Source organism: Sorex fumeus, unplaced genomic scaffold (genome assembly GCF_029834395.1).
Source record: "Sorex fumeus unplaced genomic scaffold, SorFum_2.1 ptg000009l, whole genome shotgun sequence".
In the NCBI taxonomy this organism is placed as follows: Eukaryota; Metazoa; Chordata; class Mammalia; order Eulipotyphla; family Soricidae; genus Sorex; species Sorex fumeus.
In genome coordinates this window covers 14,611,147-14,742,063 of record NW_026606066.1, presented here as the reverse complement: position 1 = coordinate 14,742,063, position 130,917 = coordinate 14,611,147, and the positions used below count along the sequence as shown (strand labels likewise).

The 130,917-nt window shown below is 36.3% G+C and overlaps 1 protein-coding gene across 1 annotated transcript; it reads left to right on the top strand.

Moving 5' to 3' along the window:
* The first annotated feature begins 26,094 nt into the window (after positions 1–26,094).
* On the top strand, positions 26,095–123,895 carry FAP (fibroblast activation protein alpha). The gene is made up of 27 exons (XM_056110444.1): positions 26,095–26,150; positions 28,826–28,892; positions 30,938–31,022; positions 55,988–56,089; positions 57,820–57,914; positions 61,552–61,626; positions 63,237–63,289; positions 66,522–66,594; positions 67,286–67,406; positions 68,405–68,559; positions 70,935–71,038; positions 73,798–73,933; positions 78,442–78,486; positions 85,465–85,569; positions 85,668–85,738; positions 89,028–89,081; positions 91,046–91,170; positions 97,227–97,274; positions 103,325–103,423; positions 103,868–103,937; positions 104,687–104,881; positions 110,237–110,291; positions 120,293–120,392; positions 121,146–121,210; positions 121,713–121,785; positions 122,072–122,145; positions 123,506–123,895. Exons 1-27 carry the CDS (start codon positions 26,095–26,097, stop codon positions 123,605–123,607), a joined length of 2,403 nt encoding a protein of 800 aa, XP_055966419.1. The 3' UTR covers positions 123,608–123,895.
* The last annotated feature ends 7,022 nt before the right edge of the window (positions 123,896–130,917 follow it).

Sequence of the window (130,917 nt, the reverse complement as noted above, 5' to 3'; positions counted from 1 at the left end):
GATTATGGTTTTCCAAAAATTGATTAGAATATGAAGTAACTGTTGAATGTGAAGAGTGGTAAGGAGAGTGACATTTTCCTCTAAATTTTTAAAGTCCATGTGTCTTAGTATTATACCAAAGAGAAATTAAGTCTGGTAATGTTTTCAATTCAATTGAATATAAATAAAGTTAAGGTAGAAATAAAATTTCTAACTTTTGATGTTGCTTTAGTAAAATGAGATATTTTTGGTCATTTCATTTCTGGGGGCTGAAGTGATAGCACAGCAGTAGGGCGTTTGCCTTGCGCACAGCCAGCCTGGCCAAGCCGGGTTCGATTCCTCCGCCCCTCTCGGAGAGCCTGGCAAGCTACTGAGAGTATTCAATATGCCAAACACAGTAACAAGAAGTCTCACAATGGAGGCATTACTGGGTCCGCTCTAGCAAATCGATGAACAACAGGAAGACGGTATTTGTTTTGGTTTGACATTTCTCTCTGCACTGTATCACATTGTGCATGGTGAGGACCTGGTGTTTGCTACTTCTTCAGCAGACATCCATTTTGTACTTCAAAGACATAACCCAAATGTCACTACCCAACTTCGAGCAGAGTTAATGTTTTCAGAATTATAATAGAGAGCACACACATGGAAAATAACAATCACTCGTCCAAAACATAATAAACTGCTCTTTTCCAAAATATAGTAATGTGAATCACAGCAAGCAAGAAATTATTCCATTTCATTATAAGAGTCATGAAGTTAATTTGGAATTACAAGCTTCTGTTTTCTTCCGATGGTAAATTTATATCTTTTATTTTTATGAGGAGAATATAGAATGAAACTAACAGGTTTTAATGTTCACAAGCTTTGTGATGAAGAAAGTTAATCAATCTCTCTGAGAATGGAGGAAATTAATACTAACCTTAAAGGAAGACTGTAAGAATTTGGATGTTGAACTGAGTAAGTGGAAGCCAGTAAGAATTCACAGATAGAACATTGTAGCAGAAATTCCAGAAAATCAGTAGCAACTTTCCTAGTACAGCTAGTAGTATATCATAAATATAGTGAATTTTTGAGCTCTATTTGATAAGTAGGGTAAGAGACCCTATTTCCAATGGTTTGCTATAAGTAAGCCATGCTACAATGAAATATGTTATCTATGACTATGCTATTCAGTGTAGCTAAAAAGAGACAGTGTCCAGATCTCTTTTCCATGCTAGAGAAATATAAGTGCCAATTCAAATATAAAATTAACACTTATTTACCCAGTGACTGTAGACCTTAACTAGGTTATTATACTAATTACAGCTTTAACTAGGTTATGTCATCATCTGAGAAGAATGTTGTGGTACTAAATATTGAATCATAGTATGTTGGTAGTAAATTTTGTCCAGTACAAATGCTGGTATTGTCTTTTGTTTCTAACTCACTCTTTCATTTTCATGTTGTGGCTTAAAAAATTTGGAGGTAATGTGCAAAGCACTACACTTAATATTTATTATTTTAAGACATTTTCTATAGGCTATCACCAAGCCCTTCTTTACTTGAAGTTAAGGATTCCATAAGCATTTTGTCTGAAGATGAAATGGATAGCAGTAAGCTATACTAGTTCATTTAAAAATCCACACTGTAAGTCAGATCCTAAGTAGAACCACAGCAGGAGAGCAGACAATTTCTACAGTGTACTTAACCATGAAGTAGTTAGAACACATTTGAATCACTATTTAAGTTGGGAATATAGCAGGGCAGAAGAGATAGCACAGCGGTAGGGCGTTTGCCTTGCATGCAGCCAATATGACCGACCCGAGTTCTATTCCTCCACCCCTCTCGGAGAGCCCAGCAAGCTACTTAGAGTATCTCGCCCGCACGTATGCCAAACACAGTAACAACAAGTCTCACAATGGAGATGTTACTGGGCCCGCTCCAGCAAATTGATGAACAACGGGAGGACCGTGACCGTATTAATATTTTACATACCAATTCAAAAGATATTATTTGACACAAACAAAAATCCAAATTTTATTTAATTTTATTAGGGGGACTTCCCAAGCAGTGTTCAAAGGACCCAGGGTTTACTCCTGGAGATACTCAGGCCAGCTTTGAAAGCCTAATGATTCAGACACAGAGACGCGGGGACTCAGACCAAGTGGTGCTGAAACTCATGAGGGCCACTCATGGTGGTTCTTGGGAGCTATACCTATATTGAAGTTGGAGCCCAGCAGTTGCAAAGAATATGTTCAACTCCTTAAGTTCTCTGACAGTCCCAATCTAAATGTTATTTCAATTATATATATAAAATAAATAATGAACCAAAATGAGGTTTTGCTCAACTATTAACAAAATAATTACAATGTCTATTCTAAACACTACCCTCTGCCCTTCTTTAAGAGAAGTTGCATTTTCTTGAGTAAAGATAAGATAAATATACTGTGAGCTGTTCAGTTTTATCTTTTCAGATCTCTTAACACGTCATGGAGATAATTATTAATTCATCATTTTATGAATTTCCATAATGCTGAACTGCCCAAAACATCTTATTTAGTGGTATCTTGAGAGGGATGTCCATGTAAGGTTAAGAGATCACTCCTGGCAGGCTCAGGGGACCGTATGTGATGTTGGCGAGTCGAACCCACTTCAACTACATGAAAAGTAAGCTCATTACCTGCTGTACTAACTCTCCAGTCCTCTAAATTTACATTTTTAACTTAACATTTGACTCACTTTTTTATATTTTCCTGTCTTTTCACAAATAACCTGATTTTTATTTTGGTTTCTTTGTTTATTTTGTTTTGGGGCCATGTCTGGCAGTGCTCAGGCCTTATTCCTGGATCTGTGCAAGGTATAACTCCTGACAGCACACAGGGGACCATATAGGGTGCTAAAAATGAACCCAGGTTCACCAACTGCAAAGCAAATACTCTACCTGCTGTACTATCTTTCTGACCCCTAATAACTTGTTGAGTTCTGAATTGCACTTATTATAACTGCTAAAGTATTTCTCTCATTTGAAAAGTGGATTCTAAATCTTTCTCTAAAATACTGGTGCTTCTTATGTTTAATTTGACTAAACAATATTTCCTATTGAAACCTCTAACCTCATGAGGAAAGATCAGTTACAGTTTCTTAAATTTTGTTAAACAACTTAGTTCAGTGTTTTATTTTTATCTCTCATCTTAAGAAAATATGCAAAACTCAGGTAATGGCAATAAACAAAAAACAAGCTTCGTTCTATATAAAGTGTTATGTTCCATGCATGCAAAGAAAAAGAGATATGAGGTTATAAAGAAATAAATAGAAACAAAACAAAATGAGATATAAGCTTAAAAGGACCAAAAGATATAGTAAAGCACATAGACAAATATGTGAGAAGGACAGAAGAAATGGGAAGGAAAGAAAGAATAAAAGTTTACAACATGCTTGGTCGTTATACTCACCCAACTATAATTTTTTATTGTTTGTTTGAATTTTTTATTGTTTGTTTGGGGGCCATACCTGGTGGGGCTCAAAGATTATTCCTGGTTCTTCACTCAGTGATCGTTCTTTCTGGGGTTTGGGGGATCTTATGAGGTGCGGAAATTGAAGCCTCTTGGTCAAATGTGTGGCAATAGCCCTGTTTATTGTATTATCTCTCTGGCCCCCACACTTGGTTTTAGTGCTTATAGAGGTAGTACTTTGTTTTTTGTTTTATTTTTATTTAAATGAATCACCGTGAGATACATTTACAGATTTTCATGGTTGCATTTCAGTCAAACAATGTTCAAGTACCCATTCCTCTACCAGTGCCCTTTCTCTACCACCAATGTTCTCAGTATCCCTCCCCCCACCAGGACTCCTCCCCACCCCCTGCCTCTGTGGTAGGCACATTCCCTCTTACTCTCTTTGTTCTTTGGGTTGTATTGGTTTGCAGTACAGGTATTAAGCGGCCATCATGTTTGGTCCATAGTCTACTTTGAGCATGCATCTACTATCCTGAGTGATCCCTCCAACCATCATTTACTTAGTGCTCTAGAGGTCATACTTTGGGTTGAAATACTCACACACTTGGCCATTGTACTTTTTGGAGTTACACACTAAGGTTGTGGTGCTGACGTGTGCTTGGTGGGGCTTTTAGGAGAGTTTTAATTCCTTTCCAGGGAGTTTGCCCATCGTTTTAGTTTTGACACTTACCAGAATCAAGCCCTTTAGTTGTACTTCCATATACCTGGCTGAAAAGTGGCCAGAAATCACTGGCACTAGTTCACAAACAAGAGTTTTCTGCATAAACAGAAGAGATGCTGGCATGGTGATCTGAGAATAAAGATAGCAAGAGGGATCAAACACTGGGCTTTACACTTGCAAAACAGCCACATTAGCCACTGAGCCTTCTCCAGGTCCTCTCAGATATTCCAAAGTCCTATTATTTTTTAAAGATATTTTAGTTATATAAAAGTGTAAATAAAGTTAGGATCCTTTTCACAGGACCTTTCATACAATAAAGAGCAAATATTAATACTACTTGCTCCAACAGAACTTAAAGCAATGGCAAATTTGAATTCACGGAATATACATCTGTAAAAGTTAATTTGTGATGATTGATTGCCATGATTTTATCCTACTAAGTACAGAAATTCAACTCTGGGTGTAAAAAAAAATACTGATCAACATAGAACAATCAATGTAAATGAGATGTTAATTCATTATTGAAAGTGTATAAAATCCCTTAGCAAGCTAGGAATAAACATTGTTTTCTTAATCTATTAGCGGACAAGCATACATACATTAGTGAGTACCATAATTAATGCCGCATGTTGGGAAGTTTCTCCTGTCCTTTAGGAAATCTCTCTTAATATTTCTTGCAATCTGGTTTCAAAGCTATGAATTCTATTGCCTATCCACGAAGCTCTGCGTTGTTCCTTCAAATTTTAATAATAATCTAGCTGAATAGAGTACACTTGGTAAAGTACTCATTTCACTGAAGGCTTTTTTTTTAATGAGGTGTATTTTGTTTTAATTTAATCACGGTGAAGTTACAGTGATATTCATGATTGGGTTTTAGGCATATGTTTCAACACAGATTCTTTCAGCAGTACACATTTCCCTTCATCAATATCCCTCCCCTGCCACACAATTGCTTCCCACCCACCACACTTCTAGAAGTTCTTTATTTTTTGTTTTTAAATACGTTTTTACAACGTGATTTACAGCACTGTTACTAATAGGGTTTCTTACTTTATCACCTTTCAGCACCACCTCCTCCTCCCAGCCCAGTGTTTCCCTCCACCCCAGATGTTGCCACATCCTTGTCCTATTCCCCAAACCCTCTAGTGGCATATTTCCTATTGAATACAAGATCCCATGCTCTTTGTTTCCACTGTCTTTGGGTATTCATTATCCCACCATTATTTTCATTTATATCCCACACATGACAAATATCATTCTGAGTCACTCTTTCTCCCTCCGATTAACCTCACTCGGTAGAGTTTTGAACTATATTCTTCCATACTCTTCTGGCTTTAAGTGTCTCATTTGACAGATCTACGGTAAGCCTTATGAGCTTTCCTTTATATGAAACTTCTATATTTGATCTTGATGATTGAAATATTCTGTCTCTAACTTTGGCTTTTGTTATTTTGAGAATGGTGTGTCTTGAAGTTTTCCTCTAATTGTGGCTGCTTTTCCTGGGACGCTTCAGGCCTCGTGGATCTCAGCACCTGTATCCCTAAACTCCAGGAAATTCTTATTGGTAATTTCTTTAACTGCAGTTTCTTCATCACATTTGCCTTCCCTTTCTTTCTCCAATGATTCTCTCATTCCTCTTGAACTCGTCTCATAGTTCTCTGATGTGCTGCTCATTTCTTTTCAGATTAATTTCCACTTGTTGCTTCAGAGTGGTTTTCTCCTCCTTATCTTAGAGTTCCTTAATCTTATGCTCAACTGCTATTATTCTGCTGTTCAGAGCTTCTATTGAGTATATATATACATATATATACATGCATATATATATCCTACCATTCTCTTCATTCCTATCATTTCTAATTATAGTAGTTTTCTCAGTTTAACTCTTATTTTCTTTTCTTTTGCTGACTACCTGTGTTACGTTTCTTTGAGTTCATTAAATGTACTCATCATAAAGTCATCATCACACGATTTACTGAACTGGTTGGAATTGTAAAATGAGTAACTAGATACTGACAGAATTGCCATGTACTATCATATCCAACTGATAATAAACCTAGAACCAATGATTTAATAAATTTTATGTGTGGTATTCTAATTTTTTATTGTGTTTATTCTCTGATCTATACAAAATGTGAATGCTTAAATTGAACTTAAAAACTTGACATAGTGTAATCAAATAAAGCTGGGCCTTTTTTGGCCTGTCTCAATATGAGATAATATTTGGAAACCCAGCATCAATATTCAGTTTAAATAATTAATTAAAATATTTATTTCAGACAAACAAAAATGTTCAGAGGGAACTTATTTTTTTCAGATATCTCTGTGTTCCAAGGTATTATTTATTATATCTGAGAATTCAATTTATCATCTTTTTTCTCTTGTTAGATCCCTTCAAATTATTCTCCTTAAAATTATCTTACATTCCTTTTGACCTCCCTGACTCCTTTTTTCATCTCTTTCTTTTATAATTCATATCAGCATTATTTTGCTGTGTTCTTTTTTTTAGGTCACTTTATATTCATTTCCTCAGGCTTGATGTATGTCTGAACCACAAAATTTTCCCACTTCTGTAGTGGGCATTGGGGAGTGGTGAAATTGTGTGAATATATTATCATTTTTAGTTTCTATAATATCAGAATGAGCAGCTACATTATCAACTCTCATGTCCAAATTCAACCTTTCAAACCTGCCCCATAAAAGTGCATTTAGGTCTTTCATTTTTTTTTTCCTTTTCTTTTAGCCAATTGACATGGAATTAAGCACAGATTGGAGAGCCTTGCAGAGACTTTGCATAATGAAAAGGTTTTAATGTGCTTGTTAAGTAAGCTTTTGCAGTGGTTTGTGGACAGCTTGTCCAGTATCCAGTTCCTGTGTATATGTGCTTTTCTCTAGCACCAGGCTCTTGGAGGTCAGGCAGTCAGCAGTACTTGGTGGCCAGCAACCTCAGCTCTTCAGGCAATTTCCTCCAGTAAGGCACTTTCCCAGTTTTCCGTGCTACCTAGAGGGTAAATTTCCAGTAAGCTCCCAGAAGTTAGATTTTTGGCAAATTCTACCAACTTATTTTCTTTCAGTTAGCAAAGATATTCCTCTTTAATCAGTCTGTACTCAACATCTGAGACTATATATTAGCCAAACGGAATGTGATTGCTTTATGTAGTTTCTATTGTTATTTTCTTTAGAGTTCTTCCTTTCTATAGTCCTGTTAGATTTAATAATTATTCAATGAAATCACTTTTAAAGTTGGTAATTGTTATTATAATTTTATTTTTCAAAGTTTCAGTCACTTTTTTCTCACCAGATTTAACTCTGATTCATATGGTAAAATTTAAGTAAACATGAGAACATATTCATAAGAAGTTGCATTTATCAAATAGCCATCTAGTTTTATTTGTTCATTCTTGGGTAATACCCAGCCATGCTCAGGACTTGCTCTTCCTCTATACTGAAGAATCACTCCTAGCAGGGCTTAAGGGAACATATGAAGTACTAAAGATTGAACCTAGATTGGATTCATGCAAACAAGCATCCTACCTGTTGTACTATCTCTCCAGCCTTATACCTGTATGTATAAAATTATTTTGCATAGGAAATTATTCAATTGAATGTGAGCAATCATTAAACAAATAATTTAGGAAAATAATTTAGGAAGAAGACAGTAGTATAATTCATTTTCTAAAACTAAGTAACAAGATTTATAATACCAATGGCTGATTTAAAAAATATTTATTTAAAATAAAAGATCATTTTACTAAATATGTACACATAGGAACACTGCTTTCACTGCTCCTGTAGTTTCAAAATGTGAATAATATCATGGAAAAATATGAATATTAAACGTTTAAAATATGATGAGTCTGAAATAGTTGAGAGGAAAGGAGAATATTTTGAAGACATATGAAATCCCAGGAGTATAGCAACAAGTTCTACCTCACATAGTAATTACCAGTGAAAATTCAGCTATCATTGTCCCCAAACATCAATGCTATTTGGTATTAGACATCAGGACAGACTGGCAGGGCAACATGGAAATACTGAAGGAAAAACACATATACAAAGAAAAGTGATTATTAGAATCCCAGATAGCAAATTTTGAGCACATTTTATAGTGACTGACAGAAAACATTCACTAAATAATAATTTCTTTATGTGATTTGAAATAACAGATATAGTCTCAGAAAATAGATTAGTCAATAGCTCAATGATTATAGGAAAATTATGCTAAAATATAAATATACAGCAACCATGTTGTATACAAAGTACAAGTGTAAGAGTTTATTATAAACTAGGGATCAATTAAGAAAAACTTTTGTATTAGAACTAATAAATAATTTGAATAATACATCACATAGATTAGATAGCCATTTACTTAAAAAGTAATTTAGAAATGGAGGAAGTATGGGAAGTTAATTCCAAAGGAAGATTAAGAAGACAATAGTTCTGAATATATTCTATACATCCATTATAATGCCCTGCTGAGTTTGGGCTTGATTTGGTAACCAATATGAAATCCTTCTATGTTCTTGAGCAGAGGAATAAATGTTTTGAAAATATGATTTGCAACGACATATAGACAAGTCTAATTTATAAGATAAGTTGAGAAAACTGAAAAGAAAAAGAACATGGAAGTAATTAATTGTAGTCTCAGTCTGAGTGATGAAAATTTGAGCTTGGTCACTGGCAGTAACAGTGAAAGGAATGAACATTTCTGTGTGATGTTAAAATAAACTCACAATTTTGGGAAGATGAATCTGTCAAGAAATTTATAGAAATAAATGAATAAATGTAAAAAGGCACAGGTGCTAATAATAACAAATACTAGTGGTTTCTTTTTTAAAAGTGCAATTTGCTTTCAATCTGACTCAATAGTTACCCTGCTTGCTGAAAGTAGACTATAGACCAAACATGATTGCCACTCAATGTTTCTTTTGCAAACCACAACACCCAAAAGGAGAGAGAGAACAGAGGGGAAGGCCCTGCCACAGAGTCAAGGTGGGATGGGGGGGATGGGAGGTAGGAGGGATACTGGAATGCATGGTGGTAGGAAGTGGGCTCTGGTGGAGGGATGGTATTTGATCATTGTATAATTGAAACCCAAGCACAAAAATGTGTAAGTCTGCAACTGTACCTCATGATGTCTCACTATTAAAAAAAATTTTTAATAAAAAAATAGTTACCTTGCTTGTAATGTAGTGCCACATTGGCCATATTGAATCATTATTTTATTGTACCCAAGCCCTTTTTCAGTGAGCTTCCACTGCTTCCTAGCTCTCTTTCTCTGAGTTTTGATGACTAACTATGACTGAATATCCTCTCCTGTTCCAAAATGTCATTTTTACTTCTCTACAGGTGGATGATCTACAAACTCTCCTAAATCCCAGTCATCACACACACATACACACACAAATTTACACATACACACACAATAACCTGATCACATCTCACCCTCTGTTTCCATACAGCACAGTTTAAAAGAGAATATAGAATAGTCTTGCTTCTACCAAAGCAAGATTATAAGCTGTATATTGAAGGCAAAGAGAGAAAAACAGAATCCAGGGTTTTACTCATTTCATTGTACTATATAATGTTACTTCCATTCAAGTGCATTTTCTCTGACCCATTCCCTTGTCATAGCTGCTCGCTTTGTCTTTCTTTTCTAACATTTCTTTTTTCTCACAGGTCAAAGTGAGAATTGAGTAGAGGGTTGGTCAAAATTGGGATTCATCAACAGTAAAAGACTGAAGCACGAAAAGAGTATTTCTTAGCCCCACACCAAAAGGCATCAACTACATGATACAGTAGCCCATACGTTGACTTGGCTACTTGCATGGCTGGAGATGCAGAACAATTGTGCCAGAGCATCTTCTAATGTGGTCATTGTTTTTCAATTCCTTCCTCTTCATCAAGGAAATCCCTTTCTAACATATATATATATATATTTCTTTTATATTCCTTTTATATTCCTCCCCTAGCTTTTGTGAGTCTCTGATTTATTACCAGGCAATAAAAGTCTCAGATTAGTATTCTGAAACTGTTTTTAGACCTATGATTAATGTAACTTAGAAAAACATAGAAGACATCATTTCCATTACTTTCCCTTCCCCTCCCTTTTACTTTGAGTCTTTAGAATGAAGTGGTTAGATCTTAGAACTAATCTGATATTATAGTTTAATTATTGTATTGACATAGCAATATAATGATTTAAAGTACCTTGTGTTCTTAAAAATCCTATCCAGCCTGTAAATTCAAGGTAGAATATTAGATAAGGTCTCTTATAAAATAGATAAAAATTCTTCAAAAATTTGAAATTTCGTAGTCTTTGAAAAATTAAGTGATGTAAAAGAACTTTAGAGTTGGCAGTTACTTTCCTAAAGTGTCAAAAAATGTTTTATTTTGGGAGGTTTTTTAAAAAGTGTGCTTTTAAGATTGACTTATTAGAAATACTAAACTCATGCAAGTTTCTGTGTTTTGATGAAGTAGTAGGTTTATCACCAGGCTGGTAGTATAGGGGATCAGGAATTCACTGAGAAAGGGTTTTTCCAAAGTAAAACCCAATTTAGGAAAGGTTAGATATATGGGAATTGTGAGAATAAGAGGAGTCTGACCTAATACTTGTGGTCTTGTGGTGCATTGGATAGTTCTACTAGTTGAATAAAAGCCAAACTGGAGTCTAGAGTAATAGTAGAAAATGTTCTCATGGAGTCAACAAAGGATTTCTTTAACCTATTAGAAATTGGGTGTTTATATAGAAACGGGGAATGTTTCTTTTTCCTGTGATAGGAGAAATGTTACAGAAGAAGGGCTAAGAATTCTTTATCATCACAGAAAAAATAGTTTCTCTGAATTTTGATGTACTTTGAAATGCTGATGATCTAGACTCAAGTTTTATCACTAGCCAGTTGTTGTGACACTACAAAGTAGGACAATTAATTAATTAATGCCTAAAAAGATGGGTATTTCTATTGAATCCACCTAATCTTATTCTTCCATTTCCTTCATAAGCCTTCTAATATCCTTGTCAACTCCTACTCCTATAAAAGTTCATTAGTATGAGCCTAGAGAAGCCAAATGCAAGAGAAATTATGCTGCCTCCAAGTTTGTGCTTTGTAAGCATTGAACTTTTAACTGGTGCCTCTAAACTACTGGTCAACATTATTGAAAAAAATAAGTGCACTTACTACTGACAAAATCAAAGTCCTAAATACTGATTTTATTTTTTATTTTTAATAGAAATTATTTTACATTTAAATAGTAGGAAAGAGAACTTTATTCATTATGGATGTTATTACAACATTTATTAAGATTTAGGAAAAATTTATCCAATTTGAATTAGGCTGAAGAGGAAAAAATCGATGTATTATAGATAATTCATCATTGTTAAGATTTTGTGGTTTTTTGGTTTTTATTATTATTTTAATTAAATCACCATGAGATGCACAGTTACTGAGTTGTTCAGGGTCAGGCTTCAGTCATACAATGTTCCAACACTCATTCCTCTTACCAGTATACATTTCCCACCACCAACGTCCCCAGTTTTCCTCCTGTCAACCTCCCTCCACCCAGTCTGCCTATATATCAGGTTCTCTCTCTCTCTCTCTCTCTCTCTCTCTCTCTCTCTCTCTCTCTCTTTCTCCCTCTCTCTCTTTCTCCCCCTTTCTCTTTATCTCCTTTCTTTTTAAGTTTTATTAGTGAAACACCATGAGGTACAGTTGTAGACTTACAAAATTTTTGTGCTTGGGTTTCAGTTACACAATGACTGAGTACCGAGTACCCATCCCTCCACCAGTGTCCATTCCCCACCTCCAATGATCCCAACATACCTCCCACGCCCCCCCCCCCCATCCTATACCACCCCAGTGGCAGGGCATTCCGTTTTGTTCTCTCTCCTTTTGGGTGCTGTGGTTTGCTAAAGAGGCATTGAGTGGCAATCATGTTCGGTCTATACTCTACTTTCAGCATGCATCTCTCATCCTGGGAGGATCCTTCCAACACCATTTACTTGGTGCTTCCCTCTCTATCTTCTTCCCCAGCATGTGCGGCTGTCCTCCAAGCCATGGAGTGAAACTCCTGGTACTTATCTTGGCTATTCTTGGGTGTTAGTCTTCCATTTTGTTACTTTATATTCCCCAGATGAATGAAATCTTTCTATGTCTGTCCCTCTCTTTATGACTCATTTCATTTAGCATGATACTTTCCATGAAGTACCACTTGTATGTAAATTTCATAACTTCATCTTTTCTAACAGCTACATAGTACCCCACTGTGTAGATGTACCAAAGTTTTTTTAACCAGTCATCTGTTCTCAGGCATTCGAGTTTTTTCCAGATTTTGGCTATTGTGAACAATGCAGCAATGAACATAGAAGTGCAGATGTCATTTTGACTGTACTTTTTTGCCTCTTTGGGTTATATTCCCAGGAGTGGTATTGCTTGGTCAAATGGGAGCTCAATTTCTAATATTTTGATAATCGTCCATACTGTTTTCCAAAAGGGCTAAACCAGTCAGCATTCCCACTAGCAGTGAAGGAGAGTCCCTTTCTCGCCACATCCACACCAACACCAGTTGCTTTTGTTCTTTTGGATGTGGGTCGGTTTCTGTGGTGTGAGATGATATCTCATTGTTGTTTTGATCTGCATCTTCCTGATGATTAATGATGTAGAGCATTTTCTCATGTGCCTTTTAGCCATTCGGATTTCTTCTTTGGGAAAGTTTCTGTTCATTTCATCACCCCATTTTTTGATGGGGTTAGAGGTTTTCTTCTTGTAGAGTTCATTCAGTGCTTTGTATATCCTTGATATTAACCCTTTATCAGACGGGTATTGGGTAATTATACTTTCCCATTCTGTAGATTGTCTTTGTACTCCGGTTACTGTGTCTTTTGAGGTGCAGAAGCTTCTTAATTTAAGATAGTCCCATTTGTTTATCTCTGTTTCTACTTGGTTGGTTAGTGGAGTGTCGTCTTTGAAGATACTGTTAGCGTCAATATTGTGAAAGGTTTTGCTGACCTTGTCTTCAATGTATCTTATGGATTTGGGCCTGATGTTGAGATATTTAATCCATTTTGATCTTACTTTTGTGCATGTGTTAGGTCAAGGTCTAAGTCCATTTTTTTGCATGTGGTTGTCCAGTTATGCCAGCACTATTTGTTGAAGAAGCTTTTCTTGTTCCACTTCACATTTCTTGCTCCCTTATCAAAGATTAGATGTTCATACATTTGGGGTTATGTGTATGGATATTCCACCCTGTTCCTTGGTCTGTGGCCCTGGATTTGTTCCAGTACCATGCTGTTTTAATTATTACCGCTTGGAAGTAGAGTTTGAGTTTGGGGGAGGGGTAATGCCTCCCCACATCTTTTTCCAAGAATTGCTTTAGCTATTCGGGGGCGTTTGTTGTTCCATATGAATTTCAGGAGTGCTTGATCTATTTCTTTGAAGAATTTCATGGATATACTTATAGGGATGGTGTTGAATATTTATAATGCTTTCTGGAGTATTCCATTTTGATGATGTTGATTCTTCCTATCCACAAGCAGGGGATATGCTTCCATTTCCCCTTGTCCTCTTTTATTTCATTGAGTAGCATTTTGTAGTTTTCATTGTAGAGGTCCTTTACCTCTTTAGTTAGGCTGATTCTGAGGTATTTGATTTTCTGCGGCCCAATTGTGAACAGGATTATTTTTTTCGTGTTACTTTCCTCTCTCTCTCATTATTTGCATATAGGTAAGCCATGAATTTTTGGGCATTGATTTTATAGCCTGTGACTTTACTGTACAAGACTATTGTTTCTAGGATTTTCTTGGTAAAGGATTTAGGATTCTCGAGATATAGTATCATATCATCTGGAAATAGTGAGAGCTTGATTTCTTCCTTTTCTAACTGGATACTTTTAATGTCTTTTTCTTGCCTAATCGCTATTGCAAGTACTTCCAATACTATGTTAAACAGAAGTGGTGATAGTGGGCATCTTTGTCTTGTCCCTGATCTTAGAGTAAAGGCCCTTAGTTTTTCCCCATTGAGGATAATGCTAGTCCTGGGTTTGTCGTAGATGGCTTTGACTATCTTGAGGAAAGTTCCTCAAAACCCATTTTGGTGAGAGTTTTCATCATAAACGGCTGCTGGATCTTGTCCAAAGCTATCTCTGCGTCTATTGATATGATTATATGGTTTTTATCTTTACTTTTGTTGATATGATGGATTATGTTGATTGACTTCTGAATGTTAAACCATCCTTGCATCAATAGGATGAATCCCACTTGGTCGTGATGTATGATCTTTTTGATGAGTTGTTGGATTCTATTTTCTAATATTTTGTTGAGGATCCACACATCCGTGTTCATCAGGGATATTGGCCTATTTGTTGGTGGTGTCTTTGTTTGCTTTAAGTATTAGGAAGAATTGTTCCTCATAGAGGCTGTTTGGGAGAGTTCTTGTTTTTTCAATTTTCTGGAAAATCTTGAGGATAATTGGCAACAGGTCTTCTTTGAAAGTTTGGAAGAATTCACTAGTGAATCTGTCTGGGCCTGGACTTTTGTTTTGGGGAAGACTTTTGATTACCGCTTCAATTTCCTTGATATGAATGAATCTATTGTTGTCCCAATAGACCCATTCATATCAAGGAATGGGTCTTGGTGTCCCAAGCTTTCCTGGTTCAATCTTGGGCGATAATAGGAATCCAGGAATTTATCCATTTCTTCTAGGTTTTTTTGTTTTGTGGCATACAGACTCTCAAAGTAGTCTCTGATGATCTTTTGGATTTCATTGGTTTCTGTTGCGATGTCCCCTTTTTCATTTTCATTTGGTTATTACGGTTCTCTCTCTTTCTTTACTTTGTGAGTCTTGCTAGTGGTTTATCAATCTTATTTATTTTCTCAAAGAACCAGATCTTGGTTTCATTGACCTTTTGGATTGTTTTTTTGGTTTCCATGTCATAAATTTCTGCTCTAAGTATTATTATTTCTTTCCTTCAGCCAATTTTGGGTTCCTTTTGTTGGTCTTTTTCTAAGATCTTGATATGTGTGGTTAGGTTATCTATGTAGGCCCTTCTTTCTAAACCTTAGGAATGCTTGCAAAGCTATAAATTTTCCTCTTAGCACAGCTTTAGCTGCATCCCATAGGTTCTGGTAACCCATGTCTTCATTCTCTTTTGTTTCCAGGTATCTTTTGATTTCGTCTCTGACTTCCTTCCTGACCCACTCATTGTTCAACAGTGAGTAGTTTAATTTCCAGGTGTTTAATTTGTTTTTCGATGTCTTTGTGTGATTCGCTTCTATCTTCAATGCATTGTGGTCTGAAAAGATTATTGATACTACTTCTATCTTCCTGATTCTATTGAGGTATGTTTTGTGGCCTAGCTCGTGGTCTATTTTGGAAAATGTTCTGTGTGCATTGGAGAAGAATGTGTATTCTTTCTTTTGGGGATGTAATGCCCTGTATAGGTCTATTAACCCTCTCTCTTCTATTTCTTCCTTCAAAGCCAATGTTTCCTTGTTGAGTTTTGTTCTTGTTGATCTATCCAGAGGTGGGTAATGTTGAAATCTCCAACTACTATTGTGTTGCTAGCAATGTCCTCCTTAAAATCTGTTAGCAGTTTTTTAAAGTATTTAGCTGATCCCTCATTAGGTGCCTATACATTTAAGAGTGTGATTTCTTCCTGTTGTACGTATCCCTTGATAAATAGAAAATGACCTTGACTGTCCCTTCTAATCTTTTTCAACCTGAAATTTATGATGTCGGATACTAGTATGGCCACTCCAGCTTTTCTGAGGGAGCTATTTGCTTGCAGAATTGTTTTCCATCCTTTAACTTTAAGTCTGTGTTTGCTCTGGTTGTTCAGATGTGTTTCTTGTAGACAGCAGAATGTTGTTTCAGTTTCTGAATCCATTTTGCCACTCTGTGTCTCTTGATCGGTGCATTTAGACTATTGACAGTGAGAGAGATTATTGTCATGGGGTTTTGTGCCATCTTTCTGTAGGAGTTTGTTGTGTTTGTGTTTTCCTTCTTATCTTAAAGGAGCCCTTTTAATCCTTCTTTTAGATTTGGTTTTGAGTCTATGAAGTTCCTGAGCTGTTGTTTACAAAATGGTGTATCATTTCATCTAGTTTGAGTGAGAGTTTAGCTGCATAAAGCATTCTTTGTGAGGCGTTCATTTCATTGAGTTTTTTCACTATATCCCACCATTGCCTTTGGGCTGGGAGGGTTTCCTCTGATAGGTTTGCTGTAAATCTAAGGGGTGCTCCTTTGAACGTGATTTCCTTCTTTGACATTGCTGCTTGCAGTATTGTGTTTCTAACACAGCATACATCGTTCTGATATGATATGCCTTAAAGTGTTTTTATTCGGGTCTCTTTTAGCTGGTACCATTCTGGCTCCTTGGATCTGGATGTCTGCATTCTTTAACTCTGGGAACTTTTCCGCAATGATTTCTTTCACAGTGACTTTTTTTATTGGGGTTGCCTCCCTGTCTTTCTGGTACTCTGATGATTCTAATGTTGTTCCTCTTGACGTCATCCCCTAGGTCTCTGATTCTCCTTAGAGCTATTTTGAGGTCTTTTCCCATTGCTTGTTGTTCCCTATGTGATTTCTATTGTTCATCTTCAAGCTCACTGATCCTGTCTTCAGCTGTATTCATTCTACTGCTAAGGGCACCTACTGAGTTTTTAATTTCATCTACCAAATCCTTTATTTGTGAGACTTCTTTTTGTAGCTTTTTTCTTTCTGTTCTCATTTCTTCCTGTATTTTCTCAACTATCCGTTCTACTGTTTCTTTCATTTCTTCCTTTAGTTTTCTGGATGTCCCCTCCATTGATTCTTTGAGTAGATCCTTGAAAATCCTCTGCATTTCATCTCAGAATTCTTTATCAGAGAGAGCATATTTGTGGATAACCCCAGTTGAGGATTTGGGTCTCTTTTCTTCGTCCTCCCCTTGTAGTGGAGATTTGCGCTGTATCTTCATGTTGCTTTGGTTGTCTATTGGTAAAACCCTGGAATTCACTAGCACTTTTACCTCTTATTGTGGAAAAGGATTCTGAATAAGGTCGGTCTATGGTGGTCACCCTTCTCCCTTTCTAGAGTCTGACCTTCTCAGGCATTATTCTTTGGCTTATGACGAGCATCTAGTAAAGCTTTGGAGGAAGTGCTCTTTAATATTGGGCTTTTACAGCTTCTTGCATACTGGTCTTTTGTTAGAATTGGAGTAGGCCAGTGGATGATTGTTGTATTGTAGTTGAGGTGGCCAGAATTTTTTTCCACAGAATTAGGTGATAAAGGCTGGGATTAAAGTCCAGAGTGTTAGGAGTGGGAAATATAACTGTTGCTATGTGAGTGTCCTTGGAGAAGGCCACCCCCACTTTTGAGGAGACCACAGCCCCTAAAGTGATGGCCATGCCCCCAGTCAGTCCAGATGTTAGTCCCCAGACCTGTTGGGGCGGCCACTAGTTGGACTGGCACTCGCTGTGGAAGTGGAGGCAGGTGCCCAAAGCCGGGGTCCCAGTGGCAGTGGCTGGCTTTCAGGGTCGCAAGTTTAGGTGTGGGGGAGAGGGTACCAACCCTGCCTCCTGGGGGTGCCTGGATAAGTGAGCAGAGGAACCAGAATGGCTCAGCTTTATGCTCACGTGGCGTGCCTCAATCCCCGTCCCCCACAGCCCCAGGATGAAAATCAACCATTCTCAGAGTATCTAGTTAGATGCGCCGCCCAGAGAAGGGGTCCTGCCACCTGGAGAGTACCTAGATGAGTCTAAATACTGATTTTTGGAAAGCACTAAGTATCAGGTATGTCCAAAATACTCCTTTTGAGGTTCAGGGATCATATTGTGATGCTTATGTTTACAGTGAGTCAGGAAAGCTGGGGAGGAGCTTGTCTTTGTAAGCCTAAAAGCCTATTTATGTTACATTGATAGGTCACTCACGGTTTTGGCTTTTTGGTTTTTGTTCAGTATATTCATTTGTGAGAATACACACACACACACACACACACAAAGTTTGTGGACTGGAGTGATAGCACAATGGGTAGGGCATTTGCCTTGCACACAGCTGACCTGGTTTCGATTCCTCTGTTCCTCTCAGAGAGTCTGGCAAGCTACCAAGAGTATTCCACCCGCACGGCAGAGCCTGGCAAGTTCCCCATGACGTAGTTGATATGCTGAACACAGTAACAAGTCTCACAATGAAGACATTACTGGTGCCCGCTCGAGCAAATTGATGAACAATGGGAAGACAGTCCAATACTATAGATGAAGAGCACATTAACTCGAGTGGTTAAACAACCCCATGGATCTTCTTTGGTTCACAGGCTTCCATTAAACCCCTTGAATCTCAGCTTAGTTTTGTCAATCAAATTGATTGTTAAATCAGCCATCTATCACAAATATGGCATATTCATTACTAGAAAAAAGAAAACAGCTCTAAAATTTTAGAGTATGTATTTCATAATTTTTTTCTAGATCGCTAATTTCTGTAATTTGGTCAAATGATTGATCTTATAATTATAATATTATGATATTTCTATCTGTAATCATATTTTCTAAAATTTGTTAGAAAAATTTTCAGAGCACAACACAACATTGAGTACATTGTGTATTCATTAAAATTTTATTAATTAGAATGTCAAAAGGAAGTAGACAGATTTCACCTAATTCTCACTTTACTAATCCATAAAACAGATACTTCTCATAAATAGGTGGTAATCTTTTCTCAGTTCTCAGGAAAAAATAACTGAATAGCTGCAGTAAAGTGTCTGGTTACTAATTCTTCATGTTATAATGAAAGAAACTGCTATTCATGTTGAAAGGCACCCTGAAGCAGTAGCACAAGGATTAAATGACCATTGTTAGATAACAATGGTTAATATCTGAGAGTTTAACAACAAAGAGCTTGTCCTTTAGTGGTCACACCTGGAGGCACTTTCCTTGTGCATGTTATCTAGCTTGGGCATCACAGGGAAAAGAAGATGGATTCCATAACCTCTCTATTATTTTTCATTCACCCATTCTGATAGAAATATTTATTAAACACCTCTTTTAGATCAAGCATCATTTCTACATTCTAAGGTTGTATGAATAAAACAACAAAAAATGGATAAGGATTTTATATGGAAGAATCAATATCAGTCATATGAATAAATAGTAAATATTACAAAGCATTAAGAAGTGGTAAATTCTATTAGACAAAGAGAGAGTTAAGAAAAACAGAAAGCTCAGGAATATCAATTTTACATTAGTGATTATGATGCTTTGAGAAGGTGAGATTTGAGTGAAGACCTAAATCCATATTTTTAATATCTTTTCAATTTTCTCATAAAATGTTGCTATCACTCTCATTGTTTTGTTGATGTCATCAACTAGACATGCCAGAACAATTTTTATGTGAACCTTAAAAGTACATAGATCTCAGGTTAAAGGCCAAATTATTTTCTGTGCTTAGCAAACTAATCTCTCAAACTCAAGAATCCTGACTCTACTCATTATAGTAGAAGTAATGTAAGATGTGCTGCAAAAAAAGGTAAATAAAATTAGAGACTTGTTTTCACATCTTAGTCCTTCTATTTACTCATCCAAACTTCCATAGGAAACTAACTTCCTATTTGACATTTTAGGGTCTTTTTTGGAACTCTAAGTGGATTTTCCTCCCTTCTGGCTGGATCTTGGCAGCTCCACACCCAACCTCAATCATCTCAGCTGGCCCACCCCATATCTCACCACCTCTGCTAACTCATATAACCTTATACCCTGCTTACATCCTGAATGTGTGGTTGCAACTGTCTGCTCATTATACCTAATACTCTCATACTATCCACATTTATACCTCCTGTCCCTAGATGAAAACCAGCAGGAAAGAAAAGAGCAGTACTCAGCCTAATCTCTTAGAGACTTCCAGTGGGGTAAATTCACCCTCAGCACAGCAGGTTGTAGAAGAAGCCCACCAGGTTCACTGGGTAAAAATAATATTATGAAAGTTCTAACAATACCAACCAGTTCTATAAACTCTCAGAGAATGACCTCAGACTCACCATGGTGAGGATGTTTAATGACCTGAAAGAAATGATGGCACAGGTAGTCATCAAAGTACAAAAAAGTGTAAAACCAGAAATGAGAAAATTGTGATCAGAAGTGAGATAAATTGAGTATGTCAGGTCTGGGTGGCAGAATAACAACAGCTGAAGAAATATTGGTGATCTAATATTTGCAGAAAACTTCTCAAAAACAACAGAAGAGGTGACAAGGGGAGTTTGAAATGACCAGCACAACAGAAGACTATGGGATGAGTTCAAGTGGAAGAATCATTAGAGTTCCTGAAGAATAGGAAGGCAAATTTAAAGAAGAACCTCAAGCTAAAGAAATCATAGATAGAAATTTTCCAGTTGAAAAATGCCAACACCCATATCCAAAAGTCAAAAGAATCCCAGCGTAAAATAGTCAACAAAAGAAAAACTTCAAGGCACATTATAATTTGAATGACAAAAAAAGATACAGACAAAATATGGAAAGCAGCAAGATCAAAAAGGATTTTGCATACAAAAAAAGTCCATAAATTTCACAACTAATCTATCAAGTATGACTCTAGAAACCAAAAGAGAATGCTTAGATGTAGTTAAAACAAGCCCCGAAATCCCCATTTCAATGAAACACCTTACCAAGATTATTCTATGCAGAAAGATTATTATTTATATGTAAAGGAATTATATGAAGCTTCAAATAGGCAGCATTTAAGAATTCTTAGCCTTGAAACCAGATTTGCAAGATGTGATAAAAGAACTTCTTTAAAGACAAACAAATGTTTTAGTGCTTTTTCCATTGAATATGGCATTCACTCTGGAGTTTATGGCTGCCAATTTCTAATTTAAGATTGATTTGCTTATTTATGGCTAGCTAATGGACTTTTTTACTCAATAATGTTTTATTTAAAGTGGATTTTCTGTGTCTAGAGTCTTAAGCATTATCTATGGTAGAAAAATATATTTTCTAAAATGAAGACAATATCCCCCTAGTAGGAAAAAAACTGAAGAATATAGGCTTATTCAGATTTTATATAAAATTAAAATAAATTCCTCTCACTCTTACTAACATGCACAGTAGGATTTATCTATTTCATATAGAATTTTCAAAGTATTAATATAAAATTATTCATATTATTAAGTTTCTAACTTATATGCCTAAAAATCATATATGGTGTTTTACAATATTGATTTATCAAAGTCATTGATTTACAATTTTGTAGAATTTCTGGTGCTGAGCTTTGTTTCTCTTTATGTGTGTAAGAGTCACCACCAACCACATTGTTTAAAAGCCTCTCTCTAATACACGGAATATAAAGAAAAATAGTATGGGAGCAACAAATGGCCAGAGCCAAGGAATTGTAAATTTTGTCCACAGAAAGGACCTTGGGGGTGTGTGACTGAGAAGAGGTCTTGAGCACAGATGGAAGGAAGTAGGCACTCTGGTGATAGTTGTGGTGTTGGAACAATATATTTATTAAAAAGTATAATTAACAATATTGAAAATCACAGTACTAAAATACAAATTTGTTTAATAACATCAAACTATAATACTATAGATCAAAGGCATTCAAGGAATGTACTTGAAAGTTGACATTGGTTAAGTGTACAAAGATGAAAGTAAAAAAGTACTAGTGAAAAGCAGCTTATAATGCCTAGAAACTGAACATCGTCCAAAAGTCCATCCAGAGAGAAACGACAAATCTTTAGGAAACATATGAGAAAAATTAATTTGGACCTAACTTTATTGATGTTGAGAACATCTTCAATCTATAGTATTAGAGTATGATGTCATTAAACAGACATGTATTGAAGTACTGTGATTTGCAATATTGGCAGGAATAGTTATGTGTACCTCTAATTGTTATTCTGTTCAGCAATGATGAGATGTCTTTTCTTCCTTTTGGGGAGGTGAGAGTATTAATTTTTCTGCCCATCTATATATGTCTCTTTACCTCTTCCACTTTATGACTTTCAGTATATTTAATTTCATTGATATATAAAAAAATAAATATTTGTGTTCGATAACTTCTAGCTACAAAACTAATCCTTCTGTTATTTGTCCTTAGCGAATTTTGAGAACTAAAAACCAAAGACACTAAAGCTATTTCAACTATGTAAGAATTGCTTTAAACTAAGTATTTAGGTGGGATTTTATTTCACTATTTACTGGTCTTATTGTACTGCTCAAGCTTGTCTGTAGAGAATGTTCTTAAGATACTACATTCACAATCCATCAATTGCTTCTATTAAATGACTATGAATATTCTTTACTTATTGTCTGGAAATATAACTCAAAATTAAAGGGGGCAGGAGTATAGTCTAATATAGCAGCTAGGGTAAGCAATTGACCTGGGGTTTAGTCCCTGACATCCCATATGGTCCGAAGAGCACTGACAGTAGTAATTACTGAGCTCAGAGCCAGGAGTAACTACTGAACATTTTGTGGCCCACAAACGAAACAAAATTAGGAGGGGACGTTATTCAAAGAATATATGTGAAAAGAAGTAATTAGAGATTCAGTTTCTTCAGAGAAGGGTTCTTCATTGTGTGGCTCCGTGTTTCACTCTTCCTCCTCTGAATCAGAACTTCAGAACTTCATGATTTTGCTAAAATATGCTCTTAAATTCCTTCCTAAGAAGAGATATTTTGTATACAAACTTTCTAAGTTTCTCTCATATGAAAACATCTTTCTTTTTGTTCTTATATTTTACTGGTTCTTTTCATTGCAGGGTAGATTCTCTTTGTCAAACATTTTCTCTTAGAACTTTGAAAATGTTACTTAAGCGTTTTGTAGAATTTACTTAGCAGATGGTAAGATTCTTGTCATTTCAATTCTTGATTCTTTTGTAAGAGATTTACTTTTCCCTTTGGAAGAATTTAGAATCTTCTTTTTGTAATTGATATTCTGAAATTTCATGTTTTCTTTTGGGGGCATAAATATTTACTCATATCTTAGTCTGAGTGTTTTGTGGGTTTCCAAAACTTATTTACTTTTCTCAGCAATGGGAAATTCTCTTTGGAATAGTCTTTTATTTCTGCTTTATTCCTCAAAATACTATGAAGTAGTTGTTGAATTTTCTGAGTTTATAGCATGTTTTGTCTTTCTGCTCCATTGTTGTGTTCATTTTTTTGTTCTGGAAGACTTATTTACTCAACTTTATTTCTCAAAGCATATATTGATTTAAACTTTTGGAAATTACATTTTCAATAAAATCTGGGTTTTATGTTATTTTTCATACACTGGTGTTTAAATTGTAGAAATATCTTGTTGAATCCCGTTGATGATGCTGATTCAAAATTTTTTAAAAGTAATTAGGAGTTAACCAGTTGAGGAGTTACAATGAGGGGTCAGTATACCACTGAAATCTATCTTCCAGCTCAATGACTCATGAGAACAAAACTTATCAGGCTTTGAAATCCGTGCCTAAGTTATCTCTATGATCATGTTTCTTGTAAATCATTTTTTTAAACATTTTATGTTGTGATTTTACTTTTCTTAAAAAGAAATCATCTTTCTGGGAATTTAGTTCAGCAGTAGAGTCTTGTATGAGACCCTGATTTCAATTGCTAGTACCATGCATATAAAAATTACATAAATATTTTAGAATGCTTTGATTTACTAATTTTTGTTTATCTGCAACATAAATAAGCATAAGACTGGAGAAATCTTTGTTTCCAGATGAGTTTTGTTGTTCTAGTGAGTCATTGAGCTAGAAAACAGATTTCACTGATATACTGACCTGCCCCCCCCCATATTAACTCCTCAACTGGTTTGCTCGAGCGGGCCCAGTAACGTCTCCATTGGAGACTTTGTTGTTACTGTGTCTGGCATATCGAATACTCTCGGTAGCTTGCCGGGCTCTCCGAAGCTTGCCGGGCTCTCCGGCAACTGGTTAAACTCTTCAAAATTGAATTCCAGATGAAGGTTGTTCTACCCCCTAAGATGAAGAGTCCATATGTGTATGTTCTACTAGTCTTCTTTTATTTGATCCCTATTTCTCTCTCCTACTCTCTGTGATAAGTATCAATTCTGGAACTTGTCCATACTTCTGTCAGACTAATTGCTTCCTTCCTAGGTGTGTGCCAGGCAGCTGCTATTTATGTTCTGCTTCATTGACTGCTGATATTCTCTCACTTCTTCGTTTCTGTATGTCTTCTTTCTTTCCTTCCTCAATAGTCAGATTAATGGAGTTTCTGAAGGCAAAAAATCAATGTGTGTGTGTCTGTGTGTGTGTGTGCTGTCATCTTAAACTATAAATGTTTTCAATTATAATAATGTGATTCAGGGTATTTATCTCCCTTTTCACGTAGTACCACATTCGTGGTAAGTTCAGTTATTAGGAGGACATCCCAAATAACACCGTTTTGCTGTTTCACCTATCATTTCTAAGTATCTTTGCTTCTGCTTTGTACTTCTACTACCCACTCTCTTTCTTATCAGCAACTTTAATTGAAATCTTATACTGAACTCTGATAATTTCTAATATCATACTCCTTTTCTTCACATACTACTCAGTTTCTACTTAATTCACACTTTGGACCTATCATGATACCCAGCTACTCAACCTAAGTTTATCCTTCTGTTTCACTTCCTTTTAGATTCAGCTCAGATTACACAACTCTTCATGTCTACCTACATGTACTTCCTGTCAGAACCTTAAACATAGACCAATCAACTTGCTTTCTATAATATTTTCTGGACTCATGTACTGTCTCCAACAACTATGTGGCCAATGCATATATATTAATAAGAAAAGGGACTTTGATAAAGTTGCTAAAATTTTTCGTGAATCCATATCTTGATCTTTAAAATTAGGATAAGGCTAGAATTCATGAAATGGTGCATGTAAATTGCTTGGAAAATTTAATGAAAAGTTCAATAGACTGGGGTGGATCAATAGCATAGTGGGTATGACTCTTGCCTTGTGTCTGACCTGGGTTCCATAGAACCTCATATGGCGACTTCCACCCCCATGTCACCAGGAGTGATCTCCCTGAGCATAGTGCCAGTAGTAAGCCTTAAGCACTGCTGGCTGTGCACTGCATCCCCCTCAAATAACAATCAACCATTAACCAGGAGAGGTAATGTTCTCCAATCTAAAACTGTTGGTAAAATAGTAGTATGCTTTAATAAAGTTAAAGAAAACTATGTAAGTCCTCAAGCATGAAATTTATATTAAATCAGTCTTCCAATTTTTTAACCATGGAAAAGAAATATTTTTGTTTTGAAACTACATTAAAAACCTCAAAATAAATTGGTGTTTCTCTTATTCTTTTTTTCTAAGACTAGATTGATAGTTACCTCTCTGGATTGTTAAAAAGAATTTGTCATAATTATTATAGGATAATGAACTCACATCTAATTATAACACCTATTAATATAGTATGTAATAATTACAAACATCTAGGCATGGTGCTTTATATTTTCCTTTGTTTAGCAATTCAAAATATAGATGAAACCAAATGCAGTATTATTTCTCACTGGCATTCATAGTTATTAGGAATTTTAAAGATCCCAGGATTTTTTCCCCAGTGTGTATCTCAGAACATCTTTGGTGATAGGTATTCTAATAAATCCCTAATCTAGACAAATTCCTGGAGGAAGACCATTTAACCCCTGCTAACTATTTCTCTGATTACTAGATCCCAATTCTAATGAAAGTCTCACTAATTTAATATTTAAACAATGCCCTTGAACTAACTCTGTGATTTTTTGAGATGTGTAATATTTTTCAAAGACTTCACCCACGGAATCCAGGTAACATGGAACTTTGTGACCTTGGACTCTGGGCTCAACAGGACCCGGGAGCAGAGATCCTCTGCCCATTTCCCCCAGTCTCTGGTGACCCAGGGGTGAGACCCATAAGCCATATCCTGCCTGCTGGTGCCAGATAATCTTGTCATCAACCACATCCAGATCACACTGCCGCTTCTCCCAGAAGAAAGCATAACATGAGGCCCCCCATAACCATGCCACCGGACTCCACGCCAGGCTGCTTCACTTGGAGTGCCCTAGAGGGGAGCAGGTAAGAGCCCTCCCTGCCCCCAAGGGACCCATCCCCATAGCCGACCTCCACAACCCAACCGCCGCCATGCTCAAGGTCTCTCCCCACATGTTCTGGGTGAGCCTCATCTATAAGTGAACATATTTCTGGACCTACACATCATAAGTGTCCCCATTCTCCATAATTACCACACCATATTTGATGGGGTTCAGACAGTAGGCAAAAAAATCATAGAGGGAAATATATATATGCATATATACATATTTTCAGATATATATATATATATATACCAAAGGTCACATAACCCAAACTTTAACAACATGTTAGTCATATCCTATAGAATGTCTTAAAGTCTCCTGCCAAAATAGAACAATCTTCACACTGTATGCTATATGAACAATTTTTTGAAAGCATATTCAGCAGTTCTTCATAAGAGACAATACAAAATATATTCTTTCGTTTGTGTTTTGGGACAGGGATTGAGGCTTGGCATGGAAACATCCCGAATTTGGTGGTGGGAAGGTATAACAGTGGTAGGATTGGTATTTGAATATTAAATGTAATCAAATATTGTGAGCTAACATAAAATTTAAAAAAAATTTTTTTAAAGACTACATAGTGTAGTTTTAAGTATTATGCCACCAAATCCTTAAGAAGTCTTGCAACAAAACAATGACAATCTATCTATCTATCTATCTATCTATCTATCTATGCATATATAACGTATGTTTTGTTTTAAATGATGAATACCCCAAAAGTATACTGGTGTAGTATAATGCTACTTTAATAAAACATCTCTTAAATATGTTTTACTCTGGAGTCCTCTTTATGAAATTTCATAAATCAAAATAATGCGGTAACAATGGGTCCTATTGTAATCTTAAGAAACTTCTCTAATTTTGTGGTCTCCATTTACTAAACATTAAAATGAATTTTGGTACAATTTAAATGAAATAATGTGCCAAGGAACTTCACAGATAGTGATGAACAGGGAATGTTTATTGAATCCGAAGAATTAAGTAGGCATGACATTCTAGAGATAAAAGATAAAATCTATTTTAAAAAATTAGGATTAAGGCTTACATTGGCAATTCTCTTGTCTTCATATTCTTTATTTTTCACTTGTCTTTAGTTTTATATAATGCTTAGTTGATGAATCCATCCCTCATTTTTAAAATCTCCCTATAACCAAATTAAAAGATAGTATATTATACTTTCAGCATGGTATTATGTTTATACGCTAGAAAAGTTTAATTGACTGTATATTCTGGGAAAATGTTAAGACAAAATCACTTGAGGCAGACATATACTGACTATTAAATATTATTTGAAAATTCTGTAGACATTTGTTTTTCTAAATAGTTAAAGAACATTCTCTAAAAATCTATGCTATGCCTAGCTATGACTTACTTTTATAACCTGGATTACCCAAAGGGATTACTATAATGTGATTAAATTCCAAGTGTAGACTTAAGGTCCAATTTTGGAAAAAGTTTGATTGAGCATATAATAACTTCCTCTTAAATTTACAGATTAAAATATTTTTCCAGTTTATGACATTTGAATAGATTTATAATTGTTTTCTGAGAAATGTCCCAGTTAGAAAAAAATCAGAGTTGTATGAAATATTGTGGACATCATGTTCTGCATATACTCAGACCTGGATAAGTAGGGAAATCAATAGCCAACTAGGGAATTCTTTACCACTAATCACAATCCCAGCTTCCTTAGCAAGGCTCTAAGAATAGAAAAATCAAATATCTGAAGACTAAATAACTCACTTGTACTAGAATGTAAACTTCCCGAGAGCAAAGACTGGAGCTTATTCATATTTGTGTTCCCAAAAAAAAATGTTGGCCGAATATAAACTATATGTATAAAATAATATTAGCTTCATCACTTTTTAAGTATTTAGCATAAGCATTTCTATTTTGACTCAAAAAGGGGGGAAAAGAGGCCAATAAAGAGACTGTAGGATTAAAAAATATATATCTATTTGTGGATGCTCCTGTTTAAATAAAAATTAGCCCACCTAGGCATTCTCTCAAAGGGATAAACAAACCATAAACTCAGACACAAAAACTACTCATTTCTGTAGTTAGTCTCATTTCCCTTAGTAGTGCAAGCTAGCAAGAATTTTCCAGTAACTACAATTTGAATAACTCAGTCTTCCAAGGAAGAAAACAAGCAAAACTAAATAAACATGCTTTAGCCTCATAGTTTTCCTCCTCACTGTTTCAACTTAAACAGTCCCTCTTAAAGTACCTAATTTCTCCACAGAACCTGTCAAATAAGTCTGTTGTGGACGCCCACAATTGGCTGCCACCCTAAGCGGTATTCTATCCAGTATATGTCAGTGCCTTTTAATTGCTAAAAAGAATAGTATCCATGTTAATTATACCCTAATCACTTCTAGTAGTTTCTCTTTAAAATACGAAATCTTGAAAATAACCCACTAAAATGTACTTGTAAATTTTGGGGTTTTGGCAGACAAAAACAGAACTTCTGAGAAGACGTTGTGTGAATTTTCCAAAGAAGGAAATCAATCAGAGGAAACCACATGGGAACAGTTCTTTTGGACCCTGGCTGGGGACTTTTATCCTGGATGTTTAAATTTCACAATCGGGTATCAGCAGATACCTACAAGAATATAGCAAAACTTGAATGTTATTCTTCATGATTGCTATAATTTGTAGAGTTGGCCCTAACAACGGCAAAGCAAGGGAGTGCTTTTATGAGCAGGGTGGCTACATCTTTCTGCCAGTAAGTGCTTAATGACTCATTTTCCTCAATACAATTTTCATAAGACTGGAATTCAAAGAGGGATGTCTGGATAATGTCAGAGGGAAAGCACACAAGCCACTGTCTTGCTCTTTGCCGGAAAAAGCCTCTGGTGGGAGCTGGACATGTTAATGAAAACAAACGGCAACAGAAATCATGAATATTTTCTCATTACCTTTCAGGAACAATCTCTGAGAGGTCATCATAAAGTGCGTTTTAGTCAGGTTGAGAACAGTAAAAACTTTTCAAGAAGAAGAAAACCATTAGTGTAAAAAATGAAGACACAGTAGGGTAACAAATGTATTTATGTTGAACCCAGAAGCTATCCAAGTGATCAGTGTTGAACTAGCCTGAACATTTTTTTCAAAACTCTTGTGGGCTGGAGCGATAGCACAGTGGGTAGGGCGTTCGCCTTACAAGCGGCCAGCATGGCCGACCCGAGTTCGATTCCTCCGCCCCTCTCGGAGAGCCCGGCAAGCTACCGAGAGTATTCGATATGCCAGACACAGTAACAACAAAGTCTCCAATGGAGATGTTACTGGACCCGCTCGAGCAAATCGACGATCAACGGGAGGGCCTTTACCTTTACCTTGTGTGCATGTGCGTGTGCGTGCGTGCGTGCGTGCGTGTGTGTGTGTGTGTGTGTGTGTGTGTGTGTTTTAAATTTAAATTCAGTAAGACCATTTTACTTATCTTTAAAGTTGACTAATTGCTTTGGAATCATGCAGACTTAGCCAAAATTAAATTGTGCATAGGCTTACTTCTCTTTTCAAATCCTTTTGTATTTAACTGTTTTATAATTACTAAATGTTCTATTCTCTCAGAAGATATTCTGAGGGAGAAGTAAAAATATAACTTTTGCAAAGCCATTTCCATTCTTTCAAAGGTCTGCTGGTAAATTATTCTTACTGATCTTTCCATCTTCCTGGCCTGTGCATACACACCTAACCCATACTAAATTTCACCAGATGGCATTTTATTTCTTTAAAGTAAAGCATTCGTGGGTTTAGACAGTTGAATTTTTAAACTTCTGTATTTACTGAAAGTGCATATGGTGCTATATGGACAAAGAAATTTTGCTGGAAGAAAAACATTTCTGTCTGCAATACCTTTAAAATTCCCAGAGGAAGAAAAAGTGCAATTATACTGTATATTTCTCTCGAAAGCTTTTGTGGCCCTAATTTGTTTACTCTGCTAAAGATTGTAGATACAAGTATTACACGTACCTTGAAGTTTATATTATCTTAAATTTTCCTTTTTTCCAATAAGAAGGTTATATTAAAACCATTGATTTGTGAAAGTGATTTGTGAATGAATTCTGGAAGAAAATTAAACATAAATATAAAATTGTTTTTAAAAAAGTAAAAGAAAAAAAAACCTCTGTATGTCAACGTAAGCAGATGTTGGTGTAGAATTTACAAGGATGAGAAGGCTATAAAACCTCCCTTGAGCCACTCACAGTTCATTTCAAGGCCAAGAACGCCCCCAAAATCTGTTTCCAATTTTACAGAAATCTTTTGAAATTTGGCACGGTATTCAAAAGTCCGTGGAAAGAAAAAAAAAATCAAAACTTGTCCTAGCGTCAGCTTCCAACTACGAAGACAGACTTGCTTCTTTTCAACGGTTTTCACAAATCCAGTGACCCACGTTCTGAAGTCAGAATTAGCTAATTTTTAAAAACATCTGGGAAAATGAAGGTTAGTATCTGTAGCTCCAGATATTGCTAACGAATGAGAACTGGTTGAATTGAGTGAGATTAAAGTTTTCTATTGTTTGGAAAGTGAAGGTTTGTGCCTAAGTATTGGCTTCCTGGAGTGGGCTGGGATGGGGAAATTGTTCTAAATATACTGTAGAAACTTTTGTCCTTGTGGAGTTGGATGAATTCCAGCAATTATACCCAGATCAGTTGAAGACAATCTAAAGCTTTGTAGGGAGGGAAAAACAGGATTTAGGTGTAAACAAAGTCTTGCCACTACTACTCTTTAGCAGAAACTGTGCATATGTCTAATTTTCTTTATTTTATATAGACATGGCAAAAAATTGTATTTGGAATTGCTACTTCTGCTGGCTTTGCTTTATTGGTGATGTGCATTGTCTTAGGTCCTTCAAGAGGTAAGAATGTTCTTTAATTTTCTCTATCTGCCTAGAAAATATCAGAAAGAGCTCTAATGCATGGTCACAAGTGATTGAATGCTTATTTTCCAAGATAAGTCTATTTTTTCTAAGACATATCAGCTCACAGATATGTTGTTGTGCAACCAGAAATGCTGAGGAATTTAAGGCATGAGTAGGAAGAGATTTACAGTGTTATTTCAGCAATAGAAAAACTTAAGCACTGGTCTGTTGCACCCCCACATCCCACCAAAATATATGCTAAATTACAATCTTTGACAGGCCTTCCTTCAAGAGATCGTATTTTAAAATAACATTTCTCTTTTATATTAGTGTTTTTTTATTGGAAAGTAAAAGTGATTAGAGTGGAAAAGCTAAAAAAATTAAGGAGTTTTTTTTTAATTGGGTCTTTCAAACAAATTTTGGAGGAAATCAAGAATAGAAATCTTGAGAAACGAGGTATAAGAAAAGTGAAATTGTTATAAATACAGTAGCAATGAAAAATTAGAGGTCAAATATTCAACCATTAATACCAGCAATAAGCTGATTTTTTAAAAAGTGTATAATAAAAGTGATCTTGCATTGCTGAAACTGGAAGTTACTATGGAATGATATGGGATTAATTTGAATTTAAATTAAGCCTGCCTATAATTAACTCATTGGTGTTGATATAAGAAGGAACGTTTTCTGTGAAACTATTTTTGAAGAGAAACTGAAATTCTTAAACGGGGCAAAGTATTGTGCCATGAGTCTAGGGGAACAGCAATTATTAAAATCCTGTAAGAACTAAGGTGGAAATTTCTTTGGTTGAAAGTTGTCTGAGGAACCTGAGCAATAGTACAGTGAGTAGGGAACTTTCCTTGCATGTGGCTGACCTGGGTATGATCTGACACCCCAAATGTTCCCCCAAGCCCACTGGTAGGGATCCCTGAGTACAGAGCATGAAGTCAGCCCTGGGCAGTGCTGATGTAGTCCCCCAAAACAAAACAAACAAAAAAATTAAATTAAAAGTTGTCTGATAAAATAAGGATAAGCGATAAGCCTTTTGTTAAAGAATACATGAATCCTGTATGAACTATTGCTTTAAAATATGAAATGTAGAAAAAATATTTTAAAAATTCAAAATGCTCCTGGGATTTTAACAGAAGTTAAAGATGAAAACAAAAAGCAACATTAGTGTTCATCTTTAGTTATTATTCCCATTCAATAGCACTGTAGCACTGTCCTCCCATTGTTCATCAATTTGCTTAAGCAGGTACCAGTAACGTCTCCATTGTGAGACTTGTTACTGTTTTTGGCATATCAAATATGTCACAGGTAACCTTCCAGGCTCTGCTGTGAGAGCGGGATACACCTGTAGCTTTCCGGACTCTCCAAGATGGATGGAGGAATTGAACCCAGGTCAGCTGTGTACAAGGCAAACATCCCACCTGCTGCGCAGTCGCTCCGGCCCTCCCAGGATGGTTGAGTGGTCTAAGGCGCCAGACTCCCATTCAATAATAACTAACAATTATTCTGTTGATGTCTGTTTTTCATATGCATTTTCCATAATTTTTAATTTCAAATTGTTTTGAGACCAGTGTTTTATGTGCCTAAGTGTTTTGGAATGCATATTTTGCTGTATTATCAATTGTCAAATAACAAATGAATTTCTATTCACCTATTAAATGATCTAACTTTCAGATGGAATTTTATGTTATTACTAACTATAAGTAGAAAAGTCACAAAAACATCTGAAGAATACATTATATATATGAAAAACTTTCTGAGAATGTTGTTTAATAAATATTATAGGATATGAACAGGAAAGGGACAAGACTGGAACCCTCTTTCCCTCCAGTCTGTCTATTAGAAGTCTTGATGGTTCACTCATCCTTAAACTTGCTTCTTTCTCCTCATACCCCAACCTCAACCATGTCCCTTCTGGGGCTTCAGGTTCCATGGTTACAGTTAAATCTCCCCAGAGTCTGAAAGAACAAGACAGGAGAGTGAAAGGCAAACGAAGAATAAAGTATTCAAAACTAAGTAAATTTCTCCTTGGCCTTCTTCTACACTTCATCAGCAATCCCAATACCTTTTCCTGCCTTATATGAGCTTCTATACTTCACTTGAGGCTTATGTGTCACCAACAGAATAATAATGATTAATTCAGTCCCACTAACTTCTTGCCCACAATTGTGCTAGCTTTTAGGGAAATAGAAGGTGCAGCAACCTAGGTTGTTCACTGAAAGGCAGAGCTAGAACCCATATATAGTCATGACCACTATTTTAGGAAGGATTTATGTCATTTCTCATCAGGTCTAAATGAAAGACAAAAAGAGAAGGTGAGTGTCCCAGAAATTTCTGAGTCTGAATTTAAAAATCATGGGAGGAATTGGGTAGAATTTTAGGAATAAATAGAAAAATTTAGTAGTGAAATGAGAAAGATCATATAGCTCATTCATGTAACAGTTAAGATTAGGATAACTTTTTTAAAAACTAAATTTTCACATTTTAATTTTTTATCACAATCAAAGGGCTGGAGCGATAGCACAGGGGTAGGGCATTTGCCTTACAAGCGGCCAACATGGCCGACCCGAGTTCGATTCCTCCGCCCCTCTCGGAGAGCCCGGCAAGCTACCGAGAGTATCTCGCCCTCACAGCAGAGCCTGGCAAGCTACCTGTGACGTATTGGATATGCCAAACACAGTAACAACAAGTCTCACGATGGAGACGTTACTGGCCCGCTCGAGCAAATTGATGAACAACGGAAGGACTGTGACTGTAATCACAATCAAATCTATATGGGTTTCTACCCATTTGTCCAAGCCTATTCTCCTGGGACTTAATCTGTTTTCTTTTATTTGATTGTTTCCTGCCTCTCATTAATTTTTCTTTCTCTTCTTTTTATTTATATTTTTTTGGTCACAAACAACAGTAGTTGGGGGCTATTCTCAGCTTTGGGCTCTGGGCTTGGTCCCAGCAATAATTGGAGAACTGTGTGGAACCTGGGGTCAAACTTAGACCACTTTCAGGCAAAACATGTACCCAACCCATTGAGCTATCTTTCTCATCTGTGACTTTTCTCTCCTCATGCATCTTCCATTTTACCCATTTGAGAAGAGAGAACATATCTGAAAATAAAAACTGTGTTCCTAACCTTCTTAATTTGCCCAATTCCAAACAAGTATATAGGCTTCTTTCAGGGGGCTCATAAGGAGTGGGAGACAGCAAAAATTAGAATTGTAAAATGACTGTATGTCGAGAATTTTATAAGCAAGTAATATTTGTTCTTGTTTCACAAGAAAATTTTAAGAAAATTTACACTTTCTTAATTCCTGGATCTTTATGAAAGGAAAAGGAGGAGCTAGAGATCTGCTCTATCCTTGAGTTCTATAAAGAATACATCTTCACAGGATGATAAAGAAACGCTCAAAATTAGCTATTATTTTTGGAAAAACAATAGCTACTTAGTAAATGAGTTAGATTTTTATTATTCATCATAACACACACACACAAAGACAATGATTAAGCTTTTCTTTGTGATATATTTTAATTCCAATAGTGTCCTTCTTAATTCTGAAAATAGAAGTTTTCCTATATCCTGGCATCAACATGTTCCTCTCACCTTACACCCAAATCCCTGATAAACCAAATAAATAATTTTCAGACACTTTTGTGTGCATGGTATTCATCAAGGATGTTGGCAGCTCAGTCAAAATCATGAGAAGAAAGAGAGATGAAATATAAAGGAAGTTAAAGGTTGATATGACAAGAGATAGAGAACAAAGTTGAGTGATAAAAATAGAGAGAGAGGATACACAGTGAGAAAAATGTAAAGTTCTTCTGGGCAGTGTCTGTGTCTCTTCGTGAAAGAAGAACAATTTTTCCTTTACTCTTATTTTCCTGAAGTCCTCTAACTCTAGTCATTTTTATCATTAGCTGTCATTGTTTTCACATGAAACTTAAAGAATTGGTGTAAATTTATATCAATTAGCATTATTTTAAATTACAAGGTTTTTGCATAAACATTTCATTTTTTTAGCTAACCTACCTGACAAGAGTTGAATGAAAGGCAAGTTTTATCTTTATTCTATTTTAGCTACTATTTGTGTTTAATTTTGTATTTATTAAAAAAGCATTTTGTTTATATGACTGTATTGTTTTAGGGGTAAAATTTCACTGTCACTGTCACTGTCACTGTCCTCCCATTGTTCATTGATTTGCTTGAGCGGGCCCAGTAATGTCTCCATTGTGAGACTTGTTGTTACTGTGTTTGGCATATCGAATGTGTCACGGATAGCTTGCCAGGCTTTGCCATGCGGGCAAGATACTCTCAGTAGCCAGTCGGGCTCTCCGAGAGGGGTGGAGGAATCAAACTGGGGTTGACCATGTTGGCTGCGTGCAAGGTAAACGCCATACCCTCTGTGCTATAGCTCCAGCTCTTCAAAATGGTTAGCTGTTCATCTCATCAGTATTTTACCCTCTCCCTCTATCTCTTTCTCACTGTCTCTCCGTCTCTCATGATATCAGTACTGTGGGCATAGTCCAAGGTTGTATTTCTTTTGTTTTTGTGTTTTTCTGCTGTGTTTGCTTTTCTATATCTAATATATGAGTCAGATCATTCAGCACTTGCACTTTTTTAAAAAAAGAATTTATTTCACTTAGCACGATCTCCACTCTTTACATCAATGATGTCACAAAAGGCAAGCTTTCATTTTTTTTCTTATTCTTGTGTATATATTTTTCTATTACTGTGTACATATCTCCATGTTACTGGACTTTGGGGTTGTTTCCAAATTTTGGCTATTGTAAATAGCACCACACTGCAGTGAACATAGGTGTATAGATAATCTTCTTTTAGAATTAGTGATTTTGTGAATAGACACCCACGAGAAGAATTGCTGTATCATTTTTTTTCTTGTTCACTTTTTTTATTATTATTATTAGTGAGACACCATGAGGTGCAGTTGTAGACTTACAAATTTTTGTGCTTGGATTTCAATTATACAATGATCAAATACTCATCCCTCCACCAGTGCCCATTTCCCACCCCCACGGATCCCAGTATCCCTCCCACCCCCCCATCCCACCCTCCCTCTATGGCAGAGCATACCCTTTGTTCCCTCTCTCCTTTTGGGTGTTGTGGTTTGCAAAAGAGGCATTGAGTGGCAATCATGTAGCCTACTTTCAGCATGCTTCTACCATCCTGGGAGGATCCTCCCAACATCCTTTATTTGGTGCTCCCTTCTCTATCTGAGCTCCCTTTCCCCCTAGCATGTGTAGCTAACACGCAAGAATGGCAGAGATTAGTACCAGGAATTTTGCTACATGGCTCGGAGGCCAGAATTGCTGTATCTTAAGGTAGAACTATTCTTTTAGTTTTACTACTCCACAATATTTTCCATTAAGGCTGGAAAAATTTACATTCCCTTCAACAGTATATCAGGGTTTTGATTTTTATGTTTGCTTAAGCTATTTATTCTAGTTTGGTTGACATTTTCCTCAAAATCAGTGAAAGAATTTTCATGTGCTTATTTGCAATCTCTATGTTAACTTTAGCGAGGTATCTTTTCAAGTTTTCTCCCTATTTAAAAAATACATTTGTCATCATGATTTGGACACCACAAAGTTCCCACTTCTCTATTCCATTGTCTCAGTACTCCTCTATCAACACCTCATACTCTATGTGAGCTCGGTTCTGTAGACCAGTTGTTAGGTTTTGTTGCCGTTGGCCATTTGTTATTCCCTTAATATGCTGTTTAAAATTTCATATATGAAAGTTATCATTCTGTATCTGTCCTCCTTCTGACTGCCTTTCCTCCAGCTCCACCCATGTAGCAACAAATTGAATGATTTTGTCTTTTCTTGTGTTTTGTGCATTCCAATATATTGGGTATTATCCTTTGTGTCATTTGCTGTGTGAGAATTTTTTTCCATTCAGTAGGATAAATTGTTGACTTTATATGGTCAACATATTCTCTAGTTTCCCAGAGGCACTGCAACTTTCTATTCTATTTTGCACACAATACCCTACTCATAATATCTGCTTGATTCCTGTGTACAGTTGTATTTTTAACCTTTGAACTGAATGACAAACAGGACTTCCTGAGTATTCAAAATAATGGTCTGTGAATGAACAAAAAAAGCCGAGATTAGCTTCCTGCAACTATCTGTACTCTAACATGGCTCCTACACACTAGGTATTTATCCTAGTATTATTTTTTGAGCACCTTCAAAATGCCAGACATTGGTTTAGAACATGAACCTGTTATGAAAGTTTCTGACCTAAGGAAAGGTCAGTCATATTAAACAAATAAACAAATTAACAAAAATATTTCAAATTTGCACAATTTTATAGAGAACAACTGGAGTGAGGGTTATGTTAGACCTCTAGGACTTCCATAACAGAATCCCATAGCCTGGCTTTAATCACAGAATTTGTTTTTGTAGCACTGGAAGCTTGAAGTCTAAGATCAAAGTGAACTTGGGTTTGGTGTCTCTGGAGACTTCTTTGGATTGCAGATAGCTGCCTTTTTGCTGTGTCCTCACATGACTTCTTCTCTACGCACATGTAGTTCTGCTGTTTTGGTGTCTCTTCTTATTAAGGTACAGGATTAGGGCTATGTGAGTACAGCTTTATGTAACTTTAGTTAACTTTTAAAAAACTTTATCTTCAATGTAATGACAGTGAGGGTTAGAGCTTCCATCTGTGAATTGGTGGTAGTGGTGGTTATAGGGTAGACAATTTGATCTCTAACAAAGGTGATCAGTGAAGGCTTCTTTGAGATAATATTTGAGTCAAAACAATAAGAAGAGGACACACCCTGGGAGATAAACCCTCAATGGAGAGAGGAGATAGGTATAAAGCCCCTTAAGAAGGTTGGCTTTGGGGAAAATTTATCTAACGAAGGAGATTAATAGCTGTGAGGCCAAATTTATGTGGCTAAATTAACCCAGGAAAATGTACCTATACAGATTAGAGAGACAGAACAATGGATTTGAGGTCTGAGTTTTATTCTAAATGAGAAACATCATTTAGAAATTATTTTAGGCAGAAATTCATTGTTGTTACTATTATTGTTGCTGCTATCACTACTATTGTAGCCTTAACAATAACTTTTTATAACATAAGATATCTGTGGGATGAAATCATCTTCAAAGGATATGTGAATATGTTTTTAAGGCTTGAAATTTTCCCAGTATCAACATTCAGAACTGTGAAACAGACTCTCTCAAACATCTTAAGAGTTTTAAGCTTATTTATTCACTGTTCTTTTGGAGGAAATATGGGAAGTCTAAAGGGTTGAGGAGAAGGTTCAGAAAGTTCGTGGACATAAAAGAGCTTTTGAGTTTGAGTGTAAAAAAATCAAGCTTGCATATTATATTTCTTTAATTTGCACTTGAATTTTAAAATCACAGAGGACGAATCTTGGCAAACTCTCTTTGAGTTTTGCCAAATTCTAAATAATTTAGAAAATAATCCAAGTCTTTAGATGATCCCCATAATGCAAAGTTTACTGGTCTCTGATTTCCAAAGTGAGTTGTGTTACAACTTATACAAGAATATCTTGTCACAGATATACCTTGAGAAAAACATTTTAAGGACTCAAGAACACAGAATCTGGGATTTTAAAAGTATTTAAGAACCAGAGACAGTTTAACTGAGTCTTATAATATTATAGTAATACAATAGGCTCAAATTGATGTTCCCATAGGATAGACAGTCAAATAAAATACTAATCAATGTTTTAAAACATATTGCCTATTATATGTGAAATAAAAAGCCTTATTTTTTCATTTCATTTTCTTTATGAATTAACTGAAATTATGTAGTGTAAATATCTTTAATCTTTCCTTATACATCTTCACTTTTATCAATAAAAATAGGATTGCCAAATACCTAAATTCATATCACAGCAGGTGGGGCATTTGCCTCGCATGCTGCTGACCCTGCTGACTGGGGTTTGATTCCTCCACCCCTCTTGGAGAGCCTGGCAAGCTATCGAGAGTATCTCGCCTGCACGGCAAAGCCTGGCAAGCTACCCGTGACGTATTTGATATGCCAAACACAGTAACAACAAGTCTCACAATGGAGACATTACTGGGCCCCGATAGAGCACACCGATGAACAATGGGAGGACAGTGCTACAGTGCTATGGTCTACAATCTAAACAATGGTAAAGGTAAAGGTAAAGGCCCTCCCGTTGATCGTCGATTTGCTCGAGCGGGCCCAGTAACGTCTCCATTGGAGACTTTGTTGTTACTGTGTCTGGCATATCGAATACTCTCGGTAGCTTGCCGGGCTCTCCGAGAGGGGCGGAGGAATCGAACTCGGGTCGGCCATGTTGGCTGCGTGCAAGGCAGACGCCCTACCCGCCCTACCCGCTAGCGATACAATCTAAACAATAGACCTGATTAATATCTAAAATTTTTATAGCAATGTAACACACATATGTAGAAATAAATAAAATTCCTAGATTTATTCGAGAAAAACAGAGGACCTGAATAGCCTTATAAAAACTGAAGAAGTTACTTTAGTGATAAAAAAAAGAATTACCTAGATGGCTTCATTAGTAAATTCTTTCAAACGTTTAAAGAATTATTATCATGTCCTTGAAAACTCTGTCAAGAAATGACTAAAGAAAAAAACATTCAATTGATTTATAAATTTAACACTTATGTATTACAAACTATAACACTACACAAGTGAATAAATTATTTGTAATAAGGATGAAATAGTTACAAATCATATCTCATTAGGGACTAGCATCCAACATATACGTTTATACATGACATATTTTGTTATTATTATATTATATATTACTATAGTATATGTATTATATACTATAGTAATATATAATTAAGAATGCTAAAAACTAAATAATAAAAAGCAAATAACCCAATTTAAAATGGGTAGTTCTGGGGCTGGAGTGATAGCACAGCGGGTATGGCATTGCCTTGCACATGGCCAACCTGGGTTCGATTCCCAGCATCCCATATGGTCCCTTGAGCACCACCAGGACTAATAGCTGAATGCATGAACCAGGAGTAACCCCTGTGCATCACCAGGTGTGACCAAAAAAACAATAAATAAATAAATAAACAAATTAGCACTTTAGCACTGTCCTCCCGTTGTTCATCAATTTGCTCAAGTGAGCCCAGTAACGTCTCCACTGTGAGACTTGTTGTTACTGTGTTTGGCATACGGAATATATCACGGATAGCTTGCCAGGCTTTGCCATGCAGGCGAGATACTCTCGGTAGCTTGTCAGGCTCTCCGAGAGGAGCAGAGGAATCGAACCCGGCTGGGCAGGACCAGCCAAGCCCAAGGCAAACATGCCCTACCTCTGTGCTATGAGTATTTCTCCAAAGAAAACAAAAATTACCAGTAAGTACATCAAAGGATTTCAAAATACTTAGGAAATTATAAATCAAAGCCATATTGCAATACTAGGAACAAAATCATAGGTGGAACAAGTAAGTGTACCTTAAAAGCAGACAGACCAAAAAAAAAAATTTGGAGAGCTGTCATACCTGAAAGTTGGACAAAGGTGCTAAGGGAAAAGCGAACTAAAGGATAAAGTGTAAGTATTTTTGTTGTTTTTAGGATTTCTTTTAGTTAAAGTACCAATAATATACAACATCAAACAGCAACATTATCAATCATCAAATTCATCTTAAAAGTTCAGTTCAACTTCAATATACAATTTACCCTTCACTCAATTCATTCCTTTTGCTTTCCTTCTTGTAGTCACTAATGTCATAGTAAAGACAATATTTATTTTTATGTTATTTAGCTAATTCTTTTGTTTATCTGAGTGAAATCATGCTATTTTTCACTTCTGACTTGCTTTATGAAACATAATGTCCTCTAGATCTATACATACTGTTGTCAATGGCAAGATTATTTTTTTCTACAATAAAGTAGTATTCATTGTGTGTGTATGCTAAATCTTTTTAATTCAATTATCTGTACAGACACTAAATTTGGTTCCAATTTATGACTATTAAAATATGCTGCAGTGAGCAAATGTATTTTGTAATTTATGTTTGTGTATTCATTAGATAAATATCCAGGAGTGGGATAATTGAATTGCATAGAATTTGTATTTTTAAATTTTTGAAGTTTCCATACTGCTTTCAATAATGGCTTTCCATTTCATTCCAACCAACAAAGTTCAAGATTTCCAATTCTTCACATATTTTCTAATATTGTTTCTTGTCTTTTGGATAATAATTGTTCTCACAAGTGCAAAATTATATCTCATTTTTGTTTTCATTTGCATTCTCTAGTAATAGGAGATGAAAACTATCTTTTCATGTGTTCTTATTGGTCGTCTGTTTCTTTTTAAAATTGTGTATCCATACTCAAGTCCATATTTAAATTGAGTTTGGTATTGTCACAGAGATTTATTAGTTATTTATATATTTTGCATTGTTTTCCTTTAGAATAGAATGGGCTGGAGCTGTAGAATAGAATGGGCTGGAGCGATAGGACAGTGGGTAGGATGTTTGCCTTGCATGCTGCCAACCCGGCTTTGATTCCTCCATCCCTCTCGGAGAGCCTGGCAAGCTACAGAGAGTATCCTGTCCGCACGGCAGAGCCTGGCAAGCTCCCTGTGACATATTCGATATGCCAAAAACAGTAACAACAATTCTCAGAATGGAGACATACTGGTGCCTGCTCAAGCAAATCGATGAACAACAGGAGAACAGTGCTACAGTGCTATATCCTTTAGAAGACCATGTTGGCTGCGTGCAAGCAAACTGCATGAATGATTGTGCCACTGACTTGAAGAAATAGGATGAGAAACTGTATGAAGTTCATTTTTTCCTGAGCTTTGAACATACTGGTTTTGAAGTGCTGTGAACTGTATAAAGTGAAGATGTTAATGTGGAACTTAATACGAAATTCAGAGAATCCAGGTCAGGTGTAGCAGTTATGAGTCAATCTAAATATACATAACAGAAGCACTGGAGATATTAAATGGCTGAAGTAAAGTAGTTCTGGTTTGCAGAGAAATTTGTGATGAAGGTAAGAGATTTCCCTTATAGACATGCAACTGACACAAGTTTGATACCCAGAACCACTTTTGGTCCCTAGAGCACTGTCAGCATGACGTCTGAACACAGAGCCAGGAATAAAGCCAGAGTACTAGTGGGTCTGGCCTAAACACTGAAGGAGAAAAGAGAGAGAGAGAATAGTTTTACCTCAAGCCTCAAGTAACACCAATGCAAAAACATATCAAAATTTAAAATAAAGATGATAGTAAAATAAGTTGGCAAAAGAAATAGAGCAAACCTTCAAATACAAACAAGGATTGGCCTTTCTTCAGTGTCACCATAGTAGCATTTACTAATTATGTTTATTGAATCATATTAGACACATCTTTGAATCTTTAGAGAACCAGATAATCTTTAAAACTTTCTATGCTATTAATTCACTTGATCACTTGATATCCCGTTACTCACTGATTTGCTCTAGCAGGCGCCAGTAACGTCTCCATTCGTCCCTGTTGTGTGCTAGTGTAGCCCAATGGCATCTGTTCGTTCTAGGAACATGAAGAGCCTCAAACCGATCATTCAGGATCTTGATGAAGAAGTCTGAATATCTTGTAGGTGGGCATCCACACAATCTTTTGACGTCCCGTGGAATCCAGTCGGTAATGGCTTTAGTCCAGTGGTCATCTCTAAATCTCATTATGTGTTCAGCCCATCTGATTTTCAATGCTTTGGCAAACGAGACAGCATCCCTGATTCTTGAGCATTGACGCAGGTGGGAACTCCGGATTTTATCTCTCATTTGAGTGAAGCATGGTATTCCAAGCATAGCTCTTTCGATTCTGCTTTAAGAAACCCCAATAGCATTCTTATCCTGTTTTCGTAGGGTCCAGGTCTCTGAGATGTATGTTAATGCAGGAAGAACAGTAGAATCAAAAAGATGTGCTTGGAGCTGGAGGTTCTTCGTCCTCTTAGTTATTTCTTCGATATGAAAAATAACCCAAATTTATAGCAAAAAACAACATCCAAAGGAGTTTTATAAAGAAACAGTAATCTGATAATTCCTTTTAATAATTTATATTGTTCACAGTTGTAAAAAGAACCAAGAAGTCCAGAGCTACCAGATTCTTCAGTCATAGGTTAAGAGGTTTTCAGTGATCTCTTCGCTTTGAGAAAGTTCATGTTGCCTCGTTTTTTCTTAACCTAGGTTTGAGTCAATCATTCTGCCTTCATGAGTGTTGCTTTTCCTTCCTTCCTTCCTTCCTTCCTTCCTTCCTTCCTTCCTTCCTTCCTTCCTTCCTTCCTTCCTCCCAAGCCCAAACCTTATCTCCTGATTTTAGGCTCAGGAAATCCTGGAATGCTGCTTTCAGAAAACAAGATCAGAAAATGTGGGCAATGCTAAGGGTTTAGATACTGCATGTATGGTGCTAGGTCTCATTACTCCTTTAAAGAAAATGGGCAATGGGTTGAGGCCCAGATGACTTCCCAAAGGCTGAATCTCTCCCACTGCGAATTCCGAAGTCATGGTGATTTTCAAGCTGTGCTAGATGTTGCTGAGTTCCTGTCCAGAACTTTGTGTTTGTTGTTTCTTTCACACGTGTTCTCACTTGTACGTATGCCTACTTTCTCTTGTAATGATTGGATATTTAAACAATATCCAGCAACTGTAATGAGATGGAATCCATATTGTTTAAGCCCCAGATTTGTTATATATTAGGCAAATTGCCTCTCCTCTGTCCTTTTTATTTTCTAACCTGTAAAATGTATTAAAACAAAATTTAGTTCAAGGAGTTGCTGTATGGATTTACTCCATGCTTGTGGAATGCTTGTTTCTAATCTTGGGAATTAAAGAATAAGGAAAGTTCAATCACTTTCTAGTACTGGTCTAAAAATGTCTCAGATCCATTTATTCAATGTGATAGCCTTTGCCCACACATAGATTTTAACTAATTATTTTCTTCCCACATATTTTCTCCACATCCCCAGAGTGCGCATTCTAGAAACAAACAAGGTAGTAATTGCTGGAGATGATGACTGTTTATAGGTACCGTCACTGCAGGGTCAACAGTATAGTGTGCCTAGGAGACAGTATGAGTTGCCTTGGGTGTCCTCATAGGTGACATTTTCTGAATCTATACCAAAAAATGAGTGCTAAAGACCTTCCAGCTATTTATCTGTTTACTTTATAAACCCTATTGTCTCATTTTGTTTGTGGTGAATATGAGCACTGACATCAAATGATTCTGCTTTGATGTTTATTTCAGATTTCTCAGTAGACAATTAAATGGCAATAAATGAAAACAGTTCTAATAAAGAATAAGCACTGTTTTAAACAAGAATGAGGAGAATACTGAATCATTACTTTTCTTCTGGATCATTTCTATGAATCGTAATTTCTTAGATTTGTAATTGAAATACTTCTACATCTGCCTTAATAAGTTGAAAATGATATAAGTAATAAAAATATAGTTAGGATGTTTAAGTGACAGATGAGTAACTATGTTAAAGATGGGCCTAATGGAATATATGGGTACTATCAGGATTTAAGTGTTAATAGCTAAGTGTCAGTCACATACAAAGAGAAATATGCTTTCAGAATTTCTACTTCTACTCATATAGTAGCACTGTAGCGCTGTCCTCCTGTTGTTCATCGATTTGCTTGTGCAGGCACCAGTAACGTCTCCATTGTGAGACTTGTTGTTACTGTTTTTGGCATATCGAATATGCCACGGGGAGTTTGCCAGGCTCTGCCGTGTGGGCAGGATACTCTCAGTAGCTTGCCCGGCTCTCCAAGAGGGAGGGAAGATTTGAACCTGGGAAGCTGCATGAGAGACAGAAGCCCTACCTGCTGTGCTATTGCTCCAGTACTCATATAGTAGATTTTTAAAATTCTAGATGCCAAAGTTACATTTCAAACTAATCAAATATTATTTTTAATATTAAAACACTATTTTGAGGGGCTGGAGAGATAGCACAGCGGGTAGGGCGTTTGCCTTGCACTTGACCAGCCCGGGTTCGATTCCCAGCATCCCATATGGTCCCTTGAGCACCGCCAGGAGTAACTCCTGAGTGCAGAGCCAGGAGTAACCCCTGTGCATCACCAGGTGTGACCCAAAAAACAAACAAAAAAAAAAGAAACACTATTTTGAAAGAACATAAAAATCTGCTTATTCAGTATAAGTTTTATAAGTATAGATGCCAGCATTAAATTCTAAAATAATCAATGCATTATTTACTGTTATAAACACTATTTGGAAAGAGGCAACCATAATCCATAATAAAATTGATAATTTATTAACCACGTTCTTTTTTAGGATATTTTTCAAGTGCCTGGAATTTATTTTGTGAGACTGGTAAAGATAAAGGTAAAGGTCCTCCCGTTGTTCGTCAATTTGCTCGAGCGGGCCCAGTAACATCTCCATTGGAGACTGTTGTTACTGTGTTTGGCATATCGAATACATCACGGGGAGCTTGCCAGGCTCTGCCGGGCGGGCGAGATATGTTCGGTAGCTTGCCGGGCTCTCCGAGAGGGGCAGAGGAATCGAACTCGGGTCGGCCATGTTGGCTGCATGCAAGGCAAACGCCCTACCGCTGTGCTATCGCTCCAGCTCTTTGGAGACTGATGCCATTTAAATTGATTTTTCATACACACACACACACACACACACACACACACACACACACACACAGAGGACCCTTAATGCTTTCCCTGCAGTCTTGCTTAAATCTAATCTGGGGCAGAATCGGTCTTGTCTTTTCTTTACTCCTCAAGGGTTAGGGGAGGAAACGTATCTAAAGAAGAGTTCATTGTAACAAGGGAATAAGCAAGAGAACTGGAAGGGTCATAAACTGGAAAGGAAGTTAAATTCTGAGAGTCTTGGGTAAGTCAGCTCTGGAAGTATGGCTTCCTAGGCTAAACAGGTTCACTTATCTATCTTACCTTCTGGAAGTTTAAAGGACTGTTTCCACAGATAGACATAGTGGAAATGTGCACAGAGTAAATTCAGGACAATCACTTACTATGGAGCAGAAGTATTACCTGAAAATTTGTGGAAAACTCTTTTAATAGAGAGCATACCAATGTTGGGGAGACAGGAGAAATAGGATGGGGAGGAGACACTGAGACAATGGTCGAAGGAAGAGAATACTCTGATGGAGGGTGTGGTGCTGGAATATTTGATGAACGAAACCCTACCATTAACAATATTGCAAATCACAGTGCATAAAATAAAATAAAATAAATTTAAATAGATTTTAAAAAGTTTTAGGCCTGAATTTCTATTGTCAAAAAATAGATTAAAAACTTTTCAAATACCATTATAAAATTAAATTTTGGTAATTATTTAAATAAGGGAGTATCTAGGTACATGGAATTTACAACTTGATCACTTGATCACTTGACATCCTATTATTCATCAATTCGCTCAAGCAGGGGCGCCAGTGACGTCTCCATTCATCCATGTCGTGTGCTAATGTAGCCCAGTGGCATCTGCTCATTCTAGGAACACAAAGAGCCTCAAATTGATTGTTCAGGGTCTTGACGAAGAAGTCTGACCATCTCATAGGTGGGAGGCCACGTGATCTTTTGACATCCCAGGGAATCCAGTCGGTAATGGCTCTAGTCCAGTGGTCATCTCCAAATCTCATTACGTGTCCAACCCACCTGATTTTCAATGCCTTGGCAAATGAGACAGCATCCCTGATTCTTGACCGTCAATGAAGGTTGGAACTTTGGATTCTTTCTCTCATTTGAGTGAAGCATGATACTCCAAGCATAGCTCTTTTGATTCCTCTTTGGGAGACCTGAATAGCGTTCTCGTCCTGTTTTCATAGAGCCTGTGTCTTTGAGGCATATGTTAATGCAGGAAGAACAGTGGAATCAAAGAGATGTGCCTGGAGCCGGAGGTTCTTTGTCCTCTTAGCTAGTTCTTTCACATTCTTGAAGGCATTCCAAGCCACTCTCTTTCTCTTGCGCATCTCAGGTGCCAGGTCATTTGTCATGTTGACTTCTTGACCTAGGTACACATAACTGTTGCATTATGAGATGTTCATCCCATTGAGAGTGAATGGACCATCAGGAACAAGACCATTTCTCATAAACATTGTCTTTGTTAGATTTAGCTGTAGTCTGACCCTTCCACCCTCACAGTAGAAGTCGGCTAGCATTTGTGCTGCTTGGCTGATGTTTGGTGTTATAAGAACGATATCATCAGCGAAGAGGAGCTGATATAATTCCTGACGTCTATCTTCACTCCCATTCCTTCCCATTCCAGTCATCGCATGACGTTCTCGAGAGTGGCACTGAAGAGTTTCGGTGAAATAGTATCACCCTGCCATACTCCTCTCTTGACATCAATTATCACCTCCCTGTAGAATGGTGAGATCCTGGTAGTGAATCCGCAATATAGCTCACGGAGGATCCTGATGTATTGACTTTGAATGCCTGTTTGGCTAGGGTCTCAATGACCACTTCAGTCTCAACAGAATCAAAGGCCTTCTTTAAATCAATGAATTTTAGACAGAGTGGCATCTTGAACTCCCGAGAAACCTCAGTGAGCTTGATTATTATGTGGATATGGTCGATTGTGCTAAATCCTTTTCGGAAACCAGCTTGCTCGCATGGTTGTTCTTCATCTAGTATACTACTAATCCTATTCAGGATGACTCGAGTGAACAGCTTATAGACAACAGACAACATACAGATCAGGCAATAGTTGCCAATGTCTTGGATGTATCCCTTCTTGTACAGTAGTACAGTTCTGCTGGTTTTCCATTGGGATGGAACCTTGCATACAGACAGGTAGCATGTGAATAGCCGAGCCAGTGTATTGATGAATACTGACAGCAGGTTCTTCAGATGTTCGGGTCTGACCTTTTCTGGGCCAGGTGCTATTCAATTCTTTACCAACAAAATGGCATGTTGGATTTCAGAAGGGAGAACTTTGGGAATGATATATCCATCCTGCTGAATTTGGTATGTGGGCAGGCAGACGTGGCTATCAGAGAGATCTGAGTAGAAGTCATGGGTAATCTCCATTGCCCTTCTGGAAGATGTGATAGATCCATCAGGACGTTGGAAGGCTGTCATCTTGCTTGTATTTGGCGAAGAACAGGCGGGCATTGTGAATGCTTTTCCCAGCTTCTGCTGCATCTGCCAGCACTGCTGCTCTTCTCTCTTTGAGGTCTTCCTTTATTGCTTCTCTGCACTGCTTTGTGAGCTCGAACGTTCGATTGTGGTTGGCTGAGGCTTGCGCCAAGCCACGTTGGCGAATGAGCTCAAGAGTTTTCGAAGACAGTCGTCTTTTTGTGGCTATCTTTCTCTCGGCGTTCCTCGCACAATCATGGAGGTGCTGAACCAGTTGATCATATTCCTTGTCAACATTGTCAACAATGGCATCTTCCCATGTTTCTGCAATAGTGCCAAAGAGCTCCCAGTTAGTGATTGTTCTAGGAGTTTTCTTCTTAAACTTTGCAGTCCTTTCTCCCCACTCCGTGAAGTAGAATTTTGCACGAAGGAGACAGTGTTCTGATCCCGTTTGGAATTTTGGGACAGCAGCAACATCGGTCAGGCAAGACCATCGGTTGAATATGATGTGGTCAATTTCGTTGTGGAACTGTCCACCAGGAGACTCCCATGTCCAACATTTAGATTTGGCCTTCTGGAATTGTGAGTTACCATGGAATTTACAACATGGACAGTAAAGCCTATATCTCTTTTTTTTTTTTGGCGTGGATGGAATGGGCTTTTGGGGTCACACCTGGCAATGCACAGGGGTTATTCCTGGATCTGCACTCAGGAATTACTCCTGGCGGTGCTCAGGGGACCACAGGGGATGATGGGAATCAAACTGAGGTCAGCTGCGTGCAAGGCAAAAGCCCTACCTGCTGTACTATCACTCTAGCCCCCAAGCCTATATCTTTTGTCAGAGAATTTGTGAAAACAAAATAACATCAAGTCTTCGATGTAGTTTATGTTTTCATCCAACAAATACTATCTTCATTTCCACTATATACCAAGTACCATCCTGGCTGCTAGGCATGCAAAAGTAAATAGATTACAGACTCCAGTCTCATGGTAATCTGTAACTTACACAATTCACTAGAATATAAAGATGAAAATGTATCATTTTCAGTAAATTTAGATAAGAACTAATATAGCAATAAGGCAATCTCATTTTCATAGAATCCAGTGGAAAGTTCTGTTTGTTAGTGATTGACATACACATCAATGATGTTAGTTACTATGGTTATGATCTTTCTAGAAGTACAAGGAAACAGAAGTTGAGTCAGAAATTCAAGCATATCTTAAGTTTTATAATTCTTGATATGTGACCATGATATATAATGAAAAACTTAAATCAGATATACATTATTTCATTACTTATGTAAATATGTAATCATTTTATGTAAAAGAGAAAAAATATCTAATTAAAACTCTTCTCACTTAATTTGATATCATTCTGAATGTTTCCAGCCTTACTCCAGCATAATTAGATATTATAAGATCTTGTTACATGAAAGGAGAGGTTAGGAGTATTTTTTTAGTGCATAAAAATTATTTTATTTTATTTTATTATTTATTTATTGAATCAATATGAGAAAAGTTACAAAGCTTTCAGGTTTAAGTCTCGGTCATGCAATGATCAAACACCTTTCCCTTCACCAGTACTTATTTTTCACCACCAAGAACCCCAATATACCCCCCTCCCACACCTCCCAATGTCTGCATGAATTCTACTTAACACTCTATCTACTTTGATTACATTCATTATTTCGACAAGAGATGCACCATTATAGTTTAGAGTTTACACCCAACAATCAGAACTGCTGAAAAGGCATTGAGACATAATTTGTTTTCTACAGCTGGTTATAAGAACCATATGATGTCACGCGGCTGCTATTGCGGCCGCGCCATTTTGGATTTCTGATATTTTACTTATAAAGCCTGGAGGGATTTCTGCCAAGAGTCAGATAATTACAAGGTTGGTTTCTGTGGCTCTGGAGCCATGGCTGTGCCGGAGAGCCACTCGTGGGGGACAACTCGTGACCTCGGTAGGGCATGAAGGACGAGCCGGGAACACCCCCCTTCCCATGAGGTTTCAGTTGCCCTGTCACCGCAGGCTCATGCCTGGCTTTTCAAAAAGCTCCTAAGTGGCCGCCACCTTGCTGCCCAGGGGGAAAAGGTGGAAAGGAGCGACACCCCTTTCCTCCCAGGGAGGCATGGTACCGTAGATTAACTCATAGTCCATTCACTTTTCTGCCGCAAGCTGCTGAGCTCTGCATTAAGTCCTTGTGCTTCTGGAGCCATGCCCGTGCCAGAGAGCCGCTCATGGGGGGCAAGGAGTATTTTTTCATATCTGTGCTATGATTCACATAAATATAATGGTCTCTTTAAATTATGTTTTCTGTACATAATTTACTACTTCTTAGATTTTAGATGGGGGTATTATCATCATGGCAACTAGTAGTATAATCAAAACATACTTAAAACTGATTTTCAAGCATTTAGACCCATGAAATGACTTTTGCCAAGTTGTCCATATAGATTATTGAAATTTACAGCTAATAGGCATCATTTATATAAATGACTAATTAGGAAGTAGCATGAAATATAGTCTCATACAGCTTACTGTGTAATATAAATTAGAGGTTCTTTTGAAAAATCTAGGGCTGGAGCGATAGCACAGCGGTAGGGCGTTTGCCTTGCACGCAGCCAACATGGCCGACCCTAGTTCGATTCCTCCGCCCCTCTTGGAGAGCCCGGCAAGCTACCGAGAGTTTCTTGCTCGCACGGCAGAGCCTGGCATGCCCCCCATGACGTATTCGATATGCCAGACACAGTAACAACAAAGTCTCCAATGGAGACGTTACTGGGCCCGCTCGAGCAAATCGATGATCAACGGGAGGGTCTATTGGTCTATTGTCTATTGAAAAATCTAATGAGAATCAGCATGATTAGCAAATGATATGAGAAAGAAAATGACTAAATATTTTTAAATAACTTTACACTTACATTTTTATCAATTTTATTTATTTGCATATCCTCATTAGTATTAAGTGTATTTATCATCATATTTATTCTATTTCAGTAATGAATCTGAAAAAGAGCCATAATTTCCCAAGTAGAACTGATAAATTTTATTATAATATCATTCAATTATTCTTAATGTATATATCAATAGTCTAGCTGAAATTTCATTTCCCAAACTATCATTTGAGTAGGTATTCAAAAGCAAAACCACTCTGGAAAAGTTGAAATAAAAAAAAGTTCCAGAGGTCAAAATTAGTTTGGGGAACAATGATAAAACAGTTTTGAAAACTATTTTATTAATAAATTATAATAGCAAAAATATTAATTGACTGATTATTTTGTGTCAAGCATAGAACTAAGAGTTTTTTCACTTTATGTCAACTTCTGGGCAACTGAAGATGGATGAAAGCTATAGATTTTGTTTTGCTTTGCTTTGCTTTGAGGCCAATTCCTGCAGTTTTCAGGGTGTATGCCTGCTCCTGGCTATGCTCTCAGAGATTACTCCTGGCAGTGCTCTGCAGCCATGTGCGATACTAGAGTAGGCTGAATGCAAGTCAAACACCTTCTATTCTGTACTATTTCTCCAGCTCTTAAGAAGTTTAAAATTTAATTAAAATACTTAGTTTATCCTAATTCTATTATAAAGTGGTATTTTATGCAATAAGTGTGAATTATAAAATCATTGGTATAAATGTTGCATAATATAATTTAAGTATAGCTTTAATTGTGTATAATATATATAGGATGTACAATCTTAGGTTACAGAGTGAATACAAGAAGATGATTATTTTATTTATTCATTTTTTAAAGATAGAATAGTGCAGTGAGTATTGTGTTTGGTTATATAGGAGTTCACCTTTTAATTTGTTCTTGTAGGCATCCAATTAACTTTTGTAGTGATAGCACAGCAGGTAGGGCATTTACCTTGCACGCAGCCAACATGGCCGACCCGGGTTCGATTCCTTCGCCCCTCTCAGAGAGCCCAGCAAGCTACCAAGAGTATCTCGTCCACACGGCAAAGTTTGGCAAGCTATCCATGACGTATTTGATATGCCAAACACAGTAACAATTGTCACAATGGAGACATTACTGGGCCCGCTCGAGAAAATCGGTGAACAGCGGGAGGACAGTGACAGTGACAGTGAATTTAAGAAAAGGGTATTGATCCAAATCAAGCATGTGAATCACACATATATTAATATTAGTTGAAAGAGATGTCACCAGTTGTCACATGGCAACACAAAGTTTCACTATTTTAAAATCACAAGGCATGGGGGTATGGTACTGCCAGCAGGTCAACCTGTACCTGCGGGCCAAGTGCATCAGCAGCCTGATGGTGCCTTCAGACTTCTTAAAACCCCAAAATTCCTGTTGTGCCTATGGCCAGACCCCAACAACTTGGGATCAAGTTTACCAAAAAATTAAACAGCCGAAAGTTAGGTATGTGGGAGCCACACCCACAAACCACCTCTGGCTCAGCTATACAAGCTCATTTATTGGCCTTATTGCAGAGGCCAATAAATAAATCTCAAAAGAGATCCAAAGCCACAGTTAATCTTGGACCGGCACATAGCTGAACAGACTGGGATAAATCAGAGGGGGTATGTTGGCCTGGTGGCCAACCAAGCAGAGCCCCAGCAGCCACTTGCTTTCACAATCCAAAATCTCCGCCATATCACCTAGCCTGACTCTACTGTCTCAGGACGGACCTCACCAAGATATAATCTGCTGTAAATTCTGTTATGTGGGTTTTATGACAAATCTCCAGGCATTCTCAGAGTTGGGGTGGGCTACCTCCCCCCACTTCCCAATACACATGGAAGCACTAACAGTCAACCCCATGAACCAACTCCAGTGCCACCCTGTAAGCTCTACTATCGGCCTTGCTTCAGAGATCCCTAAATAAATCTTGAAAGAGATCAAAAGTCTCAGAAAAGCTCGAACCCGTGCATGGCTGAACAGACTGAGGTAAATGAGAGGGGTTGGGTTCACCTATTCCCACTCAGTCAGAGCCCCCAACAGCCACTTGCTTTCACAATCCAAAATCACCGCCATACCCCCAATCTGACTCCACCAACTCAGGATGGATCTCACCAAGATATTATCTGCTGAAAATTGTGTAATGTAGATCTTAGTTCACCAATAGCCCTAACCCAGAGTCACAGCAGCAAGTTCCAGAAGATACCACAGCACTGGAGATCTCTCCAAACCCCATACCAAGTCAATTTCAACGGAGCCCCCCAGAAGGAGCAAGTGTGCTCTCTCCACAAGCCCTGAATGGATGGAAGCCATGGGACCAAGAGCTTCAAAAAGCAAGGTCCAGGTATGCAAGGTCCAGGACTGAATCTCCAGGCCGCATGGCGGCAAAGGACCTGGGCTGTCCCTCCCCAGGTCCCTGCCCATCCAGCTGACTGGCTGTCAATTTGCCTCTGGGCTCCATCTTAGTGCACCAACAGCCTTGGCACAGAGACTCCCAATTGAATCCCAAAATGGATTAGTACCATACAGAGATGTCTCTGGAACCCAATCATTTACAATCTAGAAATTTACAATTGTGGCCGTGCGAGTTCTCATGATACACAAAATGAGCAATGGAAAATAAATTACCTAGTGTCTGCCCCTAGCAGGTAGGCTTGAATGGTGGTGGGAAATTTCGAGCAAAACATAATGCCCAAAATTAGAGAGAGAGTATTGGGGAAATTGTCTGCCATAAAGACAGGGTGAGGACTGGGATGTGTGTGATGGAAAATGCGCACTGGTGGAGGAATGGGTGTTTCATCTTTGTATGGCTGAATCTCAAACATGAAAGATTTGTAACTCTATCTCATGGTGAAACAATGTAAGAAAAAGAAAAGTAATGTGGAGTTCATGCCCAATTAAATCAAAAAATTAAAATAAAATAAAATTACTAGGTAAATAGAGCATGTTTACTTTCAAGCTTCAAAATCAAAATCAAGGACAGGGGTACTATTGCCATCTTCTGTAATAGCAAGTTCTGTATATTAGAGGTGAGTAGACCATGCCAAAGACTGACATATAAACCCATATAGAAAATTATTAGTAGACTCATTCTGTAAAGAAAGCACAAAACTCATCCATTTATCCATCCTTCATTTTTTGTATCTGTTCATTTAAAGAGTATTAATTACCTATCTCTGAAGTCCTGGACACTGGAAATATAATAGCAAACAAAATTAGATATGTTCCCAGAGCTTATATTTGAGAAAACTGTGGGGTATGAAAAAACAAATTAGCAATTACTTGAATAAACATCTGATGACAAACTAAGACAAATGTTGTTAAGCAAATAATAAAAAGAAATGGTTTATGAGAATGTGGAAATATATAATAAAGATAATGTGGTAATATATAACAAAGGGGTTATATGGTAACATATAACAAAGGATACAGACTTAAATTAGGAAGATAGGAAGGGTCTCTCAGAGGAAGAGCCCTTATATTAAGCATAAGACACTAAGTAGAAGTTCCTAATGGAAAAAAAGTGAATGTTTGGAGTACAGAATGCACAGCACATTTGGAGTATAGAAGGTAATGAGAGAGAAGTAAAACATAAAAAATAGAATGAAGACACAACTTGCTCCAGATCAACTAGGGTTTATATTCTAGGTTTATATTTTTTAGTTTATATTTTAGGAGTCAAACAAACTATGGAAGAGTTTAGCATTTTGGATAAAGCTACAGTTTTCATCATTGTGAGTTTATTTTTAGATAGGCAAATGCCAGAATCATAAATGCTAATATACATATATATATATATATATATATATATATATATATATAACTGGAGTGATAGCACAGCGAGGGCGTTTGCCTTGCACGCGGCCAACTCGGCCAACCCAAGTTTGATTCCTCTGCCCCTCTCGAGAGCCCGGCAACTTACCGAGAGTATCTCGCCTGCACGGCAAAGCCTGGCAAGCTCCCCGTGACATATTCGATATGACAAGCACAGTAACAAGTCTCATGATGGAGACGTTACTAGGCCACTCGAACAAATCGAACAACTGGAGAACAGTGTTACAGTGTTATATATATATATATATATATATATATATATATATATATATATATAACATGTTTCTGTTTCAGTTCTGCAAATGGTGGCCAAGATATTGGATAAGGTGGATGGAGAATGACAATGTGAATATGAAGGAGGTTGAGAAATTAGTTACTATACTATCCACATGGTATATCTGACTATTTCAGGCCTCTATACTTAATTTGTTCTGAGAATAGAATCATGTTTTTAAAACACATGATTTCTTTATTGAGGATTCAAATATAGGTGAAATTTGCTTGTGACTTATGAGCAACATTAGATTAGGCTTCATACAGAAAACCTCTACTCTTAGAATTTCTAAAACCACTAACTATATTATGTGGTTCTTTTTTTTATCCACTTCCTTGTTACAATTGGCAGAATACAAAACAATCTATGTAATGAATGCATCTCTAGAGTCATCTGAAGGTAAGAATATGTATGATTTAAGCTGAACAACTGGTATGCTAAAATTCATCCTTGATAAGTCAGTGGAAATCCATGAAAAGCCTATGTTAGAAAATACAACAAAGCACTTAAGGGGCTAAATTTTTCAGTCAAATCCACATGGTCTGTAATCACTACTTTACTAGGCTTTAAGTTGATGAAATTCTCATTTCACTACCCTCAGAAACTTTGAACACTCTTCACTCTCTGATGCTTTAGTGGTCCTCTATATCTCATTCACCTCAATATATTTCCACCAGTTTCTCCCTCCAGGCAGTCAGGCTACCTTTTTATACCTCTGTGACCTGTTTATTAAAATCATATCACTTTAATGGTTATTAAAACAGATGTTAAACAAGTTTTTAGTAAATGGAAGCAGGCTAAGACATAGAATGACTAACTCCAATTTTAATAAAAATGCATTCTCTTTTTCCTGTCCCTTGAAAGTTCATAATAAAGCTGAAGGAAGTACAACCAGAGCACTCACGTTGAAGGATATTTTAAATGGGACATTTTCTTATAAAACCTTTTTTCCATACTGGATTTCAGGTAAGTGAAATATATATGTATGCTTTATTGTTGTTTAGTGCTAATGTATCTCTGTATTAACAAAAGATATAATAACTGAATTGATTATCATATTTCAATCAGAAAAGAGTGATTATTTAGAAACCTGGATATAGTTCCAATAGTAGGTAGAACATATGCTCAGCATTTGGGAGGCCCAGAGTCTGATCACCAGCATTGTGTGCCCACTGTGCTCCACTGCAGGCTGTAGCCCTGATGACCCAGAGGACACCACCACTAGACGGAGCACAAAGCCATCACCCATAACACTGGGGATTTGTATCACTGTATCACTGTCATCCCGTTGAGGGTCAAATTACTCGAGCAGGCGTCAGTAACATCTCTATTCCTCCCAGCCCTGATATTTTAGCAGTCTCTTCTTACTTGTCTTTTCCCAATGATTGGAGGCTCTTTCAGGGTCAGGGGAATGAGACCTGTTATCATTACTGTATTTGGCATATTGAATATGCCATGGGGAGTTTGCCAGGCTCTGCCCCGTGTGGGCAAAATACTCTTGGTAGCTTGCCAGGGTCTTTGAGTAGCATGTGATATGCCTATGTCTGAAACCCCATCAGATATGGTGTAGTAAGAGTGGGAAATGGGTAGGAAGTGTCTTATAATACACACACACACACACACACACACACACACACACACACATATAGCACTGTAGCACTGTTCTCCCGTTGTTCATCAATTTGCTGAAGTGGGCCCAGTAACATCTCCATCATGAAACTTGTTGTTACTGTGTTTGACATATCCAATACGTCATGGGTAGCTTGCCAGGCTTTGCTGTACGGGCGAGATACTCTCGGTAGCTTGCCAAACTCTCCGAGAGGGGTGGAGGAATCAAACCTGGCTCGGCTGGGCTGGCTGCGTGCAAGGCAAATGCCCTATTTCTGTGCTATCACTCCAGCCCATACACACACACACACACACACACACACACACACACACACACACACATCTGTCACTGTCACTGTCCTCCTGTTGTTCATAGATTTGCTTGAGTAGGCCCAGTAATGTCTCCATTGTGAGACTTGTTGTTACTGTGTTTGGCATATTGAATATTTCATGAGTAACTTGCCAGGCTTTGTCGTGCGGGCGAGATACTCTCAGTAGCTTGCCGGACTCTCTGAGAGAGGTGGAAGAATCAAACCCAGGTCAGCCGTGTGCAAGGCAAATGCCCTATATAGAGCTCCAAAATTAAATGCTGTCAATTAAGTCAACTCAAATAAATGATAAGGTTAAAAGGTTAACTAAATTATTTTTCACATTATAATTTACAGTAAAACACCACTATACAGAATAGAACCTTTTATTTTTCTTTTTTAAAAATAAAATTTACATTAAAAAGATTTTTGAAGTAAATTAAACCGAACTCAATCATAATGTATTTTTATTGCAAATGATACTATTTTGAAGCATAATATATTTTTTGTAAAGCATAGAAAATTTAATTTCATTCTTAAACACTCTGAGATAGAATAAAACTGATACTAATAAATATAGCATCTTTGTATGAAGTGTAAAATACAAATCCTTTTCTCATTTCCATCATCAGCTTTTATTTGAAATAGTATATTAAGAGGTATATATTGTACAAGGAGGAAAAGCAAGGTAAGTTTACGAAGTAAAAAATTTCTCTTTGTATAAATGTATTTCCTATTAGAAGAGATCATTTCAAGCTTTGTTTTGCTTTTTATTTAAAGGGCAAGAATATCTTCATCAATCTACAGATAATAACATAATATTTTATAATATTGAAACAGGAGAATCCTATATCATTTTGAGTAATGCCACAATGGTATGTATCTAACCTCAATATCCTCCTCAAAACCTTTTGCTTGCTCATCACTGACCAAGAAATACAGAACAAACTCTGCAAACCTGGTCTAGTCCCATCCTGCCATCTTGGTTCCATGCTGCTCTATAATTCTCCAGTTCTCTCTTCCGGTCACACTAGAGTACTGTCTCTGCCTTCTCTAAATCACTTGATATTTTTTTTTCTGCAAAATCTTACTGTGACAGAAGTTAGATTAAGAACTTAATCCTTATAATCAGGTAAAACCTGGATTTGTCATTTAAGAGTTGAAAAAATATGGGTAAATGTTCACATAGCAACAGCCTCACTATACCTGTTTCTTTCTCTATAAAAGAGCTTAAAATGAGGTCCCCATAACCATGCCACTGAACTCCGTGCCAGACTGTTTTTACTCGGGGCACCTCAGAGGAGGCTGGTGAGAGCCCTCCCCGCCCCAAGGGACCAAGCCCCAGCAGCCTACCTCCACTACCCAACTACTGCCACGCTCCAGGACACTTTCCAAATGTTTGGGCTGAGTCTCACTCATGAGTGAAGTCCCACGGAACCCAGGTAATGTGGAACTTTGTGACCTTGGACACTGGGTTCAATGGGACCTGAGAGCAGACATCCTCTGCCTGCTTCCCCAGTCTCTGGAGACCCAGGGGTCACACCCATAAGCCACTCCCTGATAATCTCCTCATCAACCACCCTCCAGAACCCATGGCTGTTTCTCCCTGAGCTTAAAATGAAGCCCCCAAAGCAATGCTACCGGACTCCTTGTCAGGCTCTTTTTATTCAGGGTGCCCCAGAGTGGCCGAGTGAGAGCCCTCCCCGCCCCAAGGGACCCAGTCCCAGCAGCCAACCTCCACTACCCAACCACTGCCACTATCCAGGCCTCTTTCCACACACTCGGGCCGAGCCTCACATATGAGTGAGCATATTCCTGGACCACGCGACCACTTTCGCGACCACTTTTGCACATCATAAGACACTCCCTACCCATTTTCCATAATTACCGCATTATATTTGATGGGGTTCAGACTCATAGAGGGAAATATATATGTATATGCCTCTCGAAGAGTCCAGCAAGCTACCGAGAGTGTCCCGCCCACACAGCAGAGCCTGGCAAGCTACCCATGGCATATTCCATATGGCAAAAGCAGTAACAATAATGGGTCTCATTCCCCTGACCCTGAAAGAGCCTCCAATACGGAAGTTTCATTGGGAAAAATGAGTAAGGAGAGGCTGATAAAATCTCAGGGCTGGGATGAATGGAGATGTTACTGGCGTCTGCTTGAGTAAATCAATGAACAATGGATGACAGTGACAGTGACAGTGATAAAAGAGAAATAATGAATCTTTTGTAAATTGAGATCAGAATTAGAATGAATTAACTGGGAAAGATAGCTCCAAGGCTGGAATGTGTGCTTTGTATATAGGAGGACTCGGTTGGTCTCTGAGCCTGCGTGATTTCTCTGAGCACAACTGGGAACAACCCCCAAGCACTGAACTAGGAATAGTCTCAGACCACTGCTAGGTGTTCTCTGAGCAAACAAAGGATTAGAGTGAAAAAAATCACTCTAGAGGGCTCACCCACTTGTACTCAGGGCTTAGTTATGGCTCTGCACTCAAATATCACTCCTTGAGAGTTCTGAGGTATTGGGGTTCAGGGTTGTTCAGGGTTTGGAGTTCAGGGGTATTCAGGGGATGTTGGGGATTGAATCCTGATCAGTCTTGTTCAAGGTTAATGCCCTACCCACCATATTATTGTTCTGGCCCCAGAAAGTGAAAGAAATAATTTAAATGAATAACAGTTGACAGTATTCAGGACAGTGTTTAAGACTGGATAAACACAAAATAAACTGTAACTATGATATTTGTGCATCTACAATTCTGTCCTTCTGGAATTTTAATCCTAATTTCACCATTCTCACCTGGAGAGATAAGGTAGGGGAGAAGACCCTTGTATCATTTACACTCCAGGCCCCAGTTTAATCCGGGCACTGAATATTATCCCCAAGACACTGAGAGGAATGCTCACTGAGCAGAAAGCCAGGTGTAAATCCTGAGCACCTTTGGGTGTGGGACAAAAACAAATGTCAACAACAATAAAAACCTACTTATCTTGTTCTTTCTTTTTAAAAAAATTTTTGGAATAAGTTCTAAATAGTTTTGTGATCTAACCTGTGAACATTTTTTCTTGTTCTAATTACATTTGGCAAACAATAAAGTTACTCTCTAATTTATTAATTTTATTCCTATGTATTATAATTTTATCTCTTTCACACACACTGATTATCTCCCTCTTCTATCCCCTTTTTCTCATTCTTTTAAGCCTCATCCTCCTTAATTTGTCATTAATATTTGTTGGTTTTTCTTTTGTTTTGCATGTACATCAGTCTTAGCTCCTTAAATTGCACACATAGGTGAAATCATTCAATACTTGTCCTTTCTCCTTCTGATTTACTTTCATTTTTGCATAATTCTTTCAGACTCTTTCCTGAAAGAATTTTTTTGCAGAGCTTCATATTTTCATAGCTGAATAGAATTTTGTTGTGTGTATGTATCATATCTTTATTCAATCATTTTTTGTCAAGCATTTCCACTGTTTCCATATTTTACCTGTTGTAAATGATGTTGCAGTAAACTTTGGAGTAAATATGCATTTTTTATTAATATTTTTGTCTTTCATTCCAAGTCATAGTGAGAGTTTCCTTATCTTTGCACCTGCCAATCGTGTTCTTTTGATGCAAGGCATTCTCAGAGGCATAATCTCATTATGATCTTATCATAAACTTCCCTGATAATCAGTGATGACATAAATAAATGTTATAATTTATTTGATAATATTTAATAAATAATTTTAATATTACATATTATTAATAATATAGCAGGACCTGAGGTATATCTGTTTTCATGCTAACATGAATAACAATAAATAATTTAATTTAATAATATTTAATAAATCAGTGAAGAAATAAAATCAGCATTTTATTACACACACTATATACATATATTTTAGGAAATACCTATTCAAATCTTTGTCCTATGTTTGCTTTGTATTTGTTTTTGTTGTTGTTGTTAAGCTAGATGAAGTCTTTTTGTTATTATTTGGAGCCACACAAGTTGTTCTCAGGGCTAATACCTGGCTCTGCACTCAGAGATAACTCTGATGCTTGGGAGACTATACTTGGTGACAAAGAACAAACCTGGGTCAGCTGAATGCAAGATGAGCTTCTTACCTGTTGTACTATCTTTCTGGACTAGACCCTACATTCATGTTTTTAATCCTTTAATGCCAAGATTAGTTGATGCTTTCATTCACCATGCAACCAATAAACCTCATGTGAATTTGGTCACACTTTCCTAAATGCTTCGTAATATTTTGTTTATATTTTTACAGAACTTTTAACTTATAAGTAAATTTCTCAGTTACAAATTTAACACTATAAGCTTCTTGGAATGTTAAAGTATATTTTATTTCTCCCACTCTTCTCTTATTGTATGTCATGAACTTATTTGTATATAGTACTGTACATGAACCTTTAATAAATTACACTGAAAGTATATGTATGTGAAGCATATCAGTGACTTGAAATTTAGTGTTTTGGTATTCTAATTGACTTTTTCATAATTTCAGAAAAGTGTTAATGCTACAAATTATGGCCTATCACCTGATCGACAATTTGCATATCTAGAAAGTGATTATTCAAAGGTATTGACTATTTAATTTGGATTTATTATAACTATCTGATTTGGATTTGTTTGGATTTGGATTTATTATATCTAAATATTTATAGATATTTATTATTTCTAATTATTTTTCTAAAACATAGGTTGGTTTATAAAAAAGTAAGCAAGTCTCATTTTCTGTCTAAAACTTCAAGAAATTATTACAAATTTAGCTATTCAAGTATGCATAATAATTCAGAATTTGATATTTTTGCCTGCTTATCCTCATGTGGTAGAAACTGCTTTTCACTGCTTTTCATTCAAGGGCACTAATATTATTCAAATATGGAAGAATTGTACCTATTTTTCTAAATATAATTAAAAATATTACTCAGTAGTTAACTCACATTTGTGCTTAAGCAAGATAAAATACAGTTAGTGGTAGCCTATACTTAAAAAAAAACTGGTGTAGAAGACTAGAGAGATAATACATAGATTAAGAGTCTCCAATATTACTTGGTTTCTCTCACATTTCTAAATGCAGCCTGGAAACCCCCAAGCACTTTTGCACTGACTCACCAATCTAAATATCTTTGGGAGGGACTCCCTGGCCTCTTGAGGACTATTTAGGCAGCTCAGTTCCCAAAACAGAACAAAACAAAACCAATACCGATATTGGAATATCAATCATGGGGCAGAACAATACTACAACTACCCATCAAAACATTTCCATTTACTTAAACTTCCTTTCAGAAATTAATCATCTTATTTTTCCTCTGTATACATCTTCAAGGTAATTCTTTTACTAAAGTATCAGAGGATCTATCAAATAAAATTGTAATAATTATTTTCAGATCAAGATCCTTTTGTTTTAACTACCATTTTTTTAATGTTACTTGAGATGCAAATTTCCCTTAATTCAAAGAGAAAAAGTCGATCTTTCCCCTTTCTGGTTGTTCAATCAGTTGATTATTTTCTAATGAAGCAAATCCTACCCACCAGCAGTCATCAGAGAAACATGCCTCAACTTGCTGAAATTTCTTTTCCAAGAATTTGGAAACCTTTTTATGAAATAAAATACAAAACAATACTTTCTTTATAGACCACAACATACCTATGTTTAATAACCGGGAAAAAAAGAGCTTTTTCTTCAGGAATATCATCTTATTTATTTTTGTAGTTTTAAATGTTAAAAAAGAAACTGTACTCAAAGAAAGGCAAGTAATTTATGTTTATTCAAATTCTCTTCAACCAAATTTAAAGATTATTTATTTTCCCAGTTCAGGACGTCCTATGGGCCAAGAAAGTCATAGTGGTTTTATTTCAATCAAGGTAAAGCATAAAGGGAAAATTCTTAGGATAGAGTATGTTAAAGAGAATCTTTTTATATTTCGGTTTTTTTATGTCTTTGGATATGCTTTTTATGGAGTGAGGGTTGCATCACTGCTGAGATTAGTTCTGGAACTTGGACAAACGGCACAAAAGTCCACAGTAAAACTCTAAATGAAGACTCTGGGAATTGAAACATATCCTTTCTAATGCTTGTGAAAAATATTTCTTTTTTACTTCTAACCTTTGAGTTAAATGATTTATTATTATGCATTATTAATGTACTTCTAAAAATTTCAATTGTCTTTATGTCCTTTCTGACAGCTTTGGAGATACTCTTACACAGCAACATATCACATCTATGACCTTAGGAATGGGTAAAATTTCACGTCTATTTATATTTTTAAATATATATATATATAGTCAATCCTCTATATCTGTGGGTTCCCCAAATGTAGATTCAGTCAATTATGGTTTGGAAATAGTAGAACTACAATGATTGAACCTGTACTGATAATGTTGCATATGTACAGGCTTTTTTCTTGTCACTATTTCTTTAGCAGTATAATACAACAACCATTTATATAGCATTTTCATTCTATTAGATATAACTAGCCTAGTTTGTTTTAATGTTCATGGGAGGCTATACATAGGTTATACACATTATCAAAATCACTTTATATAGGAATTTGTGCATCTTTGGTACCTGCAAAGGTCTGGGAATTAATTTTTTTTAATTAGGTAGATGGACTAAGAAAATAATTTCTTTGCAGGAGAAATAATATATGAAGGGCTAAGACTGGAGTGTTTGAGAAACTTAAAGTAGGTCAGTTGATTTGAAATTGGAGGAGAGCAGGCTGACTAGTGGGAGGTAGTACAAGGTCGGGAATGAGTTGAGGCCAGGATAATAATAAGGAAACTATTAAAAAGAGTTTAGATCCCATTCTGATGACAATAGGGAATCACTGAAGGGTTTTAAGTGGAAATGACATGATCAGATTTGCACCTTAAAAAAATCACTCTCACCAAGTATGGACAATGAATTGGTTTAGTTACTCATCTTACTGTGATATCCTCTTTGCTGTTATATAAAAGGAAAAATAATTATATGGCTTGAAGAGGTATTGAAAACTCTTATGGTCTATTTCACCTTTTGTTTGACAAGAATACAAAAATTTGAAAAAAAAATTATCTATCTTCTTTTAAATGTTCAGTAAAGAATGACCCTGATCTCCTTAAACTGTCAATTAAGGAACTGAAATTGCTTTATATATCAGAATCAATCTAAATTCATCTAAAAAACTCCATGTCTCTTTCTTCTCTGTGATCCATATTACCTCCAAATTCAAAAAGTATTTCTTGAGCACCTACTATGTAAAATGAAGATATAAGGGATATAAGTGAGTCCATATGCCAACTCCTATTCTTAAGAAATCTTTATAATAGTGAGATGGAAACTTTACTCTTTCAGTACAATCTAAAGATCATTTCTTTTTTTCATCATTGTGAAAGTTTTAATAATCTTCCTGTATTAAAATTCACCAAATTTAACATTGCAAATTGCTCTTTTTAAAAATTCTTTACAGAAGATTTATGGCCTAAAATATTTTTCAAAATATTTAGTTTTTGTGGGGCTGGAGTGATAGCACAGTGGGTAGGGCGTTTGCCTCGCACGCGACCAACCCGGGTTTGATTGCCAGCATCCCATATGGTCTCCTGAGCACTGCCAGGAGTGATTCCTGAGTGCAAAGCCAGGAGTAACCCCTGAGCATCGCCAGGTGTGACCCGAAAAGCAAAACAAAATTTAATTTTTGTGCAGCAAATTAAACTACTATTATTTTGCCTGCAGTTATCTAATTTACCATCTAATTTCGGGGGGTGGGGGACCAGGGAACTCAAACATAATTTAAGAAGCAAGGAGTGGAAAATAGGTTAAAATTCAAGATAAACCTAAATAATACTAATTCTAAATATTCTGTAAACTTCTAGGAGTCTACCAAGATCTGTCACAGGAAAAATAGAATCTAGTTTTGGCTCCAAGATAGGAAAGGAATCTGAGGAAATGATCACCTTTATAAAAAGGAGCCCATGCCTTTTCCCTGATACCTTTAATGGTTTGAGAAATGTAGAAAGTGGCAGCTGATTGCTTGCTGTCGTGAAGGAATATGTGCTGAAATTTATCAAAATGTTGCTCTCTAGACTGTTGCATAAATGATTCTATATTATACACCAACCTAAAGCAGTCTTAATATATCAAAGGTAATATGACAGTGAAACAAAATTCTAAAGCAGGTGAAAGTTACTTCTTTGCAAGTACCCGTAAGTATTTTTCTCAACAATCTTCTTTATCCTTAGGGGGCTAATAATGTGTTCTGCAGTCCAGTTTATCACTGGAGCAACAAGGATCTGCTTTCTCCATGACAAACTCTAGTTTCTCCAACCAATTTCAGTGGCATGATCTTCTACTGTTTTAGGCCTTATGATTTATAATTAATTAATAGTTAAATTAGGTTGTGTGAGTTACAGGTATTTTAAACTTGAGGAGAAGGGGAGAAGGAAAAGTATGAATATCAGGCACATATTTGGTCCGGATTGGAGATACTTTTTTGGGAAGGTTAGATCCTTTCTTTAGGCTCCTTGAATTATACCTTGGAAACAGGTCTTGTTTTTCTTCTCCTTGAAAGCAGTCTTGAAACAAATGTAATCGTCAAAAGGAAGATAGTCAAAACTTAAGTATAGCATCAAATGAGTGTTTAACACTTAAAAAAATCTGAACACATTCTTGCAGCAAAACCGCAAAAACTTTACAATGCACGTCAGTCAATTAAGTATTGCAGGGTGATTCTCAGCATCAAAGTGAGATTTTTGGCCAATAGGATATTTGAAATTTCTACATGGATGAGGACTTCACAAGCTTAAGGCATACTGCCCAGTATACGATCTGTTTTTCAGTTTTGCTTGAGATCAGATGTTCCTTTCCTTTTCTGATTTCAAGTCAGATCCCTGGGGAGATTGTCAAATGGCATCTTATTTTCAAAAATTTGAAATGCATATGCATTCGCAGAGATGGGGGTTGTGAATGAGAATGTGGAAGAGTACATATTAAACTTCAGTACAATTATAGAATTTTAGAGCTGGAAGACAACTCAGAGACCATCTCAGCTTAGTGTGTACAAATTTTATACAATTCTAAGGGTTCAAAGACTAGAGTTTAATTAGGGGTCTGCCAAGAACTAGCAACATAACCTCAAAGAATCATATCATTTCTTTAATCTCATGCAATTTTCCTCTGTAAACTGAGCATGTTTTATTAGTTTCTAAGAATATTCCTACTCACGCTGCCTATGAATTTTTAATCTATTCATTCCACACTAAGGGTCAAGAAACTGACACCAAGTGAAGTTAAATGACTTTGAAGTAACTAGTGACAGGTTGCAAATGTTACCCAAATTTTCAGAACCTTGTACCCAGTTTTCTTTCCACTGTGTTTGAAGAAGCAGAGAGGACAGAAAATCCTTCAGTTTTAATGGTCTTATTTGTTTATTATTTTTTGCTTGTATTTGAGTAGAGCATAAAACTATAAGGTGTTTTATTTTTTTTTCCTTCTAGGGAGTTTGTGAGAAGAAATAGACTTCCCCGTCAAATTCAGTATTTATGCTGGTCGCCTGTTGGTAGTAAATTAGTAAGTGTTTAAATTATAGAAGTGTTTGATCATTTAAATAAAAGAGGAGCCATTTGATTTTGGCCTTTGTTAAATTTCTTTGCCTGCAAGAAAAAAAATGCATTCATGACTATTTTAGTCGTTAAAAACGGGAAGAGTTTTGATAAATTGAAACCCATCTGAGAATTCCGCAAAATCTCAAGTTCATGGATAGACTTCTTTAAATATCGCAGTCAAAAACTTTATCCATATACTCAGCCAGAATGCGTTGTGCCAGAAAGCTCAGGAAAAATATGGTTTTCACAAGTTTCCCAGACTAGCTTCAGACAACATAAAATTTTGTCCAAGCTCTTATTTAAGGACTCTAAATAAAGATTAGATCTGGCTAGCTATTAATATTCAGAGATTTATTTGACTCTCTGTCAATATACATATTTATTTGAGTAATCAAACAAGTAATCTATAGTAAACTTTTTTATTTATATAAAATAGACTTAAACAATCATAATTGATAATACATGAATAAATGGGGCTTTAACCTATTATATTGATATTTTTGCTTGTCAGTATCTATGTCACCATCACTTTTGAAGATCTGAGGTTAATAATTATCACCATAACATATACGTGTGTATGAGTGTTTATATATATGTTTGTATATGCATATATATGCACATACTATTGTATGTTTTAGAAATTATCACTCTTTCAGGCATATGTCTATCAAAACAATATCTATTTGAAACAAAGACCAGAAGACCCACCTTTTCAAATTACATATAATGGAAGAGAAAATAAGATATTTAATGGAATACCAGACTGGGTTTATGAAGGTAAATCTTTTTTAGTCCTTTTGGCTTAGAGTTTTAGCTGAAAATAATGGCATACATTTAAGAGAATTTAGGTGAAGGGCTAATTATTTAAGCAAATGATGATACGTCTGAAAGTAATAGTTCTTAAACAAGACATAAATGTTCTAAAAGAGAAAACCCTTATACCAGGGATATTGGTGGTGGGGAATGTGCACTGGTAGAGGGATGGATGTTTGATCATTGTGTGATTGTAACCCAAACATGAAAGCTTGTAACTTTCTCAAGGTGATTCAATAAAATTCTTTAAAAAAGAGAGAAAACACTTCTTAGCAGAAAACTGGTATTTATTTTCAAGAATATTATAAAGTGGTAGTAATAATTTACATTCCAAGAAGTATATTATATTTAGATGCCATGTTAGTACCTTTTTTCGGGTTTGTTTTTCTTGAAAAAACAAATCTTTTCCCAAAGTTTAACAATTGCCTATAACATTTTTAGTAAAATATTCTTAGTTTGTGATACTCTCATGAATTTGATCTTCTTTGTAGGTCATGTAGGAACCAGAACATAACTAGATTTTAAAAATTCTTTTTGTTATCACCTTTATTTTTAAATAATATAACTGAATTAAACCTATTTTTGTTTCTTTTTAATTCTCAGGAAAGGCAATTTTAAATAGTCATGCATCCTGCATTATAATTACAGCTCTCTATTTTGACTAATTCAAGAATTATAAAACTAGAAGTTTTCCCAAAAAGAAAATTATTTCAGACATATATTATTTATTAAAATAGAATTTTATTAATGCCAATTCATAACAAGACTTAGTTTTGTTTGTCATGGAGTACAAGGTTAAACTAATCCTCTAAAATCAGACTAATTAATATAATGAAGGTTGTATATGTCACATCCACACTTTTATTTTAGTCAATAAGTTGCTATTGACAGTGTACTTTGAAGTATCTATAAGAGAATTTTAATAGTAGAATGTAATTATAGTTAATATGCTTATTTGTCAGAGGAAATGCTTGCTACAAAATATGCGCTCTGGTGGTCTCCTAATGGAAAATTTTTGGCATATGCAGAGTTCAATGATACAGAGATACCAATTATTGCCTATTCTTATTATGGAGATGAACAATATCCTAGAACGATTAATATTCCATACCCAAAGGTATGTTGAAGACTGTAAGCAGATGATTTTTTTCTTATATCAAAATGAGCAATCAATACCATGAATAGAGGTGGAATCAACAAGTTTGGAGAGTTTCTTGTTCTTGTGCATTGTAAGGCAAACATTGTACTGTGCTCTATTATTTATGTGGACATCTGTTGCTTTGGACATCTGGTTGTGCTGGATGAAGTAGATTTGCAAAATCCATTGCAGAATCTTTGAAAAACATATGGTCTAAATCATAGAGGAAAAACAAGCTTAACTTAATTTTCATTTTTTCATATTTTATGCTCTAAATTCAGGGCAAAGTTCTATTTGCAAGTCTCTCTTCATTTCTCATATATATGCAAACTAGATTGGGAAATATAAATGTTGAACTTGATGTTTGTGTCAGGTAAAAACAGGCTTGATCTTTCCTGGATATGAAAGATAATTTTGTGAAGTTAATTTCTTTTTTGAAGGACTTAAATACCATATAAGCCCAAAATTTCTTACAAAAATATTCTAGTTCTTTGCATATATACTTTTAATTTAGTCCTATGTCTGAAGAAAGGAGACTTATATGTATAATCAGAGAATGGTTAGGTTACAGAGAGAAGCATTGCATACTAATTTAATTTAGATGAAAAATCTAAATGAAGGGCATTAAAGCATAATCTCTCTCCTCTCCCTCTCTCTCTCTCTTCTCCGCCTTTCATTTTGCATTTTGCATAGCAATGAAAGTTATTTTAGAATGCAGTTCTATAGTGTCTATTGTTTTACTGGAAAAAAGAAACTCTATCATGGATGGATTCACCATACCCTCTATGTTAAAAAGATGAAATAAGTGTTCATCAACAGGAGTGGATTCCTAAATTAGTCTTTGTGGCCACTATAAGAAAAATAAAAATTAGATAGTATTTTATGTTTAAAAACTATGGTTATGTTATGTTATGTTTGCTATTCTATGCTATGTTATGTTACATTGTGTTATGGGGAAAGGCAATGAGCATGAGATGAATGTTGGGACCGGACAGATAGTACAATGGGAAGAGTGATTTCCTTGTATGTGGTCTACCTGGTCCAATCCGAGAACCACATATAGTCCCCCAAGCCTCCTCAGGAGTGATCCATGAGCAAAGAGCAAGGAGTAAGCCATGACTTTCCTGTGTGTGATCCTGAAACAAATATAAACCTGAAGACTGTTAACGTGGATGCTTAAAAGCTATGTAGTTAAGTCTGAAAGCTGAAAGTGTTTTAAAATGAGAGGTGTGACACTTGGGATCTGAGATGTGAAAGACTCGTATCTTTGGGAGTGTTTAAGGCAGGAGGAAGAGATTAAGAAATCTAGAGCTGAGCACCAAGTGACATTGACAGGGAAATTGAGACCCGAATTCTCTTATTTCATTTAATATTGAAGTGGCAGGAATTTCTAGCTTTGTCTAACAGGTAGAACAACTCCAAAGAACCATAGAGTCCCAGCTAAACCTTGGGGAAATAGAGAGATTAGAGGAAACCCTTGAAAAATCTGTAGATAAATCCAAATAGTTTGGAGTCATTCATACTGGATACCAAAACCATGAAGATTTAAATTACATTAAAGTTATGATTTGTGTTTTTATATGGTACATAAGAGGGAAACTCTAAGACGCTGGCTGGACATGAATCATGTTTTCATGTAAGTTTAGGTCTTATAATAGCACAGAAATCACAAAAGAATGCAAATATAAGTATTCTGGTCACTATTTAAAGTAAGATTTCTGTAGTCATTTGGGGGGTTTGGGGAAGGAGACAATAGTAATAATGTAACAAGCTAGAAAACTGCCATTGTTCCAGACCAAATTATAAAAGAATTTTTCATGTATAAGTACCTTTCATTTTTTTATACTTTATTCTCATCTTCCAAAGTCAATCAGAGAAGAAAAGTAGAAGGGGTCAGGGAGATGGCTCTAAGGCTAGAGTGTATGCTTTACATTCAGAAACCGTGGGTTCAATCCCCAGCACTGCATGATCCCTTGATTAATGCTGGGTGACATCCCAAAGTATAGCTCTTAGAGTAACCTGTGAGTGCCACTAGAGTGTGGCCCAAATATAAATAATAGATAAAAACAGAAAAGAGAATATGGATCATCTGACAGCATTTTCATAACTAAAATATTTTCTTGTGAATCAACATTTCCTCATTTGTCATTTAAAATGTATGTTTTCACTCTGCTTGACATAATTGTCCTCCTAGGAAATACGAAGTGAGGTTTCTGGTTATGATTGGAATATTTTCAAAAGCAATATACTCAACAATATTAGCTCATTCATAATATGCCTAAATTTCCAAGTGTTTTTAAAATAATGATGATACTTAGAATTTTATGATCTTATGTATCTCTATTTTCTTGCAGGCTGGGGCTAAGAATCCTGTTGTGCGGGTATTTATTATTGATACCACTTACCCTGAACATGTAGGTCCCAGAGAGGTGCCAGTTCCAGCAATGATAGCTTCAAGGTATAAAAATTGGGGCTGGAGCGATAGCACAGCGGGTAGGGTGTTTGCCTTGCACATAGCCGACCCGGATTCGATTCCCAGCATCCCATATGGTCCCCTGAGCACAGCCAGGAGTAATTCCTGAGTGCATGAGCCAGGAATAACCCCTGTGCATTGTCAGGTGTGACCCAAAAAGCAAAAAAAAAAAAAATTCTAAGATACTTCTCACTATTCAACTGAGTTTTCACACTACTATTTCTTCATCAGAACATTATACTTCTTTGCTAGTGAGTTTACAATGTGCACACACACAATAAATAGATGAAATTTATATGTAAATCTAAATATATTCAAACTTAAAAATCATGAATTGAGTTTTAAAATTTCTTTTAAAATATTAGCATTTTTCCACATTCATCACCACAGTAACCAATCTAAATGGTATTTTTCTCAGATACGTGAATGAAAACGGAGTCAAAGGTAAAGATAGTAAATGCATGTGAATGCTTAACCTAGTTTCTTTCCAGGGTGTCCTACCTTGTTTGTCTCCAGCCAGGGTTTGTTGATGGATGTTTATTGAGTATATCTGACAAAGAAGACACAAAAGCCAATTCTCTTCAGATATTATCAATTCTTACGAGAATACCATCTATTCTCATTTATCTGTTTATAGAATTACTTGGGAATTAGCGATAGGCATTCTGTGACATAAAATATTTTCATTTCCCTACAATAATAGCTTATATAGATGTAGTCTGATTAATCCCAGTTTGAGCAACTTCCTAAGCCCTTTTCAGGTTCTTGTGATCTATTAAATTTAAATTGATAAAAAAAAAATTGGTATTTCCAAGCTCTGCCAGGCGGTGTCTTTCTATCTCTGCCCAAACCCTAGAAGCTTTCCATCTTGCCCTCTCTTCCTTCCTCACGAAAGGGAGACAGAGAGGATTGAGTAATAGATCTCTGAACAGAAAATGAACTTCATCAGAGATCTGATGATGTGTTTGTATAATAAAAAGTTGCTTTTACCCATCTCAACCCAGTTTATAAAACAATTGACTTAGTACACATTTTTACCTTTTTATTAAAATGTCATTTTCCTTAGGAAATAATGAAAGAATAAGGTTCTATATAAGAGGCCAAGAGTTATGTTTGGGCATCCATAAGTGCTAACAATTTAATAGTGATAGCTAATATTTCTGGAGTACACTGTAGAGAAAACATAATTGTCAAGCACTTAAAGTGTTTAGCATTCTCTGCAAATTCTTACAGCAATCTTTGAAATTGGTAGTATTATTATAATACCCTATTATATAAAAATAAAGATGGATAAATGAATGTCCCAAAGTAGTAAAAGAGAGAAGACTAGACTTGAGACTGAAAATTCTTCCAACCCTGTGACTTCTTTTATAAAGATCTCCAAACTCAGTGAATAATTTTATTGAGGCACTTTGTCAACAAGTTCATCCTTAGAGACAAATAAACATTACTACCAGTTATTAACCCTATCACGAATCACGACCATCCTGTTATTCGTCGATTGCCTTGAGCAGGCCCCAGTAACGGCTCCTTCATCCTAGCCCTGAGATTTTTAAAAAAGTGCCATGTTCAAGGCTCTTTCAGAGTTAGGAGAATGAGACCCATCATTGTTACTGGTATTTGGCATATTGGGTACGCCACGGGGAGTTTGCCAGACTCTGCCGTGTGGGCAGGTTACATTTGGTAGCCTGCCAGTTTGTCCAAAGTAGGAATGAAATAATAAGATGTCACACGGCTGCGAATTTTATAGCTTGGAAATACCAATTTTTTTATCAATTTAAATTTAATAGATCACAAGAACCTGAAAAGGGCTTAGGAAGTTGCTCAAACTGGGATTAATCAGACTACATCTATATAAGCTATTATTGTAGGGAAATGAAAAATTTTATAGTCTCTGAGTCTTGGCCATTGATGGGATTACACGGCACCAGGGGGCCAGCTGGTAGGTGTGACCCCGCCTACTGGAATTTGGAGGATCTGGGTGGAAGATGCTCAGCTCCGATCCAAGTAGGCTTGGAGATCTCAGCCCCGGGACCCGCGTGCCTTTGTTCCCCTGCCGGTACCTTCATGTGTGTAGAGAGTGGTCTCAGCATGGTGGTGGCTGGTTCTGGAGGTCTTCGGCTATTTACCCTATATGTGATCAATATTTAGTTAATCATCATGTCTGATTATTATACTAAGCCAATGTCATTGTTATATACCATATTTAATGAAATCTACATTCCACTATAATATTATATAGTTTTCACATGCACATCATTATAAATCTGTATAAACTATATAGCATTCATGAATATTAGCAGGTAAAACTTGACTTCCCACACAAACCTGCATGAAGAGAAAAACTTTTGCCATACTTGCCTCCCTCTCAATTAGTCAAAGTGAGAAACTGAGTTTACTTATAATTTTACTTATATAAAAATAAACTAGTTTATGCATTTTCTGCTTCAGATTTATCAAAAGCTTTGCTAATATATCTGAAATTCTCTCATAAGAGGTCAAAATACAAAATGGGAAAAATGATCAAGTGTAAAATTATTTCTTTAGATGAATTAGTTCCCATGTAGATATTATTTAAAGCAGCAGATACCTTCAAATTTTCCCTTCAAAGAAAGAAAAATGTTGCTTACCTATGGAATAAATCTCGTAAATAAAAACATGCAACCATTAAAACATAAAAAATATATATATTTAATATATTGATTTATGTCTGTGACTATCTCTTTGAATTTGTTTGCTTGCAGTGATTATTATTTCAGTTGGCTCACATGGGTTACTGATGGAAGAATTTGTTTGCAGTGGCTAAAAAGAATACAGAATGTTTCCGTCTTGTCAATATGTGATTTCAGGGAAGACTGGCAAACATGGGATTGTCCAAAGGTAGGTAATATTCAGACCAAAAATATATTTCTAAAGACAGAAGAACAAGTGTGGAGACTTATTTTCAGATAACATTTTATATTATAAAGTTAGAATTATTACATTCAACTTCTGTTCGCAAGGAAAATGTCGTAAGTCTTTTATTTTTATTAAATAAATACAATTTTTCATTGTTTGTAGAATAACTTGAGCATTTGAAATTAAATGGGGTGAAATACTGAATGAAAAGTAATTCAAAATTGAGAAAATTGAGTATGTGGTTCTCAAACAAATCCATTTTTTTTCCACTCAAGAATATCTGGTAGGAAACACAATAACAAATACAAAAAGGTAAAATGACTCTGCTAGGGAAACATATTCTTCAGAAGAAAATAGAGTAGAAATTAAAATGGGGCCTGGGGAAAATTGAAAAGTAAAACTTTCAAAAGAAAAAAAAATATCCATCCTATGACTATTGTTGGTGATGCTATTTTTTGTTGGGATAGAGGAGTTCACTCCTAGTGGTGCCCAGGGGATGGACCATGCTTTGCCAGCTATACAATGTGGGTCTCTTTCATACAAAACTCGGTTCTCTAAGTCATATATTGAACCCCAGATATTCCTATTTTAATATCTGAAGTTAGCTATTGAGAACAGGACAGAAATATCAGATCAAATTATCCTGCTACTCTGTTAACTTAGGCAAGTACTCCATTGTATGCTAATTATGGGAGAAAATGAAAAGAAATCAGGCGCTGATTTATTTTTGACTTTTAATTGTTTCTATTGCTTAAATCTAAACATAATCTGTTGAATTAATGAGCCAGGAAACAACTTCACCAATCTAAAAGCTTTAAAATAGGACTGCTCATAAGTACTCATAAAAAAAGAAAACTAAGAAATACAAAATGTTTATTTTTAAATAGGAAATTTGATGGGTACATTTCATGAGACTTCTAATTACGAAGAAATGTTTCATTAAACCAAATATAGAATAAACAAATTTTATAAAGTAAAAAAAAATACAAAGCAATTAAAGTAAATCACTAAATTCCATCTAGAAATCAGGACATTATATTTTGCAAGGAAAAAGTCAGATGAATCTGTTTGGAAATATATCAGGACTATAATAGTCAACATAACTTAGGCTAAAAATATTTTTTAAATCACTAGTGTGTATTTGAGATGCTTAACTAATTTTGATGGAATATGCTAGAAGCTTATTTTTATCTATTTATAATTTGATATACAAAGCAGAAATATTTTGGCTTTAAAGCAGTATGCTAAGCAAAGAAAAAAATTGAGTAGGAAATCTTGGTTGTGCTAGTTAATTAGAAACCATTCCTCTGATTAGTCACTTTTAGATAAATATATCTTTAATATTTTTATTGAATCTATGTCTTAGGAATCACTTTAATTTCATCAGTTTAAAATTGTAATGTTGGTCATTTACATACAATTTTTAGCTTTTAAAACTAGGCATGTTAAAACTGTGATTGCTTTGGAATCTGAAATTCTAATTTATCAAAATCTGAGACAACTTTTTTCCAAACTGACAGAACATATAAAATGCTCATTCAATGACATGTGCAACTCCCTGGAATATAAACTTTAGCTTTATGGCCAAAAACGGTGCTTAAATTTAGACTGCCAGGTTTGAATAACCTTAAGATCTCAAAACAACCACTGTTTCAAAATATTCTGATAAATATATGGAACACATTTACAGATTTAAGAACAGTGTTGAACTTTCCAACAATGATACTCACACACACATCTCATGACTAATGTCAGAGAGAGAGAGAGAGAGAGAGAGAGAGAGAGAGAGAGTGAATGAAAGAATTTTGAAAACAAATATTTAAGGTTAAGTGAAGTAGCAACATTTGATTCAGGTTAGAAGTCCTACTCAGAACAAAGAGGTAAAGGAAACTGGCACAAGCTACTTGTATATAACCATATTAATAAAATTTACTGAAAATGTTATTTAGGGAAAATACCTTTCATCTAATACTTCCTTCTTTGCGAGTAGTATTAATTTTATCATTAATACTAATAAAGGAGAATAGTATTAATTTTATCATTAGGACTAAATAATAAAAATGTTTTAGTGCTTAAAAAACTGTTGATCTAATCTGTTCTCTCTATTGAACCATTGCTATAGAAAAATTTCAGTTTTAAAAGTTTATTATTTTCTTGCTTTTTCAAACAGAACACTCTCCCATAGTTTCCTTTTTTCTTCAGTCTATTCTTTTCTTTTCCAGCTTTTCTTCTGGCTTCCCAGTAGATCTTAATATTTCCCTAAACTAATGTATTAGAAAGCTAGCCATTTGTTTTAATAACACCTCCCCCCCAAAAAAAAGCCAGTGGGTTAATATAGCAGGAAAAAAATGGTATTCTCATCTAGATAAATGTCAGAAAATATGGTGACAGGAGATATTCTGCTCCATATAGGCCTTCAGGTACAAGGCTGGTCATCTCTGTATTATCTTCATATGGTAGCTTCTAAAGTTAGCCCCCAAATCATTCAAAACTGAATACCAATACCCAGCATGGATATTTTTAAAAAAGTATTGGAGGAACATGTATAAAAGTCTCTCATAGATTATGTTCAAGGTTACACCTGAAATAGTATGAATACATTCTATTCATATGCCAATGGTTAAAATTTTCCACATAATCTCATTGGAAAATGAATCAAAAAATGTAGTCTAACAAATGTTAAGGGTGGGAAAGTAGCGTACTATTCTATGGGATTGTCACACAGTGGTAAAGCATTCACTTTGCATATTTGAGGCCAGGACTTCCATCCTTGGATCTGCCCTGTACAGGACAGCCCAGTGTGCAAGCCCCACCCCGAAGTGGCAATAACCTCAACAAAATGGAAGAGAAAGGAGGAAAAATCTAGTCCCAGTGTTAAGGAAAAAGGATCTACAGTTTCTGTCACAATCTGACTTGCTCTCTTTCTGTTACTACTTGTTCATCAAATTCATTGAAACAGTTTGAAATTTCAAGTACTTTTTCTCCATCCTCACTATCACTACCTAGACTTTGTTCATTATTCCCCATACTACAGTTGTTTTTTCAGTTGGTCTCTCTGCCTCGTTCTACCTGACCCACTTCTATGTTCATGATTATCTTTTCCAAGTTGTCATTTTGAAATAATTCAAAGAATTTTTCAAGAGAAGTCCTTAATTTTAAATGTGACAAAAGTTTCTCTAAGATCTTGGAGTCTAAAAGATAGTAGAGGACAACCAATTTCTGGCATCCCATATGGTCCTCTGAGCCCACTAAGAGTGCAAGACAGGTTTGGGTTTTTTTTAATGTATTTTGTTTTATTTTGGGGGGTCACACCCAACGATGCTCAGGGGTTGCTCCTGGTTCCCTCACTCTGGAATTACTCCTGGTGGTGCTTGGGGTACCTTGCACTCTGGAATTACTCCTGGTGGTGTTCCGGGTATCACATGGGTTGCCAGGAATTGAACCTGGGATGGCTGCGTGCAAGGCAAATGCCCTAGCTGCTGTACTGTTATTCCAGATCGGCTGCCAAGAGTGATCCCTGAGTGCAGAGTCAGGAGAAAACTGAGCATGGCTGGATGTGGTCAAAAAATAAAATAAAATAAATTTTCCTCTAAGATACAGAGCATATTTTCCCCCATTTTCTAATAATTTCCCTTAGTCATTTTACTTTCTGACATATTAAAGTACTTATATTTTACCTAGTGGGTCTGGTTTCTAGAATTTTTTTTGACTAGTTGTTTGCTAGTATAGGGCTAGAGCGATAGCACAGTGGTAGGGCGTTTGCCTTGCACGCAGCCAACATGGCCGACCCGAGTTCGATTCCTCCGCCCCTCTCGGAGAGCCCGGCAAGCTACCGAGGAGAGTATCTCGCCCACATGGCAGAGCCTGGCAAGCTCCCCGTGATGTATTCGATATGCCAAACACAGTAACAACAAAGTCTCCAATGGAGACGTTACTGGGCCCGCTCGAGCAAATCGATGATCCACGGGAGGGCCTTACTTTATTTACCTTACTTTATTTGCTAGAAAAGTCAAATGAGCTATTTAGTTACTAAATATTTACTTCACGAATTTTCAATTATCATAAACTAAAATATATAGTAAAGTAAAATTTAGTGCAAATTTTTAAAATTCATTGGTATTTTCAAGGAAAAAAAGTTGCTTCATATGCTAAAAAATAAACTTAACTAAAACTCCACTGTGAAATACTTTTTTATCTAACTGACACCAACTATTTGGAGTTGTGTCTGGATATTGTGGTAATTCTAAGTAACTGCCTCATCGAAGAGTTAAAAATACTTGTTAATAATTCACATTATGAATGAAGCACTTAGGTTTTCTATGCAACACCAAAGATATCAAACTTGAGTTTATCTAATTTGAATGTAGTCAGATTAAACTTCTTAGAAATAGTTCACTAAACCAGGGAAGCTTGACTGATTTAAAATGTGTAGATTTCAAAGTAAAACATCTTTCTGATGTGCCTCTTTGTATGATCTTTTTGTCTTTTAGACTCAACAGCATATAGAAGAGAGCAGAACTGGATGGGCTGGTGGAGTATGATTTTGTTATCTTTTTCCTATATTTTAATGAAATTTGATAAGTGATAAGTTATCTCAGGATTATTTAAATTGTATCCAAACTAGCACAAGGTAAAACAAAAAAGGAGTATTTCTTTCAGCAATGTTTGTGTCAATTTCAATGTCTATATTTTTAGAATTCCATGGAAAATACATCGTATTCCTCATGCCCCAACCTCAGGTTTTTCAGTTGACTCTCTGGCATCCATAATTAATGTTACTTCTGAACATCTTAGTCATTTAGAAACCATGCAGCCAACCTGATGGACCCAAGTTCGATTCCTCCACCACTCTGAGAGCTTGGCAAGCTACTGAGAGTATCTCACCCACCCGACAAAGCATGGCAAGCTAACCGGGATGTATTCGATATGCCAAACACAGTAACAAGTCTGACAATGTTACTGGGCCTACTCGAGCAAATCGATGAACAACGGGAGGACAGTGACAGTGACAGTGATATGAACTTAAATTATCACTGTATCACTGTCATCCTGTTGTTCATCGATTGCCTCGAGCAGGCCCCAGTAACATCTCCTTCATCCTAGCCCTGAGATTTTAAAAAGTGCCACATTCGAGGCTCTTCAAGGTCAGGAGAATGATACCCATCATTGTTACTTGTTTTTGGCATATTGAATATGCCATGTGGAGTTTGCCAGACTCTGCTGTGTTTGCAGGATACTTTTGGTAGCCTGCCAGGTTCTCCAGAGTAAGAACTAGATAATAGGATGTCGCTTCCGGGAGCTGGGTTTTATAGTCTCTGGGTCTTGGCCATTGATGGGATTACACAGCGCCGGGGGTAACTGGTGGATGTAACACCTACATACTGGAAGTTGGGGGATCTGGGTAGAGGAGGCCCGAGTCCCAATCCGAGCAGGCTTGGAGATCTACGCACCTATATATATTCTCATTTTTAAATAAAATGTGTCAAATAGGAAAATATATTGCTTTATCACAATTTGTGTTCATACATCTGAGAACTTTGGATGTTTATTCAGTGATATCTGAGTACTTTGGATGTTTATTCAGTGATTGAAGAGAATTTTTAGTGCAAAAATTAAGTGTTGTGAAAATATCAATATTATCTTTTATCCTAAATGAAGAAATTCAAAATAGGACAAAGAATTAGTGACTTGTGTGGATGTTGTCACTTATCTCAAAACTAATGACTTCAACTAGCATTTGGTCTACTCTGAGATTTCTATATATACAAATAAAAAATGTTTAGGATTGAGATTAACAGAGAAAATAAAAACTGGGACTGGAGCGATAGGACAACTGGTAGGGCGTTTGCCTTGCACACTGTCGACTCGGGTTCGATCCTCGACATCCCAGATGGTCCCCTGAGCACTGCCAGGAATAACCCCTGAGCTGGATGTGACCCAAAAAGCCAAAAAAGAAAAAACCTGTTTAAGACTTGCTTTAATACAGTAACCTTTCAGACCTTTCAGAAGTTAATTTTAAATGAAAAGTAGTATTTTAAAAAATATTTTTTTTCATTTGTGTGGCTTTGGGGCACACCCAGAGGTGCTCAGGGCTTTCTCATGGCTCTGCACTAAGGAATCACTCCGGGCAGGCTCAGGGGACTATATGGACTGCCAGGGATAAAACCCAGATTGATATTATGCAAAACAAGTGCCCTACCCTTTGTACTTCACTCTGGCACCTAAAAATTCAGATTTAAATTTCAGGATGGATAGGGAAAAGGTAAATTTTAAAATAAAGTAAAGGCCCTCCCGTTGATCGTCGATTTGCTCGAGAGGGCCCAGTAACGTCTCCATTGGAGACTTTGTTGTTACTGTGTCTGGCATATCGAATACTCTCGGTAGCTTGCCGGGCTCTCCGAGAGGGGCGGAGGAATCGAACTCGGGTCGGCCATGTTGGCCGCTTGTAAGGCGAACGCCCTACCGCTGTGCTATCGCTCCAGCCCTTTGATAAGCTCAATAATTTGATTTTTCAAAATTCTGAAATATTTGATAAAGTCATGTCACAACGTTATACTTTTATACAACTTTATGACTTTTACCTCTATAGTATGATCTCAAATGATATATGTTGCTTAGCTTCTTTTGACCTAAAGTTAAATCCATGATTTAAAAATTACTTACAAATAGTCTAGAAATCTATGTCCTTCTCAAGCAATTGTTCAAATAATATACAGTACATTGTAATTGAAGTATGAGAACTGTTCATAACAGTACACATTTAAAGACCAATTTTAGAGTAGCTGTTCCTTACAATAGTAATAATCACAAAATGTAAAAAAAAGTTTTCTTAGAAATGTTCCACATTACTTTTTCTAATGTGAGATATACATGTTCTTATTGAGAAAAAAAATCTTCACTTCTTTGGTGCTTGATCAGAAAAATAGCAACAAAAACAATTTAAAATATTTTCCTTTTTTTGGGAAAAAGCAGTCAAAATAAGTTTTTATTGGGAAATCTTAGTATTTAATACTAAATTTGGAAAAACACTAAAAGCTTGACACTGAAGAGCTCCTTTTTAATTACTGTTTAATTAAACAGTTCAAAATACCCATTTTACTGACAAAATTGACTTTAAGCCTTGTGTGAATCCAAGTGCTTTTACCTGGATGTAGACTCTGTTTAGATAACATGGACTTCAGAGAAACAGGACCTCAGCTCATTGACAGGTGAAATGATAGCCCCTATGACAGCAAAAAATCTCTAAGTAAATAATCTTATCTTTAAAGGAAAATGTTTTAAATGGCTTTGAACTTCGTGGAAGGACAGTAACTTATCATAAAATCTATGCCTGATAAAGCAATCTATGAAGACTTGTTGAAATAGAGGACGGTTCAGTTATGCATGCGTATCTAGGGTCCAGGTGTGATGTGCTACAAGAAGCACTTAACTCAGGATGCATTATGGCCTTAGGTCTGCAAAATGAATGCGGAAATATTTCACACCCTCTTTACCTCACCCAAGTTACCTGTTCATCTAAAGCAGCTGTCTTCCAGGTGTTCATTAAAAGGAGAGAAGATAACAGTCTTTGCTTAGCAGAAATATCCTTCCCATTTGTTTGATTATTATATTTTAAATCATGACACTCTGTACTGTCACTTTTCGATTTCTAATAAAATGAAACTTTAAGTTTTAACCTAAAACAAAAGCTTTTTTAAAAAAAAATTTCTCAGTATGTAATATTAAATCTTAGTATTTGATACTAAAATTTGGAGAAACACTAAAAGCTTGACATTGAAGAACCCCCTTTTAAAGAATACATTTTTTTAACTGTGACACCTTAAAATATTTTGTGACCCTGTTTCATTTTAGTAGTTAAAACCAAATGAGTCGGTTCTGTCTTATTTTCTGAGGTGTGAGAATGAGGCACTGCAAGGTACTATTGAGTATCTGTCTTATCATTTGTTAAGATGGTGAAGATTCATTCTGAAATGGAGCAATTTTGTCAGATTAGACATGTAAAGATAACATTCTATCTATAAACTCAAATTTCCCTGTTATAATCCTCTTGGTATCATTTTTACTTAAAGTTATTAATAGCTGCAATACACAAAATCTTCCCTAGGCTGGTCTTATTAATAAAACTAATGAGGGACCATGTAAGCAGATACCAATTTCTCATTATTCTATTTTCCATTTTGACAAGAATGTCTATTCTATGACAAAGATTAATGATATTGTGTAAGAATCCTAAGAGTACCGTAACGGTCACGGTCCTCCCATTGTTCATCAATTTGCTCGAGCGGGCCCAGTAGTGTCTCCATCGTGAGAATTGTTGTTACTGTGTTTGGCATATTGAATATGTCACGGGTAGCTTGCCAGTCTTTGCCATGCGGGCGAGATACTCTCAGTAGCTTGCCGGGCTCTCCGAGAGGGGCGGAGGAATCGAACCTGGCTCTGCCGAGCCGGCTGCATGCAAGGCAAACGCCCTACTGCTGTGCTATCGCTCTAGCCCAAAGTGTACTGTAAAAAACTAAAAAAAAAGTTGGTGACTTAAGGGACTGGAGCAATCGATAGTACAGCAGGTAGGGCGTTTGCTTGCACGCGGCCAACCCAGGTTCGATTCCCAGCATCCCATATGGCCCCCCAAGCACCACTAGGAGTAATTCCTTAGTTAAAAGCCAGAAATAACCCCTAAGCATCACCAGGTGTGACCCAAAAAGAAAAAAATTGATGACTTGAAATAACAGGTAAAGCTGGTGATGTGGTAATGGTGTTCAAGTGGTAGAGTACATTATTTGCATTTACAAGGCCCAGAGTTTGATTCTTGATACATCATTCCTCCCAAGCACCTCTAGATGTCACCCCCCACAATAACAATAACATATGCATGCATTTATATATAAACACACATATAAAGCATGTAAATATTTAAAATAATGAAATTTTTATCTTGCACCATTATGGAATCTAGAATTCCAAGGTCAATGTATTAGTGAGGTCTTATATTCTCTTTTCTTTTTAGAAAAGTTGAACCACACCTAGCAGTGCTCAGGTGAAACTCCTGGTTTTGATCTCAGGGGTTACTACTGGCGGGCTCAGGGGAAGATTTGGGGTGCCAGGGTTTGAACCTGGATTGGCCCCATGCAAGGCAAACACCTTATCCACTGTATTTCTCTTGCCCAGTCATATACTCAAGCTTTAGGGAAAAAAATTCTTCCTTGAGTCTTCTAGTTTGGGGTAGTTACAAAACCCACTCTTCTTCCATCTTCACTTTTTTATTTTATTTTTTGCTCTATTTTTCTCTGTGTCTCTTTGCTCTCCCTCCTCACTTGAATTTGGGGTGCATCTAGTGAAATATGATCACATCTTGATTTGGACCTGATTGAATCTGAAAGTATCACATTTCTATATAGGATCACTGCCTTAGTCTGTTTGGGCTACTATAAATATAAAAAACAAATAGTACCACACAAGAAATGTCTACACTCAGTTTGGGAGACTGGAATTCTGAAATCCAGGTGCAAAGATTGTCAAGCCCTGTTGAGAGCTCTCTTCTTGGTTGTAAACTTTCAAAGTCTTACTATATTCTCACGTGACAGAGAACAGATAAGAGGAAGTAAATTTGGTGCTCCTTACAGGGACACTTTTCCTTTCTACAAAGACTGCTTAAGAACCATCTGCTGTAATGATCTCTGAAAGACCCTACCTACTAACACCATATTTTAGAGAGATGGTTTTCAACATATGAATCTGGAGACACATTCAGTTCACAACACCAAGGTTATAAATGAATATAAAATTTAGACCACTACAGAAACCACAAGAGATAAACACCATTTACCTTTACCTTTACCTTACCATACAATTGTAATAATCAGTTTTATCAAAAAGGATCAAGAATCAGATCACATATCACACCATCACTAAAGAGAGCTATTAAATTTCCTCTGTTCTCTTTTTGCTCAAAAAATGGTCTCAGACTAGGTGAAAGCAGAATAAGTATTTTTGCTAAAAGCTTCAGTGGTCTTCTGATACTTGGCTCAGTTGTAAGAGATCTGAATATTTTGGACCACTGTCATGAGGATTCAGGCTAGAGAACGTGCTGTGGGTTGTTTATGGAAATAACCTTACTATATAAGTTAGACAGCATTTCTTTAGGTAATCTTAGAAAGCAAATATGAGTGTCAGCTTTTCTGTTTGTTTTGTGTCTCCCAAGCAGGGTTCAGGAGACCCAAGTTTTCTCCCAAAGAATTTCTGTCAACACAGACAATGGTTCATATACAAGAATCCTAAGATGCAGTGCTGCTAAGACCTTGTGGTGATAGAGATAACCAGGTTATCCTGGCTATGCACTGGTGCCTGCATGCCAGACCTAATGGTGTTCATGGGACCATGTGGCGCAGGGTTGGGACTGGGATTTTCTGCATGCAAGGCATAAACCTAAACCCCTATCTCTTTCTGGCCAATGCTTGTCTTTTAATAGTAAAAATAAGGAATCACTGGCTAACAGTTATGTGAAAACATTGTTCAGATTTTAGTTATCTGTACTAGTCAATATGCTGGAATGTGACTTACATTTTTTTTTTTCAGATCACACTATACTGAGAATTAGGTGTCCCTTGTGTCATGAGGGAGCTGCCCATTGGGGCCTGGAAAGAGCCTAGCAATGGACAGTGAAGTTTACTCTACCCCTTGAGCTCAAGAAGTGAAATTCCTATTTGCTTGACCTTGATCAAATTTTGTTCTTCGAAGTCCCTCTGTAACATTAACAGTTGTGTTAGCTAACATCAGGTCATTAAACTTTAATCTTTATAATGTCTTCGCGGCCAACATGGCCGACCCAAGTTCGATTCCTCCGCCCCTCTCGGAGAGCCCGGCAAGCTACCGAGAGTATTTGATATGCCAAACACAGTAACAACAAAGTCTCCAATGGAGACGTTATTGGGCCTGCTCGAACAAATAATGTCTTCATTGAGAATAAATTAAAGTGGATGAGAAGTAATATACCAGTGATGAGGAATCGTGGGCACTCTTATGGCAATGAAATATCATAAATTAACATTTTTATACATATGTGACCTAAGCCATAATGTTAAAGTGAAAAATAAAAAACAAAATGTTTGCACAGAATCATTGGCATTACATATGGCATCAGACAAATACAGAATTTAAGGGTCATGAGCTTTAAAAATAGTTATTCTTATATCATTTATCTATCTTACAGTTGGACTTGGTAAAATATCAAATTTCACCAATAATTCTTTTAACATATTTTCAAGCGACATAATCTCACAATATAGAAATGAAACATTATAGAACCAGGGTGTGTAGTAGCATTAAATGTAGTTGTAATGTGCAAAAATCTGTTATAATTGCCAAAAAGCTTTCAATTTGGACAAAGGAATTTCAAAGAGAAGAAAAGATCAAGAAGTCATAGCATTCTTGTTCTTATAACTATGCACTACTTTAAAAAAATCTTTAATTTTAGTTTGGTTTATCTTTTGCATATAACCTCTCTTCATTTCTTTCAGTTCTTTGTTTCAACACCAGTTTTCAGCTATGATGCCATTTCATACTACAAAATATTTAGCGACAAGGATGGCTACAAACATATTCACTATATCAAAGATACTGTGGTACGTTCCTTCCAAGATTTATCTACTCAAAGATCATTCACTTTAGGTTGCTCAAATAACGCTCAGTTTCACACAACATAATGTTTGTCTTTTTATAGGAAGATGCTATTCAAATTACAAGTGGCAAGTGGGAGGCCATAAATATAGTCAGAGTAACACAGGATTCACTGTAAGTATTGCATAAAGCACGATGTGCCATTGAGGTTTTAATTGGCACTGATGGACATACAAATGATACTACACCATCCCTCTTATTTAAGAGCATTTTTGTTTAATTGAGAGTGATTTTATTAATACTACATGTTCTTAAATAACTAGTCAACATGTCCTTTATAAATGAATATTTAGTAGATGGTTATTTCCAATACAGAATAAATAAATGATACACATAAAAAGTAAAATTTGTCTAAAAATTTTTGGCTCTTCAGCACTCGAAGCAATGAAAGCAATCCATATATATGGAAATTTTTTCATAGTGATTCACTGTTATATAAATTTAAGATTAAGTTTAAGATTATCATCTATATGTGCTATTATTATGAGCAAGTACTGTGTACCACATACCGCAAAGTAGAAATGGTTACCCTACATTAAAGATGAGAAAACTCAAACTTGGAAATTTGATTAAATTATCTAAGGCAACCAATTAAATTATCTAAGCTTGAAACTTAGTTTCTGCAACTAGAGTTAATATTTTTATTGTTAACCAACAGGAACTCCTCTCTTCCAGGTATTTCCTTTATGGTCCATTTTTCATACTGTAGAGGACCAACTTAAAATAATAAAAAAAAAATTAGAATCTAGTGGTTCTATTTTATTGATCATAATTTGTCTTCCATTAAGAGCAAGTAGATCACCAAGAATCACCCTAAGTGTAGGCTAGGAATTAAGCCCTTAGCACCATCGGGGGTGGCCAAAGCTCCCCCCAAAAGACTACTATGTAAGGTTCCATTAGCAGTCATAAAAAACTCATTTCTCTGATTTAGCAGAATTGTTTTCAACCACCAGTCTACAGGTGTAAAAGTGTTGAAAACCACTCATTCAGCAGCCATTCGTGATACATTTGTGGTTTTGTGAGTTTTATATGGGGGAGAATGGGCTCATACCTATAGGTACTGGGAGGGAGTTCATGTGCTAGAAATTACATTCAGGTCTTCACAAGCAAGGCACTTGATCCACACTCTGCCACTTGAGCCACATTCTTCAATTTCTGTGTGTTTTTAAAAGACTAAATATTACAGACTGCACTGTGATACTCTCTCTCTCAGTAGCTGGCCAGGCTCTCCGAGAGGGGCGGAGGAATCGAACTCGGGTCAGCCATGTTGGCCGTTTGCAAGGCAAACGCCCTACCCGCTGTGCTATCGCTCCAGTATCTCGCCTGCATGGCAGAGCCTGGCAAGCTCCCCGTGATGTATTCAATATGCCAGACACAGTAACACAAAGTCTCCAATGGAGACGTTACTGGGCCCGCTCGAGCAAATCGATGATCAACGGGAGGGCCTTTACCTTTACCTTTGCACTGTGATATCAGCACTAACTACTGAGTATGGTAATTATTCAGTAATACCTATGGCTATTTAATACACAGAATATTTCTAGTCTGAGTTGAGATGTGGTATGTATTAAAATAATATACCAGAGTTCAAATAGAAGAATATAAAATATCTTAGCAATTTGCTTAAGTGCTCATATTTTACATATTTTTTGTATGCACCAGGCTGGGCTGGAGCTACAACACAGAGGATAGGGTGATTGCCTTGCACGCCGCCGACCTGGCCAACCCGGGTTGGATTCCTCCGCCCCTCTCGGAAAGCCGACAAGCTACCGAGAGTATTTTCGCCTGCATGGCAAAGCCTGGCAAGATACCTGTGACGTATTTGATATGTCAAATACAGTAACAGCAAGTCTCACAATGGAGACGTTACTGGGCCCGATCGAGTAAATCGATGAACAAGGAGAAGACAGTGCTACAGTGCTAGCTGGAATCCTAGGGAAGAGGATACTCATATCTACTACAGATTGCGCTAAAGAGGACTCATAAGTTTATGTGTAAAGGAAGAGGGAAAGGAAAGAGGTAACAGGATTCTGTTGCCAAAGATAAATATAACTGTGAAAATTTTGACATAGCAAAATAGACCATGTCCTAGGCCACAAAACATGGGGGGGTGTGATAATATCCTGTATGGGTTATCTATAGGGGGCTTGAGATGATTTGGAAAATGCAAGGAATTGTGATAATCGAGGTCATGTATGTGAATAAAAACATGGCAGGTTTAGAAGATAAATTTAATACTAGAAAAATGTGGGCCTTGCCCTATTCTTTTACTTAAAAATAGCAACAAGAGGGTGCTTTAAATTTTATCCAGTTTCATCTGATTTGTTTGTTTTCTGGTGTGACAGTGAAGTATCTAGATTCTTAACAGTCCTCAGAATGGAAAATTGGTTTTCAAAGTTTTGTTGATCTAAACTGTTTTCCATTCCATTATGTCTTGGAAAAAAGAAAAAAAGGAAAGGAGGAATGAAGGTAAGAGGGGAAGGGGGAGAAGAAAGAGGGGGAGGAGGAGGAGGAGGAAAGAAAAGGATGAGGGGGCAGAGGAAAACGGTGGAGGAGAAGATGAAAGGAAGTAGAAGAGGGAGGAATAAAAGGAGGCAAGGAAGGAGGAAAAAGGATGGAAGGAAGGAAAGAAGGAAGGAAGGAAGGAAGGAAGGAAGGAAGGAAGGAAGGAAGGAAGGAAGGAAGGGAGGGAGGGAGGGAGGGAGGGAGGGAGGGAGGGAGCAAGGAAGGAAGGAAGGAAGGAAGGAAGGAAGGAAGGAAGGAAGGAAGGAAGGAAGGAAGGACAGAGAAAGTCAGGGAATATCTGTGATATCAGATGAACTCACAGAAGAATGAAAACCATGATGCAGCTAAAATTGGATTTCCCACTTCATGGCTATATTAAGACAGGTTAGAATTGGGACCTGGATACTTAAGTAACAAGTACATCTTCTTGTGACTTGTTTTGCATCTGGATAAATTGACATGGACCTTTGGCATGCCAGGATGGATAAGTTTCATGATTTACAGGAAGTTTTTGATGTCAGACTTTCTGTAAAATAAATATAAAGCATGAACAAAATCATTAGATAAAATTTAATAGCATAGAGAAATCAGTATATTGCTATTAATCTTTAAAAATTAAAAATTGTAACTTATTTTGTTTGGCTTATAATTAGTAGATTGGGCATATTTATAATTAATAGATTGGGCATATTAAGAATACTCATCTTAATTTAATCTTCTTTTCTAATAGTTGGAAAGTCAGACTAAGTAATCAAAATCTTTATGAGCCATGGTGATTTTTGCACATAAGTGCTAATTAATCAGTAGATGAAACTTTTTGTTCAATTGATATTATTGTTTAAAAATTATCAACATTTAGTTATCAATAATTATTTAATAATTCTTAAAACATTTTCAGCTTTTATTCCAGCAATGAATTTGAAGGCTACCCTGGAAGAAGAAATATCTATAGGTAATTATGTCAATTGACTCTAGTATATTTTCCTATTGGTATTTGATTTTTAAAAAACTGTCTTAATATATAAGGGATGACCAGCTTTAAGGCCTGGAATAGAAATTAAACCTATTTATATTCCCATAATATATTATTTTTTTAATATAGTTCACTTTGGGGCAGGAGAGATAGTACAGAGGGTAGAGTGTTTCCCTTGTATGTGGCCAACTTGTGTTTGATCCTCAGAACCTCATATGGTCCTTGAGTACTACAAGGAGTGATCCTTGAGCACAGAACAAGAAGTTAAGCCCAGTGAACCCCTATGTACTCCCCCCAAGCCCAAATAGATCATTCATCTCTGTTCCTAACTTACCTTTTTCTTAGATGGGAAGGGCTCCTAAACAATGTTCAGGGGGTCCAGAATCACTTTCAGATATATACAGTCAGGTAGTTCAATGATAGTACCTGGAGATGTGTACTACATGAGTGCAGTGTAATTTAGGTCTTCCAGAGCTCAGGAGGTGCTCAGAGAGTTTTTGGCCCTGTCTCTGGAGGTGTTTTAGTGGTATTTTAGTGGCCATGCGGTGCTGGGAATGTAATTCAGAGCCTCCAGTATGTAAGGCACATGCGCTAATCATTTAAGTTATCTCTCAAACCTTCATTAAATGAGTTTTTTTAAGTACAGTTCACTGATCCCCTGCGTTATTGCAAAGTCAGCCTCTACAGCCCATTCTATAAGTGGAAATAAGAACAGTCGTTACTCTGTAACTACTGTCGTTTTATATTCCAGGCACATCTCTTGTTATTATTGCCACACCAATGGGAAGGGCCCATCTTCAGTGGGATCAAACCCAGGACCTCACATATGCAAAGCATGTGCTCTAACATTTGAGCCACATCCCAAGTATTTTTTTTCCTAATATGCTTCACAGATGTAATTTCATTTAATCTTTACAACTCTAGGCAAGTCATGAAGTTGAAGACAGAATTATGTAGATCTTGACCCTTTGCTTTTAATTGTCTACGTAACCTTCAAAAATAGCACTAAAATAGGAGATAAATGTAACCTAACAGGAGAAGTGGGAAGATTTTCTTCACCTTGTTTTCTCTGTCCCTCGTGGATCCTGGTCACTTCACTGTGGTGTATCAATCTCTCTGACCAGCCTCATCTGCGCCCAAAGTCAAGTCAGAAACAGCAGCATTAGGAATAATGCAGCAAGCACTAGGTAGCCTTCATAGTTACAGTGGGACTCTGGGCCTCCTTCCTGACTCAATGCCAGCTCACCTACTCTAAATTATATTCGAAGTTTCAAATTCGAGGTGCCTGTATATTAAAACCAGTCAGCTCATGCAGAAACCACACTGAGGACTATCTGAGGAAAGTGTGGGCCCAACATCTTAGGTGCAAGTTGATTTGTTGTAGAAATGTGCAGAGCGAATATCCCAGATTGCATTTCCCGGAACACAAATTTCCTGCCAAATGGAATAAATGTGCATAGAAGGCACCTACAACTGTGCTTTCTTATTTCAAAGTTGCTTAATATTATTTTCCCCTTTCAGATAGATGGTAAATATGGGGACTTTGGTGATACTGCCAAGTTTCCCTGTATTTTTGCCATGCAAGTACAAAAGAGAGATGGGAAGATGAACTATGCAGTTCTAACAACTTTGTTAAATGTGGGAGATAAGTGCTTATGAAAAGTAACTATATCCCTCCCAGTGGAGGTGTTAAGCCATTTCTCGAGCCCCAGGGAAACTACACAGGGCTTCTCCCTCAAAGTTTGGGATAATCAGGCAAAGATGGATCAAAATCAGGCTCCATCAAATGACTGCGATTTCTCTTTCATTTAAATGATACTGGCAACCAAAAAATAGAGTGGGGTTGATGTCAATATGCAAATTAGTCATTTTACATGGAGTGGTACATTTTGATAAATACAATCTCAAACCTTCAGCTTCATTTTATTTTCATTTTCCTCTAGAATTAGCATTGGAAGCTATCCTCCCAGCAAGAAGTGTGTTACTTGCTATCTAAGGAAAGAAAGGTGCCAATATTACACAGCAAGTTTCAGCGACTACGCCAAGTACTATGCACTCATCTGCTATGGTAGGTAATGGACCTAACACAAATTCTCACCCCACCTGCCACTGTTACTGTCCTCATTGCTACCATTTGATCAAACTTTAGGTACAGGTTATTGAGCGCTTGATGTATGTGAGGATCTTTATCTAAGCTATCTAATCTAATGCTTACAGAAAATAGTGAAAGGAAACTAGGAAGGTATTATTCTCTCTCTCTCTCTCTCTCTCTCTCTCTCTCTCTCTCTCTCTCTCTCTCTCTCTCTTGCTGCTGACGACATCAAGAGTAAAATTGTAAACAGTTTGCACTGCTGGTCAGCCTCAGAAACAGGATGAGACCAAGGGTCGATTGACAGTAAATCCTCAGTTCTTATCCAACACGTGCCACAGCACCTTGAGGTTTGTAAGTAAATATTACCTACTGGTTATCTACAGCAGGATTTGAACAATGCCATAAAAAAGAGTCATATTCTCTGATAAAGTGGTTGCTGCACTTTGACCACCTTTGCCTGGAAAAATGTCAGTCACCGTATGGCCAGTGGAAAGAACAGAGAAACCTGTGCTCCTTTTCCTTAGAAGCCAATAAATCTTCAAATATAGTTTTAACGGGGTAATAAAATAAACCTTTGCCACCTATTATGCCCTTTCTGTATTTTGAAAACATATGATTCATTCAAATATTTTAAATATATATTAAAATATTCTGGCTACTTGGGCCATATGTCTATTAGTCAATAATTTCAAGCCAAATAATAGTATCTTATATATTACTTTTGAACATATGCAAGCAATAAGACAAGTTATGTTAGGCAATCAGTAGATCAATAAGACAGGCTGGGATTTTGGCAATAGTCTTCACGATTTGGAAAATTGAACTTGAGCAAAATTCATTTTCACCATTCCCTTTCCCATCATTGTTAGTTACTGAGTTTCTCTGGAGGGGTCAGAAAACAGAAGAAATTACTACAAAATGCATGTGACTATTTTGTTTCTGGTATGAACTTTCCACCTGGAGGCAGGAAGCAACAAATTGCAACACTGGTGACTGATATCCCTGGTTTGGAGCCAAAGTCCCAGGATCCCTTTTATTAACCAGAAGAAAGGACACCCTGACCAACTACTTCCTTCTGTCCTTTCACCTCGTCTCATAACCTGAGTCCAACTCCTTTAACTTTGGAGTGAATAAGTATTTTAACTCAAATGCTTCCTATTGGATGGTACAATTTAGGGAGCCTGAACATAGCTCAATGAGTTATGTAAGCAGGAGGCTTGTAGGCAGGAGGCATAACGTTCTATCACCATCGGCATCCTACCTTCCAACTTCTACTCCAAAAGCAATTAAGATTTGTAATCTGAAACATAACAAAAGGTGTAATCTGAACACTGTAACAAAAGTGTGTAAGGATCACAATCAAGTGTGTATGATCTCTGAGCATTAACACAACACCAAAAAAGAAGGAAAGGCATAGAGATCAACTTAAATAGATTGATATATAGGTGATGGGGCGATAGCCCAGTGGTAGGGCGTTTGCCTTACATGCAGCAAGCCCGGCCAAGCCAGGTTCAATTCCTCCGCCCCTCTCGGAGATCCCGGCAAGCTAGCAAGAGTATCTCACCTGCACAGCAAATCCTGGCAAGCTACCTGTGATGTACTCTATATGACAAACACAGTAACAACAAGTCTCAAAATGGAGACGTTACTGGGCCCGCTTGAGCAAAATTGATGAACAACAGGAGGACAGTGATTGTGTTTGATAGAAAGGTATGTCAGTTTGATACTTTTTCTCAAAGTCTGGTCAGGGATTTGGCTCCAGGCTGGGAGTGAATGCTTTGCTGAGGGGGCTCTGGGTTCTATTCCTACCACAACCAGAAGTAGACCAAAATTTTAAAAGAAAAAGTTGGATCTGTGGGATCTTTGAAAAGTCAAGAAATCTGATGATGACTGTATGTGTTGACTGTGGTTATGGCATTTAAAAATATACGTTAAATGTCCCTCTCAAGTTTTCTGCACTTTTCAACCCAAGACATTTTTATGCAATGTACACTGAAAGCTTACGTGCGAGGCACCTAGTGCTACTGAACTACCTGATTTGAGTTGTATCTCTTCTGAAGATGTAATCTTTAAATTCATAAGGCCAAGAAGTAGAATAATTATTACATAATAAACATTGAATCCTTGCTGCATGAACACAGGAGACCAAGATCAGTGTGGCTGCCTTTTTGTAAAACCTCCCAAATTTGTTTTTATACTGATTTACTGATCAGACCTCAGTGACTCTACACTTAGGTGTATGCACAGACACACACAGACATACACACATATGCATTATAATTTGTTCGTTCTTTTGCACATTTTAAGCAATATATCCCTTGTCATATTATTTTGTCTTCCTAATACCGTGGAGCCTAACTGCTCACTGACTGAAGAGAAAAGAAATCAAAGTCTAAGCTCTCATCAAAAGTTGGTGGAAGAGTCCTTTCTAGAACTTGAATCGCCTGACTTTTCCACACTCACTCTTCCTTGGCAGTATGGTAATTTCCCATTTAGCAAAAAATATACTGTGTGGGAAGCATCACATCGTCTGGTGTTTTTGAAGCTCCAGTAAAATGAGTCACTGCGCCATCATAGGAAAAACCTTGAAATCTTTCCCTTTAGGACTAAGAGTAAAGCCTCATTATATAACTTCAGACTTTCTGCTAGAGATGGTGAGTAAATTCCAGGTAATAGGATTTAAATAGATAAAATTGTATACTGAAGCTATGAGAGGAACCATTCCAGGTCATTGATCCTTAGGCCTTGAGGGTCTAACCTCTGCTCTTTTGCATCTAGGGCAGCCAGCCATTAGTTTGTCTCATAGTTTCACAAAAAAAAAAAAAGATAATGGTAAGCCCTGAGCACAGCAGTGTATGTCCCACAAACAAAATCAAACAAAACAAAAGATAATGCCAGTTGTCACTACTAGGAAAATTTCCCAAAATAATTCTGATTGACCAAAGGTGAGGGGAAATTTGGTCTATTTCTCATTTCCTTACATTCTGGTCAAAAATATTAGTTGTATATTTCCCCTTTCATAAATTTAAAGAAAAATTACTCTAATCACTAAAATAAAATCCCGTAAGATTTAGAGACTGCAATAAAAAAAAGAAGGAATTTTGAGGGAACTTAATAAATAATATCCTTTCTCCTTATTCCTAACTTAACTGAGGATACAGGCAAGAAATAAAATATTAGCCTTATTTTTCAGAGAGGTTAGTTTAAAATGTGGCTATGGTGTACAGTTTCTTAATATTGTACCCCAGAATGTACTCACAAAAATATGTATCTCATTAGATATGACACCTCAGGCATTTAGCACTGTCACACTTTTGACACCTAAGGAACAGGATTAAATGTGCGTTATCTATAGCCAGAAGCTACTTATACCAATTCTTCTAACACCTCACTAAAATGGTCTGTCCTACTGTGCTTTCTGGGGACTAGTGGTTCTCCAATGACACTCCCTCCCTATAAAAAGTCCTGATATGTGTTGCTTTTAAACTTTTGCCTAGTTGGGCAAAATGATCCTTTGACAGAGACATAGTATAGCTGGTAAGGCACTTGCCCTGCACACATCTGACCCAGGTTCTATTCAAAGCTCTCCATGTAATACTCTGAGCCCTGCCAGGAGTGATTCCTGAGTCAAGCGTGCACAGACACACAGAGAGAGAGAGAGAGAGAGAGAGAGAGAGAGAGAGAGAGAGAGAGAAACGACACACAGACAGAAACAGACACACAGACACACACACACAGAAATAGACACACATAAATATAAATATGCTCGAGCGGGCCCAGTAACGTCTCCATTGGAGACTTTGTTGTTACTGTGTTTGGCATATCGAATACGTCACGGGGAGCTTGCCAGGCTCTGCCGTGCGGGCGAGATACTCTCGGTAGCTTGCCGGGCTCTCCGAGAGGGGAGGAAGAATCGAACTCGGGTCGGCCATGTTGGCTGCATGCAAGGCAAACGCCCTACCGCTGTGCTATCGCTCCATAACCAAAAATAAATAAATAAATTAGCAAAAATATGTTGCCAAGGACCATTGGTATGATTCAGTGGTTAAGCACAGGCCTAGCCTGTGGGAGGCTCTGAGTTGATCCCTGGCAGACTAGGTATAATCTTCTTGGTGCCCCACACTTCTGAGTGTAATTCCTACCACCCCCCAAAAAAAAAGATTTTTCTGCCTTAATTTAGTCTGCCACTTAAGTAAGATAGAAAATGTTGATTATTTGTAGATACTATTCAAATGTACTTCACAGAAAATTTTAATCCTATGTTGGATTATGTAGTCCACATTCATATGCCTTCTAGATTTTCCATCTTTAGGAGTAACTCACTCATTCTGTGATACATCCAAGGCCACAGGCCACATCCAATAACCATTCCCTATTCTAGGGTATAAGAGTCAGTTCCACTGGTTCCATTTAAAACAACTATGCCAAGGGGCTGGAGTGATAGCACAACAGGTAGGGCATTTGCCTTGCACATAGCCTATCCAGGTTCAATTCCCAGCATCCCATATGGTCCCCCAAGCACGGCGAGGTGTAATTCCTGAGTGCATGAACCAGGAGTAACCCCTGTGCATCGCTGGGTGTGACCCAAAAAGAAAAATAAATTAATTAATTAAATAAAACAACTATGCCAATCATCCAGCTTCAGAAACCCCCCCCCCCCCCCAAGGAGAACTTGATGAGGTCTGGACTATGAACTCTCCAAAGTCTACCTTCCCTCCATTCTCACTCTTCATTCCTTCTCAGAGAGGGAATTCTAATATAATTCTCACCCCTAGATACACGTCTGGGCCACAAACCTTTTTCTGGGTCTGTTTTTTGGATTATGTGCTCTGCCCCATGTTTGAACTCATCAACAAACTATGTACATATATATGTATATATATACATATATGCACCATAGCACCATCCTCCTGTTGTTCATTGATTTGCTCAAGTGCATACCAGTAACCTCTCACAACAAATTGTGACACTTGTTGTTACTGTTTTTGGCATATCGAATACATCACGGGTAGCTTGCCATGCTTTACCGTGCAGATGAGATATACTCTCAGTAGCTTGCCGAGCTCTCCGAGAGGGGCAGAGGAATCGAACCTGGGTTGGCCGCGTGCAAGGCAAATTTCCTACTGGCTGTGCTATTGCTCTAGCCCATATATATATATACACATAAATACTTTTTTCTGTATGTATTCATCACATGGGAACAAAAGAGATAAAGAATTCTACTCACCAAAATAAATCAAACATTGTGCTATGAGCCATATTTAAAATATAATCTGGGTACTGGTGCAGATTATTTGATAATAAAGACATGGCAAAAATAAAAAACCCAGTCTGTGCAACATAAAATATTTCCAGGTGCCACTTATCACTGCTGCTTCTGGGTGTAATTAGAGTTGAATTATTCAGAATTACTCTTGGAAAAGCATACAAGAAACGCTTTACTTACATCTGTTCTTTGATTGGACTCTGATTTTATGTGTTATTTAAATACAGTTTAAAAGGTGATGTTTACTTCTTGGGAGGAGGCAGTTGCATAATTAAAAAAATATACTTGAGATTAATAAAGAGCACAGTGGTAGGGCATTTGCCTTGCACGCAGCCAGCCCGGCCAAGCCGGGTTCTATTCCTCTGCCCCTCTCGGAGAGCCCAGCAAACTACCGAGAGTATCTCGCCCACACAGCAAACCCTGGCAAGCTACCCCTGATGTATTCAATATGCCAAACACAGTAACAATTGTCACAATAGAGACGTTACTGGGCCCGCTCGAGCAAATCAATGAACAACAGGAGGACAGTGTTTGATGATAATTATCAGTAATTTTTTAGAAGGTAAGTGTTATTTTATTTTGGGCCACACCCAGAGGTGCTCAGGATTTACTTCTGGCCCTGTGGTCAGGAGACCACATGTGGAGTTAGAACTGGAGTAATACCCAGGCAATTCAAGAGCCTTATTCCTTGTACTATCTTTCTGACCCTGAAAATAAAATGTTATTTTTAAATCAAGCTTTGATTTTATTTTCTTACTATACACAGGCCCTGGTCTCCCCATTTCTACCCTTCATGATGGCCGCACCGATCAAGGTACCCTCTCTTGCATGCTGTTGTTTCGTCAAAAGAGTTTCGAAACTCACTGTGACCCTGCACCAATGAGAGGAATGTGATGACTTTCTGATGTTTCTTACCTTATTATTCTTCTTTTAGTTAAATTTTGTGACATGAAATTTAGTTATTTTTGCAGTAACCAGAACTAATGTAATCAATTATATCACAGGAATTAATCCTATCTTCCTAAAAAAAAAGTCTTATAAAGAGCATTGGAGGAATATAAGATATTTAACACAACATCTCTCTAAGAAAATAATTTCTATTTTAGGGCCTGGAATGATAGTACAACAGGTAAGTGCTTACCATGCACATGGCAAACCCAGGTTTTATCCTTGGTACCCCATATGGTCATCTGAACCCAGCCAGAAGTGATCTCTGAGTGCAGAGACAGAAGTAAGACCAGAGTACCACTGTGTGCAGCCCCCAAACCAAACAACAACAACAACAACAACAAACCATTAGTCAAACAAACAAAAACCCAAATTTTATTTCTCTGGTTACTTTTCCTTCTGAAGACAAGTTTCAGATATAAGTCCAATTTAAATCAGAGCATGACTGCTGTGCTAGCTTTTGGTTTGAACTGCTATATCACATGTTACCATGCTCAGTGTCCTAAGACTTAGAGGCTTTTTCCATTTTCAACTGCTACTGATATAGATCTCCATTCTATATTTGTAGTATTAGTTCAAATAGTTCACAGCTTAAGGATGAGTGTTTTTCCTATCAAGAAAGTTTTCCAGGCATTTAATTGCTCAGATATACTTCCTCCAGTTCCTCATTACCTCTTTATTTACTATTAAATAAAATTATAAGGTTGAAGTTGATGATGTCTCAGGGACAATGAATGATTTTCACACTCATACCTGTGATTATCTCTGGACAACTTTGGTGATACATCAGAGAACTACTTTGAAATTAGTTTGGCTGGCTGCTGAATGGTACAAGTAAAGGGGAAAATAAAGTAACAAGGAAAACCAATCAACTCAGGTGCTCAGGAATTATAGTATTATAGGGCTGGAGCGATAGCACAGCGGTAGGGCGTTCGCCTTACAAGCGGCCAACATGGCCGACCCAAGTTCGATTCCTCCACCCCTTTCGGAGAGCCCGGCAAGCTACCGAGAGTATTCGATATGCCAGACACAGTAACAACAAAAGTCTCCAATGGAGACGTTACTGGGCCCTCTCGAGCAAATCGACGATCAACGGGAGGGCCTTTACCCAGTAATATAATATTGTAGTAATGGAACTAAAATTTTAGTTAGCACAGCGGTAGGGCGTTTGCCTTGCACGCAGCCAACATGGCCGACCCGAGTTCGATTCCTCCGCCCCTCTCGGAGAACCCGGCAAGCTACCGAGAGTATCTTGCCCGCACGGCAGAGCCTGGCAAGCCACCCGTGATGTATTCGATATGCCAAACACAGTAACAACAAAGTCTCCAATGGAGACGTTACTGGGCCCGCTCGAGCAAATCGACGAACAATGGGAGGGTCTTTCAAGTATTTTAAAAAGCTATATCTGATAATAAAATATTAGATTTCTGAATTTGGCTCATCTTAGTATGAAAAATTTCAAATCACTGTCACTTTCAAAACTGTTTTGATATAAGTCATCATAAATGTATCATCCCATTTTATTATGACTTCAAAATCAAGGTCAGTGTTTTTGTCCATAGCATGGATTTCCACTGAGATATACTGTGTTTTCCTGCCACATCAATTTCTGCACCACTTACAAAGTTTTATTACTTCAGCTGATATTTTCAAAACAGGCACCAGATCCTTGCTACTCATCAATATCCATGTACATTTATGTGTAGTAACTTGTGAGTTAAAATGCAAATTCTTTTATAACATAGTTCTTTACACATTTCCCTAAGGGTTGATACTCTCTTGGATGTTTATTATAATACAGATTCTTAGGCTCTCCTTGGAGAGAGCAGTTCAGTAGATCTTAATATGGCCCATAGAATATATATTTTCAACAATTCCCATAGAATATTTATTTCCAAACAAAATATGGAGTTGCTTTTTCATAAAAAATATCTTAAAGTTTTTTTTGTATTTTTTCCCATTGCGTTTGATGCAAGCAGTCTTTAACCAAAAAAAAAAAAAAATACTTATTGAGCAATTACCACTTTAAAGTCAGACACTGTGTTGGCTATTAGATTTTCAAAATGAACAAAATATTAAGGGACAAGCTCTAAATCTTCAAGGAGGTTAATGATAGCTACATCAAAGATATCCATGAGTCCAAGAATATAGGACTGTACCACTGTCCTCCCATTGTTCATGGATTTGTTTGAGTGGGCCCAGTAACATCTAGATGGAGACTTGTTGTTACTGTGTTTGGCATATCGAATACGCCGTGGGTAGCTTTCCAGGCTTGGCCATGTGGGCAAGATACTCTCAGTAGCTTGCTGGCTTTCCGAGAGGGGTGGAGGAATCGAACCCAGCTCAGCTGGGCCAGCCGCATGCAAGGCATACACCTTACCGCTGTGCTATAAAGAAAAGATTAATGCTGCTTTTATACCTGTTTCTCAAATGGGCTAATACTAATTGATGCTTCCTCCCACCCAAGAGATTCAGTTACAGAGAATGTTTAGGGGAAAGCAAATTTTGTTTTGAATATTAAGGTTGAGATGCTGGTAGACGATTCAAGTAGATGAGTCCTGCAGTGATCTCTTTTATTTTTTGAATCTGAATAGTGGATGATAAGTTTGGAATTATCAAAGAGTAATTTGTTTATAGATTACCTGGTTATTAAAATCATGGAAGGGGATTAGTTGTTTAAATGGGAAAAAATTGAAGGTAATCAGCCATAGTGGAATGTGAACTTAGAATAAAAAATGAACAGAACATCAACATGAGCAATTTAAAATAAAATTGAGTCCATGAAGAATTCTGAGAGCAAACCCTAGGTTGGGCAACCTTGAAAGTATGGTGTCCTGGAAGCAAGGGTGGAAAAGAGCCATACTCAACTGTATCAATCATTGTAGAGTGAAGTACGAACTACTCTAAATTAATGGACTTAACAAGAACTAGATTAGTATTACTTTGATCAGAGCTGTGAAGCTGGAGGTAGAAGACAGATGAAAGGAAAATCCGCCATGCATTGAGATATACCTAGAAAAGAAAATATTGCATTAGACTGACCGGGGGCTGGAGAAATATTACAGCAGGGAGGATGCTTTCCTTCACAAGGCCAAACCAGGTTCAATCCCCAGCACTCCATATGGTTCCCCAAACTTGCCAGGAGTAATCCCTGAACACAGAGCCAGGATTAACCTCTGAGAATTTTTGGGTGTGACCCAAAAACCTTAAAAATAAATATATTTGACTGTCCAGAATGGAAAGGTGACTGTAGAAGCTTGATAAAGGTTTAGTTTTGTTTTTAAATGATAGACTTTGCCCATAGATAAAATGTTGACAGACTATTTTAGAATATCAAAGTGAGTTGTAGAACTGAGGGAGAAAAATGGAGTTGAGACTGGTGAGGATATTAATCTTTTTGCACCATGAAAGTGAATGAAAAAACTATTGATGCAAATGGATGAAGTCTTGTATAGGTTGCAAAAAAAAAAAAAAAAGAAAAACAAGTAACACTGCAATGGCTACATTTAACTGCATAGTAGAGGTCATTTGAAAATAACAGAGTACTTGAACCAGAAGGGTTGCTTGACATTGTGAGGCCCAGCAGAAGCGTTTTTGCTTTAGGCAAAATCAGTGTTCGTTAAAATTATCAACTGATCTGATGACCTTAACATTTTTCACGAACTTTAATGAGCAAATATCACATTTCATACGATTTAACAAAATCTCTTATAAGATCCATTGTTCTTACACCTTGATTTAATCATAATAAAATGTCTGTAGTAAGTGCACATACGACTTAACAAGTGCTAAGTACTAAAGATTCTAGAAAAAACAAAGGGTAAAAGAGGGTATAAGTATTGGGTGTAGCATTGTTTGGCAAGGTAGTTCCTATTTTTTTGGCTTCTGTTTTTGTTTCCAGGCTACTCTGGGAAGTTCTCTGGGTTTATATCTGGGTATATGCTTAGGAATCACTCCTGATAGTAATCAGGGACGCATATGCAGTGATGGGGATGTCTACTTCACCAGTCCAGTTATAGATTTTTAATAGTCCGTCACAAAAAGAAACACAATTGACAATTCATTCCACTCCTCTCCACACTATGTAATTTCATTTTGCAACAAGGGGGTGAGAAAGTGCCCACTTTCCATCCATAAAAATATAACCCAAACTGTAGAAACATTAGTAAGCTTTAAAATTAAATTTGACATTTTAGTAAGTTATGAATCAGAAAAGTTCACTATCTGGCAACAGGATCGAGAAGGAGCAGAAGTCAAGCCCATAGGACAACACCTATGTAATTGTCTCCACCTTGAATTCTCTTTACCTTATAACCACATGAGATAGCAGTAAATACGTACACACATACATACATAAATGCATGAATGAATAATGCACTCACTGTGTACCTGCTCCACTCAGGAATCCCTTTAATCATGACAGCTCTGCAGACAGAACTCAAATGAAAAGAACAAGAGTTGACTCCATTGTTCTTAGACTTGTATATTTAATTTTGGGGAATTAATTTTTTTAAGATGCCACAAGTATCTTTTTTCCTGATGGATTATCCAAAGTTTAAATGACATTTATTATGTATCTTATACAACTCATACCAAAACATCTATATTTGTTCTAAGATTAAATATAACATGTTGGAGCAAAATGCCATGATTATATGAAAGCTGAGAGTTACAAGGGAAGTGGTTTGGCAAACTCAGTGCAGTTACACGCACTCCTACAGTTTTTTATCTTTAAGGATCACTTTTTAGAAAGGCACAAAAACAAAAAGTCCACTGAATGCCTTTTGTAGAAACACCATATTCAGAAGTCATACAGGCCCTCATTTAAAAATATATAGCTACAAGTTCCACATTTTGGTGAAAATTCTAACTCTTCTTTAGGAGATTTCAATTTAAATTAAAGTTCAAAAAAGCCATCAGTTGATAAAATGATTTGTTAGTTTCAAAAATTAAGTATGAAACATAACTGAACACAAACATAAACTACAAGGGCTTGAGGGTACAGAGGGTACTTTGCTTGCCTTGCATGTACCTGACTATGGTTTGGTCCCACCCATCACCCCTATGTGGTCCACTGACTCCACTGACTCCTGCCAGGAGAGATGCCTGAAAAGAGTCAGGAGTATGCCTGAATACTGCTGAGAGTGGCTGAAAATTAAAAAAAAAGAAAAAGTATATATATATATATATGTGTGTGTGTGTGTGTGTGTGTGTGTGTGTGTGTATGTGTGTGTGTGTAGCAATAACAGTATATGAAATATTTTTTAAGATAAAAGACAGAATGAGGTCTTCATGTATAACTGTTGCTGTTTTACTAATATGCATAACTACTTTGAGAGAAAAAAATGTGAAAGAATAGGATGCTCGTTAATTCAATTACCTAAAGAAAGGACTCTCCTATATTAATCAAGTACCAAAGAAAATGGTTAAGAAATTGATGTAAAAAATCACAGTAAAATTATTTGACTTCAACAACTAAAATGTGAAAAACAAATTCTGCAACTATATGGTTATTTTAAATTTTAGCAAGATAGAATTTTACTCATGCTACTTTTTTTTTCTTCAGTAGATGATAAAAAAAAATGTCACCTACTCTGTTAGGTCATGACTTCACACTGAAAAAAATAAAAGCTGTAGATGGGGAAATTTGGCTGAATAAACAGTGTTGCTTCTGTGATTCTGTTAAAAATGTTGTTTTGATACCATAAGAATCAGCTGAGGAGACAGTGATTGATGTCGTTTATAAGCTCATTTTTGCTTTAAAGGCTAGATTAAAAATATGTTTGTAAATATGAAACTCCATAATAAATCCTCATACAGTTTTAGTTTCATCCCGTTAAAACCAAATGACTTTTAAGAAAGGAAATTTTTTCTGGAAATACTGCTAATTAACAATGGACATTTTGTTTTTTTAAGAAATTAAAATCCTGGAAGAAAACACGGAACTGGAAATTGCTTTGAAAAATATTCAGTTACCAAAGGAGGAAATTAAGAAATTGGAAGTGGATGAAATTAGTAAGATCTTTTAAACACTTTTTATTTATAGGTATAGTGATGAATGCTTATCATGCTTTCAAAACAGTTAAAGGGCATGTATTGCAGTCCAAAACCTATGAAACTATAAGATTTCAATTAAAATAGAGATTCAAAAAACATATTTAATATGTTTGTGAATAAGTTTGTTCTTATGCTTTCTGTCTTTCCACTTCAATGAAGGCAGCACTTTAAACAGAACTTTCCTAATTTTAATTTTAGAATTGTGTCTCAGGAACAAACATTGGTTTAATATGCCTAGTTACTTTTTAATTAGACAAAATATGTAACAAATTCAAATTTGTTAAGTTTAAAACATTTTTATTTTAAGTAATTTAATATTTATAAATTGACTTTATGGTATACATTGTTTTAGTATTATTCCATAACTTGTGAAATAGTATTTTTTCTTTTTTTTTCCTAAAGCTTTATGGTACAAGATGATTCTTCCTCCTCAATTTGACAGATCAAAGAAGTATCCCTTGTTAATCCAAGTGTATGTAATATTTTCTTTGGTGTAAAACTATTTACTGAAAATATGTTGGATTAAATACACACTTATGAGATAGAATGAACCATTCTCCTTGGTAACAGTTCCTATTGATGCTGTTTTTATATATTCCACAACTAATCAGAGTAAATAAAATATGGCTATTTAAAATAGATTGAGGGAGTTTTGAGGTTTTAGATGGACTTGCTTGCATTTGTTGTGTTGAATTTCCTTTGTATGGCAAATTGCCGAATGTGTCAAAATACCTTTGAAGTAGAGAAATTACAGCCAAAAAATATTGTAAATCATCTTAACATCTTATGTAATTGAGTTAGAAATGAAATAAGGGAATGGAATACATTTAGTGGAATCACACCCAAAATCAGTGCTGACCTACACACAATTTGCTTAAAACACCAGGCATTTTTTTTTAGTATATCTTATGCCTGCTTTTAGCAAGTGGCAGGTGGCAGAAATGACGAAAAACCCACACATATTCCTTGAAATGCCAACCCTAGATGTATCCGTTTTGGGGAATAGGAGAGGCTGTGTCCCAAAACAACTTCCTTGTAGCAAACCTCTGGGAAAAGCCTGATCCTGACTTGATTTTGTGCCAATTTTAACTCCATTGTTATTGAAATTTTATCACACAAATGGATTGGAAAATACTAAAGGCAACTCCAGGTCACAATGGGAACATGAGTTTCACAAAGGCATCAGAATTTATCTTATTTTTTTTTCTTTTTTTCATTTAGGTATGGTGGTCCCTGCAGTCAGAGTGTAAGGTCTGTATTTGCCATTAGTTGGATATCTTATCTTGCAAGTAAGGAAGGGATAGTCATTGCCTTGATAGATGGGCGAGGAACAGCTTTCCAAGGAGATAAACTCCTCTATGCAGTATATCGAAAACTGGGTGTGTATGAAGTTGAGGACCAGATCACAGCGGTCAGGTGAGCATCTTCTCATTCAAACAGGAGTTGGCATGCGACAAAAGCAAAGTATGCAATCATATTCTGAGTTCTTTTTATCTATTCTCCTAACTTGGTCTAAAACTACCTTGAATTTTAAAGGGATATTTTTGTTCGATCTAAAAATATGTAATTTTTGGGAGAAAGCTAATAAATGTGTAGAAAAACATTTATAGAGACAAACGACAAATATCCTTTTATGGATATGTCAGTAATTTTAGCATCTTTTCATCTACTTATATGTCTCAAATTAGCAGAAGTTTTTGAAGACATCTATTGATGGTCTGCAAAAAACCTAATATCAAACTTACTCAAGCACTATGAGTTCTACCACAAACATTTAGAAAAGTCTCAAGATTTCATATGTTCTACATTATTTTAGAAGTTGCTAATTCATTGCTGATTAAACTAGCTGCGGAACTTGGTTATGTTACCTTGAAGGTAGTTTCCTGTTTTCATTTGACAAAATAATTTGTATTATATAATGGAAAATGTGTTATGAAACATTTAGAGGAAAGACAGATTTATAATCTGAGTTCTTCCCAACTTCTGAAGCACAAAATTGCTATAAATAAATATTCCTCAATCATCTTATTCTAAAATAAAAAGAATATAGTTACCTAAATTGTTGCTTATTTGGAAACACTGAGCAGAATTCTTATGAATAATTCTTATAGCTGTGGAGGTTTTGTTATGGTATAAATAGATGAGGTTAGAGAATACTTCCTTGTACATTTGAAAGTTAACACACTATTTCACTCTTGGTCATGGATATATATGCGTGTGTATAATAGTTAAGATAAAAATGTTTTGCAGAAAAGAGCAATTTAGAACATTTACTAGTACATTTCTTTTTATTATCCTAATCTAATTAATAATTATTAATTTAAATGCATCATATGCGACACAGATTGTATTTTACAGCTAGGAGTCAGGCCCAGACAACACTCTACTGTATTTTTGTCTCTAAGCAAAGCAGAAGAATTTAGACTCACAAGTGATTATTTTTCAAAATCATAACCCATATGTTTTCATTTTTTTCTTTCATTCTGTGAACATAATACACACAATTACACACAAAATATTCTACTGAAAACAAAGTTTATTTAAGTAAAATCTGACAGATTAATAGATTATTTAAAAACATTCAATCTGTAAGCAATATTTACGCCTACTTTCTAGGAGGCAACATTTTTCTTACGGATCCAGATTTTTAGTCTTTCCCTTATACTTTTGTTTGGGAGAGTCTTCTTCTGCCTGATGGAGAGACAGAAGAGATAATTCAAAAAAATACTCCACAAGAGATCAATTTCTCATGTGAAGACTAATGTGCCTCAATAGAAATATTAACACAGTTGTCAGCATTAAAAAATTCACTCAGGGATTTTTTTTAGTCTCTGTAGACCACATCTAAGGACTTATAACCCTGAGTTTACATGAAAGGCAGAAATGCAAATTATGTCTCATTTACAATTCAAATAGATCTTTTCTGACGTTAGTGAAGCTAAAATATGATTTGCTTTTGTATTGGTTAGAAAACCATCATTAAAATTATTATCAACATTATTGTCATCATTATCATAATCTGTTAATAAAAACCTATGAAGACTAGCAAGATAATTATATCTTTGTGTTTTTCTTTATCATCAAAAATGCATCATTCAAATTTAAGGATATCTAGAGGAAACAGATAGTATGATGCCTTTCTTAGATGAAATGAAATTTTAAACCTGAGACCCGTGTATAAACCTTAACAAATTTGTTATTGCTCATGTTTAATGTACAGGACATGAAACCATAAATCCTACCAATTTTCATAACAACACATTTTTGATACTTAACATTGCATGTAGATTAGTTGTGGTAATTGGCTCCCTTTACCTTCTCTGAGCTGTTTTCAAGATGGAAGCTGAATATGTCTGCCCTATAGATGATATGCTCTATAGATGATATCACCTATATCATCTATAGAGCAGGCTTCTTCTAACTCTCAAAACCTTTCAATAACAATAGATCAGAGTTTGACATTGCAACACAGTCGATATAAAATTATACAGTGGTCACAAATTTCAGTGTAAAATTGCCGTACATTCAGTATAAAATTGTCAGTTTACAATCTCTTCTTTTGATGTACTTACAATTTGCTAATACTACATACAGAATGCTTCCTACTTATAGAAAGCATTATTGTTAGATGGAAACTTTTAGTATGTACACTAATAAATAAGGGTGGATATAGAGACCATGACTAATATATATATATATATATATGCAAAAGAGAGGTATCAATTGGAGTTGGTGTTTATTTTTTAAGCCAAATTTCATTTTTTTTAATTCATCAATTATAGGACATACCCAGCTGTGCTCAGGGCTTACTCCTGGCTCTGTGTTCAAGGATCAATCTGGGCATTGCTTAGGGAATGATAAGGGGTGCCAGGGATTGAACCCTGAAGCCCAGTTGGCTATATGCAAGGCAAACACTCTACCTGCTGTACTATTTCTTCGGTCCCTTAAAACCAATATTCTAAAAACAGTGAAAGGAAAGCCTTGGAGTCATATGTTTTGATAAAACAAAAGTTATTAAAAATAGATTTGTAAAGGTTATCCTGGGAATAGTTTAACATCTCCCAGGAATTATTTAGAGAACCAGACATTGAATTTTTAGAAAATTGGAACTATAATACCCCCCTAAAATCCTCAAATTTTGCATTTTCTTTTCCCAAATATATGGCACAAAGAATAATAAAATTTGCTCCATTGAATTTCCTATTAAAAACCAGTCTACCTAAAATAATTATACACTTTTTGAAACAACAGTAAATAAGGCTGATAGATTTGAACAAAGCAAAGCAGGAAAAAAATACTACTACATTCTGATTTTTTTTTTTTTGGTACAAAAGAGAATGAATACTTTAAAGGGAATTTTATAAGAGCAAAAGCATATGAAGCTTGTACCCTGTTATCATCAGGCCTCTCTGGAAATAATACATATGTAAAACTTATAAACTTTGGTATTTAGATGATAAACTTGCTTATTTGGGGTATATTTGGAATTTTTGACTCTGGTACTAATTTAAAATTGTATTTAATTTGGTTCACTAATTCTGGGGAAGAATTATATAAGAAAAAAAGTTATTATATCATACTGCTATAGATGGCACCAATAAGAACTATCCCTAAATAGTATAATAATTGATCTTTGATCTAAGACAGACTTTTATGAGAAAAAACATGTGAAGTACAGCCCAACCTCCAAGATTAGAAAAAATCTATTTTTAATTTGCCTTAACATTTTGTTGCTTTAACTGCATTAGCAACAGTATTTCTGATAATCTCCCTAGAAACTCTTTAAAATTTGGAGATATATTTTATAGAGACTTGTTGATTTCACGGAGATCAGATTATCTAGCTAACATTTAACCTAGACCTGCCACATTAAGTGTTAATGTTTTATTTCTGTTCTAACTATTGCACTATTGTTTCCTGTAAATGTCATCCTTATAGAATAAACCTAGGAAGGAAGCTTTTAAGCATTTCCTGTTCCCATGTGTCACCTGTCATTTGCTTTTCTCCCAGATGCAAGGAAATATGATTGTTAACTTCTTAGAGATCATAAAATAGTGATTGATTTTATTGCATAGAGCTGTTTTCAAGCCCCAGTGACAGGATTATTTTTTAACAAGGGAATCTTTCCTTCTTTATTTTGGTTTTTGAAGTTTGTGGAATATTTGTCAAAGTGCCACAGTTTGTTACACATTTTCTCTATCTTATAATGAATAGCATGTACCTAGGTAGCAACTTTCCACTTTCAACTGCATTTCTTCCTTGCAGACTCCTCAGTGTCCCAAAGAATCAGTGTAGGGTAAGCTGTGACTGACGGGGCTTCTTCCCATCTGTTTGTCCCGGGCACTTGCCCAATTCCTCTATGCATGGGAAATATGCATGTTGAAATCAACGCAAGGAGCAAAATGGTTGCTGTGAAATCCCTTTAAGAATGCTCCTGTCTCCATTAGTTATAATGACAACCACTCCCGCCTATTTCCAGAGAAGAATAAGAAAGGGCATTAATGAGAAAGGGCATTAATGTAACTGAAGGTCAAAAAAGGTATATTTCCTGTGGTCTGTGTGCCACATTGGTCTCTACCAATGATACATTCACACTCAGGCCTCTGCAATGGTTTCTCCACTTTCTGTTTTATATTACTGCTTCTGCATCTCTTAGAGTTTCCTGGTTTTCTATCATACTATATTCCAAATAAATCACCAATCCCTAGAATATCAACCCCAAAGAACATATAAATCAGCCTGAAGCACTCTTATTTTGTATCAACTTTACAAAGTTGTATTTACCATGACTTCTCATAACCTTTCATTTAATTTACTTATTTTTATTTGGGAGCTCAGAGACTACCCTTATTTCAGCCAGGTGCTCCAGGATCTCTCTCAGTGATGCAAAGAGAACCACAGCTCCTGGTCCCCATTTGTTTCAAACATTTTTTTTCTTTAACATTATCCCACATATCTAGAGAAAGATTTCTTTTTAAATTCATTTTCAGGGCTGGAAACTAGTACAGAGTTTAGGGTGCATGCCTAGCAAGCATCAGGTTTGATTCGAGGCATCACATGGTCCCTTGAGCATTGTCTGTAGGACACAGAGCCCCTCTGGTGTGGCCCTGGAGGCCTCCAGCACTGCTAAGGTGACTCAGGTGTGCCATCACAACAGGATTCCTGGAGTGTTTCATTCTTACTGCCCTGAACCACTGGTCTATTTGTCCAAGAATTGCCAGTAGGGCTCTACTATGATCAAGTTCAAATGAATCATTTCCATATCCTGAATCATGCAGTTGTCTATATTCTGATAAATTGAGAGTATGACATTTAAGTATGATATGGAAGAGGAATAGGTTGCTTAAATGTGAGTAAAAATGAGATGGTGGTTATTCTTGCAGTGTTAAGTGAACAAGATAGTAATGAATTTAAAACAGCAGCAACAAAAATCTTGATTGCAAAAGCTGTAGATTTTAAAATGTGGTCTTATTTTTTATGTTTCTATGAACCTGTCTTTTTGACCTTTCTGAATATTAAAAAACTGAAGTCATGCATTTCAGATAGGAGACTTTACAGCCTTGAAATTTCACTTAGTAGAAGTAGAACAGACTTTAAAAGATGACATGATAATATTCTTAATTATTTGTAAATGCAGCCACATTATGCATGTGTTTAAACAAAGAAAATGTAGCATTTCTATTAAATTTTTGGATTAAATATGCTTGTGTAATTAAGTAAATGTCATGTGTACACACTTAAAATTCTAAAAATTTGTTTCTTTAACTTTAGAAAATTCATAGAAATGGGTTTCATTGATGAAAAAAGAATAGCCATATGGGGCTGGGTGAGTTGTTTTATATATTTATGCCTGTTATTCAGCTCAGCAATCATCATTTTATCATGTTCGCTTATAAGGTTTCTCATGAAATGTTAATGTTGTAACATAATTTAATCTGTCAGTGGAAACAGTCAGTTCAGATAATCTGGGTCTAAAAGTGGTGGGTTCAAGTATTTGTTTCTTTTTTAAAATCTTTCAAGGTTTTCCTTGTATTATAAATCAAGTCATAATTGATAATTTTTCTTGTATTTCAATTTCATGAAAAATAAAGTGATTGAAATTAAAAGAAGTTTCAGAGTATAAATTCCTTAGAACATATCAGTTTTGTTTTGAATATATATCCAGATGTATATATTCTTATATAAATGTCAATATATCATCAAAATTCTTTTGTAACACAATGTTAATTCATGCTAACTTGAGGAAAGTATTAAAGTATAGGTCATGGAGAAAGTTTCCTATGTTTGAGGAGTCACAGATTTTTAAAAAATGTAAGGGCTGGAGCAATAGCACAGCAGGTAGGATATTTGCCTTGCATGCAACCGACCTGGGTTCGATTCCCAGCATCCCATATGGTCCCCGAGCACTGCCAGGAGCAATTTCTGAGTGCATGAGCCAGGAGTAACCCCTGTGCATCGCCAGGTGTGACCAGGAAAGAAAAAAAAAGAAGTGCATGGGAATGAGTCTGGGAGGGGTCCTTAGAAAACTGAGAGAAGCAGGCTCTCTGGTGATAGAGCTGGTGTGAAAGATGTGTGCATGAAAAATGCAATTAATAGTATTATAAATCCTGATAGTTTAACTAGATGGTTAAAAAAAAGGAGGGACAAAACATCAATTTTGGGCAATGAGGCTTCACTGGAAAGTATAGAAAATATTGGAAGGAATTTAGCTTTGCCTGTAATTATTCTCCTAAAATTTCCTGTTTCATTTTTTGGTCTGAATTTGCACATTTGCAACAAGTCAATTTGCAACAGTTGCAGTTGGGTTGTTTTTCTTGTCTGTTTACTTGGCCTGCACAAGATGGAGGGAATGAAACTCAATATTGAAGTGAAGTTGTAACATTTGACTCAATTCTCAGCTGAGTGGCCACATGAGGGCGGTTTCGAATTTGTGGAAATTTGTTACTTCAAGTCACTTGGTCCTCTTAAAACTATCAAATACTCAAAGACTCTATTTTCAGGGATCATTTTCATAGTTCATAAAACTATCAAATAGTTAATATAAAGATAAATGAAATCAAAATAAATAAAATGCATTTATAATAAGGTATTTCAGATAAGAGTTTCCCTATCAACCATTTTTTAGGAAATTTCCTAAAGCAAATTGCCAGTGTAGCTCACAGCTTGCCCTGGGTCCATCCAGACCCTGGTGAGGACGCTGCTTTTGGGGTGCTAGGAAATAAGGGCAACTGAAGCTTAAGTCTGGAAAACAGATGCTCCAGAGTGAATATCATTTGGAGTCAATTAACTCCCAAGTTACAAAGGCATAGCATTAACTGTCTTCCTGCTTCCATACAAAAAAAAAAAAACCTTTGCTCTGAATTAACTATGCAAAGGACTTAAGGGGAAGAGAAAAACAATATTTACAAGTTAACAGATTAGGAGATAAAGGTGATTGACTGGTTGGGAAAGCGGAGCACAAAGAAAGAGATTACAAACACAGAGGAATGGGAGCGCTGTGATGAGAGTAACCCAATAAACCTAAGCTTCCTGTGGCAAGGCAGAAAGGACACCAATGTTACCCCACAAAGCAAATGATTCAAAAATTTAAATTTTCAAGCTAGAAAATTGATTTCATCATTAATATTGATCTAACAGCTATAACTTAGCTTTTGGAGCTGAGCTTTAAAAACAAAGTGAAACCTTCAATTTTATTACTAGAAAATTCTAAAAGTTATTATTAGTTTTGTATGATCTAATACAAGATGGAATGATTTAAGGATTTCACCAATGACCTCAAAATAATTAGTATAAACCTGAAATTTTTCTGTGAGATTCTCACTGTGTTTCTGAAAATACTTTTGAATGAAAGAGTGCATTGATGCCCTTTTTGTGTTTACTTTGCACAAATGATTTGGCAATGATTATGAGGTGCATCCCAATAATCTCTGCGCATATGTAAGAGAATGAATAATAAATGTATTGCCAATGTCTAGGTATCTAAGAAATGAAAAAAAAGACCTTATTAAAAGACCTATACAGTCTTTTAATTCATTCTTTGGGTTATAGAAAAAAGTATATTTATTATTACATCCAGTTTATCATTGATACATTTATTCCCTCATCTATGTGGTACATTTTTATTGGACCCCAACTTGGGTCTGATATAGGATATTTTAGGTGATAAAAAGATAAATTCTGGGTCTCTCACATAGAAAATAGCAAATGGCAACTGCCTAGCAATATTCCAACTGTGGTCAGATAAATCATGTGGAGAGAATTAGGTAGAAGAGTAAATTTTGACTGTAAGAGCAAAGGAAGGAATGAGAAAAAAACAGTTGCATTTGAGCTTAGCTAAGTAGCTTAGTAGTAAGGCATTGCAGGGAAAGTGAAGACAGTATTGCCCAGATACCAAAGTAATAGATAATGTCATACATAGGGACTTTGAGTTAGTTAGGAATGCTTCATACTTAAGATGCATAGGTTTATGAAGAAGGCAGTATAAAGATAGTACAGAGTTTAAGGCATCAGCTTCATATCAAACTCCAGTTCTAAGTCTGGCACCACATGGCACCTGAGCAATGCTCAAGCACAGAGGTCAGAGTGGTCCTTAAATGTCACCAGGTGTGGCTGCAACTGCCTTCCCTCACAAAATAACGGTGTGGAAAATGAATCTGGATAGATTGTTAAGAGTAGGCTTTTATTCTGTTTTGTTTTAAACTGTTTTTAGGGTTTTTTAAAAAATTTATATTGCTTGAGGCACTGAGAACTCATCTGTGGGTCAATTCTCTGCTTGTTTTGCGCTGCTGATTAGCTTTAAGTTCCACATATGAGAGAGATTATTTTGTATCATATTTTCTTCTGACTAAACACACTCAGTATGATATCTCCTAGTTTCATCCGTATAATGACAAAATGAATTATTTTTTCTTTTCTTAAAGCTGCATATTATTCCATTGTGTATACATAAATCCACAACTTCTTGATCCATTTATTCATAGTTGGACATCTGGGTTGTTTCTATTACTTGGATATTGTACTAAGATCTACGGAGAACAGAGGCATGCATATATTTTTTTAAAGTAAAGCTTTTGTATGGGGGGTGGGGTAGATGATCAGAAGGAGTTTCACTGGGTTGCATGGGAGATCTATCCTTAATTTTTGAGAGTTAGACATATTTCTTTCCATAGAGGTTGAACCAGACAATATTCCCACCAACAGGATGAAGCCTCCCTTCTCACTACAACCCTGCCAATACTGGTGATTTCAAAACTTTTTTGATATATGCCATTCTCACTGGCATGAGATATCTCAGTGTTGTTTTGATTTGATTTGCATTTGCCTATTCATGATTGATGAGCACTTTTTCATGTGGCCTAATAGTCATTTGTATGTCTTCTTGGAGGAAATGTCTGTTTACCTACACTTCCCATTTTTGGAAGGAATTGTTGGATTTTCTGTTATTGAATTTTTTGGGAGCTTTAAAGATCTTGGATATTAGCTCTTTCATTAATTTATTGTGTACAAATATTTTCTCTCATGTAGCAGGGTGTCTTATTATAGCTTGAGTTTCTTTTGCTGTGCAGAAGCTTTTTAACATGGTTTTGTCCCTTTTGTTTATTTTTGTTTTTGTTGTCATTATTTTTGTGGCCATCTCATTGAAGACACATGTGGAATTTATTTCCTGAAGAGTTCTCACAACTTTTTCATCAGTATACAAACACTGTCCTCCCGTTGTTCATCGATTTGCTCGAGCAGGCCCAGTAACATCTCCATTTTTTGAGACTTGTTGTTACTGTATTTGGCATATTGAATACATCACAGGTAGCTTGCCAGGCTTTTGCCATGCGGGCGAGATAATCTCGGTAGCTTGCCGGGCTCTCCGAGAGGGGTGGAGGAATCGGACCCGGCTCAGCTGAACTGGCTGCGCGCAAGGCAAACGCCCTACGTGCCGTGCTATCTATCGCTCCAGCTCTTCTTCAGTATACTTTATGTATTTTAGTCTAATATTGAGATCATTAATCCACTTTGTGGATGGTGTGATATACAGTTCTAATTTTAGTTTTTTGCATGTAGTCATCCAGTTTTCCAACATAATTTATTGAAAATACTTTATTTGCTATATATTATAAACTTAATTTCTTTGTCATAGGCTGTCCATAAATCTAGGGGCTTAACTCAGGACTCCCAATCCTATTCTGTTAGTTGGGGGGGGGGGTCTATCTATGCACTAGTACAATGAAGCTTTGATTATTATACCGCTTTGTAGTATAGTTCAAAGTTGTGAAATACAATAGCTGCATCTACTTCTCCCCTCACCCCCCTTAGATTTCTTTGGTCATTAAGGGAGCTTTAGAATTCACACAAATTTCAGTAAAATTTGTTCCAAGTCTTTGAAGAATGTCATTGGAATTGTAATGGATATTGCATTAAATATGTATAAAATTTGGGGTAGAATAGACATTTTGACAATGTTGATTCTTTTATCCACGAACAGGGAATATCTTTTCAATTCCTTGTATCCTATTTCTTTTACCAGTGATTTTCAGTTCGCACTGTATAAGTCTATCTTCTACCTCTCATGTTAAGATGATTGCTAGGTATTTGATGTTTGAGGGCATTATCTTGAGAAACACTTATAATTTTTTTTACTTCACTATTTGCAATCACAGATTTTGTGTATTAATTTTGTAAATGGCTACCTTACTATATTGAGTTTATTATTTCTAAGAGTTGTTTTTTTTTGTTTTTGTTTTTGGTGGAATCTTCAGAGTTTTCGAGGTTCTTTTATCAAAAATTCTCATTTAATACTTCAGGATGAAGGTCTGAGAATTTGCATTTGTAAAGATTACGGGTAATGTGTTGGGTTTGGGGGGTCTATGAAGTAAAAGTTGAGTGGCACCCATTTAGCTATACTAATTGCCACAAATTAAGTTTCTCTCTTTGGCCTCACAAGCTTTATTGATGGTTATGAAGTTATTCCAAAACACACTGTAGCACTGTCTTCCAGTTGTTTATCGATTTGCTCTAGTGGACACCAGTAACATCTCCATTATGAGACTTGTTGTTACTGTTTTTGGCATATCAAATATGCCAGGGGGAGCTTTCCAGGCTCTGTCATGCAGGCGAGATACTCTTGGTAGCTTGCCGGACTCTCCAAGAGGGATGGAGGAATCTAACCCTGGTCGGTCACATGCAAGGCAAACACCCTGCCCTCTGTGCTATCACTCCAGCCCCAAAAACACAATACTTACCCAATTGTTTTTCTACTTACATATTTTCTAAGGTCACATACTATCTTTAACTTAATGCTCCCTTGCTTGCATGGAAGGCTTTTAGCAATCTGAAGTTTACTTGTTCTGTCTCATATCTTTCCACTTCTGCCCCTACTCAGTAATTTGCCTTATCTCTGTGCTTCCTTATTTTCTGTGATGTTCTGATTTTTGTTCCCTGTGCCTGTATATCCATATTTATCTTTCATTTTCTTCTACTTCCTCATAGAAAAACAGAAAATTCATATTTGTTTTTTAAGACAACTCAAATATAGCTTTCTTTGTGCTCTTATAACACTATATTTTAGTAATAGTGCTTTTTACATCACTATTGGTTTCTTTCATGAGAATGCTAGTAAATTAGGAGAAAGACTTTATCTTTTTGTTTTTTTAACCTTTGTTTCTCAAATGGTTGCCATGGTACTTGGCGAAATTAATATATTGAAGAAATAGGATTCCTAGCCCATTCTCCCCAGGTGCATACTAGGAAATTTTTCAGGGAAAGTTTCTATGGTATAATAGTTTGGTAAGTGAATTCTATGTAATGGTGCATATGTGTTACTCAAAGAACATAGCTGATTCTGTGAGCACCTCTTGAAATCAATAGTATTGGTATTGTTTTCTTATAAAGAGAATATTGGCTATAGAATAAGGAGTAAGATGAGACAGAAGGGAAGGAGTAGTGGGCCAAGAAACTAGGTGAGCAGCAATACTGGCAACAATTACCAAGAACTTGTGTTAGGCCATGAAATAGGAGATAGAAAGAGGTCATAAGCAGACTCTGGAAAAATTGGAGACAATAAAGAGGAAAATGTTGCTAATCACTGAGGATTTTTCAGCTAATTTTGCATTCTATATCAGAAAATAAAGTATCATTTGCATGAAGTATTAGACATATTAGTAATCTAAGAAATATAACACATTCATGCTTACACTTTATTTGAAGTCAAGTGGTCAGTTAACTGTAAATTCTATATTTTCTTTATACATTGTGATGATTTAGAAAAGATAAAGAGATTTATTTATCTCATCCTTTCATTTAAGCCCATTAGTCTTATTTTCGGCTATTCTGTAAATATCTAGTATGAGTCCAGGGCTGTACCAAAGAAGTTTCTGTGTATAACAGTGGTTCTTAACCAGGCAATTTTGCTCCTCAAAGGATCTCTGGCAAAGCCTGAAGATAGATTTGACTGTCACAACTTGGGAAATGACACTGGCATCTAGTGATTAGAAGCCAGAAATACTGTAAAATATCTCACAATGCACTGGACAGCATTCTACCAAAAACGAAAAAGAAAAAAAGAATTCTCCTACTCAGAATGTCAACAACACTGAGGTCATAAAACCCAATTTTATGCAAAGGAAACTGAAGTAATTATTCTGACAATTGAAGAGCAGCAGGGGGGTTGCCTAAATTATTAGAACAGCAACCTCATTTACGGGCTTTGCTTTGTTAATATAGGCCTAGCCAGGTGGTGTTGAATAAGCATTAGTTCATGATTTAATCTTAGTTCCTTTTTCTTCCAGTGACTAATTATAAGCAATTTGAATTACTATGTGTGATCTACAATGTAAAAGTAGGACAAATGCACTTCTAATGGGACTTTATTAGACTCTGAACTTAAAGTTTCCCCAAACGCTTACTCTACTGTAGAGAAGAGAGGAAACGGTATGGGATGTGATTAGGTATTGGGTTTGAGTCCAGACTCAGATGCTTGATGAGTTCATAACTGATGCACATGCTTTCTGAGCCTCTGTTTCCTCATCTGGATTTGCAGCAACAGCACCTTTGCCAGGTAACTGTGAGGGTTAGATAAGTTACTAGGAAAGTTATAAAAACAAATATTTATTCTGCTCTTACTGTATTATAAATGGAAAGCCCACTGCTGATGATGCATTCGTTAAGACAAATATTTTATGTAATTAAAACAAAAGCCTGTGGAATTGAGAGTACTTGGAAATAAAGATCAGAAACAAGTTAAATCAATATGACATAGTACGGTAAATGATGCCAGGTCACATGGAGAAAAACAAAGTGATACAAGAGAAGAAAATAGCATCTGGTTTCTACAATTTAAGATTAGAAAAGCAGAGGATGTCATCTTGAAGTGAGACTTTTGTTTTCTTTTGAGTTAAGAAATGAAGTGGGGAGGGAGGGAGGGAGACCAAATGGTATGTTGAGAAATAGGGTTTGGAGGTTAGATTATGCTTCGAGAGTTCAAAGAACATTGAGAGAGCCCAGGAACATGGGGGAAATATGTGGTGGGAGAGGAGAGATGACTTTGTGAAACTGTAAAAAGCAGGAAAATAACATTGGCTGTACAAACCTTAGTTATTGTCATTGCCTGTGGTAAAACTATGTTAAGGTATATTATGGCTCACATAGGCGTGCTCCATAAACCCTTCAAAATTCTGTGCCCTTCTAAGAATTTTTTTAAAGCTATCTTTCATTTTAGTAAAATGGCAAGGCATCCAAGTGCAAAGGACAAAATTCCAGAATTCTCATGGCCAATCTGCTCCGTGGGTTCTTTCTTGCAGCAGCCTCCTACTCTGCCTTGGAGTCCCACCGATGGGAGAGCAGAAAAAAGTCAGCATGGTTTCTTTCTCCCACTTTATTTCTACAATCGGAATAGTTTTTCTAGACTGCCTGAAAATTTAAAAGTACACCTCTGTTTTTTATATTACTGCTATGGTTGTTTTTATTCTTTCGAATGTATAGGAGTGATTTGTATTTATTCTGGAACATAAACGTTTCTTTTAGATATATCACCATCATCTGATCACTGGTAGATACAGATAAACAATTCCTAACATTTGAGCAGACTCTTTGAAAGTCTTTTTCCTATAAGTAATTTCTTTCCATTTTAAATTCCTTCCTTGCTACTTCCTGTTCAGGCAGTTAGTAGAGGAGAAACAAGACCCTGATATTGTTATTGGCAGAAATTATACTTTTCCAATAAAACTATAACGGTTATTATTTTTCCAGAGGAAGGCTTACTGATTCTTATGCAAACCTAAAATTGAGAAGTAAAGAAAAATCTGTTTTTGTAGTGATGCTAACTTACTCATCGAAAACAAATTAATTTTATAAGTTAAAGTTTAAGCCTGATAGAAAACTTTTACTTACTGAAATTATTTGTAAATATAAATATGCCTTCTCCTTTTAAATTTTGTTTTCCCCTGATTTGGTTTTAGTTCTCCTGCTTTAGTTCTTCTCCAAGTATATAAAAAGAGCCCCTGGTGTTCCTGGAGATGCCGGGCATTCTCAATCAAATTCCATCGAGTAGGGACCATGCAACAGTTAGCCAGTTAGAGAGATGTTTCCTTACCTTTTGAATTCAGTTATTATTTAACTCATCCTTCCCATGTATTTTATGGATTTAGATGAGATCCTTGCCACTGGTCAGCTGCCGTACCCATGCCTCACTGTATCTTGGTCTCTTTTGTTCAATCCAGCTGAATCTCACATTTTTATTCTCTTTTAAGACTTACTTTTCTGTAGCAAAAGTTAATATATGTGTTCTTCTGATTGAAATAAACGATTCCCACAATTTAGGGAAAGAAGTTTTTTTTTTTTAAAAAAGTCTACTTAGTTGTCCTCTGATGAGTTGTAGGACATCCTTGTGTTGGGGAGAAAATGAACACTGAGAATCATTTCCTAATTTAGCACAACTGTTTTGAGGGATCCCATGTCCCAGAATACTACTTACTTCCTATTCCAAGGGAAGTATCTCTCTTCCAGCATGTTAATATAAACCTAATTTGTCTTCCAGGGGGAGATATAGACTTGTTCTATTCAAGTCTTCATTTACAAAAGCTTCAACTTTCCAATTGACATGGGAAGACTTTCTGTTACTAAGGGCACATTTCTAAATCACCTATTGATTCCTTGAGGAGATAACTGAAGAGACTCTACACTTATTTATAACTGTGGAATTTGTATCCTATTTTGCATTTTTTCTACAAAATTTGTGGGAGAAAATGTAAGATCTTGAAAGATACCAATGACTTTTCCTCCTCTGAGCTGCTATGTCGGAAATCCTCCAAGCAGAATATGTAATATCACATTATACACAAACTCTGGCCATGCTTTAGGCAATCTAAAGGCTTCTTCTGCTTCTTATATCCTTCCCTTGCTGTTCTGTTATGAAAATAAATACCTAGACACAAGTGCTGCCTCACAGGACTTTTGCAAACTGTGGAAATTATCTTGTATTTATATTTTAAGAATAGATTTCTTTTTTCGTGCATTTCTTTTAAGTAAAATTGCAGTTTTTGCTCTAGTAAAAAGCTTGATTAAAGAAACCGAATCGAAGTTTTTGCAGAAAAGTTTATCATTAAATCTCTTAGACTGTTCGTATCATGTTCTGATCAGAACACCAAGTCTGTGTAATTGACAGGAGGTGAAATTACTGTTATATGTGGTGGAGCTTGTTGTAAAGAGTATTAGACATTTCACCTGTCCTATTCAAATGCCCTAGCTCCCACTAGTCCTTGTTGTGAGTGACTTTATAAAATTAAAAGGTAGAATTTGTGACAGTAAATCTGGGACTGACTTGAAACAATGTCTCTGCAGTCCTATGGAGGATATGTCTCATCACTTGCCCTTGCATCAGGAACTGGTCTTTTCAAATGTGGCATAGCAGTGGCTCCAGTCTCCAGCTGGGAATATTACGGTATGGAAACATATTATAAATAGGGCTGCTAAAACATTTAACACATCATTACTCTACATTTGAGATTGCTGGGAAAACGAGTTATGCAGTAAAATTCACCCTGAAATCACTAGGAATAAGATAATCAAAGGAAACAAATTGTTCAAGAAGTACACCACCCTGGTGTACCTCTGATTATGATTAGTATCAATTCAGGATGATTATTTGGAATTAGTTCTAATAAATATCCTAAGAATTTGTTTTCATCAGCACCTCTTCCCTGTTGTTGGGACAGAATTAAAATAGTTGTGACTTGCAGGAAATTTTTATTAAGATAAGTAAGTGTTTTGTGTGGAAAAAAGGAGGATGTGTGTGTATTATAGAGAGAGGTGGAAAAGGGGGGAATCTATTTATATCCCAGATTAATGAAGACACCTGCAACCACAATGGCTGCACTTGTTATTTCTTTGAAATTTGTGACGTCATGTCATGAGGTTACTTCTATCTCAACACTCCTCTCTGAATGGCTTCAAATAGAGGTAAAAGAGCTTAAGATCACCCTTTCTAATAATAAATGCTCCTAGTTCCATAATCTCCTCATCATTTCTCTAGCCCTTATGAGATTAATTGCAGATTAAATGACTGTGATGAAACATTACTGTAAAGAAAAGCAAGAACCTTCATTACATGGGGAAAATTGAGCACTAAACTAGGTCGTCTTTTTGGCTAAATGGCATAGGTGACATGACAAAGCAGATTCTTATATCTTCACAGCATCTATCTACACAGAGCGATTCATGGGTCTTCCAACAAAGGAGGATAATCTGGAGCACTATAAAGTAAGCATTTTCAGTTTTATTTGGGCCATTAACTTATTTCACCAGTGATAAATCATTTTAAAGCCATCTTTCTGAGGAAACACTTTTTTCCTGCATCCCCCAGAAAACATGATGATCTTTTGTTAGCTACAAAAGACCTCACTAGAAAAGATTTACTCCTTTTTATTTTTATTCTTCCTTTCCTTGGTCTCTTTTCCCTAACTTTCTTTTCCCCCAATCCTCTCCCCACCACCAACCCCCACACAGCTTGAGCGGGCATCATTTATGCCTAAGGTCTCACTCATATGTAACATATGACACATAAACTTTCAGTTTTTCAAACTAAGAATCAGATGGAAGTAATGCAAATGATGATGAAAATGTGTTGCTCTGACTCTTAAATATTTATCAACCAAAGCAATACATAATTTCAGTATTGGTGCTAAGTCCATTGCACAATGATTTAGCTAGTTTTCTATTAGAACTTGCAGCAACTAAAATGTTAATTTTTCCTCTTTTCCAGAATTCAACTGTGATGGCAAGAGCAGAATATTTCAGAAATGTAGACTATCTTCTCATCCACGGAACAGCAGATGGTGAGGTTTAAGCAAGACTCTTACACATAAAAATACTGAGCCAGCATCACTTTGTTTAAGAAACATTAAGCATCCTCCAATGCCTATGCTTGGGGTCAGTACCTAAGAGTCAGGGACATTTCCATAAATGAGTGTGATTACTCACTGCTGACAATGTCAACTGCATGACTAGATAATTGTTGGTGTTCATTTCCAGGCAGTACATTGTCACTCTATGCTTCCTGGTATTTAACAGCACTTTAACTCTCTCTCCCTCTCTCTCTCTCCCTCTCTCTCTTTGTTACAGATAATGTGCACTTTCAAAACTCAGCACAGATTGCTAAAGCTCTGGTTAATGCACAAGTGGATTTCCAGGCAATGGTACATAATTTTGTTTTACTCTTGTTCATGGCCTTAGGCCCCTAAAGAGGAATCTTCTTTTAAAAACAAACTAAAACCTGACCCCAAAAGTTGCAGAGCAAAGTAGGCAGAACATTAGCAATGCATCTTGCCTCTTTTTCTAATTTCATGATGGACAACAGGCAAACTGTGGCAATTCTGGGATCTTAATTGAGCCACATATGAAATAAAGACACCCTGGTAAGATTAGAAAATCTTCTAGATTAAGCATCTGATAGATCTATGATTCTGTGTACATGAATGTCACTACATTCTTAGAGTTCCTTCAAAACCTTGGAGTTCCAAAGACTTTACAAGGTTTTCTTTTTTCTGAAAGAAACAATTGCAGGATGTCAAAGGACTTCAGAAGCCCACTCTGAAGTTATGCGGCTCTGCTCAGTGTTAAAGAATTATTTAATCAATATGTTCTCAATACCAGGCACAGGGCTGCCACATTGCCAAAGCTCATATTTTCACTAGTGAATGAATGAATGAGTTAACGGTAAAATGCAGGTTATACGAATGGAAAAACAATGTGAAACAGAGAGAAATATGTTCAACACCAGGGGACTGCCCTGTAGTTAGCTTTCTTCATCCTCAGGGAGCATAAATTATCTCTCTCTTGATTATATTTAAAAACAAGAACCCAGAAAAGGAAACCCTGTCTTTTGAAAATAAGCTTTTAAAAAATAATTTGCAAATCATGAGATGAAATTCTTCTAATCTTTTTTTTTAATTGGAACCCCAGAGTAAATTTATCTATTAAGTTTCATTATGACCTTTATTTGGTAGAAAACATTCACCTTACCAACAATACTCAAAAAGAAAATTAAAATTTGAAGTACTTTTTTTCCTATTTTGTCTTTTGAGGTTTAATACTGTGTTTAACTCATAATGGGTAATTATGGTATTATGTACTGTGGATTTTCTGCAGCAGAGAGGAATAAGATTCCAAGGCTAAAAGTCTCGTGGAATGTTTGAACCAGAAGTCTTAGGGGAAGTCAAATCCAACCTACTCCTTTCTAAAATAAAGACTCTAAGCTCCAAAGAAGCCAAGTAATGCCACTGAGCACCAGCTTTGAAAAACAAACCTGCCTCTGATCCCCAGTATGTTGGTTACTCTCAGCCATGGAGAGATAAAATAAAAGAATAGTAGTGAAGATTAATAAAGAAGGCTTTCAATCACTCTGTTTGAAATGTTTCCATGTAAACTCTTATTTAAATGTTCTCAGGTAGACTTTCTCTGTAATATTTGAATAATCAGCTCCTGGGGGCTGGAAAAAGTCCTACTTGCAGTAGGTAGCTACAGATAGAAAATTGGTTTCTTTCCTTTGTCTTCCAGTGGTACTCTGACCAGAACCATGGCATATCTGGCCTCTCCACAAAACACCTGTATAACCACATGACCCACTTCCTCAAGCAATGTTTTTCTTTGACAGACTAAAAAATTAGTATGCAGATACAAGCCTGGATCACCATCCTAACACTTGGTACAAATGCCTCAGACTGTTTGCTTATTTTACTCTTTATGCTGTTAAATATTGTTATAAACAAATAAAGGAATGCTGCCCTAAAGGCTGGGAAAAAATTAGGATGATTCTGAAGTTCAGTCTCAATATTGTTTACATTTTCTTGTACTCTGTGGAAGAAAATGGAGCCTTACTGTTTTATGTGGACAGTGTTTCTTTCCACCTTTCCACCTGAGGAAAAATATAAAACCAGAAGTTATTTTGATTGTTGTATGTGTGCATTGATTTCATGTGTGCATTGATTTCATGAAGAAAGGTTTTATGTAGAAGAAGTGAATATGCTAGGTAAGTGCTGTCTAATATTGGGGTGGTCATGGAGAAGAAACTACATGCAGCTTTAAATTTTTGACACTTGGATTCCAAATGTTGAAAAAATGACTCTGAGTATGCAAAAAGCGTTGTTCAGAAATTAAGTTTGAGATGTGTTTTGTAGAAGTGTGCTGATGTTTGCACTCTGTGCTGCCCTTCCAAGAAATGTTTACTCAGTGTCTTACAGAAGACTTCTTCAGCATTGCCAACAAAATTTGATAAGAATAACGTCAGAATTTTAAATTCGGAAGTCTCTTAAGAAGTGCTTTAAATTTGGAAATGCTTATATTTTGTAACCCTTTTTAAAATTAGTATTGGTAAATGCCTTCAGATTGCTAAGCCACATCAAGCTAAAATAAATAAACAAATCAACAAGAGGAAAGGAAAGTGTTATATCTATGTGTGCCTTCTTGTGGGTTTTAGTTCTATATTATGGTGTTCATTTTGAATGACAAAAATATTGCTGCAATGTCTGCTACAATAAAGGTAATGCTCTGATGAATGACTCTATCAATTTGAAACTTGCAGGTGTCTTGTCTTCTCTATGATATGGACAAAACTAAAATGATTCTTCTCAGGACTCCAAAGACAATTCTTAAGCAAATGTTGGAAGTATCCCAGAAGCTGTCTAGGGGACATTTCTTTTTCTTTTTTGGAGGGAGGGGGTCACACCTAGCAATGCATAGGGGTTACTCCTGGCTCATGCACTCAGGAATTACTCCTGGTGGTGCTCAGGGTTTGCTGAGTGCAAGGCAAATACCCTACCCACTGTGCTATTGATCCAGCCCTTAGGAGAGGTTTCTTTTGCCCGAGATTTCTAGGGATGATTTCTACCCACCTCTAGCCTGATTCTTTCTTGATTCTCTGAAGCTGAAGAGCTGATCAATGCATGGAACATTACAAATGAAGGGGCTACAAATATCACAAACCACAGACCACTCTAAACGTTATAGATACATCTCAGTTCATCACTCTTTTTGCTACTGCTTTGAGAAACCATTCCTCCCACTCTATCATAGAGCCCATCTCACCACCACGAGGACATGCTTTAGAGGACACAGGAAGCCTGAGTAATCTCTCACTGATTCAAAACTAGCCTCTACCTCACCTGTGTCTCTCTATGTCACCAGTAATGAACTAAGGACCATAGAGAAGGTCCTTCTGCTTCTTTTCCTTTCAATTGTGCATAGAGAAGCTTCTCAAACAAGTCTGAATTTCCTTGTAATTTTCTAATCACTCATTTTCTCCATTAAGAGAGAAGGAATTAACCAAGATTTGTTTCTAAATCACTCTCAAGGAAAAAAATTAGGCAATTAAAAGTCATCAGAAAAGTTTGTTACTATAATCATTTTCTGCTTCTGTGGAATTTGTGAAAGTGGTTTCTAATATCAATCCCATGCATTAAGAGGTCTCCAGGCTCAGACCTTTACCTGATTAAAAAAAATTTGCCCAAAACTAATTAAGTTACTGGGCCCGCTCGAGCAAATTAAGTTATTTTCCATATATAAACTTCAAGTGAGTCTCTAGTGCCTAAAAAATAAAAGAATAAAGTAAATATTAGAGGTCGAACATTGCCATCTTCACAGAAAGCATGTGCCTTAAAAAGTAGAATATGGTTGAGTCTCACCATTAGGCTTATGACTGAGTACCTCTATGTTTATGAAAGAGTGAAATTTTCTGCTTATACTGAAACTTCTGTGACCCACTCAGGTCCTCCTCAGGACCCAGCATGCATTCATGAATGTTCATTCAACAAACATTTATTGAGTCTGTCTAGAAATAATTTGAGGATGTAGTGGATAGCAAGACTGTAAATTGAGTGGCAAATTACTTTTTGATTCCATGTTTTATGCTGCTTTGGAAGAGTCTTTTTCTGGTTTAGAAGATGTAAGTTTCATAAGAACCAAACCAAGATTCAAGTTTCCTATTGAGATATCTCAATAGGAAAAATACCACCTTAAAAAGATGAATTTTAAAAAGTTTTATCTTCTTTATTTGCAGAAAGCTAGAGTGTAATATGTATCCTCTACCACATTTTATTGTTGCATATGAGATTTAAGAGTGGGAATACCAACACCCTAATGAATCCTTCAAAGTATCAAGAACTTGGTATTTTCATAGATCCATTCAACAGATGCAAGTGCAAGAGTTTATGTTGCCGCCTCATATCACCCCCAGTATGCAAAAAGAAGAGGGGAGGGTGCATGTCTATTAAACAGGGCACATTTCTGCAGGTAGAACTTACAGTCTTATAAAGGTTAGAAAATAGTATAACTAGGATACAAATTCAAATATGATAAGTACTCTGAGAATGAGAGTCTAATGAGTTTAAGAGGGAAACTATAATTAGACCATCTACAAATGTCAATTGTTTAAAGAATTTTTCCAAATCTGACCTCAGAATGAGCAGAACTATTTTAAAAGATTTTCAAATTCTAAGCACCTAACTAGTATTTATTAGAAGCAAGAAATTAGGTAGTTGGTTAAATTTAACATAAATGACATAACTTATTAGATAAAACATTTTAATATTTATCTCGAAGTATATATAAGCTATAAGATTAGTTTCTTTTAAGAAACATTTTTTTTTCATGTCAGTGTTGTGCACGGCAGTATTCTGGGTGCTGCAGGGGTTACAAAAATGAATCTGTGACAATTTCCCCATTTCTAGACTGTTTCAGTAAAGGCGACTTAACGAATCTGATATTCCCAACATTTGAGCATTTTTCAGAAACTGACAGATCTTTATGCAAATGTTGTTGCCAAGCTGTTTGTAATGGTGAAATTATACTTTGACAGTAACTCTTTAAAATATATTAAACCCAGCTAAGGTTTTTTTGGAAATGTTGCCAATTAAGTGACTTTAATGAGCTTCTTGATGGTAATGTAATTAAAATTCAGATGTTCTAATTGTAAAAAAAAATACAGTTCTGGGAAAATTAACAGTAAAATAAGCGAATGTAAAATGAATTAGGGCTAATTTAAATGGTGATTATGTGGTCTTCTGAGATGATTCTACCAAAACAATGCTTTCAATTATGCTGTTTGTAAAAAGAAAGAAGGCAACTAACAGATATTTTTAATTTATCCAATAAAGCAGATATTTGAGTTTATCCAATAAAACAGATTAAAAACCCCTAACCACAGTCAATCATCCTGTTTGGAAAAGGAGAACTGCTAAAGCACTTCCTTGGCATTGTGAACAGGTACCCTGGCAATTTGAGGTGAAATAATTTTTAATTCAGGGAGAAATGAGTGCCTGGACCTTACCAAGCTATTCATGAGGAAAATGATCTGGCTCCCTGCAAAAGTCTCTAATGACCACCTGCTCCAATTATTGGCATGCAATACTAACATGCTGGCCATAAACATGTCTTTCTGACACACAGGTAATGTCTTTGGCAAGCTAGATCAGTATGATTTCATTCTATTGGATTCTAATTAATACTCTACTACATCCTCTAATTACTTTAAAAAAATATTTGACAGTACATGCTTTAACAAATATACATTGGTACAGCCTTACTTCCTTCATTCCAATAACACAGAGTCTGTATGTTAGGAATAGAAGAGAGAGGGGGATGGTTAGTAAACCAAGGTCATGGGCAAAATCGTTTGACAATTTATGTTCCCTTTTTTATAATTATTTTTCATTCACAAGAAAGACAAACACATCTTTTCTAGCCATTAATTACTGGGAGCAGGTTTTTCTCGCTGCTACAGAAGGTGAATTTTTCAAATAAATGTCTTAATGAAAGATTTAGAATTTTTTTTTGTATATTCAAAAAAGCTCTCCATGCACACATGATTCATATTGTTATTGAAACTTTCTTTCTATTATTCCTGAGCACTTAGATTAAAACATTTATATATAACTGGATTTGCTTATATTACATTGGCTCTGAGCTAAGTTTCCAACTTTAAGAAATACTGATAGCAATAGATGGTACATTAATATAAACACATACTTTTGTGATTTGGGACCATACCTGGAAGTGCTCAGCACTTACTCCTGGCTCTGAACTCAGAGATCACTGCTGGCATGGTCAGAGGACCATATGAGGTGTAAGGATCGAACCCAGGATGGGTGCATGCAAGGCAAGTGCCCTAGATGCTGTTCTACTTCTCTGACCCTCACCTACTCTTTTTATACCAACAGGAAACAATGTTGCTTTCTCTTTTTCTGTAGAAAATTGAAGTAATAGTTTATAATATTGTAAATTCTTTTCATGAAAACCAAAAGAAGCTCATATGTCAATTCCATAAAAATATAATGTGCTTATTATAGATCATTTCAAAGACAGATCTTTGGTAAGGACACAGCTACTATAGTCAGACTACCTGATATGAATTCCAAGTAAGCAATATACTGGCTATGCAGTTTTATTATTTTTATCAATGATTCATTTTTTATATTTTATATTCAATATACAATTGGCCCTCTTACAATTGAGGTTCACTTTTTAGCACTTTCACTTACTCAACTATGAACGACCATTCAAAAAATGTTAGTTTTTTGGGCTGGAGAGATCGTACAGCAAGTTCTATCTTGCACACCACTGACTCAGATTCAGTCTCCAAAACCCTATATCACCAATTCCTACCAGGAGTGATCACTGAGCACAGAGCCATGAGTAAGCCTGGAGGCTACCATGAGTGGCCCAAAATCAAAACCAAAAAATATTAGACACAATAAGGTATTTTAAGAGAGCATTCATATAATTTTGTTATATTAAACTTATTTTAGAGCTGGAGCGATAGAGCATTTGCCTTGCACGTGGCCGATCTGGGTTCAATTCCTCTGTCCCTCTCGGAGAGTCTGGCAAGCTACGGAGAGTACATGCTTTACTCGCCCACATGGCAGAGCCTGGCAAGCTCCCCATGGCGTATTCAATATGCCAAAAACAGTAACAACAAATCTCACAATGGAGACATTACTCGTGCCCGCTTGAGCAAACTTATGAACAACAGGAGGACAGTGCTACAGTACTATACTTATTTCATTATTAGTTATTATCGCCAATCTCACTGTGTGAAATTACAAATTGAAGTTTATCATAGGTACAGATGTATAGGGGGAAATGTAACATATATAGAGTTCAATTCTATTTTGCAGTTCCAAGCACCCACTGGAAGCTTTACAACTATCCTTAGATAAGGGGCACTACTGTATGTGAAATGAGAACATAGTAATTCTTACATAACATGGAGTTTTGAGATGTGTGTTATCTATGATTTGTAAAACTAATAGTATCTGCCATACAGCAAGTGCTTTTCTAGGGATCTTCTAGACACATAAAATTAACCATTTCTTAATTGTCATTTTTAATAAATTAATTCTCAGAAAATTAAGAGTCTAAGTCTGAAACCAACAGTTTGATTCCAACATCAGTGAATTTAATGTAAGGTTAAGAATCATCAATCATGCTTGAATTTCTGTCTTTTTCTGAAACTAAGAGGTCTTACAGGAAGAACGAATACTGATATCACAAGGGTCTTAAAAAACCAATGAACCATCCATGACACGTTCTACTGAATAAGCCCTTTCTGTGTCTCAGCATTTCTCTGAGAAATCAAATATTTTACCAACAAGGACGAAAACGCCTCTGCTGAAGATTACCAAGGAAATGTGTGGCTGACAGTTAGGGTTAGTCCTTTTGCCACCCCTTATGGAAAACCTGCAAACCACTACACAGGCCATCCCCCAGCCCTGTCTCTGCCACTCCTGCTGTTCATCAAACTCACTCCCTTTGTTTGTGTATGAGTGTGTGTGTGTGTGTGTGTGTGTGTGTCTGTCTGTCTGTCTGTCTGTCTGTCTGTGAAAATTAAGCATATTTCTGTCTCAGGGCTGAAATGTGGATGTGGTTTCCTTACATTTTTCTTGCCTATATTCTTGTCCTGTCAAAGTCAGATCAGCTGTCGGTTCCTTAGAGAGAATTCCAGTAACTAGATGTTTTAATAAGCTTATTATTTCTTATTTTTATCACACCACTTTGATATAAAACCATGAAACTCATAATGCTTTGGATCATGATGGTGAGAATATGTAACTATCTTTCCTATGGAAGAACAATTTGATTTTGACTTTTCTTGCTGCTCGGGATTTTTATTTATTTATATGTATATATAATCCCAACTCTGCATTCAGCAATCACCATAGTAGTACTCAGCCATAAGCAAGTGCTTAGTATAAAACCAGGCTCATCACATGCAAGGCAAGCACCTTAACGCTTGTACTATCTCTCTATTTTATTTTTACTTTTGAAGAAGATTCATTTCATTATTCTAATTTTGTTGTTTTTGTCATATGAGTACTTTCAATATAATTAATTCACCAACTTGCCATAAGTGAAAATTTTCATAACTATTATAACTGTGGGAGAATGTTTTATAATTTGCTGTTACTCATATTGTTAAGCAAGCAACATTATACATTAAAATTTTTCTAAATAAAGACTTTTATCTCCAAATAGCTTTCTTTTTAAAAACATACCTAAAAAGGAAATAAAAGTTACCTTAATATCAAACTCTACTTTTCAAACTTCCAGTCTCTCTGTATAATGTTTCTTCTATTATAGGTAGAAACAATAGCTTAATTTTGTTTTTTTGATAGTGCTCATAATCATAAGAAATAATTATATATGTATATGTATACATATATGTGTATTTAAATATAAATATATATATATGCTTGTTGCCTATTTCCCTCATGCATATATAAGCTTCTAATAAGCACTGACCCAGTCTGTCTTTTCATTTCTCTGCACCTTGGATTTATAGAATCCCTGGAACTAGGCAGAAGGAACTCAATAAATATTTGTCAAATGTATTCCCATACATTTCAAGAATACAAGGGCAAATAAATCTAGAATCTTTATGTGTGATCACACCCTTTCTGGATCTTAGCTTGCAATAG

Coding starts and splice junctions, on each gene's coding strand:
- FAP (XM_056110444.1), top strand. CDS start 26,095: ATGCCACCGGACTCCACGCCAGGCTGCTTCACTTGGAGTGCCCTAGAG. Junction 57,915..61,551: donor TTTTGAGTAATGCCACAATG/GTATGTATCTAA, acceptor TCATAATTTCAG/AAAAGTGTTAATGCTACAAA. Junction 68,560..70,934: donor TTAATATTCCATACCCAAAG/GTATGTTGAAGA, acceptor ATTTTCTTGCAG/GCTGGGGCTAAGAATCCTGT.